Below are 144,179 nucleotides of genomic sequence, written 5' to 3'. Positions count from 1 at the left end.
TTAATTTGTGACTGCGGTACAAGAAAAGTATGGCTGCCCCACTTCTGACTTGTACGAAAGTAGAGTAGGGTGCAGTGATTTGTTTTTGTGTGGTCCGAGGATGTGCCCATGTTTATCTTTGTTCACAGTATGGAAAAAGTGTTTTGTCGCGAAGAAGTGTGTATGAATGGATAGAGAAGTTCAAGAAAGGCTACACAAGTGTCAGCCGTGAAGAAGAAGCCGGACACCTGTCTACGACTGATAACAATATTAAGTGTGCATGTGAACTGATTTTTTCGATCGCTTTGAGGTGTTAAAGCATCTTCCTTATAGTCATGATCTTGCCCCATCAGACTATCACCTGTTTGGTCCCCTGAAAGAAGCCCTAAGAGGATGAAGATTCCCATCCTATGAAGAAATGAAGACAGCTGTACAGTCGTGACTCGCAGCTTAGCCTAAAACATTTTTTAATGAGGAAATACGAAAGTTTGCTGACGGATGGACAAAGTGTATGAAATGTAGAGAGATGATGTTGAAAAATAACGTATTTGTCTTTTCTGACAGTTGATTAAAATACATTTTATAGCCAGATAACTTTTGACTCACTCTCGTAATATGTTTAAGTTTGGTGGCTGTACCTCTCCAGCCCCCTCCAACTTTTATGGAAAATCAAGTAAGTTAAATCATACCCCAAAATAGATAGAACAAAGCAAGGCCAAAGGAAATTCAAAGAGCTGATTTTGTCGTCCAAGTGCATTTTCAACACTTTGTCAACTCCGCCATTGTCAGGAAGATAAGATAAGAGGAGGGCGTTTGTCCATATTAGTGGAAGGGAAGTACTTAGTTTAATTACTTTGTATGGGTTGTTGCTGAGATCACAATGGAAACTGAAAATGTGACAGAAAGTCAAACATCATCCTAGTCAATTGTTTACAACCGGCTTACAAAAGTTTACCTAGTGTTAGGTAAACTATGCAGTAAACAATGCAACTAACTAGCTTAGAGCTTTTAAGAGGGCTCTCACAACAGACATTTATAGCAAATGCATTGAATACAGTGGGAGTTCCAGTATTAAAGAATCCTACTGATCTCAAGGAAATTCATCAATACCGCATTCACCCACAAACTGGCATACATTAGAAACTGTGCATTAATATTGTTCAATATGTAATTGAGTTATCTCATCAAGATGACCCCGTCCAGCCACCATCGAAATGAACCCTCTACTTGGGGATCCCTCTTGGAGGAAAAGCCCAGAGAACTATTTTGAAGCTTTCGTGTTAAACAAAATGTTAGCTACACTGATTAGAGCAGTTTTAGTAGAGGGGTAGGGTTGGAAACTGGATTGCAGTTAGTCGAACAGTAAGTTGGAGGAGCGGTAGGAAAACAGTTCAAGGTGGACATGCTGTTCCATGAGTTTTGATGCAAAGGGGAGCAGTGATGTGGGGCAATAAGTGGACAGAGAGAAAGCATCGAAGGATGTTTTTTTTCAGGATGGGTGTGACGGATGCATATTTGAAAGACAAAGGGAAGATGCTGGTAGTCAGCAAGAAGTTGAACCAGTGGGTTAGGGCCAGGATGAGGGTGAAGATCTTGATCTCAGTAATGGTGGGGAAGCAGGTTAAAAGGAAAGGGGATGGAGTACCTGTGCAGAGGGGTTGTGGGCCCTGTAGGTTGAAGCTTTTAGCAATGTTGTCAATCTTATCTTTGTAGTGTGTGGCAAAGTCATCAGCAGGGTTGAGAGATGTGTGTAGGTTAATGGGGGGGGGGGGGGAGAATGCAGCTGAACATGTTAAATAGTTGCCTGGGACTGTGGCAGAGGGAGGATATGAGAGTGGTAAAGTAATGCTGTATGTCAGAGGTGCGTGCAGGTTTTAAATTGAGCATGGCCTGATTGTACACTGTGAAATCTTTCTGGAAGTGGGTGTTCTTCAAATCCCTCTCTTCCTTACTGAAAGCTTGCCTCCATTTTTTGGCAGGTCAGTGTGCTAAGGTTGTATATTGATACTAGTAATTATTAGGACATTATAGCAGCAGTTTTTCTATTGGCACATCACACACACAGCAGCTTGATTACCACACAAGGCAAACACAGCTTGGCTCCTTCCACAACAGTGCCATCACCACCTGTTCTTCAGCCCACCGTATCTCTGTGGTGGTGGTAGGTTAGTGTGTTCTGTCAGGACTGCTAAGTTGTGTAGGAAATTATAGTACCAGTGTTTCTGGTGGCGCAATGCGCCACTCAGCTCTGCTACATGGTACAGCAGAATCTCACCCTGACAACAGCCAGTGTCCGTGTGTACCTGTCCCTTTTCCTCTTCATCTGTACTGCAGATGGTCGCGGCGAGCCTCTGTCAGACATGCGCAGTACAGATTTTTTTTTTCAAATGTTTATTTTTCCCACGCCGTTGCTAGGTGATGACGTGGAATCCACAACCTGTCCACAATATTAATTGTGGACAGGCCTCGAGTCGGACAGCTTCCATTGACTTCAATGGTAGCCGTTCACGCGGAATCCACGCAAAAATAGAGGATGCTGTGATTTTTTTCTCTGCTCGTGGAAACCACAACTGGTTTCTGCGAGTGTGCAGGAAGAATCAATTTCCAATAGCATGCTATGGACGATATTTGCTGTGGATCCGTGGTGCGGTCGCCTGCCACGAATTCTGCAGCAAAAATCCATTTGTGTACAAGCAGCCTAATTTCCTCTTGCAAAATTTGTCATCTTTACTCACTACTGTAGTTCTATTTAGTAAAATTTTCAGCCATAAGAATATTTCTTATATGCATTACAACTGTTGGAAAATTTGTTCCATTTAGGTAATACTAAAATGGTATCGTATCCTTATCAATCAGGTATGCCTAATTGTATGTGCGATGCATTGGAGAAGAACACAGAAAGAAACACTCAAGTGATGTTTCCAAGCTCTTACGAAGTGTTTTATTATTGCATAGTTTATATAGAGAAATGCAAAGAAGTGATAATAATTGTCCAACCATCATAAGTAGCATTTTGTTGCAAATCACAAGGTCTTTTATGACGTTTGTTCATTTCACATTCAAACTGATTCTATCCAGCCTGTCCTGCTTTTGGACACTTTTATGAATCTTTTAGGTGAACTATATTATCCCTGGAGGATAATGTACAGAAGTTAAGTGAATCCTATTAACCCTGGGGAATAATGTACAAAAACAATTGCTAGGTTACTCTTATACCACTGATTACATTGTTCCCTTCAAAACTCCTTGTAAACTGTACAGCTTCTCTTGGCATATACTGTGTTTCTGTAATAATACAATTACTCCACCGAAGACCTTTGTTCACATCCTGGGTGTCAGATCCTTGCCATGAAGAACTCTGTCTTCAGCTTACAATAAACACACGTCTACATAACTACTGTATCTCTTTGATGTTTTATGTCTACGTTGACAGTGATGTACTACACCCCACCCATGCTAAATCTAAATTAGCCTCCTTATACTCTCCTAAATAGGCACAAACCAGAAATGCAGTTGTCAACCATGGAAGCCAGATGCAGTAAATTAAATATACAACACCTTCCAAATTGAAATGCTTTAGGCCGGTTTCACATCTGGGTTGGAATCTTCCATCGCAGATCCGGGTCCAAATACCAGAAGAAAAAGCGTTGCATGCAGTGTTTTTCTTCCATTCCAAAGTTGGGCAGAAACCAAACGGACCCCATTATAGTCAATGGGGTCCGTTCAGCGCTTTTCGGTTCTGTTCTGAGACGGAGCCATTCAGCCGCGGGGATTACCTTTTTTTGCTCACCTAAAGGAGCAGGAAACCAGAAATTCCGATGCAGATGTGAAACCACTGTTACTCCTGTGAGCTCTGAACTCCCTAGAGACCTCGAAAATAATGAATAATGGCAATAAGGCCTCTGCAGTTACAAGTCGGTTGGCTATTTGGTTGTAAGAGATCACAACATGTCAGATTGTCTCCATCCGGCAGTGAAGCATGATCGGGCATATTGTTTGAAAATGAAGATATCTTTGATGCACCAAATTCAGTGATGAGAAGTGCATTCAGAAATTCTTCAGTCATGTTCACTCCAGCATTAAGTCAGTCTCAGCGTCATTCTGTAGCAGGGTAATGACAATCGATGCACCAATGTTAGTGCTTTGAAGTGATAGGAAGTGATAGGATACAATGGACCCAAACATTATGCACAATGACATTCAGTGATTATTACTACAATTGACATTAATGGTCAAAAATCTCGAATTAAAAATGCTGTTATTCACTGACAATACGGGCATAATCACACATGATAGAGAAAATCTGCGCCAAACTCCATGTGAGGATTTTTACTGCAGAATTCACTTATTGCAATATATGAATTCTGCTGTGAAAATCCACAGCATTTCTGCAACAAATAGGGAACGGGCGGCGGATTAAAAAATCAGCAACAAGACTCCCTTCTGCTGTGGATTCTTTTCCATTGTAAGGCCTTAATCACATGCATGATATTCTCATGCCAGTTTTGTGCGATGCGATGTACACAAGACTCGCAGCAATATGAAATCCATTCTTTTAAAAGGATTCATTCACACAAGTGATTTTTTTGTACTTGCATCACAGCTATGTTTGGGCATTCCCTCAGAACACCTTGTCCATTGTTTTCAGTGGGAATTAAAAGACATCGCATGGCACTCGCATACAATGTGATGTGATATTTCCCATTGAAGTCAATGGGAGACACTTGTGATCCCCAAACGATCATTAGGATCGCGATTTCTCAGAACCAAGTAAATAGGAGTTTTAACTGGTTCCTCCTGTGTATTTGGACTTATCTTGGGGTACACATTGCACATCACTATGTACACCAGGGAGCAGAGACCAGCCCCACTGCACCTCATGTTGATTGATCGCTGTATCTCTATATGTGTTGACTGATAAGGTATAGTATTTTATCAATAAAATGACAGCTTGGAGAATGTTTCCTCCTACAAGTAAATAGCACCCATAAAGCACATGTAAACACTAGTGCCGTTGTGATCGGCGAGCGATAAAACCTGGCTGATTTTTGAAAAATCAGATTGGGTCATTATTAGAGATGAGCGAGCATACTCGTCCGAGCTTGATACTCGTTCGAGTATTAGGGTGTTCAAGATGCTCGTTACTCGAGACGAGTACCACGCGATGTTCGAGTCACTTTCATTTTCTTCCCTGAGAAATTTGCGCGCTTTTCTGGCCAATAGAAAGACAGGGAAGGCATTACAACTTCCCCCTGCAACGTTCAAGCCCTATACCACCCCGCTGCAGTGAGTGGCTGGCGAGATTAGGTGTCACCCGAGTATTAAAATCTGCCCTCCCGCGGCTCGCCACAGATGCCTTCTGACATAAATCAGGGAAAGTGCTGCTGCTATAGGGAGACCGTTAGGAGTTATTTTAGGCTTCAAGAACCCCAACGGTCCTTCTTAGGCCATAGAAATTGCAGATCGCACCTATGTGCGATCTGCGATTCCTGTTCTCTTCTCTATATGCGCTCAATGGGGCCGGCGGCAGCAGCGCCGACCCCATTGAGAACATATAGAAGACAAATCATTCTTCTCTGCCACAGCTGTAACAGCTGTGGCAGAGAAGAATGATGTTTGCCCATTGAATTCAATGGAGCCGGCAATACAGCAGGTTCCACTGAAAGCAATGGGCTGCCGGCGATCGCGGGATGAATTGTCGGGAAGGGCTTAAATATATAAGCCGTTCCCTGCAATTCATCCAGAAATGTGTTACAATAAAAATATATACCGGCGTATAAGGCGACGGGGCGTATAAGACGACCCCCCAACTGTCACCTTATACGCCGGGAATACAGCGGAGCAAAGAATAAAAATCATTACTCACTTCTCCTGGCGTTCTGCGGCGCTGCTGCAGGCTGTCGCTCCCTCCTGGTCCCCGGCAGAGCATTGCTTTCTGGACACAGGGCTTGAAATCCCCGCCTCCAGAAAACACACGTGCCTTCAGCCAATCACAGCCAATGACAATGATGTCATTGAATGGCTGTGATTGGCTGAAGGCACGTGTGTTTTCTGGAGGCGGGGATTTCAAGCCCTGTGTCCAGAAAGCAATGCTCTGCCTGGGACCAGGAGGGAGCGACAGCCTGCAGCAGCGCCGCAGAACGCCAGGAGAAGTGAGTAATGATTTTTATTCTTTGCTCCGCTGTATTCCTGGCGTATAAGGTGACAGTTGGGGGGTCGTCTTATACGCCGGTATATACGGTATATATTTTTATTGTAACACATTTCTGGATGAATTGCAGGGAAGGGCTTATATATTTAAGCCCTTCCCGACAATTCATCCTGCGATCGCCGGCAGCCCATTGCTTTCAGTGGAACCTGCTGTATTGCCGGCTTCATTGAATTCAATGGGCTAACATCGTTCTTCTCTGCCACAGCTGTTACAGCTATGGCAGAGGAGAACGATCTTTATGCTGACAGTGGGGGGGGGGCACTCTTGCCGCTATTGTGGCTTAATAGTGGGACCTGTTAACTTGAGATGCAGCCCAACATGTAGCCCCTCGCCTGCCCTATCCGTTTCTGTGTCGTTCCCATCACTTTCTTGAATTGCCCCGATTTTCACAAATGAAAACCTTAGCGAGCATCGGCGATATACAAAAATGCTCGGGTCGCCCATTGACTTCAATGGGGTTCGTTACTCGAAACGAACCCTCGAGCATCGCGAAAAGTTCATCCCGAGTAACGAGCACCCGAGCATTTTGGTGCTCGCTCATCTCTAGTCATTATGACATGATGTTTAGCAAAAATTGCTAAAAATGGTTTCACAAGTAAAGGTAAGGGCTCATTCACTGGGCATGAAAGTAACGCAGGAGTTAGCTGCGCAAAAACATCACAGCTAACTCAGAAGACAATTGTGTGAATGGATGATTTCCCGCTATCAAGTCCTGAGCCTTCCTTTATTGCTGGGGACTTCCTTCATCTCAGCAGGGATGGAGGGATTTCCCTGCAGGGGAACTGAAGGGATATCCCTGCTGCAGGGAAATCCCTCCATCTCCTCTGCAGGGAAATCCCTCTCTTCCCACAGTGGGGAAATCCCTCCAGCCCCACGGAGATGAAGGGAGTCCCCAGCGATCAAGGGGGTTCCCAGGGGACTCCCTTAATCTTGCTGTCTCCCCCCCACCCCCCTCCGGAAAGTCCTCTCATCCTCATGGGGACTAACAGGAGCGTACAGCAGGACATTTAAAATGTGCTTGTGGTTTAGTGGCATGGCACCATTCTCTGCCCTTTCCTCTTTTGTCCAGCTCCCATAGTAGTCTATGGAAACTCCTGGACATTGTAAATCAAAGATAGGTCAGGTCCTAACTTATCATGCAGAAGGGAATATGAGTTGCCTGAATTTCAGTCACTGATGTCCTATCTCTTTAGGTGCGAATTTCTGTGTGGCTAAAATTCCTTTCATCTGAACGTTTCCATAGGAAACCACTGGTTCTAATAGTCACATTTTTTTGCGCATGTAAGTTAGCTGTGCAAATTCCCTCATGTGAAAAAGCCCTAAGGTCATAGGTCTTCAATGAATGTGGCACAGTGGTTAGCAGTGCTACCTTTCAGTGCTGGGGTCCAAGCGTCAAATCTCATCAAGGACAATATCTGCATCGACTTAGGAAAACTCCATCCAGATTTTGTGCTTGGTCAGCAGTGCCAAAAACTGAACCAGCACGCTTCTATGCTCTGCTGTAGAGGAGAACACCACCATGCATATTCATCATTCTTCCTCCATCAGGAGAAGGAGATGACAGAAAATAAGAAGATCTTCTCCTCCTCCAGAGAAAAAAAAATCAGAAGGAAGTAGCTTGATGACTCGGTGGCAAGCACTGTAGCCTAGTAGCGCCGAGGTTCTAATTTCATGGCTGATAATGAACAAAATATCCATGGAGTTTGCATGTTCTCTTTGTGTTTATTATTCTTGTTCTTCTCCATTTTCTACTCCTCTGGAGAACGCAGAGGAAAGAAGTGTGGTGGCTAAGTTGTTAGCAGTAATAGGGTTCTAGGTTCACACACACTTTTTATTTACTCTCATTAAGGGCTCCTGCACACTGGCAAGAGCAATATCAGGATGTGATTGACGCCCCGATATCGCTGTTGCAATCCTTCTAAAGCCCTGGATGTGAGGCATTTCTGCAGGGAAACAGCCTCCCATCCCAGCAAGGCTGAAGGAATCTCATTCAATGCTGAGTGCTGCCTCTGATTTGTCACAGCGCTCAGCCAATCAGAGGCAGCACTTTCAGGATGCGGGGATTTTCAATCCCCGGCAGGGCAGAAGAGAAGCAGAAGAAGAGTGCAGGGACCTGCAAGAAGACTCACTGGAGATGACAGCACTGCTAAGGTGATGTATTCTTATTTTCTTTTTTTTTTTTTTTTACAGTTATGGATTATTTCTGGGGTGGGGTTTATATTTCAATCCTCCCCCCCAAAAAGTCCTCATCACGGAGAGTCGCCTGTCACTGCCGTCACAGCAGTTGCAGAGGATCACGATCGTGTCCCATTGTTTTCAATGAGGCTGGTGCTGCTGCCCTCGACCCCATTGGAAATAATGGATGAGATCTCAAAAAGAATGGACCTGCCACGATTTGTAGAGATCGCAGGATCGCAAGCGTCACAAGATCGCAGATGTGACGTTAGCTATAGGGAACCATAGGATTCATAATCTTGGAATCTCTCGCAGAATCGCAACGCAGAGAAAACGTACGATTCCAACGCCAGTGTGAAGCCACCCTTACAATTATTTTGGGTCGAGCGCTCCTGACCTGAATATTTAAATAATCTAATCGTCCAACACCAGTAAGCACATCTGCATTCTATGTGCGTTGTTTTACTGGAGGTTTTTTGTACCTTTTCTAAGTAAAAGAAGAGAAAAAGCTTTTCTTCTAAATGCATTGTTAAAACGTGAAGCTGTCAATAGAAGAGCTGACAGCAAATCGCTTCATTTTATTACAAAGAGAAGAAAAAAGAAGCAACTGGTGACAATATCTGCCTACATCAATTTAATGGATATGCTCAGTTTAAAGTTTGATTCCGGCAAAAACTAACATTTCTAGACACAAGAATACGCACATAGCTCTCAGTCAAAAACACATTTCTTTTTTCTAAACACATTTCGCATGTCATTGCGCAAAACACTGTCACCGGTCTTTTGTGAGTGTGGGATATAATGTGACAATCACAGTGGTTTCACATACAGGCAGCTGTGGCAATTTTGTGTGCCCAATATGCAGAGTATAGAATCCATTGATTCCTAGCGGTTCATTCACGTTTCTTTATTTTGAGTGTTCTAAAAAATAGAACATGCTGTACTTTGTGTGCCCACCAAAAGGCCCCATTGAAGTCTATGAAGGGTGTGCAATTCTGCACTTGATACACAAGGGGATGCATGAAAAACAGCGCTTAACCGCAGGGAAAATATCTCATCCGGCTCTCATTAGGCTAAATAGCCTTTTAAATCAGGGCAGGGGTGTTTAGCACGCGCATATGAACAGGCTCTGCGAACACAATGTACAGTACAATGCTCAGATGTGCACAAATCAACCTAGATTATAGCGCAAATATGTTGTGCTGAAGCGTGTGCATTTGCAAATATTCGCATTGGTAGCCGGGTCAGCTGACCTAGTGCAATTCAATGTGCGATTTCGGGCAGATGGGGACCTTACATGCACAACTGTGCAGAAAAATAGAGCATGTCACATCCTAGTATTAACTATGTGCAGGGAAGATACAGCAAGTCCTATCTTTTGTCGCCCGTACAATTAAAGGGCGAAAATCCCACTAGTGAAAATGAAACTTTTGAGATCAGTGGTTTCGCTTTGTCCCGTTATGTGGCCGTGATTATCATGGCCGCATAATGGGACAAATTTACGCCCATAGGAAGAAGCCCTAGATTGTATATATGAACTCTGCACGTGTTGAACTTCTACTTTCAGGAGATATTGTGCCTAATCTTCTGGTTGGCTCGTACTTTAGCCCCTGATTTTCATTTTTAGGCAATTTTTTTAATTAAAAAAATCATTTTACACACGCAGACACTTTTCATGCAATTGTTTGGCAAAGTGCTGATTAGCATTTTAAAAGTATGCCAGTAAACTTTGAGATAATTCTGTACACGGGTACGGGGCTCAGTATAATTTTTTTAATTTGTAATTTAGGCCTATGTCTAAAGTGTGAAAATTGTCCTGGCCTCCAGAAGTGCATGTCTGAAAACCCATGGCAGCGAAAGGCTTGGGGCGGACTCACAAGAGCGTGTTGGCACAGAGACTAGAACCCATTAACTCCAATGGGATCATTCTCATTTTTGCGCACACATTTTACACGCGCAATAAAAACACAGCAAGAAATATTTTTGTGCACTAAAGGCTCCTGCAATTGTGCAATTTTGTGGGGGGGAAAAACCATCTTTGGAACTAATTAGGCTACATAGTCATTTGAATCGGGGCGCCTATGTAAAATCGTCCAGCAAGCGTAAAAAATACAGTAACATACTGAAAACACATACAGAAGCGTGTCGTTCACGGTACAAATGCGCTGCACTTATGCAAGTGTTTCTGAGCATTTCTCAAATAATCCACTTAAACTTAGGGCCCAGTCACATGTGCCAAAGATTCTCAGAACAACTCACATTGGACTGCACACAGACACATATCCGTGTTCTGTCTGATCCCCGCCGGCAGAAGACATTGAACAGAATAGGACATGCTGTGATTAGTCCAGTCAAATTAGACACAAAAAAGGGCTCAACTTTGCAAAAAGTCATGTAGTTCTAATTTTTTTATATGTTGTTAGGACCTAAGCCAATAGTAAGAAACCAAGTTTTCAGCTTTGAAACACCTGTGCGCGCTACGTAATCCCCGAAAAACGGTGAAATTTTCGCAATTTTTCCACTTTTTGCTCATTATCTCCTAAAGTATGCATCTGACAGAAAAAGTTGTACATACCTATTCTAAAGTAGATTAAATTTGCTATAATTGCTCTAATGATTCAGTGTGTTGTCCGTGAAATACATTAACAGCACACGGACGGGAAGTACGCCTGTGTGAATGGACCCTAAAGCAATAAATAAAGGACATGGAGGAGGGGGATGCAGCTGCAGTTTCTGTCTTTCTTAATGAGATTGTATGCAATGTTTTCTGTGTAATGATTGGTAGACTACAATGCAACAGAACATAAGATACATCTACGATTATTCAGTACCCCACATACTGTACAGGTATGCCCCTGCAAATGATGCGAGAGGAATAGAGTAAAACAACTATCCTGATCAAGCTAAAGTCTGCTAACAAGAAATCCTGCCAGATATGTGATGGCGGGAAACAAGAAGGGAATATAATCCAAAAAGAAACAGAAAACAGACAAATCATGAAGTCAATTAGGCAAACCTCCGACTCTGACTCCCCTAGTTTTCCACACTACATCTAAAGCTTCAACGTCTGCATACATGGTTCATGAATCAATAATTAGTAGAAACAAATTCACTGTATTAAAATGGTAACATCTGGACTCAGAGGCAGAACGTGAATCATCTGGGCCCCAATGCAAAACCTGTAACAGGGCCCCCAACTATAATGCTTTATTCATAGTATTGGGCTCCCTATGTGGAGAAGAGATGCCTCATGGGCCCCCTAAGACTCCTGGACCCGGGTGCAACTGCATCCTCTGCATCCCCTATGGTTATGCCCCTGTCTGGACTATTATATATTAATACTGTACATAATAGTTCACATTTTTATTTTAAAGCTGGAATTTCTACCAACTCAGACTCCACTCAACTTTGACTCTACAACTCTAACTCCAGGAGGTTAAGAAGTAAAAATTGGAAGTGCTCATTGTTTACAAAGCTACGGTGTACAATACCACAAAAAAAAAATGTCAATAAAGTTCTGCCCCTCGAACTCTCCAGTGGCACCCAGGCAGTCGCCTACCATCCCTTACCACTAATCTCAGCAATTACTACAGTAAAGCCATGTGATCCAAATTATGGAATGTTCTCAGGAAAAGTGTTCAGTATGAACATTGCTCTCATGAGGGACATCTACATCGATCACCAAGCCTGAAGCAAGAGAGGAAACACAGAAACACAGAATTGTTCCAAACGAAAGTGAATTATACTGTGTGCTATGACCGTATTAAGAAAATCTGAACATGCAGGTAGGGAAGAAGAGGACTCAGGATGCAAGATTAGTGGAAGAAACAACATTCGGAATCTCTATAACGTAACGTTCATAGCTCAAAATAAAGAAGACCTAAACATCACTATTAGGAAAGAAGTGATTGAAAGGTGGGCCTTCATGTAAATGTATGGTATTTGCCATTAGATGGGTTCGGGTGACCTGAAATAAGAATCAAAATAGAATCATTTGTAACTGACCTTTAGTGTCTTTGATGTCCAGCAGTATGCTGGTAATACGACCTTCAGTCGCTAAGGTTGTATAGATGCTGTACAAAATGCAAAAGTCTGAAAATAAGCCTTGGAGAATAACATGCAATAAAGAACCTTTATGCAATATTAGGCTAATAGGGGAAACAAGTAATTCCAATTCTATCTGTTCCATCGTGTCCGACACTTGGATTCTCTGTAGGCCAGTCCTCTTCATGCTTCTCTATTCTCTATGGCTGCTTTCAATTGCCTGATGTCCATTCTTGTGTTCTTTTTGATGTTGTCTAGCGAACATGTGTTTTATCTTCCATTTCCTTTTACCACTGACCATTCCAAGTAGCATCTTTTTCCAGCAAATTCGCCCTCAACACATATCCAAAGTTAGTCTCTGTCTAGTGATCTTGCCTTCCAGGGACACCTCTGGGTCCAGGACAGCTGTGTTGGTGACCCTAGCTGTCCAGGGGATTCATAGAAGTTTTCTCCAACACCACAGCTCGAAAAAGTCAATTTTTCTTCTGTCTGCTATTCTCAGTGCTCCCGTCTTATAGCCATATGTTGCAATTAGGAAGGCGATGGCTGTGATAAAACTTTGTTTGATGGTGACTGAGACATCCTTGCACTTCCATATTGGGTCGATGCTCACCATGGCCATGTGCCCCAGTGCTAATTGACGCTTTATGTCACCTGTTGAGCGGCGACTATGATTGATGAGGGATACAAAGAAGTATATGATCAACCCACGGAATACGACACTATTAACCACTTTCGATTCTCTCGTTGTTGACCTTTATGTGGACTTCCTTGTTGGCAGCGGCCATGATCTTTGTCTTCTTGATGTTCAGTTGAAGTCCCATCTTCTCACTTTCTACTTTTAGCTGCAGGATCAGCGTCTTCAGATGCTTCGCTGTGTTTGCTATCGTCTGCATATCTTAGATTACTGACGGTTCTTCCACCTATTTTCAACCAAATACGGTGATCATTTACGTCCAGCCGTCTCATGATCACTTCTGCACAGAGATTGAAAAGAAAAGGAGAGAGGCGGGTGGCAAAATATGACATACCAAGAGTGGCGGTCATGTGGCAAAGTGCTATGGGTTTGGGAAAGACCTGATGACCTACTTTGTAAAACCTTCACCATTAAACTCCAAGGATCAAAATCAACATGCTTCAAAGAGCAAATATGTTTCACTAAAAAGCTAGCGATAAACTGTCAGCCTTGCTTCATAATCTGATCCTCATATTGGTTCAAGAAGGATATCATCAATTATAAAAGATTTATAAAAATAGCAAAATAACGAGTTTCCATATAAAGTCGTGTTTTGAGACTGGCAGATTCAGCGCAATTAAATTCTAGTTCTGCCCGTCCTAGACACTGTTTACAATAGACTGGCGCTCCGATGAGTCACACGTCTCACTGGGGAGATCTGTCTGCTGTTGCTGCTGCAGAATAAATAAGAGGAAACCTCGCCATCAGCTCACGTTTTCATACTAGGAAAAGCAGCTATAAACCATAACAGGCAGAAATATAATGCAGAATTGCAGTGCTTACCTGTTCAAGGCAATCAAGCACAAGGCACATTCCCCATTGTATCTCTGAAGCCACTTTAAGCTGCATTGGGTGTATAATAAATGAAAGAAGAGAACGATAAGTGTTGCTGTTTATCTTAAATGAAGAAAACTGCACTTAAAAATACTATTGGTGAAATCTGTAAAAATTATTCCTCCATTAGGGCGGCTTCACACGGCCGCATTTGCTATCGGAAAATATGTGCGCCGAATGTACTGCGAATAGAACCCATTGAATTAAATAGGTTTCTTCACGTGTTTTTTTTCCACATGCATTTCAAGTGCACTATTTTGGTGCGCAATTGCACACAAAAGACCTCCGTCTCCCCGAAATCGCATAGTGAACTAGGCGGTTTTGCGGGCTTGAACAAGAACATCTGGGCCTAAAAAGTCAACTGACCCACCTACCAAGTCAGCTAACTCATCTACTGAGTCAGCTGACCTGCTTACTAAATAGGTTGCTGCACCTGCTCTAATGTGGCTAATTCGGGACTAGAGGTCCCTGCAGCGCAATAAAGTACAGTAAAATGTGCCAGCATGAGCGCAATGGCCCGCTATTGTGCATCCTGCATAGCACAAATATGTCTCACAATAGCAAGTGTATATGCAATTACGCCCGTGTGAGGTCGCCCTAAAGCCCCATTTACACGCAATTATCGCTCAAAATTCGTCTAAATGATTTTGAGCGATAGCCGTTGTGTGTAAATGTGTGCCCATCGTGCACTTACTGTGCACTCTTCGTTCATCCCTGACTTTAAGTCAGCATAAAATCCTTTTGTCCAGATAACAGGGACCGCATGCTGTGTTCTCCACAGGCAGCGCTGATAGCATTGTATGCAGCCAGCAGCCCGAGACAGAACAAAGCAGATATATTTAGAGAACAGACCACCCACTGTTCTTTAAATACATGCAAATGAAGCTAGTTAGCTACTAATGCAAAATGATCACTCAAAACTGTCTTTTTTTGAGGAATATTGAGCAATCATCTTTGTGTGTAAATGGGGCTTTATTCCTAAGTGTTTAAGTGCCTGAGATTTTGAACGATAACCTGTTGCTTTAATAAAGGCAGTGCAATTGTATCCACTAAGGCAGTCATTCCCAACCGGGGTGCCCTGACTCTCTAGCTGGAAATCCCATTGGTACTGTTGTAGCTTGATGCCACTGGAAGCTAGGGGTGTGACAGCCGTTACATGGAGGGTGGGGCCTACCACACCCCTAGCTCCTGATTGGATGAATGGTTCTCGGCCTGGCAAGCTGCTTTATCTGCCAGGGTGCCATGCCGTACTGTGTCCTCCTTCTTGGCCACGACCCTGCTGCCGCAGCCGCTGAGGGCTGCTCCGGGGTGAGTGTGTGAGGTGCAGGGGGGCAGGAGCTAAGAGTGCCAGTGCAGGGTGAGTGGGAGGCAGAGACAGCAGTGGGGACGCCACTCACAGCACTCCCACCTGCTTTGGCCGCAAGGGGAGCGGCATTGGGAGCCGAGAGTGCCAGTGTAGGATTAACGGGAGCTGGGGACAGCAGAGGGGATGCGACTCCCAGAGCTCTCGTCTGCTTCGGCAGCGGGCGCTGAGAGTGCCAATGCAGGGGGGGGGGGGAGGGAGGCTGTCAGCGGAGGAGCAGTCCGGCAGGGTAAAAGCACCGTGTGGCAATTTGTGGCAGGCAACAAGGGTTAGGGTGAGGGGTAAGTAAGGCTAACTGTTACACTTACCCTTAAACACAGCATATGTGTGAGAAAAAGATCGCAGCCTGCTCTCTTCCAACGCGTATCGCACATGAACAGCGCTATTCTTTTTCTATGGGCTGCATATGCAACACAGCCCGGCTATGAAACAGAGTGGAACATTAAAAAAACAGGATAAAGTCACACTGCGCATGACAGTGTGCATGCGTTATGCGGTCATGCGCAGTGTACTCACAGCGGTAGCTGACTCCACATGGACTAGTAAAACTCTGCGGGGACGCCTGCAGCTTTTAACACACAGGGGCGTGTGAATGAGGCCCCCCGAAGGAAGAGAAATTAATAAAAGCTCTACACATTATATGGACCCCAGAGTGCTGCCTTAAGGAATACAACTTGTCCCAAAAAAAACAAGCCCTCGTACCGTTATGGTGCTTGCAATGCGACAATGATAATTGCTTAGTAGGGTATGTTTACACGTAGTGAAAATGCTGTGGAATTTCTGTTTCGGAAAATTCCATGACAATATCCGCAGCTTTTCCCCAAAAGACACATAATCAAAGTACGCACCATCATTGTGGAGTTTGACTTGAAATCAGCTGCTGATTTCAGAAGGTACTGCTTTCCCTCACATTTCCAAAGTCTTTCGCTCTAGGCACCTCCTAAACCTGGTACTCGGTGGCCTGTAGTGAGCACAGCGCCACTCGTCAACTGATGCAGCAGCCAGCGAGGCTACGATCACTAGAGGCCACTGGGTGTCCAGAGGTTAAATAATATGTTGTAATAAGCCACACCCTAGCCATGCCCCTGACCACACCATAGCCACGCCCCCTTTTAGCAGGGGTGCCACACGGTAAAATTCTTTGCCCTGGGGTGCCCAAAGGCTGAAAAGGTTGGGAAACACTGCACTAAGGGCTCCTTCAGGGCGTTTTGACACATGAATTTTTTAACGCATAACTGATGCGTTCAAAAATTTGCGTAAACTAAGCGGGCGTCACGGTGGAAAAAACGCTGCTAGCAGCGGTTATCCACTCAAAAGGACTTGGTCACATGGGCGTTTCCCGTTTTTCCCTGCTGCAGCTGTGGCAGCTGTGGCAGAGGATTTCTTCATTGTCACTGTGACAGCATTGTTTCCAGTGACAATGGGACTCACTGTGTAGAAATCCTCTGCCACAGTTGTCACAGCTGTGGCAGAGGAGTGCGATGTTCTCCCATTGAATTCAATGGAGCTGGCAATGCAGCCGGCTCCATTGAAAACTATGGGCTGCCAGCAAGCGCTGCAGTGATTTTCAAGGAAGGGCTTCAAATAAAATCCCTTCCCTGAAAATCAATACAAAAATGTGTAAAAAAAAAATCTATACTCACCTCTCTGCAGCTGCCAGGCCTCAGCCACGTCCAGCCGGCTCTTCTCCTGCAGTGCTCTGAGTAGTATTCAGCTGGCGGGGATTTAAAATTGGCTGAGCACTGTGACCAATTGGAGGCAGCTCTCAGCTATTGAATGATAGCTGAGAGCTGCCTCTGACTGGTCCCTGCGCTCAGCCAATCAGAGACAGCACTGACCCATTCATGAAACCAAGCATTAGATGAACCCATACACAGTAATTTCTTGATGGATGCTGTTGAAATTGGTGGGATCCACTGACAAATATATATGCGCAAACACTCTCGCCTCAGTGTTATGTATTTACGCATGAACGAGTCATTTTTGTACCTGCATCAGCACATAGTAGTGTATTTTTGGCGCACACATGGCAGGTTCGCATGCGCACGCAAAACACCCCCACCCTGATTTAAACATTCACAGAAAATGGCCATATACTTACTGACTAAGAAGGGGAGATAGCTGCATCCTCTTAACATGCAGGTAGCAGACCACTTTGTATCTATCTGTGTGGGAGTATACACCAAGGAACCACCCCCTCTACATTAGGAGGCTGTGTGAGTGGCTGTCTCATCGGTGTCCCTCACAGGTGTAATTAGCTCCCTTATTTGGTAGTCTGCTACCTGCATGATGAGAGGATGCAGCTATCTGCCCTCCTTAGTCAGTAAGTATATGTCCATGTTCTGTGATTGTTTTTATATTTCTCCTTCTGTGACGTACCCTGATTTAAAAGGCTATTTAGCCTAAGAAGGTCCAGAGGTGTACTTTTCCCCGCAGTTTTGCGCTGCATATTGCGTATTTACGTGAGCATTGACTGCGTATTTGTGCACCTCCCACAGACTTCTATGGAGCCATTGGTGCACAAATACACAGGGAAATAGAGCAAGTCCTACTACATTGCGCATGCAAAAAACGTTTATTCAATGGGTTCTATTCTCTGCATTTTGTGAGCAAATATTTCACATGTGCAAAAACATGTACAAAGACGGTCGTCTAAAAAAGCCCTTATGTGTATGGCCAGCTTAATAAGGCCAGTTGATTGCGACTTATGAAACTAAGTTTAAAAATGTTACTTGACAACTTATATTGCATCAGTTCCTGTTGTCGGTTTGTCAAAACTGGCAACTACAATGAAACAGAATAATGCCATTATCTATGCAAGTAGAAAGGTAACCCCAGGGTCAGACTTTGGGTTCGGTTCTAACTTTGAATTTACTAATACATTGTTACTTTTGCAATTTGAGTGGAAATTCTTTGTAAATATTTCAAGAAAAAAAAAAAACCTAACTAAAAATTAAAAATGCTGTGAATGAAAACTATAACTGCAGATCAGTGTTCCATTCAGTTTATGAATGCTTTGGGATTTTGGCAGACTGTAGAGAACCACTCCCAAGTGTTCCGAAGCAGAATCTGCCCGTAGGGCCCAACGTGATGACATCACAAAGAGTCATTTCATCCCATTATAAATACCTCAAGCAGCAGGGAGGGGGCGACGCTCTAAAAACATGGCCGATAGAGGAGAATGTGCCTTATTAAACCATTTTCTGCCTACAATGATGTCCTAGGTCTTGGCCAGGGTGGCTGGAGCATGCTACATTGTAAGCTCTCGTATCAGTTTCTATCTCCCACTCGCCATAGTCCTTTGATATGAGAGATATTGCATACCTTTGTTTTATACGAGCCATATTGTGTCTTTATGGAATTTGTTTGCCACATTTGTAAACGTATTTTTCACAATAGCGAAGGTTAACGTAACGCAACACGGATCGGATCAGACAAAGTCAGAACTGTTGCTGCAGATGAATATTGGCAAAGTGCTTCCTTGAATATAAATGAGCACAAACAGCGAATGGTACGCTTTAATCTCTGATGGGAAGAATCAGCTGACATGAGGGGACGCATTAAGAACAAGAACAATGCAATTAGTGTATTACTTTGATGCTATTAGGAAAGTTAGGTCATTTAACAATTAGAAATGGTCAAATTGCTGTATTTATGGCCCCTCCGGTACAGAGATATTTGTATGTACACCATACATCAACCATTTCTGTTCTGCACTATTAGTGACCTTTCATACGGGATGGAATTACGCCGCAGGACGCAGCCAAATTCGCAGCTGCGGAATTCTGCACCAAAATCTGTGGGTCTAAGTTTATCTTCACATGGGCATACGCAAAAAAATGGTCATGATAGCACGACTTTTTGCACTGTGAAGGTTATGCTAATGTGCGCATTTAACTGTACTTCCTGCCCTCCCGTGGGCCGCTCACATCGGCGCAAGAAACACCCACGCTGTGATGAAAAGGCCATGCAGTCTAATTAGTCCCCAATGTTATTGATTTCCTCACGAAATTGCGCATTTCAAAAACTCCTATGGTGCCATAATTGCATAAATGCGCACAAAAATAGAGCATGTCGCTTTTTTGGTTGTACAAGCTACAGTGTGCATGAACCCATTGAAAACAATGTGCTCTGGTCTCTGGCAATGTGCTCGTAAAAACATGCGCAACGTGTGAAGCCGCCATAACTGCGGATTTTGAGACGGAATTGCAGGCATGTTTTTAGCCATCTTAAATTTCGGATTTCGGTGCAGAATTTACTGTGGCTGCCGATGCATTGTGCAGCCTATTGTATCCCCTGTGAAAGGCCACAACGGCTACAGGAAAAACCACACATATAGGGCTTAGGCTTTATTCCCACAAGCGCATATACAGCGTGTTTCCACGCCCGGGCGTATATACGCTACCCATGTGAAGCATTGGTTTGCAATGCATTCGTTCACACGGGCGAATATACGGTGTGTAAATACGCCGGCAGCGTGAAAAAAGAACATATATGTGGTTGGCACATATATGCTTAGCCGAAACATGGTTCTGGAACTATGTTTTGGCCAATGTACGCTGGCTGGTCCTATAGACTCCTATGGGAGCAGAGAAAGAAAAGGGAGGCGGAGGCATTTATGCAGCGTTCAACGCAGCGAAAAGCTTGCAGGTGCCTCTATATAGACACTGGAAGGCATCCCAAGGATTTTGGCAGAGCGAGGGTTTTCCGGGGGCGGCGTATTTTTACACTAAAAACAACGCTCGCGGTCGTGTAAATGGGCAAGAAAATGCTGGCCATGATCGCGGAAAACCCCCATTCAGGTGCTTATAAGGAGCAGACGTAAAAACGCCATCGCCATATATCCACTCGTGGGAAAGAGCCCTTAAACAGACGAATGTGCTTGCGGAGCTTTTTGCATGTATAAAAATCATGCCCGCAAAATGTGATGAAGAGCAGCCACTGATTTCAATGGATTTGTTCACACTAGCGTGTTTCTTGCGCACATGAGAAAACATTGGTTCTGCCCTTTCTTTCTGGCTTTTTTTTCCCGCACATCAATATTTCGCGGTTTGAACAGCCCCAATCGACATTGACTTTTAACTTGTTCATGCAGGAATACGCTTCATAGCGGCGAGCGTATTTGTGCATACGTTCGTCTGTTTAAGGTCTTATTCAACCTCCTTTTATTTAGGGCTTTGTCAGATGACCGTATGCGTAATTGAATGGCCAGAGAAAAAAAAGTCTATGCGCAACTACGCTGTGTTTTCACCTTAGGCAGTGTTTACATAGTGATATTCACGCAGATTTCGCATGGAATCTGACGCAATTCCATACAGATCCCATGTCCAATCCACATCCCACTCACTTGAATGGGAATAGCGTACACGGCACAGATTAACTGGCGTCCAGACTTGTAATCCGTGTCATAGAGAGAAAAGAAGTGAGACCAATTACCTTCACTGAATGAGGTTAACTAGTGCGCAGATCAGCTGCATCTGTGAAAGTAAATCCGTGGCAGAAATCCGAAGCTCAGCCTCAGATTACAGCCTTGGATTATATGGCAGATCCAATTATGCCGTGTGAATATGCTCTTACACTGGCAGTTTAGAGTCCGGTCATCAGATATCACTCTGGCCGCTCAGCTTCATTTGCACTAAACTTGAATGAATGCAAAAAATAAGTAAATGGAACATCCTAAAATCCTCCCTTTTCCTTGATTATGTCTGTTTTAGTATAAAGCACTAAAAATATTGTCTACAGATATCTATATGGTCATCAACCTACTCCGATCCTCAAGGCTGTTAATATGGGCAAATAATGACATATCAATCAACAATAAAACAAGTCGATAATCGCTCATTTAAAGGCCCTTCATATAACTCCATGCAAACTGTATGGGGGACAAATGATCGTTAATAGGATTGTTTGTCCTCAATTCATTTTCACTATCATTGGTAACAAATCATCTGTTTGCAAGGGGAGACGTGCTGACAATGAGGATGTTTGCAGCCACACAAAACATATGATCAGCCAACAAATCAGTGCTTAGGGCCCTTTTAGATGAGCCAATTTAGGGTGGCTTCAGGAGAGCGTGTATTTTGTGCGTGCCCGTCATTCATTCATTGTGCGTGCCTGTCATTCATTTGGTACGAGCTGCCTGTGATTGGCTGAGCACCTCAGCCAATCACATTCAGCTCTTTCAGCAGGTGGGGATTTTAAATCCCCACCTGCTGATAGATCAGCACCACAGAGCAGGGGACAGCAGGAAAAGATGCGGCTGAGCCCCGGCAGCTGAAGGAAGGTGAGAATCTATTTTTTTTGTTTTTTAAAGCACTTTTACTGGATTTTTAGGGAAGGGCTTATATTTAATGTGCATGCGGCAGATGTGTTCTTCATCCCCACAAGGGACACAGCAGCGGCAGACAGGTAAGATTATTTTTTATTTTTTTACAGTAAATTTTTTGTTTTTCAGGGAAGTGCTTATATGTAAAGCTCTTCCCTGAAAAATAATGCAGGGGTGCCAGCAGACCATTGTTTTCAATGGAGCCACCAGCAGCATTCATGCGTGTTTTGCATGTACATGGGTGCGCACTTATTTATGCACCTATGTACGCACAAAAACACGTTCGTGTGAAGCCACCCTTAATGTTTGAACGGGCAAATGGTATGAGAGTTCGCTCGAGTGGCCTGTTTATATGGGCAGATACATAGTTGTGGTGTTCAAACGAGAAATCCTTCAGAATCGTTCAGTCTTTCACGAGCCAAGGATCGGCTTATGGGGATGGATGGTTGTTACCATAGACCAGCTGTACATCACCCTATTAACACAGGGAAATATACCAATGATCAGTAAGCTTTTTATGCTCACTGAAACTAAGCAATCAGCCAAAACATATGCTCTTTTGTTGGCTGATCGTTGGTCCTTGACCCAGGTATGCTAGAGTCACCTCAACTGTGACCTGACTGCCTAGCTACTTTACCTCCCCCCCCCCCATGATACACTGAGACCATAGTATATTCGTTGGATATTTTGGCCACAGCAGCCATTTTAGTAACAAAATAACAATACATATTACCTCTTTTTAGAATACGGAGAAGAGGTCCTAGGAGCCACAACAAAAAGGTCTGGTATTTTACACATAAAACCGAATATTGCCCCCAACTGTATACCCGGCTCGGAGACACCACTAGCTTTCCCCCACTGAGGGGCTAGAATATCACAAAACGATCCAGGTCATCGGGATCCCTTCCCTGGCCTTACCACCAGACCCTTATCTTACCCTGGCCTTACCTTATGCACCAGACCCAACCACGATGAATAAACGGGTTGAAGTCTTAAAGGTGAGGGCGTAGCCACCAAAATCCCTCCATCCAATATAAAAAACCCGGCTCCAAGGACCCTCACAACCCACCACATGCTGCCACGACTTACCCCCTAAGTCTGCACAGCCCCCCAGAAAAGCAGCGCCCTCTCAATCCCCTCCTGTATTGCTAGGGTCCACATATTATTCCCCATCTTGTTTAAATGCACCCAGTCCCTTAATGAAAAACCGCCATGAAGTTAACATGCCAAACTCGCTCATTACATGCGACAAATGCCAATATATGCTTATTTATTTTTATCCTAGCCTTATTAATTTTCTCCACAGACCTGGCCATCCTCCACGACATTCTAGGAAGCATCTCCAACCACATAACCACTATACTTGAAAATAGCCTGCGCAACCTCAGAAAGTCGTATTGGATGTCCCTACGCAACTCCCTTTTTAGGCAACCACCCAAATTGTTGCCCCCAACATAGAGTACCAAAATGTCTTGAGCCCTGTCCAGCTCTGCAAAGTGGGTTACCTCTGAATTCCAACCACCGGATAATCGCATCCCTCCTTAAAATGCCAAGTTGGCACCCTTCCTGTCGAATCTTTGCTCATTCGGCAGCCCAGAAGGCAAACGAGTGTTCGAGAATCCACACTAATGCTGGACCATGACCTGTTAAAGACAAGACCATGAAACAAAAACGATCCCCCTCCCATCGCATAACCCAAGCATTCTTCTATACCACTACCCCCACTAAATTATCTCAATCAAGACCCCTGAACCAACTGTCCAGCCTCACATGTAACTGAAAACAACTAGATTGCCACCAACCGATTTTTTTTAACCACTGCTGGACTCAACTCCGTGTCCAATGTTGCCACCCCGATCCTAAAGGAATGGGACGAATACCCTGAATTTTCCAAACCCAAAACTCCCAGAACTTTTTTTAAGCACCGCCCCAAATTTAAATCTTCATAAAAAAGATCCATCCTCATGATGCAATAATGGACCTGAAAAAAATGCCAACCCTGAAAAAAAAATTCCAAAACACACCGGATACATCTCTGCCCCAGGCATCTTTCTTAAAATGATTCTCTTTCCCCTTCCAAACTGGTCCGTTTTGACAGTTTTAACCAAATCTCCAAACGATCCTCAGCCAATATCACGTCCGATACCAATAATCCCCCCTACTTTTGTACTAAGGGAAACCCACACACTAATCCAGAAAGCCCTGAAAAAAGGCCAACGAGAAACCCAAATGAAATAAAACCACTTCCAAACCATTATGACAAACCTTCTACAAAGCCCTACCTAGCTGCCCCAACATCACAAACAAAATTGGTCTCTGTTTTTCCTTCCACTTTTCTAAAACCCTTCAGGGCCTGCCTGACCATAAAGGTTTTTGTCACATCCCGCATCCCCTGCAATTTGAAACCAAAAGCCAATGCCGTCAATACACGGTCAACCTTTGCCACAGACCAACCTCCACTAGAAACCTCTCCCAATAACCACAATAACGCCCCAGTCCTATCCTCATCCGAACTTACATCCTCTATACTTGCTTCCACTCACGCCATACCGTTTCATAGGCCATCCACATGCCCGCCGCCAGTGACCCTTGGATCAGATGACCCGCCACACGTCGACCAGACTCCAAAGTTGCTGTAGGCATTGTCTCCCCTCCAATCCCGCCTTTGGTACCAGCAATCAAAAACAAACCCACTGAAACCGAGAAAGTAAGTCAGCTATGTATTGCCACCACCCATGCATTTAACAACAAATACAACACCACCAAGTGGCATAATAAATCTACCACTGGAGGAGAATGAGCAGTAACCAAATTAATGGCTTGCACCACGCCCAGGTTGACACAGTAAAACTTTACCTTCTTGTTCCTAAACCACTCTCCACAGATCGTGACCGCCACCACAATCGGAAACAGCTCCAACAACACCAAATTTTTCACCAACCCGGCCTCCACCCTCTCAGTGGGCCAGGCAGCCGCACATCACTGCCCTTTGAAAAAACCCTGAAACCTGTGCTACTAGCAGCATCCATAAAAAGCTTGCACTCAACACTGCCCACCCTCTCAGACATAAACGTGGACCTCCCATTGTATTTTCCAAGAAATGTGAGCCATAGTTCAAATCAGCCTTCAATTCTCTTGTGAACCTGATAAAATGATGAGTCGATTTTACCTCAGCTGTCGTCTGAGCCAATTTACAACAAAAAACTGTACCATGAGCATAATTCTGCACGCAAAGTTCAATTTTCCTAACAAAGATTGCAAACTCTGAAGGAAAATTTTTTTTGACAACTCGCGCCCTTTCAAGGTCCCATTTTAGCAATTTTAATTTAACCTGTGGCAACCAGCATTCATTTCTTTCCATATCAATCGTGATACCTAAAAAGCTCAGGCATGTAGCCGGCCCTTCTGTTTTTTTCTGGGGCCAATGGCACACCAAAATGTCTGGCAACCCATCGCACAGTCGCTAACAAAGAGCCGCAAGTGGACAAATCAGCCGGGCCAAGACATAAAAAATCATCTAAATAGATAACTGACCGAACTCCCACTATATCACAAATCACCCATTCCAGAAACAAACTAAAAGTCTCGAAATACGCACAACAAATTGAACAGCCCATCGGCAAACACCTATCGACAAAAAACGAATCATCCTAATAACATTCCAACAAAGGAATACTGTCTGGATGAACTGGCAGTAAACAAAAAGCCAATTCATTGGCGGTTTTTACCAACAATGACCCTGGCCTGTAAATCTGCACCCATTTGAATGCAGCATTGAATGACATATAAACCACTGAACAAAGATCAGGATGTATGCCATTGTTCACTGACGCACCTTTTGAGTACAACAAAAGGGGAATCATCTGAAATTTCTTTGGCTCTTTTTTGGGCACTACCCCCAAAGGGAAAACGACAAGATCGCTCCATGGAGGGGAAACAAACAGAGCTGCTATCCGTTCTAAACTCTCCTCCTTTTGCAATTTTTCCCTCACCACCCCTTCATGTTGTAATGTTGATTTTAAATTTTTTAATGAAATAGGACCTTGGTGCACCGGAAGAGGTATGCGAAAACTCTCCTTAAAACACTCAATCAATAACAGCGCTTTATTCTGATTTGGGTATCTATTTAGATAAGGGACCATCCTTTGAAGATTTATCGGCGTTACATCTTTTTCCACTATCCCCACTCCCTTTTCCTTTTCCTTGCCTAAAGCAATAGGATGAACCATGCAACGTGCAGTCAGACCGAACAGGTGTGCTTCAATGTACATGTAGATCTGAATTAGCATTTTTCCTCGTTGAACTGCCAGCATACTCCCGGCTTCTTAAACCCCCAACTGTGGCGCCCCTGCTTAAAACTTTTATCACTTTTCCCCTAACTCATTCGCCTAATTCAATCTTTCCAATTCCCATCTTTCCCTTCCTTAACCTCCACGCCCCCCTTTACCCCCTACTCTCTACTATTAACTCTATCACCCCTTCTGGGTCCCTAGCAACTCTGTCATGTAGAGCCTCCTCTTAGGGCCCCCCTGGGCCCCAATCCGGCTCTGTACTTTTATACGGTATGATTGCTGGGTGAACGAATGCTCGGAGGAACATTTGGGTCCAATGATCGCCCAGTTTAAAAGGACCTTATGTCCTTTTAGATTAGCCTGAGCTCTCCCAGTGTTCCAGATGAAGTAGTTTAAGGACTTATTTGTCAGATTTTATTATTTAGTTTTACCTTTCACATTAATGAACATGTACCATTATATGGTTTATATGCTTTTGGAATTAGTGGATTCGTTTGAGGGATATTCTTCCCGTACCATTTAATCTGATTGTTATGGTTTCTATTTAACCTTGTTTGTATTCTGTAAAGCAGTAGTCCTCAAACCAGGAGGCACCCAACACTTGCTGATTACACAAGGCTGGAGAGGCATTTATGAAGTGATCATTTGATGCCTCGGTAATTCCCTGGTCCCAACATTCTCTGATCTTAAAGCTCAGGGGTAGTTTCACATCTGTGCTGAAACCTCCACTTCTGTCTCAGATCCGGCATAATATACCGGTAGAAAAAGCACTGCATGCAGCGCTTATCCTTCGGGTAAAATGCTTGGCAACTGAACAGAAACCCATTAGAGTCAATGTGGTCCATTCAGCGCTGTTCTGCTACATCATAAGACGTATCCGTTCATCCACGATGATTCCCGCTTCCTGCTCCCTGGACGGAGCAGGAAAACGAAATCCCCACCGCAGATGTGAAGGTAGCCTAACTTAATTATTCTGTACTTATTTTAATATTATACTGGCATCAGGAGAACAAATGTCACATTAATTGCAGCAATTTTAACTACTTCGGCCTTGACTATGATCAATGATGAGGTACAAACATCATCAATCGAAAAAGACTAAAGAACCCTGCTATAGAGGTTACATTATTTCTCCTTTCTACGTCAATAATATAGTAGTGACTCAAAGGTTCTTCTCTCACTAATTATGGTACATTGCACTGAACAAATGACCTACCGGCCCACTGGGGCAATCTCCTGCCAGTCAAGTGATAATGTGGGCAGACTGCTATGTACTGTACTTTAATAAGAATCAAGATCTGTTTATTCTTCTTTAATATGGTCAATTCTGGATTTTATGAGATTCCTTGGAGATAGGAAAGGTAAATGACTACTTACAGTGTGTGAAGAGTCATTGCAGGTGAGAAGTAACATGATTCAGGGCATAATCACGATTGAAAATCACAAAGGACAGGTAAAAAGATCACATACTTACAGGCAACTAAAGATCCTTCTACGGGACGAATTTTGGGCGCTGAAGCTAAAGAAGCCAACAGCCATCAGATCATTGTTCAATGAATGGAAGTGAAGCACATCAGAGAAGGTTCCTGCCCGTCTGCCTCCATTTACAGTAAACGGCAGATGTGGCGGCAGACCAATGATGATCTTATGGCCTGCATGCAAGATCCATGTTGTAATTTATGGCTGATCATTCGTTCACTGTATGCATTTACACTGCACAATTTGGTTATTAAGATGAGTGGAACAGCAAGCCCTGTTGATGACGTGAAGGGAATAGTATGTGACCTGGTGTTTGATTTAGGTGGGAAGTGCATATTCCAAACCATGTGTCAGTAGGCACCCTAGACAAGCCTTTAACATTAAAGCAAACCTTTCAGGTCGTGTGAGCACCAAAAAATGAATTTATGGGCTCAAAGGAAAGGGTTCCCTGAGTCCAGAGGTGTGCTTTTTATACTTACCTGCGTTCATTTACTGTCCACCTGAGAAGCTGCCATTCACTGTATGCATCAAATCCTTTCTGTATTCAGTCCACATGCGTAGACACAGAGACAGCGACATTGTGTGCATGCACTGAATACACAGATGAGTGCAGTTTTCCAGGTGGACAGCGAAGGAAAGGAGAGGCAGGTAAGTATTAAAAAGCACACCCCTGGAATCAGCGGCCCCTGGTATGTAAGCTAGTAAACGTAATGTAAGTTGCTTATAGATGACTAGCTGATATACCCGGCTTCGCCCGAGTTAATTTGGTACTGGTGTTTATCTGGTGTTCACACGGAAAATCTTATGAAGTCGTGCTTACTTTAGAGATACCGGAAAAACATATGTTCACCATTTTGCATAATTCTCTGCGTTACCCGGGAAACACCACGGGGAGGTAACCATGTGACGTTTACTTTATATAAATTGACATCAGGAAGTGAGAAAATTAGATTACGTACATAAAATTTGGACGCTAATTCTTTTGCGCATAGAATTGAATAATCAAGTTGAGACCCATTAACTTTTCCTATGTATGACATAATCAATGCTCGTGCCAAATTTCCCGTTTCTATGACACCGGAAAGTGAAAAAATTACATTCCGCACGTAAAATTTGGACGCTAATTCTTTTGCGCTAGAATTGAATAATCGAGTTGGGACCTATGAACTTTTCCTATTTATGACATAATCAATGCTCGTGCCAAATTTCACGTTTCTATGACACCGGAAAGTGAGAAAATTAGATTCCGTACGTAAAATTTTGGACGCTAATTCTTTTGCGCATAGAATTGAATAATGGAGTTGGGACCCATTAGCGTTTCCTATTTATGACATAATCAATGCTCCTGCCAAATTTCCCGTTTCTATGACACCGGAAAGTGAAAAAATTACATTCCGCACGTAAAATTTTGACGCCAATTCTTTTGCGCTAGAATTAAATAATCGAGTTGGGACCCATTAGCTTTTCCTCTTTATGACATAATGAATGCTCCTGCCAAGTTTCACGTTTCTATGAGACCGGAAAGTGAGAAAATTAGATTCCGTACATAAACTTTCGACGCCAATTCTTTTGCGCTTAGAATTGAATAATCGAGTTGGGACCCATTAGCTTTTCCTATTTATGACATAATCAATGCTCGTGCCAAATCTCCCGTTTCTATGACACCGGAAAGTGAAAAAATTACATTCCGCACGTAAAATTTTGACGCCAATTCTTTTGCGCTAGAATTAAATAATCGAGTTGGGACCCATTAGCTTTTCCTCTTTATGACATAATCAATGCTCCTGCCAAGTTTCACGTTTCTATGAGACCGGAAAGTGAGAAAATTAGATTCCGTACATAAACTTTCGACGCCAATTCTTTTGCGCTTAGAATTGAATATTGGAGTTGGGACCCATTAGCTTTTCCTATTTATGACATAATCAATGCTCATGCCAAATCTCCCGTTTCTATGACACCGGAAAGTGAAAAAATTACATTCCGCACGTAAAATTTCGACGCCAATTCTTTTGCGCTAGAATTAAATAATCGAGTTGGGATCCATTAGCTTTTCCTATTTATGACATAATCAATGCTCGTGCCAAATTTCCTGTTTCTATGACATCAGGAAGTGAGAAAATTAGATTCTGTACGTAAAATTTGGACGCTAATTCTTTTGCGCATAGAATTAAATAATCCAGTTGGGACCCATTAACTTTTCCTATTTATGACATAATCAATGCTCCTGTCAAATTTCGAGTTTCTATAACACCGGGAAGTGGGAGAATTAGATTCCGTACGTAAAATTTGGACGCTAATTCTTTTGCGCATAGAATTGAATAATCGAGTTGGGACCCATTAGCTTTTCCCATTTATGACATAATTAATGCTCGGGCCAAATTTTAAGTTTCTATGACATTGGAAAGTGACAGATTTAGATTACGTACGTAAAATTTCGACGCCAATTCTTTTGCGCTAGAATTGAATAATCAAGTTGGGACCCAATTACTTTTCCTATTTTGGAGATAATCTATGCGTGTGCCAAATTCATGTTTCTACGACATCGGGAAGTTGGAGAACTTTTGGCGAGTCAGTCAGTCAGTCAGTGAGTGAGTCAGTCAGTCAGTCAGTGAGTCAGTCAGTCAGTGAGTCAGTCAGTCAGTCAGTGAGGGCTTTCAGCTTTATATATATAGATAACAAGAGTTGAGATTATACTTTATAAATAACAGTAAAGGCCCATTTAGGCGGGACGAATGTCGGGCAAACGACGTCCGTCACTCATCCCCGCACATACTCGCTGCCGTGCTGCTGCTTTGTCTAATTACCCTATTTATGTATAGTGCTAATCAATAAGGAAATCTACACTTATTTTTCTTCAAACTACTTATATGTTGTTTATGACGCACGCTATATTCTGACAATGAACTCTACAACTTGGATTGCATTCAAACAGACAAAATATGGTTACAAAATTACATCTAGTCATGTATCTACAGGAAAGTCAGCCTTGGGCTATTACTGTACCAAAGCATGCCTACATCATTGCACGTTCCATCACATGATGGATATTGGAGGTATTTTCCCATAGAAGCATGATTTCTAAGGCAGAATATGGTGCCTCACTGCAAAACAATAAGTCAACACAGAGTGCGGTATGTAGACCCATAGGGACGCTGTGTGGCTGTTGAGAGGACCTTACAATGTCTTGTACATGAGCCCCTAGGCACATCTGAATGCACCCTTCATCTGCTAACAGCTTTGCAGTGTAACAGCGAAGGCTGCTTTCACACCTGCTCAGTTCAGGGTTTCCGTTTCTCTGCTCCGTTTCTGGAGGAGGTAAACTGAAAAAATGGATCTGTTTTTTCCTCATTGATTTTAATGGGGTTTACAAAAAAAAAACGGAAATCAAACTGAAAGGCTTCCATTTGCTCCCATTCTGTTAGGTTTCTGTTTTTGTGGATGGAAAAATAATTCTGCAGACTGTGTAAAAAAACGGATCCATTGTTTCCAGTTTTATCTCAATTACTCTTCAGCAAAGATACGGAAACCCTGAACTAACCCTAACGCAGGTATGAAAGCGGATAAAGAAACATTTGACTAAAGGTTTTTTAAAACAACTAAGTTTTAGGTTACGAGCTTTGGCAGTCCTCCAGTCTATGTTATCCTTTTGAGTTCAAGCAACACGTGTTTTTCTTGACACAACCTGTCCCAGATAGTCTTTCCAAGGTACTCATGTAGGCTTAATCTGAGCAAGTTCATTTCGCTTTACATTAAGAATAAAACATATTCCCCATTGGAGCATATGCTTTATACATAATACATCAAGGCAGGATTGGGCAGAGCATGGAATGATCCGATCATCATACAAAGGTCAGCCTATGTAAAGGGACGAAATTTCCAGCCTACCGTTCCAGGTGCCGTAAGTAGAGTTCTACTCAACTTGTCTTCAAGCTGTGAATTTAATACCTACAGTATATTATAAGATCAAATCTTTGGGGAGTTTCAAAGTCATTTCTTTGAGATGGGGTAGTTGACTTAGACCAACTTCACACAGATGTATTTGTGCACGTTTTTGCAAAACTTGCTTGCGCAATACACATAGAATAGAACGCATTCATGTCAATGGGTTTGGTCACATTTCCGGCGCTTCCACACACATCTGCAGCAAAGAAGAGAGAAGACCCGCAGAAGACCTGGATGGGTAAGTAGAAGTCCTGCAGTGTCCTCTGCCACGGGCAGGATCGGATTCCGCTGCTGGCTCCCGCATGCAGAATCTGATCCGCCTGTGGACATGAGGCCTTAGAAGCATTAAGAAGCACTACTCTACACAAATACCATAAAATATATAAAATAACCAAATATGACCAAACATGCATATCTGTTTGTATCAACTAAAGAGTTGTTCTTCATTCATTGATGGATGATATCAGTTTATTATTACACTCTAATAAATGATCATGTCATTGTAATGTAACACCATCGTGCATCTTTGCTACAACTCTTAACCTTTTCACTTCATGTGCCTTTTCTTGTTGGCATTGCATAATTTGGGCGTTCCTTTAGTAACACTCGTCTTCTAATTCTATTAGAAGGTATGAATAGTTTGTGCCCAGTATAAGCAAATAAACCCACAGCCATATGGTAACTTCCTGGTTGATTTAATTGACAGGGAACACAAAAAAAAAACTTCACTTCAACAAGGCAGTTCGAGAAGAGCACCATGTTGATACATGACTCCCTAAGCAATGAGAAAATTTCACAATATTTCATTAGAAAGTTATACTAATCCTATAAAGAACTGGCAGAGAATGCCATTGGCACAGTGTGCCAATTATGCCTTGTTTGCATTTCCTTCTCCTAAGGGCTCAAACACACGGGCGTGTTTTTGTCCCGTTTTACAGGCCCGCCCGCAAAATGGGACGAAACCAAACCATTGATTTCAATGGTTTGGTTTTCACTATCAGGATTCTCATGCAATAATACTATGTGCGAGAAAAGATAGAACTTACCCTACCTTTCTCACACATAGTTTTTCTATGTGCGAGAAAGATAGGGCAGGACCTATCTTCCCGTTTTTGTTTTTTTTTAACTCGTGCGGCATAGTGCGGAGTTTGAATAGTCCAAAATAAATAAATAAATTGCTGGCTCATGCGCTTATACGCATTATCATCACAGTCAGTATTACAATGAAAGTTGACACAGATAACATGAGATCCAACATTCACAATAGGTGATGATTACAGCTCACCTCCTCCTCTTACCTGTACATGTACTGAGCATGCCTAGAACACTTTCTCATAGAGGTCAGTGAAGCATATGTCTGAATACCATTTGCATTGCAGGTAGAATCATCTGCCACTATTTTCATCTACAGGAAATCGTATGAGACAATCTACCTCCAGAAAATAAAAACAAATTAGAAAAAAAGAATATTTATTAGTATCTGCTTTTAATTAGTAAAAAGTAGAGGCAATAGATTACTTTTAAAGATTACCCATCCAATTACCATGGATTTCCAAGGTCAATATTTCTGGAGCTCAGAGTACTCAATAACATCACCGCACACCATCAGTGTAAAGCCATTAAAATTAAATGGATTATTCATAGCATGTAAAACAGTTTGCAGGAATCTATGATCTACAAATTGAATTTCCTCTAGGGAATAGATCAGCCACGTGGCAACAATTGAGGGATGCTGGTGGGGAGATTGCCTCAGAAGACCTATTTCTTAGAATGTCATAGTGCCCAATCAGGAGCATGGATTGAAGAAAATTCAGAACAGTTTCTTATACTTCAATTTAAACTGTGAGATCTCTCTGTATATTTTAGCAGGATTACCCAGTTTCCCAGGAGCCTGTTTCATGTAACTTTTTGTTGATTGTGTGTGTGGTTAAAAACTTTGTTTGCCACTGATATGAAGCCAACATATCCAATACAGTAAACCTTTCACTACCAAATGCAAAAATGTTTATTGTAAGAGATATTTCTTTATTTAATTATACAGAAAACATAAAATGATTAAACAGTTGAACAATTTCGATAATTGTGTAACATTAGTAATGAAAAGGAACAAAACATTCTAATTTCTTAGAAATCTAAAACAGCTAGTATAATCGACAGAGGCGTAACTTGAAGCTCCTGGGCCCCAATGCAAAAGCTGTAACGGGCCCCCAACTATAAAGCTTAATTCATACTACTAGGCTTACTATATGGAGAAGTTAGGCCTTTAGGCCCCCTAAGGCTTCTGGGCCCGGGTGCAACTGCATCCCCTGCATCCTCTATAGTTACGCCCATGATAATCGATATATAAATGGATTTCTGTTATTTGATTTTTTCAGAAATGCATGGCCAAACGACTGGACCAATTTGACTTAATTTTGCCACATAGATAAATCAGGCGCTTTAGAAGATTTTAGACCATGTTTCAGCTCTCAAGGAGCTACAGTTTACAACATTCTCAAAACATCAGAATTAGAGATGAGCGAGCATACTCGTCCGAGCTTGATACTCGTTCGAGTATTAGCGTGTTCGAGATGCTCGTTACTAGAGGCGAGCACCACGCGATGTTCGAGTTACTTTCACTTTCATCTCTGAGACGTTAGCGCGCTTTTCTGGCCAATAGAAAGACAGGGAAGGCATTACAACTTCCCCCTGCGACGTTCAAGCCCTATACCACCCCCCTGCAGTGAGTGGCTGGCGAGATCAGGTGTCACCCGAGTATTAAAATCTGCCCGCCCGCAGCTCGCCACAGATGCATTCTGACATAGTTCAGGGAAAGTGCTGTTGATGCCGGAGCTGCTATAGGGAGAGCGTTAGGAGTGATTTTAGGCTTCAAGAACCCCTACGGTCCTTCTTAGGCCATAGAAATCGCAGATCGCACCTATCTGCGATCTGCGATTCCTGTTCTCTTCTCTATATGCGCTCAATGGGGCCGGCGGCAGCAGCGCCGACCCCATTGAGAACATGTAGAAGAGAAATCATTCTTCTCTGCCACAGCTGTAACAGCTGTGGCAGAGAAGAACGATGTTTGCCCATTGAATTCAATAAAGCCGGCAATACAGCAGGTTCCACTGAAAGCAATGGGCTGCCGGCGTGCGCGGGATGAATTGTCGGGAAGGGCTTAAATGTATAAGCCCTTCCCTGCAATTCATCCAGAAATGTGTTAAAATAAAAATATATATATATATATACTTACCTTGTCCCGGCAGACGGAGTTCAGCCGCGTCGGCCGGCAGTGGGTGTGAAGGGGGTGTGAGTCAGACTCAGCGCTGAGCCAATCAGGGGGCAGGTCTGACTCACACCCCCTTCACACCCACTGTAGGCCGGCCGCGCTGAACTCCGTCTGCCGGGACAATGTAAGTATATACTGGCGTATAAGGCGACGGGGCGTATAAGACGACCCCCCCAACTGTCACCTTATACACCGGGAATACAGCGGAGCAAAAAATAAAAATCATTACTCACTTCCCCCGGCGTTCTGCGGCGCTGCGTCCAGAAAGCAATGCTCTGCCTGGGACCAGGAGGGAGCGACAGCCTGCAGCAGCGCCGCAGAACGCCGGGGGAAGTGAGTAATGATTTTTATTTTTTGCTCCACTGTATTCCCGTCGCCTTATACGCCAGTATATACGGTATATTTTTTTTATTTTTACACATTTCTGGATGAATTGCAGGGAAGGGCTTCTATATTTAAGCCCTTCCCGACAATTCATCCCGCGCACGCCGGCAGCCCATTGCTTTCAGTGGAACCTGCTGTATTGCCGGCTCCATTGAATTCAATGGGCTAACATCGTTCTTCTCTCCCACAGCTGTTACTGCTGTGGCAGAGGAGAACGATCTTTATGCTGACAGTGCGGGGGGGGGGCACTCTTGCCGCTATTGTGGCTTAATAGTGGGACCTGGGAACTTGAGATGCAGCCCAACATGTAGCCCTTCGCTTGCCCTATCCGTTGCTGTGTCGTTCCCATCACTTTCTTGAATTGCCCCGATTTTCACAAATGAAAACCTTAGCGAGCATCGGCGATATACAAAAATGCTCGGGTCGCCCATTGACTTCAATGGGGTTCGTTACTCGAAACGAACCCTCGAGCATCGCGATAATTTCGTCCCGAATAACGAGCACCCGAGCATTTTGGTGCTCGCTCATCTCTAATCAGAATACAAATGTAAAGACGGGCTTGGGTTTGCTGAGAGTTTCAGCAGCTCAGGCAGCAGCCATGAGCTTTGCCACAGGATTCTTTTTTTCAAGTGCAGGGTTCCTTTTTGAAAGAATCACTGGTCTAATAGGGTTTTAATTTATGATAATTCTCAAATTCAGTATAGTATCATAGAATCGTAGAGTTAGAAGGGACGTCCAGGGTCATCTGGTCTATCCAGCTTCTGTCTGAAGACTTTTATTTAAGGAGAGCTCACCACCTCCCTTGCAACCTGTTCCAGTCATTGATCACTCTCACTGTCAGTGTTTTCTAATATCTAATCTGTGTCTCCTTCCTTTCAGTTTCATCCTATTGCTTCTAGTCTTTCCTTGTGAAAATGAGAATAGGGATGATCCCTCTGCACTGTGACAGCCCTTCACATATTTGCAGGCAGCTATTAAGTTTCCTTTCAGCCTTCTTTTTTGCAAGCTAAACATTCCCAGATCCTTTAACCGTTCCTCATAGGACATGATTTGCTGACCGCTCGCCATCTTGGTAACTCTTCTCTGAACTTGCTCCAGTTTGTCTATGTCTTTTTTAAAGTGGGGTGCCCAGAACTGGACACAGTATTTCATATGAGGTCTGACTAAGGAAGAGTAGAGGGAAATAATGACCTCTTGTGATCTAGACTCTATCCTTCTCATGCCAGAATTGTGTTTGCCTTTTTGGCTGCTGCATCACGTTGTTGACTCATGTTCAGTCTATGATCTATTAGTATACCTAAGTCTTTTTCACTGCGGCTGCTTTCCTCAATTTCTCCTATTCTGTATGTGCTTTTTTTCATTTTTCTTGCCCAGATGTAGGACTTTGCATTTCTCCTTGTTAAATACCAATCTGTTAGTCACCACCCACTTTTCAAGCTTGTCTGGATCCACCTTCTTCCCTTTTGTTTTTTCTTTCCAGTTTTTTTTGTTCCTTTCTCACATTTTATTAGCAGATGTCTGCAGCTTTATCTATCAAAGGAGTAAAATTAAAAATAATAAAATCCTGACTGATCGTTGTGTATAAAGGGGAAGATACCAAGTCACATGGAGAAAATTGGATAGAAAAGAAGGAGAATAAATTACAAAAACAGGAACCTTCCGGGTGACGAATTTTGCGGTGTTGACTTCTATTCATCTGTTGAGGGAACAATAGATGGAGAAGAGGGAACACAAAGGGGGGAGTGAATTCTGTGGCATGAGAAAACCTCATAAGGCAACGTGTTAGGGATGGCGCACATCTGTCTCCGTCCTTCTGAGATTGCAGGCCTTAGGTCCGTTTGCAATAAGGCACTCTATACTAACACCCCAGCAGGGATAGACCATCACCAGCCTGATACAGGGGAACCAAGGAATGACTGTATTTCGGTTTTTAAATGTGTAAAAAATGTATAAAATCGAGGAAAAACAAAACATTTTTAAAAGGATTTTGGTTTCCTTGCATAACACTGCCCTGATATCTTACCTTTCCTCCCGATACCACATTGTTACCTCCCCCCTCCCGATTGAAAGTCTTGCAGGGCATTGAGATAACCCCTTTCCTGAGAGACACACAGTACATTGCTCCATTGGCCAAGCTGCAGAGCAGCACTACCTCCTCCTCCATAAACAGTCATCAAGTGCCCCCTCAGAAGTTATAATGCAATGCACCCACAAACTCTCCCCTTCCTCCCTCCCACAACACATCAGCACAGTAACCTAATAAGACTTAAACAAGGAGAAGAGAGACAGTCTGCAGGCTCTTCTGCATATTTGCAAAAAAGAGGGGGTAGTAGATTGGGAAGAAGCCCTTGGAAAAAGTTTGAGACACATCAGGAGGAAAGAGTGGAAAGGCCCTGGTGTGGAAGGGGCAGGTCACAAGAAGTAGTCAGCAATGGGTTTCTTGGAGGGAATGCCTCTGGTCTCTTGCGGAGCGGCTTCAAGAATGATGAATTTCTTCTGAAGATGATCATCGAGCTTGAGAATGGGAGCAACATTTCTACATCTGTAGCAGTAGTTTAGTGCAGACCATACAGTCAGAACGGTCTTGTTGAAGTGCCATTTATACCCTTCCATGACAAGCTGATGTGCGCGGTAGATCAGGTCGATGTTATTTGCTGTGTTAAACTGGGCTACGACATCGCTACCAAACAGGTACCCGGCTCTACAAGGGCTCACTCCCCACCCAGTAGTATCTTCTGAGTCGGACCACAGCAGGTCGCATATGGGACCTTCGTGAGGGACTTCCTGTTTACGATCAATGGTCCTGATCTGGTCCAGGGTCTGTATAAATGGGGAGAGTCCGCCATGTACACAGAAGATCTTTCCATCGATAATGGCAGACAGGCTGAGATAGTCAAAGATTTCCGTGCAGTACCACTATACTGTCACCAAGCCGTATTTATACAGACACTCGTCATAGAAACCGTAGACTTGTGTGATCTGTCGACTTTCATGCTTACCACGAATAAGAGTGATCCTATTGGGATAGCGGACCTTTAATGCGAGGAGGAATGTTTTAACACTGTAATAGCCGCGGTCCACAAAATCTCCAATGAACAGGTAGTTTGTTTTGGGACATCTCCCCCAACCCTGAACAACTCTTTCAGGTCATAGAACTGGCCGTGGATGTCACCGTAGACCATGATGGGAGAGTCAACCCTCTGGACATTGCTCTCCTCCACCAGCGCCTTGGCACAAAAAGCTTTGGCTTCACTCTCCTTGATGAGCTCCCAGAAATCTCCTACAGCCCCCCACCCCCCTCCCCAGCCACCTGCTGGCCACTTTGTAAGCGAGCCAGCTGAGATGAGCGAGCATGCTCGGTTAAGGAAATTACTCGAGTGAGCATCAGCATTTTCGAGTAACTGCCTGCTCATCTGAAAAGATTCGGGGGGTGGCGGGGGAGAGTGGGGTGGAACGGGGGGGGGGGGGAGATCTCTCTCCCCCCCTTGCTCTGCTCCCCGCCCCCGAATCTTTTCGGACGAGCAGGCAGTTACTCGAAAATGCCGATGCTCGCTCGCGTAATTTCCTTAACCGAGCATGCTCGCTCATCTCTGGAGCCAGTGATACTTGCTCCTGTGTAACAGCACGGGAGCGAATATATGCAGGACAAGTGTCAGGCATCGTTTGCCCAACATTCACCCCGTGTAAATGGGTCTTTACTCCTCTACTTTGCTCCTGAAGTTTTTGTCTTTGTTCTTTCTTTCCACTTCTAATTGAAAAGTTCTCAATTGTATTCATCAGCTGTACATTTTTGCCTGGCCTTTCAGTTCCCTTCCCATATTGTTCTTGTTTAAAGCTCTTCTGATGAGCCTGCCAAATGTATGCTTTTATGTCTTTGTAAGATGCAACCCATCTCTAGCAAGGAACCCATCATAAAAGGTAATTTATTCCATGGTCTAATGACATTGTATGTCTGGGGTCATTGTACTTAATAAATTTGGAGTTGCCTTCTATTCTTACTTTGCAGCATTTTTTCCACAGGTGCCGAAAACTTTTACACAGTACTGTACATGTCATGTCTCGAAGGTGCTCATAATGTTCTCTTGCCGTGCTTTTAATAGGCAGCACAATTTCTAGAGGCGCTTATATAATTTTTTGAGTAGGCGTTCATGACTTACTGATGTATAGTATAAAGAGATTGTCGTGTTGTTAATAAGCCAAGTAAGTCAGGCTGAACATGAACCTGTTCAATAAGAGTCCAATGTTGCATTTCCATGTATTTTATGGGACTGAATTACCTTCAGCTTTCTTCTCCTCTTCGACCGTTATGCATACTCTAACCACTATACAATGGCTGGGCCTTGGTAAAATGTTAAGGCCATGTGTAAACACAGCAGATATTTTCAGCTGGCAATAAAGTCAGAAATCTTTGCTAAAAGTACCTTTACAGAGGACGACTGTTGGGTGCATGAGCTCCCGACAGCCGTCGCATTGGCTACTGCCCAACTATCGTTTCTGTCATTCTATGAATGGAGGTGGGGGGTGGGGGGCAGGAATCGTTCACAATAATCCAGAGCAAACATTGAGTGGCTCCTATTTACACAGACCGATTCTTGCTTTTATATGGTCTGAGTACCAGACATAAACGTTTGCTCAAACATTCATTTGCCCAATCATTGGCTGGTGTAAATATGCCCACGATCAGTCAAAGGGCAAGCATGTCTCTCCATATAAACGTGGACATGTTCTGTGGGCTAATGCATTCTGTATGGAGACAAATGATCATATTAATGAACGTTCACCCGGTACAACTGTTGACATGCTTCTTGTTGGTTGACCTACCTGTGTAAAAGCACCCTTAGCTTTAGGGCGCCTACCCACTGGCGTTGCCGATTTTCGTGCGTGAAAAACGCAGCGTTTTCCGCGCATTTTTCGCAGCGTTTTTCGCGGATTTTTTGCGCGTTTTCCGTTAATTTCCATTGACATTCATGGGTGCATTAAGAGAAAAATAAGGATACATATGCAACTGACAGTTCCTATGTGAAAAATTGCAACGGACCGAAAAAAAAAACGCAAATGGACAAGAACACATTCTATACTAATTGCTCTTGAGAAAAAACGCAAAACGCAAAGGAAAAAAAATCGCCAGTGGGTAGGCGCCCTTATGTTGTAATGACGGCAGTCAAGGAACTGGTATGTCCTTAGACAGCTACCATTGTTTAGAATGTGTTGGTAAGAAGGGATCCCAAGTAAGACACATGTTGCAACGCACTAAATTTATTGAATAAATATGTCATGGTGAGACATAGCCTGCCACCAAGAGGAAAGGACGTGTGGAGTAGGAACTCCTCAATTACTAATGTTTGGTGGCCAACTGCATATTTTTCAAGCCACTATACCCTAAAAGTGACCCCAGCTTACTCCATGCACCCTCTAGACTATTTTGAAGGGATTCTCAGGTAGATCCATACTACTTGAGACAGCAACCTATCTGTACCTTCCAGCTGCGAACCCTACTGACTGCTAACTGCCGGCCTATGGGACAGAGAGGGAGCCAGCAGGCATGCTATCCTGACAACCACCTTGAAGATTCTGTAGCAGATCTGACCACTGCTCTGTGGTCTGGCACCCTCTCACCATCTGTTGTGGGGACCTCCTTGCCATGGCTCGCTGAGCATCTGAGGGCTCTTGCTGCACAGGAGGATGTCACTCCCGACAGCCTGCAGGCCTGACTGTCCTCACGTAAGGCAGCAGACCAACAAGACCACCAGGGAGACTCCAGAACATGATATGCCCACAGATCAACATTCTCCTTCTTGCCACGGATGTTGCTGACCACTTGGATCTAGTTCTCATTAGCCAATGAACACTCCAACATGTCAGGGGTTTCTTCTGATGCCACCATCTTGCTGGGACTGCAGAATACTGGCGGTGCCATTATTCCATGGAAAGAAGGGGATGCTACCTTCCAAATCATACCCTGGTTTGCTAAGCTGCACTGTTGTGAAACCTACATTACTCAGAGGTGCACCCTGAAGACATTATAGGCCATTTCCAGCGAACCTGACAAAGGGGAGATTGCTCCCCAATGTCAAGCTTAAAGTTTGGCATTGGTGCAGCTCCCTTCCATACTGCTAACTGAGCATCAGTCTATAATATACTTTGGAACACAGCCTCCTACTGCCACCTTGTGATCAGCTCATTCATCGGTTTTTGGATGTTTTCCATTATTCAGCTATTATATTTAATATAGACTATGTCCTGAAATATAACTTCCACTAAACTCATCTGGGTTCACAAAACGCTGCGTACAAAACTGCAGCATTTTACCATGATTTTGCACAGCGCTTCGAACACACGTCATCATTGTGATGGGTGATGAGCTGCATTAAAAAGCGCTAAAACGCATGAAAATAGAGCAAACAGTGCAGAAAAATCGTGACATTTGGAATGCTGCATTCAAGCACAGTTCTGCGTAGCCCCATTTAAATCAATGAGAGCGTTTTTCCGCAGTTAGCGTGGCGTTTCAAATCGTGTGTGTGTGCTAATCACGGTAAGGCCTAAAGGCCCATTTAGACTTGATTATCACTCAAAATTCACTCAAAAGCAATCTTTTGAGAGAATCGTTGTGTGCATTTACGTGGCAAGATGATCGCTCAAAATTCGCTCAAAGTTTGAGTGACAGTTTTAAATATTCACTTAGCATAAGCTCTTAAGTAGCTAATTAGCCACTTAAGCGCTTATTAGTGTGTAAATGAAGGCTCCCGCTGTATTCAGAAGACAGTGGGAACACTGTCTTCTGTATACAGCTGCTGTGTTCTTGGAGCGCTCAGCTGGTATCCAGCTGAGCACTCCGAGCAGGGGTATGCAGATGACAGCTGGAGTGCTGTTTTCTGTATACAGCTCCTTTCTTCTCTGAACTTTTAGCTGGTATCCAGCTGAGAGCTCCAAGCGGAGTACACAGAAGACAGCTGGACCGCTGTCATCTGTATACAGCTCCTTTCTCCTCCGCCCTTTCAGCTGGTGTCCTGCTGAGAACTGCCAGCAGGATACCAGCTGAGAGAATCTTATCAGCACTGTTGGCTAGGTTATCAGCCTGCACCACTGATAAGAGTCATCGCTCATTTCTAGAAAATTAGAAGTGAGCGATGAATGAAAAGTGCACAATGGCAGGCATTTAGACGCAACGGGTATCTTTTGAGCAATAATCGTCGTGTCTAAATGGGCCTTTAGGCTGCTCTCACACAGCCTGCTTTTGCTCCCGTTTGTATGATCATAGACCCCCAGATGTCCAGCCCATTTAGTAAAAATCATCTGTTACCATCATCTTTTTAAAGAATCTGACGATTAAAAAAATTTTCTCAGAGCAGAGTGGGAACATTATCTGGACAACAATATATCTCACCTCAATGAACCCAGACTCATTTTGAGGACATAAAAGCCGGTGATACGGGGACATATTATGTCATATGTGTCTCATTATAAAAAGAATCAAGCCAGGAAATATAACACCCTCTATCAAGCTCTCACAAATGTACATGACCATCATATTAGGGTTAACAGAAAGGAATCTAAACAAGCTTATCTAGAACTAAACAATTGCTGGAGACATTTGTGAGAGGCCAGGCACAATGGGCAGTTGATACTACCAGAAACAAATTATTTCACTTGAGAAACAAAGCTGGGAAGCTTTTGACACACCTAACCTCTTCCCTAAATCTACACATACCATTCTGAAGTTGCAATTACCTGATGGGTCAGGATATACATCCTCACCACCTGCTATTCAGCAATTTTATATGGATTACTACTCTACGCTATATTTTAACCTTCCTTACAACTCTCGATCCTCGTGGGACCTATTAAATATTACTGAACATCCCCCCAAACATTCATCAACACATCAGGAATACCTCTTTAGCTCGTTCACTGAAGATGAGCTCATACAAACCATAAAGTCCTTTCCAAATAACAAGACTCCAGGTCTCTCGTGGGAATACTATAAACTTCTAAGTATGCGAATCACCCCAATATTACAACAAATTTATATTACTTTATAATGGATGGCCTACAAGTCCCACACTTTCACGAGGCACGTCTGATACTACTAGCAAAGCCTGACAAGGACCCCACTTTAGTTCAATTGTACCAATCTCTCTGTTAAACCAAGACTAGAAAATCTTCACGAAGTTGCTAGCAAATAGGTTACAGATCATACTACCTGTGATCTTGACCCCCTCCCCGCTTGGGTCCTTAGAATTAGAATGACCATTGCAACATCTCATCACGCCCAGGACAAATCCCCCCCTCCAACGCTTCTCAGACTAGACCCCGAGAAATCATTTGGGATGGTCTTACGGCAATTTTTACAAACCACCCTTTGATATAGAAATTTTGGATCCACTTTTCTTTCCTTTTTAGGCAGTCTTTACTCCAATGTTCAGACATCTATTATTATGAAACGCTATAGCACTCCTCCAATCAGCTTACATCATGGCATACGACAAGGCTGCCCTCTTTCCTCTTATCTGGTATCTATCCCTAGATGCACTAATCCGCCTAATACAGACTGAACCCTCTTTGCATTGAATATCACTGGTTCCTTGGGAAATAAGATTAATGGTGTTCATGGATGATCTCGTTATTTCTAACCCATCCATCACAAACGCTGCAACCTGCCCTTGATTTTATACATACATTTCGGAAACTCTCTGGATTTGTAATCAATCCGGACAATATCAGAAGCCTTTGTCTTGCAGGGCCCCGCGAGTCCTTTATGGGGTGAAAACATACCAATTAAGCAGGCTAGATCCCATGTAAAATATTTAGAAGTTCCCATCCCTCAAAACATACACAAGCTGTATTCCATAAACATCGTCCCATACATTGCCCACCTCACCGTTACCTTGCAGAAATGGAAAAAATTAACCTAATCCTTTTTTGGTAGGGCTAGCCTCCTAAAGATGTTTCCAAAGCTACTATATATACTACAATCCTTACCTAACTATCTATAAACCTAACTTGAAAAAAAGCTTAATGCACTTTTATCTGGTGTGGGGGAAAAAAAACAAAAAACAGCTCTTCACATCCTTTCACAACCTAAGCCCAATGGGGGGTCTTATTATTCGTCATTACAATTTGGCTTTTCTTCTGTGTATTGTGGCAAATTGGATTAAACCCTCCTCTTCTTATACAGATACATCAATAGATGAGTATTTTGCTCAGCCTTTCTCCCCACTTTGTTTATTACATGCCCCAGTTAGCTCATCCGTGAGGAACTAAGCTCTAATCCCCTCATTCTATCTACAGTGAAAGCATGGCAATACTCTACATGCCTATTAAGACATAATACCTATTACTCTATAAATTTACCTTTTGTAGGTAACCCTTTTATCAGATTGGCAGCCCCCAAAATATTTTTCACTCTTGGAAATTATTGGGCATGTTTACCCAATGGCCTGCACACATGCTCACCTTTTCAGCAGCACAGAATAAATGTAATATATGAAGTGGGGACATATTCCACTACATAAAAGCGTATGCACTCCCTACCACTGTCGATTACATTGTACATACCTTCACAAGTATACCCTCCTTGCTCTGCAAGATAAGGCTACTGAAAAATCTTCTCCACTCTAACTTGGATTATGCCGAATATCACAAGGGAACTTCACACTAGCTAAAACATTTCCCAAGCCTTTCACCAGAAGACCTGAATGGCATCACCTATAAAGCAACCCGATGACTACCCTCTATGTACTATGATATGGCACTTAAATTGATACATCGTGCTTATATCTCACCTTCTCGCAGCCATCCAATGGACAGGAACAAATCTCCTCTGTGCCCAAAGGCTCTCACCCTGAGGCAAACCATTACCATTGCCTGGGGCTTTGCCAGGTCTTTTGGGTCCAGGTGAAAAAAATTACTAGAGATCAGCTGATTCCTCTAGGGTGGGCTTATGCAAATTACCCTAGTAGATAAGAAAATATTTTACTTTGTCTCTGCTGCTGACAGAAAATTGTTCCTACAAGATTGGATCTCTCCTAACTCACCCTCTATTCGTGACTTAGTTACCCTTATCTTTCACAAGGACTGGATAGAAGCTGCCCTCCGAAAGGAACAAAAAGTTAAGCAATTCTTCACATTGTGCAAATTTTTCATCAACATCTCACCACTTAGGATATGCTCCAAACTGTATTATTGTGTTTAACATACCACCTTGTTCCTGGAGAGCCAATTATGACAGAACACATCAATATGTCTCGACTAGAGATGAGCGAGCATACTCGTCCGAGCTTGATACTCGTTCGAGTATTAGGGTGTTCGAGATGCTCGTTACTCGTAACGAGCACCACGCGATGTTCGGGTTACTTTCACTTTCTTCCCTGAGAAATTTGCGCGCTTTTCTGGCCAATAGAAAGACAGGGAAGGTATTACAACTTCCCCCTGCAACGTTCAAGCCCTATACCACCCCCCTGCAGTGAGTGGCTGGCGAGATTAGGTGTCACCCGAGTATTGAAATCTGCCCCTCCCGCGGCTCGCTACGGATGCATTCTGACATTAGTTCAGGGAAAGTGCTATCGTGTTGGAGTTGCTATATGGAGAGTGTTAGGAGTATTTTAGGTTTCAAGAACCCCAAAGGTCCTTCTTAAGGCCATAAATCTTCTCTATATGCGCTCAATGGGGCCGGCGGCAGCAGCGCCGACCCCATTGAGAACATATAGAAGACAAATCCTTCTTCTCTGCCACAGCTGTAACAGCTGTGGCAGAGAAGAACGATGTTTGCCCATTGAATTCAATGGAGCCAGCAATACAGCAGGTTCCACTGAAAGCAATGGGCTGCCCGCGATCGCAGGATGAATTGTCGGGAAAGGGTTAAATATATAACCCCTTCCCTGCAATTCATCCAGAAATGTGTTACAATAAAAATATATACCGGCGTATAAGGCGACCGGGCGTATAAGACGACCCCCCCAACTGTCACCTTATACGCCGGCAATACAGTGGAGCAAAGAATAAAAATCATTACTTACTTCTTCTGACGTTCTGCGGCGCTCCTGCAGGCTGTTGCTCCCTCCTGGTTCCCGGCAGAGCATTGATTTCTCTACGAAGGGCTTTAAATCCCCGCCTCCAGAAACACACGTGCCTTCAGCCAATCACAGCCAATGACAATGATGTCATTGAATGGCTGTGATTGGCTGTGTTTCTGGAGGTGGGGATTTCAAGCCCTGCCTCCAGAAAGCAATACTCTGCCGTGGACCAGGAGGGAGCAACAGCCTGCAGGAGCGCCGCAGAACGTCAGAAGAAGTAAGTAATGATTTTTATTCTTTGCTCCACTGTATTGCCGGCGTATAAGGTGACAGTTGGGGGGTCGTCTTATACGCCCGGTCGCCTTATACGCCGGTATATATTTTTATTGTAACACATTTCTGGATGAATTGCAGGGAAGGGGTTATATATTTAACCCCTTCCCGACAATTCATCCTGCGATCGCCGGCAGCCCATTGCATTCAGTGGAACCTGCTGTATTGCTGGCTCCATTGAATTCAATGGGCAAACATCGTTCTTCTCTGCCACAGCTGTTACAGCTATGGCAGAGGAGAACGATCTTTACGCTGACAGTGCGGGGGGGGGGCCCACTCTTGCCGCTATTGTGGCTTAATAGTGGGACCTGGGAACTTAAGATGCAGCCCACCATGTAGCCCCTCACCTGCCCTATCCATTGCTGTGTCGTTTCCATCACTTTGTAGAATTGCCCAGATTTTCACAAACGAAAACCTTAGCGAGCATCGGCAATATACAAAAATGCTCGGGTCGCCCATTGACTTCAATGGGGTTCGTTACTCAAAACGAACCCTCGAGCATTGCGAAAATTTCGTCCCGAGTAACGAGCACCCGAGCATTTTGGTGCTCGCTCATCTCTAGTCTCGACTGATCAGAACCCAACTTTTACATGAACAATTACAGGATATGAGTATGAGTGGGTCTCCTATTATTATAAGACTATGCTCTTGACCGAGGCTTTTCTGCTTCCTGCTCTCTGTTTTTTTTTGGTCCCTCTCCCAACCTGTTTCCCTATAATGTAAAGACTTTCCCTTTCAAACCTCAACAAAATTACCCTGAGTTCTTCAATTGCACTTGCATTGAGTAGTATTGCCCCGGTATCTTAAGCCACAGTACTGCATTCTCTGAGATTGTGGATTATCTTCAATGCTCTTGAAAGAAACAAATGTCTCACCTCCATTTACTCTAACCAAGCCATCTGATTCTACATTCTGAACCTTACAGACTTCTGGAGTATTCTATAAAGACAGAACTGGTGAGAGTGAAAATTACACTTCTTCCCTATTACCCTCCCCTCTCCTTTCCCTCACCTTCCTCTCCTTTCATTGTTCCTGTTGGGGCATGATTGTAAATTATTTATTAAAAAATTGAATAAAAATAGTTTAAAAGAATACACATGGAATGACCGTATGTTGCTGCCTTAAACAGGAGCTCCTACCAGGTCGTTCTGTACCAAAGTGACTCTATGCTATGCAGCCTACCCTACTATATCCACTATATTCTACTATACCAACTGCGGGTCTCTGCCACAGCCTGCCAGCCCTATCTATAACTCATGGATATGTACCCATCCCTTTGCAAAGACCACTTTGCATTTCTATTGGTCCTTGTGGCCACTACTTAACTACCTTCCATGAGTCCCAACCTTCCATGATCTTGAACATTTAACATGCCCATGACATGATTTCCATGCTGTAACGAATAAAATTATAAACAATACCATTACTGATCACTGAGGGTCCGATCACTGGAACCCCTGTTGATCCCCAAAACAGCCCTCTGGAGCATCCCTAAATGAATAGAGCAGTGCTCACAAATGCTGCTCCATTTATTTCAACGGACTTTCGGAGATGGATGAACACTTGGTCTCATCCCCACTGATCAGTAAATTACCCTTTTATCCTGTGTCCAATGATCACAGTCCAGGAACCTCTCCTCAGATCTCAAGATAGATGTATTCTCTGTCCACTAACCTCAGCTTGGAAATCTCTGTCCCTCTGTACAGCTGGGGCTGGAGTGGGCGGATTTCTGTCACATCACTTACAGCAGATCCCTCAGTCTGCAGACATGGTTAGAACCACACTCGTCACATTTTCTGCGACCCCCCCACCCCCCCCCCCCCCGCTATTATAAGCTCCTTCTAACTCCTCTCCACAGCAGCGTCTTAGCATTACAATACAGTCTTGCCTAAACATTAGGCCCTTCCTAGGCCTATGTCAGTGTTGGCAAACCTATGGCATGCGTGCCAGAGGTGGCACGCAGGGCCCTCCCTGCTGGCACGCATCGCCATCGGCCGCTCACCACTTGTGAATGTCGGCAGAGGCCGCGGCTCCCCTGCCGCCATTCACTAAGCGCCGCTGATAGCAGCGCCGATCCCAGCGCACGCTGTGACGTCAGTGTGCAGCCGGGATCCTCCTCCCCCGACATTTCCTACTACTTAGTTCTGCGAGAGCAGGGGGAGAACGCGTCCGGCAGCACACTGACATCACAGTGTGCACCGGGATCAGTACCAGCAGCAACGCCCAGCAGAGGAGGAGCGGGTAAGTATATGGTTCCCAGGGAAGGGGGGTGGGTGGTTGCTGTCACACTAATGGGTTGCTGTGGGGGGGGGGGGGTTGCTCTCACACTAATGGGCCGCTGTGGGGAGGGGGGGTCACTGTCACACTAATGGGCCTCTGTGGGGGTCGTCGCTGTCACACTAATGGGCTGCCGTGGGGGTGGTTGCTGTCATACTGGGGGCCACCATGGGGAGTCGCTGTTTGGGGGGGTTCACTGTCATACTGTGGGCCGCTGTGGGGGGTGGTTGCTGTCATACTTTAGGCCGCTGTGGGAGGTGGGTCGCTGTCATACTATAGGCCGCTGTGGGGGGGTTCGCTGTCATACTGTGGGCCCCTGTGGGGGTGGGGGGTTCACTGTCATGCTGTGGGCCGCTGTGGGGGGGGGGTCGCTGTCATACTGTGGGCCGCTGTGTGGGGGTCAATGTCATACTGGGGGCAGCTGTGGGGGGGTCGACGTCATACTGAGGGCCGGTGTGGGGGGTTCGATGTCATACTAGGGGCCGCTGTGGGGGGGTCGCTGTCACATTAATGGGCCACCGTGGGGGTCGCTGTCACACTAATGGGCCACCATTGGGGGGTCGCTGTCATACTGGGGGCTGCCGTGGGGGGGTCGCTGACATACTGTGGGCTGCTGTGGGGGGGGTCGCTGTCATACTGTGGGCTGCCGTGGGGGGGTCACTGTCATACTGTGGTCCGCTGTGAGGGGGGTTCAATGTCATACTGTGGTAAGGTTCGCCATCACTGTAATTAGTAACTCTAATTTTTGGGGGCCGTGACACCATTCGCAGGGTTGCCATCCAGCCAGTGAATCCCCAGACTGGCCAGTATTTGCACGCAGAGAGCAGTGCTGAAAATTATTTTTACGCTGGAAATATTAATTGCTAGTAAGAAATAATTAGCTGCTGTGGGGTACCGGCTCCCAAATTTCTGGCTGGGTGGCAATATTAAAAGCCTCTTCAAACTCACGCAGACATTCCAGATTGACCGCCATGCTGCTTTATGGAGAGAAAATCCTGACTCCTCCCCTGATTCCTGCACTGTACTCTCACAGTATGTGTAGTAGCGCAGGAACCATGGGTGAAGAGTTGGGATGCTCTCTCCATACAGAAGCATCGCAGCGGGACTAGAACATCTGTGTGAGTTAGAAGAGTTAGACTTTTAGTGTTATGCCTGGCTGGAGGTTTTGGAAGGATAAGGAGAGTTTATGAAATGAAGGAGAGGGAGTGGGGGCAAAAGTTGGGTTGACTATAGTAATTCTTTTATTTTACAGCATTAAAAGGTCAAGATTACAGAATTCTGCCATTATTAAAGGGAGTGGCATAAAGGGGGCATTATTAAAGAGTAGGGGCATAAAGAGGGCTTTGTTGACGAATGGGGGTATAAAGGTGATATTAATACTGAGTGGGGATTTAAAGTGCTGAATATTATTGAGTGGAGGGTTAAAGGGGTCATTATTATAAGAGCAAAGGAGGACACAACATACGGTTCTAAGAAAAAATGCTCTAGAACTGTCCTCTCATAGTGGATAGGAATATTTGCTAAAACAAACAAGTCAGGAGAGCTCTCAGGACCTCTTAAGTATCTATTTATGAGTTGCTTTATCTCGTGGACCTTTAAATAGTCCTCTCCCTCATAGTAAAAACAATACACTTACTAGACTATTTATTCTCCAAGTATTAAAATAGCATTTTCCAATGTCCAGAAACCTTTGGATCTTTTATAATTGCATTAACCTCTAATGTCAGTGTTATTTAAGATCATTCTGTCATTAATACAAAGGGATATGTCCTGTACTGTTCCAAGAAAGGTCCCAACCCTTAGGATGTCATCTAGTTGTGAATCATTTCTATTGTATTTTTAACCTTTTTGACTCTTAGATTTTGCAGTGATGACAGACAATCAGTTATATCATATTACTGCATGTGACAATTATAGTATACTGCAGGCGTTCAGATCATCAGCATGAACACTCATCGTCATACATACTGGTAAAAGTGTTTCTGTGGCTACATCCAGCCTAAAAGTGGTTTACTAGGACTTAAAGGGGTTGTACCAGAATTTCAAGTTATCCCCTCTCCACAAACCCGCTACTGTTCTATTCACTTTCAACAAGACTGCCAATATACTTTGACGGCACCCACTCAATTATTTCTGTCAGCCCCATGGAAATCAATGACTGCAAATGCTCAGCCAGCGCTCAATTCATAATGACATCACTGAGGGGAAAGAAGTGACCCCCGCAGTGGCAGGAGATTAGCGAGGTCTCAGCAGTAGGGATAACTTGAAATTCTCGTACAACCCCTTTAAGGCCTCCTGTCCACAGGCGATATGTCACTGCGTTATCTGCAGCGATAATCCGGCCGTGGGTAACGCAGTGAATGCTTCCCATAGACTTAACTATGGAAAGCACAGCCTGACGTCCACGACTGGAGAATCCTAATGATTCTCCACTCGTGGGATTCAAATCGCGGCATGCTGTGATTTGCTGCGATTCTCCACAGTGAGCCTATCTATCTGATAGGCTCACCGCGGAGACCTGTCAGTTCTCCCCCCTCCTCCCTCTTCTCCCTCCACTTGCGATATTCCGTCACGGCTGAGGACGGGCAGCCTAACAATCTTCGGGATAGGTCATCAATAGTAACATAGTAACATAGTTCGTAAGGCCGAATGAAGACAATGTCCATCTAGTCCAGCCTGTCTATCCTCCTGTGTTGTTGATCCAGAGGAAGGCAAAAAAAAACCCAAGAGCAGAAGCCAATCAGCCCTTTTGGGGAAAGAATTCCTTCCCGACTCCCTAATGGCAATCAGACTGTTCCCTGGATCAACCCCTAATAGTTCCTACCTGCCTATATACCCGGATTGACAATTAACCTAAGATTTATATCCTGTAATATTCTTCCTCTCCAGAAAGACATCAAGTCCCCTTTTAAACTCCTCTATGGATTTTGCCATCACCACATCCTCAGGCAGAGAGTTCCACAGTCTAACTGCTCTTACAGTAAAGAACCCTTTTCTATGTTGGTGATGAAACCTGCTTTCCTCTAAACGTAGCAGATGCCCTCTCACTACCGTCGTAGTCCTGTGTATAAACAGATCCTGGGAGAGATCCTAGTATCGTCCCCTCATGTATTTATACATAGTTATTTAATCGCCCCTTAGCCGTCTTTTTTCCAGGGTAAATAATCCCAATTTGGATAGCCTCTCTGGGTATTCCAGTTCCTTCATTCCATGTATTAGTTTAGTTGCCCTTCTTTGAACCCCCTCCAGCACTGTAACATCTTTCCTGAGCACCGGTGACCAGAACTGTGCGCAGTATTCCATGTGAGGCCTGACAAGTGCCTTATATAATGGAAGGATAATGTTCTCATCCCTCGCCCCTATACCTCTTTTGATGCACCCCAAGACTTTATTTGCCTTTGCAGCAGCTGACTGGCATTGGTTACATTGGTTTAGTCTACAATCCACTAGTACCCCCAGGTAGTAGGATCGGCAGGTGTCGGCACTCGGGATCCCCAGCCACCAGCAGTTATTGGGCCAGCTGCCAGTGTAGGTGGAGCCAGAAGCTTAACCGTTCAGTCCGCATTGCAGTGACCGCAGTTGGTGATGCAGACTGAGCTATTTGTTACATTTAAAAAACGTAAACCAAATGTAAGGAAAGAAAACGAAAACCTTTCAGCTTTTTTGAAAACCCACTGAAATCATGTGCAAAATATCTAGAAACTCCTGCTAGTGAAAGGGTTAAATACTGGAATTAAAGAAAAAATAACCCTATACAGCTCTACACCTGTTCTATCCAATCCAATCATTCATACATTGGGAGATGTCCTCTGAGTCCCCCATCACATGGGCGTACTTGTTTTTGCGCATACCTCAGGGAAACATATTTGCGCTATGTATGAGGCTTTTTTGCGTGTTTATCTGTGAATTTTACTGTGCCTTTTGTAGGGTATGTTCGCTTGTGCGCAGGAATAAAACACCCCCGATAATAATGGTTATTTAGCCTAATGAGTTCCAGATGTGTTCTATTCTTCATGGAATTGCGCTGTGTATTGCACATTCCGTTGCTCATTGCGCGCACATTTGAGCACCCCCCATAGACTTCTATGGGGACCTTTGGTGTGCAAATGCACAGACAGATAGAGCAGGTCTGCCGGTCATCAATAACAAAAATGTAAAAGTACCAGAATACCCCTTTGGTTTGAGCTCTAATGAGGTCCCCTAATAAATACCACAATGCCTACAATGCTAATGTCCATGACTTGTAGTCCCGCACTGTTATTGGCATCTGCTCACTGATGTCTTTCACAATCTTTTTATAGTAAGTAACCTCTTGGAACGATTCCACAAGTATAATTTATTGGGCTAAAGTCCAACACAAACAAATAACCAAGCAGTGTAGAACTGCCTTTCCATCTTCCATAAGTCGAAATTAAAATATTATACTTTTTAAAAATTGCCCCAAAAGGGCGAATTTCACTCTCATAGACATATTTAACCCCTTAATGACGCGGCCCTTTTTTTTCCATTTTCATTCTTTCCTCCCCCCTTTTAAAAAGCCATAACTCCTTTATTTATCAATTGACGTCGCTGTATGAGGGCTTGTTTTTTGCGGGACGAGTTGTATTCTTCAGTGGTGCTATTTAATGTACCATATAATGTACTGAAAACAGATTCTAATTAGAGAGAGATGAGAAGAAAAAATGAAATTCCAGCATCTTTGGGGGTCTTTTTTCTACAGCGTACAAACTGCAACAAAAATGACCTGATAACTTTATTCTATGGGTCAGTACGATTACTACGATACCAAATTTATATAGTTTTTTTTTCCTTGCTGCACTATTTTTAATTTTTAAGATATTTATTTTTTTTATGGCAGCCACAACTTTTTATTTTTCTATTGACATAGTTGTGCGAGGGCTCTTTTTTTCGGGTTGACCTGTAGTTTCTATTAGTATAATTTTGGAGGCATAGGCAATCTGCAATGGCAGCCCTGTGGCCTTTGAAAAAGCCCCCAGCTGCCATGGTAACAACACAGCACCCTGCGATCTCATTGCAGGGGCTGTGCGAGAACCCCGAACATAGTTAACAGCTCCGATCAGCTGTTTTGGGCGGGTGTCGGTTATAAGAAACAGCTGGCATCCACACTGTATGGAGCAGGATCGACCCCGATCTCCCTCCATACAAACCCCTAACCTCCAGGACATAAATGTACGTCCTGCAGCAATAACTGCTAAATGAGCTTAAAGTCGGTGTCCAGGCACAAAATGGAAAATCTGAAAATTCTGAAATCTAGGAGGTACAGCTAAGTACCCATGCAGCTGCCGATCTGCCGCTGTGTTTACATGCATCACTTCTTTAGTAAATGTAACAAGCAGATGGTTACATACATCTCCCAGCATGCATAGAGCTTGTTTACCGGCCAGCACTGTAGCTCCACCCACAGCTCACAGGTCCTACAACTTACCAGCACCAACCCTCCTCTTACTCAGTGCCAGAGAGACCCTGCTGAAGCAGACTGGACCTTCCGGCACTCTGAACTGCACATAAGCAATACAGCGCAGTGCTTCCGCTCCTGTCCTCCCATCATGCACTGCTCACGGGATGTTGCAGGCTATGGACAGGGGAGGATGCAGCAAATGCAGACATGTCAGAGGAAGTGGAGATATTTTTCAGGCGGAGGTCTCAGATGAAGGAAAATTAATAAAGTAGATAGACTGGGTAGAGTAAAGCTATTACAGAATGACTTATTGTAATGATGTACATTAGATTTTGAAATGCTATTCTGCGCCCTGGAATACCCCTTTAAACGGACAATAATTAAATCTTAACCCTTTCCAATCCACTGTCTGACGTCTGAAGACATTATGATTTAAGGCTGTACAGCTCTGATGTTGGGAGACGTCCGTCGGGGTTCTCTTACTGTATATTGCCAGCCTCTCTGCTGTCGGAGCCTATCCAACGTGTCACCTCACGCAGTACTGGCTTTAGCCAGCATATAGCGCTGTTGTATAACAGCAGAAAAAGAGTAAGCCCCCTAGGAAAACCAGGATACAAATTGGATTGGAAAGCGTTAATCTACTTTTCTTTTCCATTACAAGCTGTAGTAAGTTGAGCAGCGTGCATGCTTGGCCTGTCATGAGTTCCTTGACAGATTTCTCACAATGCCAAGAATGTAGCAGTGGGTAGAACTTTGGTCCTCGCAATCCTTGACTGCTTAAATATAGGTGCTTCCTAAAATGATAGTGCTTTGTCCATTGATGTCAGTTGCCCGAGCAAGGACTTCCTGTTTTCTTCCAATAACAGGGTGGGCCACTCCGAGGGTTCACATACTTTGCAAACCAGAAAAATGTGTAAATTCTGTGTTATTTTGTAACTGATATACAGAGTTTCCTCTTTCACATTGTTTACATTTCCAGTTATTTAAGGTTCATTATTAAAATGGTATTTTTTGCAATTCTAACCCTATTTTTACAGCTGCTGCTGCCCGCGCTGTGCCCTCCGTTGCAGTAAATAGGACCGTGATGTTAGAATAGTTATCCAATTGTGGATAGACACTATTTTTCAGTAAAGTATAAAAGGGAACCTGTCACTGGCTGTGAGCACTATAAACTAAGTTATTGTGCTCATAGGACAGATTCCCAAAAGTGCGGGGGAGTATTTTTTATACTTACCTGTCTCCCAATGCCCACGCTGTCAGCCCTGAAAGTGGTCACATAAACCGTGCAATCACAGCAGTGAGCATCAGACTCAATCATCAGTGATATCATTGGAAGGAGATGGTTAAATCGCTTATTTTAATAATTACACCAGCCACCTTCTCCATTACGGTGAATGGGTAAGGAATTAAATACCTGCGTTAAAGCTGTTGTCCAGTTCTAAACTACTGATGGCATAATCTCAGGATAGGTCATCAGCAGTAGATCAGTTTTGTCCAGGACTCTTGCCGATCAACTGTTCACTGAGCTAGTTTGCTCAAGCACTGATCTGATTTCTGCAGGAAGCAAACAGCTCTGTTCTCACTGCAGTGGCCAGGCTTGGTACTGCAGGCCAAGTTCTCTTTAAAATTAATAAAAATTTGACCTGCAATACCAAGCCACCCCAATGCAGTGAGAACAGAGTTGTCCATTTTCTGCAGAAATCAGATCAGTACATGAACACATTGGCCAGGCGAACAGCTGATCAGTGGAGGTTCTGGGCAACCGACCCCATTGATCTGTTATTGATTACCTATCCTGAGAATACGCCATTAATAGTTTACAACTGGACAACCCCTTTAAATTTCTGCAGCTAATTAATATCTCCCGAACCCGAATTCCAGAAAAAATGTCTCTCCTGCACAGCCATAGATCTGTAAATGCATTTTACATTCTGAAGAGTTGATTGGGAACACTGACAATAATTTGAGATCATATATGACATGTATGGCTGAAATTAGCCATGCGTGGAGCTCATATTAGTGTGTAGGTAATGGTATATCTACAAACATAATGCCCTAATCTTCTTACATATATCTACTTCAAAATTTACCAGATTGAAAAAAGGCGTTATGTTATCTGGATGTGAAATGCAATGCCTTGGCAAACCAGTGTCAGTAGGATAATTCTCACATTCCCCATATCATTTGCCTGTTTGTGATTGACACTCCTCTGTGTGCTTGCCTTTAGGTTTTAATTTAACAATCCGCCCCTGCTGAGTGTGATTCTCATGCTCCTTCTCCTGGTTGGAATCCCCAGCAGGGTGTAACCTTAGAATCTGTGAGACCGATTCACAACTAAAAGCCAATCAGAGTTCTGAACTAATATGGTTGGATAATGACTGTTGCATGAGTTGGTTCATTAACATTTATCCTCACCTGTTGTAAAAGTAGTCTCACATTTTGAGACGATGCTATCAGCACTATGGGGGGGGGGGGGGGGGACTCTATGTTTTCCACTCTTTAAAGGGGTTTTAAATTCTCAGACAACTTCTGTTCATCTATTAGCTTGTGTTAGTCTCATTTCTGTAATATACTTGCATTAACAATTTTGCTGCTTTACCACTGTAAATCATGTTTGAAATGGCTGCCACTAGGGGTTTCTCTTCCAGTTTCTCTGCAATCCACTTTCTGTTGTTAGGTACAGAGGTTCCATAGTAACAATACACAGGGATGTTTTGAATAGCAACAGGGGGAGGGCTGTCTTCACAGGCAGCTCCTGTGCACTTACAGGCCAACAGATCTGCAGACACTGTGATACCGATCTCCACAGTTTCTGCCTTTCCTGTTGTTACAGCATGTAGGTGTGTGTGCACACCTTACATACACATTATAATGAGTTTACTGACCATTTGACCAGAATTTTTTTTAAATGCCTGATTGCCCTGGGAAAGCAGAGGGGCAGGCATTCAGATACTGCCTTCCTGCTGATTGGACCAGACAGTACAATATGATATGGGAAGTAAGGGCAAGGAAGTCAGGACAGCGTACTACTGGCAGAATACACACTTCCTCCCTGAAAAGGATTGCAAACAGCAGAGCAACAGAAAAATGGGCAAGACCACCTGCAAGTCAAAACTTACAGATGTGAAACAAGTTGCAAATGAGTGGTTAAGAAGACTCTGCTGTATTTTAGAAAACATATTACAACTCAGCTACAAGTTAAGGTAAAAAGTGAAATGGTGCCCCTCTTCATGTACATGTGTCACGCAGAACATGCTGTCAAGACATGCCCTTAAATACTCATACTTTTTCAACCGCCTGTTTATTGACAATACTCATAGCAGTGACCGTAATGGTAGTGTCACCACATACCTGTAGTTGTCCCCACATTATTAGTCTCTACAAGAACCAGACTCATGGTAGTGTCCATAGTGCTACTTGTCACAAGAATAGGATGTTTCTGCAGTAGGAATGCATCAGATCTATGGCAAAAACAGTCTAGGCTTAGGTATACTTCATGGCAGATTAGCAATAGATAGTGTTGTCAGAGAGAATTATGCCTTTAGTGAGCCTTGACAGTTTAATATAGTAGGTTATGTTACGAGAATAAAGAAAACGGCGATCGAATAGCGGTATAGTAATAAGTTAACTTGTAAAGAGTTCTCCCTGAATGTGGACCTACCAAACTATAGAAAACCACAGTCACATAAATGAAACATCAGTAATGACTCATCTTGCAGTAAATTAGTTAAGCCACCCAAGGCTAATTAAGAATCACCTGTAATCTAAGAAAATGATGATTATGAATAGCAATTCTTTAATAACTACTGAAACATATTGATTATGAATCTTGAAAAGAACGAACAACTAAATTGCTAGGTGCACTGCTCAGACACAATCCTCTGCTTCTATGTCTGGCAGGCGAGGGCGTTGACCTGCTCTCTGTTCACTGGACTTACATTTATTATCTTCCAGCACTCCTAGGGTTAATTGCTTCTGGGTCTTCTGCTTAGCTGATGTACCACTTCTAATCACCTTCCAATGTAGCTGCCCTGGGCCTTTCAGACAGTGCTGTAGTGTTGTTGTGTGATTCATGTCCATAACTCCACGTTTAGCCACCAGTTTCCTTGCTACCTTGCTTTCTGCTCATGTTCTGTGTCCTCCGTTCGTGTATCCAGCTGTCTGTTATCCTTGTGAGTCTGTTTCTCTGTTTATCCTTGTCAACCTGCACCTCCTTTGTTCCTGTACGCCCCTGTATTGTTTTGTCATTTGTTTTATAGGTGTTCTGTCCAGTCAGGATCAGTCAGTGCCTAGAGGAAGACCGTAGAATCGTCCCTATCAGGATGAGTGCTCTGCTTATAGGCAGGGGTTTCCCTCTCCTGGTTATTAGTTCAGGGCAAGATACTTTCCCTAGTTTCATCTGTATATGGAGTTCATACATCCGGTATCGTAACTCCCACGCTGGAGTCGGCTGTCAAGCATACTGGCTTGGATCATTACCTACCAGGTAGGTTGACACAGTGGTTCCACATCCACAGTCGTTACATAAATCAACATTTTATGTATATAATGAAATTCAGACATCAATCATATTTCCAAAACTATGGTGAATGGATAGAATCAAATGAACAGATTATATGCTGTGGATAAAGAATACAAGATGGTTGAGGATATGTAAGTAAATATTACTCAGGACATGTCATTTTCAAAGAAAGCTTTCTCAACCTACTTTTAATAGATTGTGTGCGCATCTTACTACTCTTACTACACAGTTCCAAGTCAGCTCTAGCGCCAAAACCTAATGCACATAGTCACAAACCCACCCGAAAATGCAACATCGTAATGTCACTGTGTCACTAGGATTCTTTTTAAATCACTATCACTAAATATTCTATTATGAATTTTGTCTTTTTATCTGCAATGTCAGCACTATTCTTTCTTGTTCATCAATCAACTACCAGATTTGCAAAATCAATGTTGTTATTACATCCTAATGCTCTTCAGTGAAGGCCCTGAACCTCTAGTCATCACATTTTAGAAGGAATTATTTGTGCTGGTAAAGCCTATGAAAATCTAAAATTAACTTCAGTGTCAGTGGGAGGAAAGTCTTAAGGTCTTTACAAGAAAGCAGGAACATAGTGATAAGGTCGTCAGTTGTAGGAAAAAGCGACTAATCTCTCATTTGGAAGTGTATCTGAGGGATGTCCACACGAACATGTTAAAACAAAGTTTTAAATTAGAAGCAGAATCTTAAATTAGAACCAGATCAATTAGAACTATACTAAAAGAAATCACAGACTTCATAAAAATAAAACATTTAGAATTGTAGATACAAGATTTCCTCTTCTAAGTAGAGTTCCCATTACAGTGCCCTATTTGCTGTCTTTGAAGATGCAAACGTTTATCTTGGCACCCCCTAACGTCTCTTAACCCCTTAATGTAGAGGCGTAACTTGAAGCTCCTGGGCCCCAACGCAAAACCTGTAACAGGACCCCCAACTATAATGCTTTATTCATAGTACTAGGCTCCCTATATGGAGAAGAAAGGCCTTATGGGCCTCCAAAAGCTCCTGGGCCCGGTTGCAGCCGCATCCCCTATAGTTATGCCAGTGATACAATGCCTTGGCAGTGCCACCTATTTAGAAGGTAGCATTCCTGCAAGTCAATGTCTGACCTTTTAAACAAGCCTTGTAAAATTACTGGGAGCCCAGAGCAGAGTCTTCACTAAAAGGAAAAGGTAACCAGACAGCTGTTTCAGGATTTTTGCCGCCCATAAGTGTACAGTACGTTGGTTTGGTTTAAAAACTAAGATGTGGGTCGGGAGAGGAATAGTTTCTGATTTTGGAGAGCACCTACTAGGTGTGAAAAGACCTATAAGGTCATACATGCTCCAGTCGGAAATTTAGTATGCAAATGGAGATGACTTACTTGGTATTTCAGATCCACCCAGATTAGGGATAGACAGTCACACCTGAAGTCCCAGATGGCTTATCGGATACTCAATTTGAGATGGCCAAGGATTTCCCTCATTACAAGGATATCCAAGGACGGAGAGTGTCAGTGGGATTCCAAAGTGGGTCACATGTGTATGGAAAGTCAAATAGATAAATAAAACCTGGTGCTCAGGGGGTTAGACCCACATAGAATAGGAAAGAGTTAAACTTACTTCACAGGGGGCTTTCTGATGAGAACAGCCCTTTATCCTGGTCTGCAAAATGTTAAAGTGGTGTTTTACAAAGTATGAAACATCAAACAGGAGTTAACAGTTGTGGGGGAGCAACCAGTATATGCCTCCTTTTACAAGCATATGACCTGGTTACCATTCCTTGTAACAGGACAAGTATAAGCCAAAGGCAGAGTCTTCTCCAGAAGGAAAAGATAACCATGTACAGACAGGAGTATTCATGGCTTTACAAGTTTCCTCACAAGTACATGGTGCTCACCAAAAGCAGAAACTAAACCCCTCTCAACCTTTGGAGGCTAAAATACTGAGAAACAAATCTAATTTCCAGCTAACATTGTCTTATAGGCGAGAAATAGAGCTCCAAAACAATAATTCAGTCATTGGCAAACGTCACAGTGAAAATGAAGTCTTCTGAATATGAATAAATTTGGAAACTAACGTATTTGGATGACATGTCAGAAGAAAATTAGGGACCCTTTAACATACATTAAAAATATGAAAATCATTTATTAATATCTTACTTCAATTTTGATATTTGTCCAATTGAAGTTAAAGGTCCAAATCCGAGCTGCAGTACAAATAGCTTCTGACAACCAAACTTCTCTCCTGATTCCTGTCATGTTGACATCGAGACCTTGGGCAAATGGAAAGGCAACCTGTCATGTATGACCTATAGAATAAGAGAAGCTGAGCAGATTTATCCATACTTCTATGAAAAAAGGAGATTGATCCATACTTCTATTATACCTGAAGCCAACTTTACTGACCTCAGAAGGCTGAGTCAACCTTGAGCCCACTACCTGAAACATGCAGGGATTGAACCTCCTACCTTCAGGTAGTGAGCGAGAGCTTAGTACTGCAAACTGCTGTCTGCGCTACGCAAGGCCCTTCTATTATATTCAGTATAACAATAAAATACAAGTGCTATTGAATCTAGGTGTTTAAGACCTCCTGCATTAAAACATCCATGCAGACTCCGATAGAGCAGGTTGGAGAGAGCCGCACACATGCAGAGCCACCTCTTAATTCTGTCTCTGTCAGAACATGAGGTTGGTGGGCACCGCATTAGATGGGGCATGGATCAGGGGATACTCCCTGTTCTCAACATAAGTGAGGTTCCAAGTCATTTAAAGGAAATCTCTTATTTAAACCACTATAGTGGTTAAAGGGGTAGTCTGGGCTCTTTTCAACTAATGACCTCAGCTATCAGTAGTTGATGGACAGGGATTTATCGCTAAGGACTTCCGTCCATCAGCTGATCGGCCAGCCTACTGTCCTACCTTGGAGAATGGCTACGGTGCCTGGGTAGGGCTGTCAGAGCTGTGCCACCACTTGTGAGTTGCTGAGCAGTATAGAGCTGTGCGCTGGAGCTCAGAATCCAAGATGGCACCTGTTCTATGTGCTGGCGCCGCTCCCTCTGCCAAGCGCTGGCTGTGTCCTCCGATGAAAGTCCTTCTGCATCAGGTCTCATTGTGGCCACATAAAATGGCATGGAGGGCTGTCACAGGCCTTGATTTTGACACTTGTGGTCTACAACATTCATAGAATGCTGAGCCAGGTTGCAGTTGATGTAAACACAGAAGCCATAATACGGCACGGACACGTATTTTGTACTAAGCAAATTAGTTGTGATTAGCAAATTCAGACATATGGTAGACTAAATCGGGCAAGTCTCTACAAACGGAAAGGATAGGTGGAGGAAGATCATCATCTCGCAGTGACTTGCTGGTGACCAGGTGACAACGACTACCTCCGTGTAACATAGAATGGCTGTCAGGAAATTGGTTTCTATTGTGTCAGAAGGTGAGAGATTTTACAAGAGAAGGACTTACGCACAATTATTAGGTATGAGGAAAAGGAAGCATAGCTAAATGCCAAAGTATATTCCAAGCACATATTACGTACTGTCCTCTTAGCAAAGGTTATTGTGTCTAACACTACCTTACTGTTCGTCTAAAACAAAGTACTCATTCATTTCCAGTTAGCTCTGCATTATCTGTTTACATTGGGATATAGATTTGCTTTTTCAGCACCTGGCACAAGTCTATCATAATGTGTAGATAATCGCTAAATATACCTGACTTCTCTCACTTACTGAACATTTGCTCTAAGTGGTCAAAGAAAATGGAGATCCCGTGTAACCGGCACGCTGTATGTATGACTTTCTACTGTTGAATTACAAAGTACATTTAATATTACAAATAGATCGGCTAAAAAGAGCTTCTGGGATTAGAAAAGCATGGGTGGTTTCTTCCAAAAACAGGACCGCAGCTGTCCATGGGTTGTATCCGGTATTGTAGCTAGGTTCCATTGAAGCTGCAATACCAACAACAACCTGGGAGCAGGTGTGGTGCTACTTTCGGAAGAAACCAGTCAGGTTTTTTTTATAATTCTAGACATCCTCTTAAAGGGAAACTGTCAGTAAATACGGGCAGCATGAAAAAACCATCCCGGTTTGAGTCCTGACACAATGCTTTGCATGGTCATGTTTTAGTTGCATTCTTTGAACATGCTGAAATACCTGCGTAAATACGGTCATGTGAATAAGACCTTAATGTAACTGGTTGGGAGCATTCTGCTGAAGCCTTCATCAACTGCATCTTGGGCTGGCAGTGCAGTATGACTGGACCTTTCTGCTTCCTCTGTAAAAGCTTGAAGAAACTCTCACTTGGAAATAAATGCTGTTTTCTGTCCTACGTACAAGAAATACACATTTGAGGCATTTTGAAGAACACACTAAAATTTAAGCGCATTGCACATTTTGGATACAGGAAACGGCTAGTCATACTAGGCTCTGTAATCCAATCACTTCTCCGTTCTGTTAGCGAGTATACGCAGATGCACACAGCTCTCTACAAAAGTGAAGGGTGTACTGTAGTTCTTTTCATCATTAACCATATAGGGGTTATCCAGTTTTGAAGTATTGATGAGCTATGCTCAGGATTAGTTATCGGCAGTGATTCACTGTTCAGGACCCCCATGAATCATTTGCTACCTGGATTGCTGTCACTGTATACAGGACCAGAAGCAGATAGCTCCGTACATTTTGCAGCGGCTCAGGTTGGTATTGTAGGCATTGTTCTCACTGATTTCAATAGAGGAATTTGATTTCTGAAATACACTGCCATATATATGTATTGCAGTGTATTCTGCTTTGGTGTTTCTGGCAGGGTCTAATAGGCAGACTGTGGGGCCATTGTTTGTCTCCCAGGCTGGCACCCCATTGGCACCGGAAAATGCATCGAGGGGGTAATGGAGTGACAGAAGGGGCCATCTCTCTTTCTGTAACACCACTTAGATGTTACAGTGAGTATTGACTGTGACATTTAAGGGGTTAAATGCTTGGGATTGTAGTAATCTTCAATCACTTCTATTACAGTGAGGTGTCAGCCAACACCTGCAAGTGGGCATAACTACAATATACCATTATGGCGGCTCACAGTATCTACCTTCCTGCCACGACACAGTAGTATGTCACAGGATGGGAAGGGGTTAAACCATTGTAATGACTGCTAGAGTAACATATTTTGCATTACATTTTAATTGCATAGTACTGCCAAAATAAAAACAGCCAAAAATGAAAAAAAGTTTTCCATGAATATCAGGGCAGATTTTTTACTGCTGCTCTGTCAGATTCCTGCCATAAGTTTTGCCATATTTTGGTGCAAATCAAACTAGACAAAGTTACTATTGATTTGTGCCAAAGAGAACAGATGTTAAACCTCTTACTCCTCTTTTATAAAGTGTCTAAAAAAGGGGGCGGCGTTTGATTGGAGCGAGGGTTCTAGACAGATTAATGACATGCAACTTTCTAAATGTCACTTTAGTAGTTGGGTGGCGTGCAAAGGGGCTCCACATGTCCAGGCCTATTTAAAGATGCATCAGATTTATCATCATCGTATGACATTTGATAAATTTGTTGCACTTCAAAGCGTGGAAAGGAAAAAAAGCTGCCTGAAAACTGGCATCAAAAATTCCCCCAATTGAGTTTTAAAAAATAGGCATTGCTGACTAAAGTTTCCCTGTAACTAATATGTTCAATAATGATCGGTCATTTATAGATGGGTACAAATACGATTGTGGAGATTTATCATTTCTGTCAGAAAGTTAGGCTGGATAAGACTAGGCAGAAAAAAAGTGTGCCACATTTATCAAAACCGCGCACTGTGGATGCTATGATGCGTGCAAACACTGAATCTCTGAATGACTGCAAACTGCATTACTGCTATATTTACTAGACTTCAAATTTCCAGTTCTTAGCACACATATTGATGGCATTTCGGGAATCCACTTTCCATGACAAACAGATCTCGTTCAGCTGGGCGCCTACATTAGAGATTATGGGGTAGATCTATGCATAGTGGGGCACAAAATGTACAGTTTACTAGTATCTTCCCCATGGAGAAGGGGAAAGTAGGCGAAAAACAACTTCTGGTTGGAAAATTTTGACAAATGAGTCTCCGAAGCCATGCCTATTTTTTCAAACAAACTCATTGTCAAAAACAATCCCTCCCCTAGAAGGAGTTATAGGAATCGAATGAAACTTTCTATGTGTGATTGTAAAGTTGATATAAGTGATTACAATATTAGAGCAAAAGGGTATTTTATTGCAAAAAACTGACCCCTTGTAGGGAGGCTCTAGTACCCTGTTGTACCACCTCTAGCTTGGATACTATTACCCCCTACATCCAATCTCTTGCCCGAATATGTTAGCTACACCTCAAGAATATCGCAAGAATCCGCTCTTTTCTCACCGCAGACACGATAAAAACGCTTATTGTTGCCCTCATCCACTCCCGCCTCGATTATTGTAACTCGTTGCTGATCGGCCTCCCCTGCTCCAGACTCTACCCTCTCCAATTCATCCTGAATGTGGCAGCCAAGCTCATCTTCCTGTCCAGCCACTACTCGGATGCCTCTGCCCTGTGCCAGTGGCACTGGCTGCCCGTCAAATACAGAGTCCAATTTAAACTCACTATCTTCATCCACAGCGCAGCGTCACCCTATATTGCCTCCCTCATCTCAATCCATCACCCAGCCCGGGCTCTCCGCTCTGCTAACTAAACTAAACTGCGTGCCCCTCTAATTTGAACGTCTCATTCCCGCCTCCAAGACTTCTCCAGAGCAGCACCAGTCCTCTGGAACGCACTACCAAAGGATACCCGGGCAATCCAGGACTCACAGAACTTCAGGCGTGCTCTAAAAATGCACCTCTTCAGGGAGGCATACCACATCCCCTAAACAAACCCCTCTGTACTCCGCCTGATAACATGCTCCCTGACCTACTGACTGCAATCCTTGCCAGTCACCATCAACTGCCCCTGCAGTCATACCGATTCTGCCGTCACACGGCTAAATGTCTGACCATTGTCTGTGTATAGCATCCCTCACTCTCCACCTCGCCATACCGTGCACATCTCCAGCCCCTTTACCTTCTGTATCACCCTTCTGTATTACTTGTAGTATGTAAGCTCGTTGGAGCAGGACCCTCACCCCTATTGTATCCTTCAACTGATTACCATGTATCCGTGGTTCTGTAATTTTTGTACTTTTGTCTTTCTGTATTCCCCCTGTCTATGTGGAATATGTTGGCGCTATACAAATAAAGATTATTATTATTACTAGATGTGATATGGGCGGGCATGGAGGCTCTAGTACCCTGTTGTACTACCTCTAGCTTGGATACAAGATGTGAGACAGGTGGGCATGGAGGCTCTAATTCCCTGTTGGGCCGCCTCTAGCCTGGATACAAGATGTGATACAGGTGGGCATGGAGACATATAGGTTCTGTATGATAGATGTTATTGGGTGGATATAGAGGCTCAAGTACCCTGATGTACCACCTCTAGCTTGGATACAAGATGTGATACAGGCGGGCATGGAGGTTCTAGTACCCTGTTATACCACCTCTAGCTTGAATACAAGATGTAATAGGGGTAGGCATGGAGGCTCTAGTACCCTGTTATATCACCTTTAGCTTGGATACAGGATGTGATACAGGTGGGCACGGAGGCTCTAGTACCCTGTTGTACCACCTTTAGCTTGGATACTAGATGTGATATGAGGAGGCATGGAGGCTCTAGTACATAGTTGTACCACCTCTAGCTTGGATGCAAGATGTGATACAGGCGGGCATGGAGGCTTTAGTACCCTGTTGTACCGCCTCTAGCCTGGATACAATATGTGATACATGTGGGCATGGAGGCTCTAGTATCCTGTTGTACCAGCTCTAGCCTGGATACAAGATGTAATACAGCCGAGCATGGAGGCTCTAATTCCCTGTTGGGCCGCCTCTAGCCTGGATACTAGATGTGATACAGGTGGGCATGGAGACATATAGGTTCTGTATGATATCCTGCGGCATATTGGTTGACATTTGCTGTAACTAAGCTTGTAGATCGTGTAAACATGTAGGTTGTCGAAGTTGGCGTTCCAGATGATATCATGTTCTATTGGTGATAAATCTGGTGATTGGGCAACCACAGAAGTGTGGAAATGTTGTGGGGACACTCCTGTGACCCCCTTGTGTGTGCGGCCGAGCGTTATCCTGATGCCTCTTGGAAGCTGCCATGAAAGGAACATGTGTGACTGCAGGATGTCCTGAACATATCTCTGAGCTGTCATCGTACCACTACTAGGGGTGACCAACTGTCATATGCGATGGCCCCCAGACCATCACACCAGCAGTGGGGGCAGTGTGCCGCTCCACAGCAAAGGCAGGATTGAGGTGCTCACTCCTAGGTCTCCAGACACGAACACAGCTGTCACTGAGCAAATGAAACCTGGATTAGTCGCTGAAGACAACATGATTCCACTCTGCAGTAGTCCAGTTTAATCATTCACGACACCACTACAAATGGAAGTGACAGAGGGTTGGTGTCAAGTACATGTAATGGGCACCATGTGACCTTCAGCTTAGGCCCCATGTCCTCGAGCGGATTTGTATTGCGGAATCTGCGCGGGGCACCTGTGCGGACAATCTGCAGTTCAAACCACCCAGAGAAACATGGGCGTCCGCAGCTAAATTAAAGCATGCAAACTTGTTTTGCGGACCTTTTGGTCCGGAAAGCAAAATGCAGCATGCTCCATTTCAGTGCGGTTCCTGCACGGACAGCTTCCATTGAAGTCAATTCGGTGGGAAAGCAGCAGTTTAAAAAAACAAACTGTACTGCGCATGTGTGCAGGCGCGCCGTCCGACATTTCCGCACACATCCACAGTAAAGAAAAAAGAAGACACGCACAAGTATGCACGGTCCTCGGCAGCGGGTATGGTTGTATTCCGTTGCGGGCTCTGATCCACCCGTGGAATTGGGCCTTAGTGCCTGGAAAGGGTTTTAATAGACACAGATGGTGCCACCTGTCTCTGAATGTTGGACAATGAATCCGTTGGAGCTACTTGTGTTTGTCGGACAATCACATGATCCTCTCCACTGGTGCTCTATTGAGGGTGTCCTTAGCCTAGTCACCTTGTGTGCCCTCATGCAACCACTGGTTCCAACACCTCCTAACAGTCTGCTCAGAGCAGCCCAAATCGTCAGTACGACCATCCAGCTTCTCACATCCCAATAATGCGCCCCTCTCAGACTCTGGTAATGGGCTGAAATCTTTTCTCTGCAATGTAGATGCGTTTAGTGGCCAACAAGCTCCATACAAGTGGAAGAAGAGGTCACTACATACAAGGAGCTTCCGAGAGCCTTTTATAGGGCAAGGGGGAACCACTTTTATGGCCTCAGGTAACAAGACTGTTCATCTAATCACACAACTCTAACTATTTACATATCTGCCTGAGATGGAACTGCATGCCGAGTTTTGCAGCAAATCAACAACTCTGTCTAGGTGCTGGATTTTTCCTTTTAACAAAGAGTGCATACATTCGTATTCAGCTTCCAGCCTGAACACGAAACTTTTCAATGTCATTATGCTATAAAACTAGAGTAAATGTCTTGGTAAATCTGTCCCGATTCCAGTTGAACAGACGAGGATCCAGCTGCATTCTCTGCAGAAAGATTGTATTCTAATGGGCAAGTGTAATGTAGATCAGTGAAAAACTGACCGATTTTCTGAATTTAACTGATATTTTCATGCATCTATGATGCGTTCTTGCGTTTTGCATCATATTTACATGCATTTTTCACATAGTAAAATGTTTTAAAAACAGATCGGACTCACATGCATCGTATGACATATGAGTGCGACACATTGTTAATCCTCCTATAGAAAATAATGGGCGATTCTGGAACAAGAATGGCCAAAAAATAGAACATCCAGCAATTTTTCAAACTCGGACTATTGGTTCAAGTGAAAAATCGTTTGTATGAATGAACTCAAATAGATGGGTTCTTTTCCCATGTGAGTTCTGTCCAACTTGGAATCAGACATAACTCACACCCGTCTGAACACACCCTAACAAAGCTAGATATTCATATTTTGCAGTTAAGCCCTTATCATAACATATGTGGGTAACATAACTTCCAAGAAGGATTAATCATCTTTCAGATAAGTGATAGACAACGCTCAGCAGAGCATTATGCAAATTCTACAGACTCCTTTATCAGCTGCTAAATTTAGTTACTGGAAATGTTTTCATACTGTCAAATGCAGTATGCCTCAAGATGCTACGGTATTTATGCCAACTTCTTTTCTGTACACTACTAGTCATTTACAAGTACACAGGAGCCTGCAGTCGATTACTGGAGTTTGTATAAATAGGTCAAGGTTACCCTTTCTGACCCTGACCATGGAACCACTAATGGTCAAGATGAAGATATGTTGCTTGTACTTTTATGCTTTTGTTTTACAACTTTTATTACTTTTTACTTTTTTTTAAATGAAAATTTTTATAGTTGTACATAGAGATCATGTTCATATAAAATATAGGATCATCATGTAACATTTTTTTAGAACACATACAGTAGGCACAAGGACGTTCATCTGTCCCTGACGATTTCTCCAGAGGTAGATGATTTATAAGCTCTCCTTTTCTTTCCAGCTCAATGATTGTCTAGTACATTGGGTGTTGGTAGTGGTTGACAAAAATTAATTTAGCAGGAAGTCTTTGGTGAATGCAGAAATTCATTAACGTCTGAAAGATCTCAAGACAGAGGGAAAAAAGGACAATTGTTATAAAATGTAAGGGCTCTGTACACTTTTGTACCCTTTTTTCTGAATGTATTTTTGGAAATGAAAACCTTTTGTAATTCATTTTTACTAAAAATTTCCGATTGTTTGGTTTCTATGCTGGTATTGTTTTTCAAGGCACTGCAGACTGGAGAACTGAAATCTTAGCAACTTCTCTCAGAGTAAACTGATTGGTTGTTTCTTAGCCCCTCCCTTAGCCTGCTTTCCTGTTGTGAACATGTATTCTCTGCCTTTCCATTTAGCTATTATAGAGGTCTGTATGACAGTATCAGGGGATGGTGGAAGAGATCAGAAAGACAGAGGCCAGAGAAATCTACTATTACGGTAGGCTATATGGCAGTGTCAGGGGATGTGGAGGAGATCAGAAGGACAGAAAGCAGAGAAAACTACTATTACAAAAACCTGTAATTCACTGTGGTTGAATTTCCTGCTTTTATAAGCAGTAAGGGAAACAGACCAGCAACTACTCAAATAGAGGATAAGCTAGATGGAGAGAAAGCTGTGTAGTACAGAGTGCATGTGGTTATGCTACACAGCCTCTTTAAGAGAGGTGAAGAGAAGCTAAGCTTGTATGCATGCATGAGAGAAACTAGCTGATCAGTGCTGATAACTTAAAGGTATGAGGCTTTCTAAATGCATGAGAAGAAAATGTCTATGCAAAAACAGATATGTACAATTTTTTAAGGATATGTGTGTATTGATTTTTTAATGCACAAAGGTTTGCATAGCCTTTAGGGCTCCTGCACACTGGTGAGGGCGATATCAGGCCATGATTCATGGCCCAATATCATCCTTGCAATCCTTCTGAAATCCCCTAAATGTGAGGTGTTGTCACATGGAAACAGCCTCGCAACCCTGCGGGCACTGGCATAACCATAGGGGATGTGGTTGCACCGGGCCCAGGAGCCTTAGGGGGGCCATAAGGCCTCTCTTCTCCATATAGGGAGCCCAGTACTATGAATAAAGCATTATAGTTGGGGGCCCTGTTACAGGTTTTGCATTGGTGCCCAGGAGCTTCAAGTTACTCCTCTGCATTAAGGGATTAAGAGAAGTTGGGGAGCCCCAAGATAGACTTTTGCACCCGGGCCCATGTGCTTTTAGCTATGCCCCTGCCCTACATTCCCTTCATCTCCGCCATGGCTGTCACAGCAGCGTCAGGAGATCACGATGTTCTCCCATTGTTTTCAATGGGGCCAGCACTGCTGCCACCGACCCCAGTGAAAACAATGGGCGATATCGCAAAAAGAAAGGAAATGATGCGATTTTTTTTCCCCCATGCAGCATTGCAGGAGTGAAATCATTGGAAATGAGAATGAAACCCTTAAAAATCATTCTTATGTTGTAATTAATTTACAGCTGGCCCTATATGGTAAGATTTGGTCCCAACCAACCAGCAGTCAGATGTTTTTTTTTACTCTTGGAATAATACTGTTTTTGGTAAACAGCAGACAGTGAAACATGTTTGCAATAATTTAAATACATGTTATGTGAAAATCATTCACATCATTGTATAGATTATTCATGGCTTATACATTTTCTTGTCTGACTGCTGATTTAATTTTATGATCACAGCATCAAATGAGTGGTGAGCAAGAAAAATTGTAAACTTATGACAAAGTAATTTTTGAGCTAAGGAAGATGAAGTCTCACACGCACTCTATGACCTCATTGTCGATTTTGATTTGAATTTGGCTATTTCTGGCAGTTGTCATAATTCTAGGAACAGATAAATCTATCTTCACAAGACATAAACATCATTTGCGTCCCTAAAGATCATGGATTAGATCTATTAATACTGGGGCACCAAACATACAATGTGAGTAGAGAAAAATTAACTCCAGGTTAACTAATAACAATCTGTTAACAACTGTGATAAATGATTCCCTTAAGTCCTGCCTACTTTTTTCAGACACATTCATATTCACAGCACTGATAAGTATCCATTCGTTGAAACTCATGATTTTTGTGCCAATTCCAAACCAAGAACGAAATGATTATCACCGTTTATAATTGGAATGTTAATTAGTATCATCATTTCAATGGCCAAATTTAGGCCAAAGTTCGACAGACACATTACATCATTTGAAAATGAAATTTCGGGACTTCTAAAAGTGCAAGACAAACTCAGTGTTTTTCTTGGGAAAAATAGTTGCATGCAATTTTGCCAGCATTGTGACCAATTTGGTTGCATGCTTGCCACTACCGTTCCCATGGAAAGACATAGTAGTTGTGGTTGCAATAAACCTACGATTTTACTGCAACCCACAAATGACATTGAGGAGTGCTAGTATAGTAAAGTAGCGCTTAGAAATGCCTGTATCTGTGTAGTTGCAAAACTTAATGTCACTGACTTTGACCTTTAACTCCTATTTAGTTATGTACCCAAGAAGAGACCTATCATACCGAGAAATCATTTGTGATGTTTTATTGCAGCAATATAATCATTTCCAGAAAAATCTGAGCAGTTCCAACAGTCAGTAGATGTTACATGGACACTGAGCTTTCAATAAACTACGTAAATCAATAGTTGAATGGAATATAAGGAACCTTTGCAATATTTCTTATCAGAGAGAAATACTTCTTTCTTCACTTATCAGACTCCTTTGCTCCTCCCCTTTCCTCCTAAACTGGTCACTCACTCTGAAAAACTGCCAATCTTAATCTTTGCAGATAAGACAGAAAAACAGCTCACTTAGGGCCCTTTAAGAAGAGACGATTTATCATTTGAACTAGCGAATGATGTCAGATTTGGCTTGTTTGCTCTTGTGCAGACCGCTTAGACAGGCAGATACATCGTCGGCTCGTTCAATTGCGAATCGGTCAGTCTTTCCTATTCACTGTATAAGTGAGGCCTCATCACACAAGTGCTGTTTTAGCGCATTATAGGTGCGTGAAAAGATAGCGTCTAATAGAACCAATGGTTTCTTATAGAATCGTTCAGATGCAGGAATTTTAGATGCACAAAATACTCGCACCTTCAAAAGACAGGACATGCGACTGCAAAGATCACATCTAAGGTCCGTGGTGCGAGAAAAAATAGGACCTGACCTCTCTTTGGAGCATGATGCGTGGGAGCTTCCATAGACTCCTATGGGAGTTGGATACCATGCACCTCCGATCGTGTGAACAGGCAATTTCACAGCTAATTAAACTTGAAACTTAATAGCTGGAAATCACCCATTCATGCGATTTTTGCATGAGCAAGATGCGATTTTTTTAGCGCAGCTATTTGAGTGCTAAAACAGCACTCGTGTAAACAAGGCCGGACTAAGAGGGACTGAATGAGCGCTGTTTAAAATGAACGGTAAGTGAATGAACCAACAACGATATCTATGCCTGCATACAATGAACGACGAGCAAAAAGTTAATGATTATCGTTTGGTCCTTAGCACGCATTTTAAATGAACGATTATCATTCACTTTTGCTCATTTTAATGATTTTTTGAACGATATTAGTTCCGTCTAAAAGCACCATAGCAGACCAGATTACATGCTGTCCATAGAAATCTATGGGGAGGAGGAAGAGGTGAGTGAAAGAGAAGCAGAGAGTCACACACAAAGATGGGGCTGCAACTAAAGGCTGGTTTACACGGGCCGATGATCGCTCAAAGATCACTCAAACGATAGTTTGAGTAACAGCTTTGAGCGATCATTTTGCATAAAAATTAATTGGTATTTAAGTAGCTACTTAAGTACCAATTAAGTGTGCAAATGAAGCCTTTCCTGAATAATAGCCAGAGGCTATTATCTGCGCTCAGATCCTTTGTTATCCATAGGGAAACAATGCTATCAGCACTCCCCGTGGAGAACTACTGATAAAAGTGAGGGACGATTTTTATGTTGGACTGAATTTAAGGATCAGCCAGCAGTGTCTGAAAAGCAGACGATGGGCGCACATTTACACGCAACGATTATCGCTAAAACGATCGCCGATTAGCGGTTTTTTAGCGATCATCGGCTGGTGTAAATGGGCCTTTAATGGTTTTTCATGTTTTCACAGTTCATGGAATCACATCCATACTGCTCTGTAATGTCTTTGTTATGATCAGCAGGAGCTCTACTGCTACATTGTTATCTTCTGCTTTCTTTTTTCAAAGGTTTTATTTATGCTTTTATAGAAAAATGCAAAACTACAGAAAAATAAAAAAAGAAAAAATAGAAGACTTGGATTGTCAAATTAAACAGGGGCCAGTAAATTCTCCAAATACCTATTCTAATGACCCTATGCAATTACAGGTGTAGAAATAGAGAAAAAAAACAGCTAAAAAGACTCTGCAGGTCCCATTGTAAAAAAGTAAAACAGAATAGAAAGGATGGTTTCTCACACACATCTACGCACACATACACAGAAACATACGGTTAGTTACACCCCCCCAGCATAACATATAAATCCCTTTCTAATACTAAACAAGCGGTGCCTCCACATAATCAAAGTTACTACTTACACTGCAGTTGAGTTAATCCATTTGGACCATATCTTCTCAACCTTTTTGAATCAATCACTGAATATCTCGATTCAGTCAGTGATTACATCAACTCACTAAGGTCTAGAATGTTTTGGCTAATTATATATGAATATTAGAAGATGGTTGGTCAAGTCTATCAACCAAACCAGCGAATGAAAACACTAAATTGGGACAATATCTCATACTGAGGGGTGATTCTAACCTATTACACTACTAAATCTCAGATATATGGGAGACACAACTAGGGAGAATGACAACACCCTATCCCCCCATGTATATATTGTCCCTCTAATGGGAAGTTCCTATGGCACAAAAACTGCGTAGCCATACCTGAGACGTACAAACTGAGTCTAAAATCACACTTCCTTTATGTGGTAAGACCGTGACCTATACCAGCACGTGTGTTCTGTTCATTGTTATTTTGTCTTTGTCTTATTTTCTCATCAGTGGATGAGTGTATTCAGCCCAAAGTGTGCTTTTTAAAGTAAAAGTAATAAAATATTATAGTTTTAAGGGATCTTCTATTCTGTGGTTTGTCTCCTGGTTGCTTGCTTGTTTGTCTGCTTTGGTTCATATTTCAGCATTACTTGTCAGCTTATCTGGATCCTAGTGCCCTCTTGTTCTCAGGGATAGTGTTTAGACAGGGTCATTCACAGGGACAATTTAGGACTACTGAGGGACAGTTGGGTCTGGTTTTGAATTACATTTTTAGGAAGAGTTTAGAGAGAGACCTTAGGAGAATCAGTACTAGGGTCAGCATTTCTCTAGTTCCAATTTTGGTTCCATACAATCTGTTCTAGTCTCATTATATTCATCATCATCCAGTTACCATCACCCTCAGCCCCATCCTCTAATGGCAAGTCCCTAGTGTAATTTGTGTTTTGCTATGTTGATAAATGCTTAATATCAATATTTTTTGTAATGTTCTCTTTCCATGCTGTCTGACTTTACTGTAAGTGCTGGGGCTATATGAGTAATGGAAAACCCGGTTAGTTCCCAGGAAAGGCAACTGCTAAAGATGAATTTGTGTTCTGACATTTATCGTCCAGATGGCATCATTACAGTCTTCCTTACTGCTGCTTCTCCTTATATGAGAGATAGTGATAACTGATAGCGGAGCAGAATCTCATCTGGTTTTTGTGTGCTGTGTATAGGAGACATAATAGCAACTAGCCTTCATTCACTAGTTAGAGGAGAACTGAGAATTAAACATTGAGCCTGTAGAAGGGAAAACTGCTAAAAGATACAAAATGCAAATCACATAATGGTCAAAAATATTGCTAGTCCTCAAGATCCAAGCTGAAATGAGTGGCACAACAAATCCGATGATTCGTAAGCTCTGCAGAGTGGCTTAAATTTATAATGGAGTAGTACTACATTTAATGGTTTGATGGATGCCACCTGTACCTTATGGACTTCATTGACTTACAGTAGGGTCCATTGTTTTATCAGGAAGATTAGCACTACATGCAGGTCTTTAACAGCACTATTCAGCCTTTAAAAATTGATGGCCTATCCTTAGGATGTTAACCCCTTAACAACCAGGGTGTTTCAGTCCTAAAGGAACAGAGACTTTTTAGGGATTTCAGCCATGTAGTGGTTTTACTGCCCTATTTTCTTTTTTTCTTCAGCTACCAAAATTATTTTTAGTCCATTTTTTTTCTACGACATATAGAGCTATTTTTTAATACCTTTTTTTCCCCTGACTTTTTTTTTCATTTTTTTAATTTTATTATGGGTAAAAAGCTAAGAAAACAATTTTTTAAAATTCCTAGTTGTTTTTTTTTTTTTATTAGTATATTTGCACTAAACTAAAGTACAGGAATGGGTTCCTCATTTTGTTTCAGACATTTTGATATATAATTTGTACAGTTTTGGATTACGGGGCGCATATGGCGATGGTTTTGTTTGGCGTCGGCGGTGGGGGATTTTCTTTTACATATACATATTTTTATTTTATTCTGTAATTTTCTTTACTTATTTTCATAACTATTTTTTTAACATCTATGTCCCTCCTGATGCCCTATAAGACCTCTGGGGGTCATTCACGTTGTCTTTTTTTTAAATTTCACACTTTTCCCCTGTAACTGAGGCATCCATAGGTGCACCAGTTACAGGGGAGAACATTGTCCTGTAGGTGGTCACTTGATCGTCGGGCTCTCTTCACTACATAGCATTCATTGAGCAAAGGAGAAGGCAGAAATGGTTAAATACCACTCCTGCCTTATCCTCTGGGTCCTCAGCTGTGACTAACAGCCAAGGACCCAATCTACCCCTGCTAGATTGCAGGAGCAGGTGCTGTAATGCCACGTTGAATTTTTCTGTTGGCGGGATTAAAGCCCAGGGACAAGCGCTGTAAATTTACTGTGCTTCGTCCTTAAGGGGTTAATGTGTATACCAGTCTTAGTCTGAAATATATGAAATATTTTTTAGATATACTACCTTATGTTGTATTTTCCATTATACTATAAAGTATTTCAAGGGCACGCTGACAATAGTATGGCTAAAAATAAGTGCACAGCTCAAGATGTTCGGAATACACTGTGCATGATGGGACCCTTTCTGCTGCAGAGAAATAAACAGCATCTGCCTTATATTTTTGAACAAATCATTTTAGAGTAATCTAATAAGTATATTTGGCACTAACTCAATTTTGCTTAGCAGCAGGCTCATGTCCCTGTTGCTGTGCATGTGAGGACATATATCTGAGAATGAAGGGGATGTTGTGTCATGGCAGCAAACCTGAGCTAATATTATAGTAAGGACCCGCTTAATTCATAAAATTCATCTATCCACAGGATAAGTAGTAAATGACGGATCACTGGGGGTCTGACCACTGGGACCTCCAGGGATCAGGAGAACAGAGCAGCCCAAGTATGCCAGGTGAATGGAGTGCTGGTGTGCATGCATAAGCACCGCTCCATTTACTACTATTGAGCTGCGTTTGACTATTTCCATAGAAGTTAATGGGGCAGTGGTCATGCATGCACACCCTCCCCCCACTCCATTCACAACTCGGGGTACTGATCTGCTGGAGCCCCAGCGGTAGGCTTCAGTGATCAAACATTTATCACATATCTTATGACTAGATCATAAATGATTTTTATCGGATATCCCTTTCAAAAGGGGCAACTAAGACTTATTTTTTGATAGTTTCATAAATCTGCCCTATCATGTTCATTTTTTGTTAAAGTTTGCTTTGCAGCAATAGATGACTCTAAAATACTGACTGATTAAATTAAAGATGGGAGAGAAAGAAGACACAACCCTACCCCTCATAGCTTAGAAAAAAAAAGAATAGGACATACTCTCCAAGCTCCACCCTCTCCATTATATTAAAGGGGCTTTCCATTACTTAAAATTGCCTCACAACCACTTTTCCTGGTAGCTGCTGACCAGACATGTGACTGCTGCAGCCAATCACTGGCTATAGGGACACTAGAACTGTAAGGGGGTCACTGACTATGACTAAGGGCACTGGCTTTGAGTAAAAGGGGCATGGCCTATCATAACAACTGACTGTCATGCACTACGTGTGCCACTAGGGTTATTCCTATTTTCATTCCTCTGTATGGACGGCAGGAATAACACCTCATGCCGTGCATGGTTTGGTTCAGGGCATTTTTTTTGCATTTTTGGCCCAAGTTGGTTTTTTTTTTATTTGCAAATGCAGCATGCTTTGAGTTTTGGTGTTTTCTCTGGTGTCTTTCCCATAAGCTTCTCTGTAGGACTTCAAATACACCAGAAAGAACCCATTTTAAATTTCACTAAATAAAAAACTCCAACAAATATACTTGTTTAAAAAACACTATTAAAATCTTCGAATTCACGACTTTTTTTTATTAACAAATATTAACACTTATCCAAAATCGTCTGGATAGAGAGAGGCTCAGGATCCAAAAGGACACCACTACAATACAGCCCAATATTGAATATTTGGACCTGCTACTGCTATGACATCTAACAGGTCAAATCTTTTTAGCATATTCAGTGACACACTTGGGGCGGTTGTAGACGACGGAATTTGCGAGTCTTTGTGCACACATAAAATATACATGCACAATGCACAGAGAATAAAACCCATTGATTGCCATGAGCGTGGTTTGCACGTGCATGTTAAAAAATAGTAGAACCTGCTCTATTTTTGTGCCCATTTGCGCACCAAGGCCCCATAGAGGTCTCATTTTGAACCTCATCAGGCTAAAGAAGCCTTTTAAATAATGGAAGGGCTGGCCTTGCGCAGGCAAAAGGTACAGTACTATGCGCCGATACACGCCTAAATCTACCTCATCAAACCTCGCTCACTGTGTAAATACGTTGCACTGAGGTGAGCGTATTTGGGCGTATGTTCAGCTGAAGTCGCGGCTTCACACAAGCATATGCGTATTTTCACATACATGAACGGCCTGTTTTTGCAGAACAAACGTTGCTGTTTTATGTGCGTCGGCATATTTTACCGTGCTTGTGCGTTCATGCAGGCTAAGAAAAAGGACTGATGTTCCCAGCCATTGAAATTAGACTAATCAGTCTCAGTTCATGATGTGCTCTCTTTCCTGTGCAATCACGCACATGTATTGCATGCACATTTGCGCATCCTTATTGATATCTATGGGGACCTTTGGTGCACATAGTTTATTGGCAAGAGTTGGAGCCATTTGTATTGTTATGTAGTTATAACCATCAGACTAAGTATCGAGCAGGTAAACTGTTACACAAGAATAGTAATAGTAAAAATATTCAATGTATTCAATGTTCCCTGTGCACATTCAGAAGTCCTCGTTGTTAGGAGTGGTAAGAAGAACCATTATACTTATTGTCCGTCAGTGCCGTTTTGGAATATTATATTGCTAGTAGAGTTGCTTTTTGCTGCAACTGCGCACACATTGTTTAACTTCAAGCAGTCGGTATTAGATTTTCTGTTACTGTAGTGTTTCCCAGTTCATTTGGCAGGAGACGTTCAAGGTCACAAGGAGCTAAAGATCAAGACTTGTCCAGTAAAGCCGCCAGTGATATTTTCAGGATATGACTAGTGTGTGTGTGCTTGTAGCTGGGAACTCCCTACTAAAATTCCATGATGACATTACAAAAGAAGGTGGCAAATGTAGTAGAAGGATTGTGTGACAACTATGTCAAACGTCATTATAGAATTCAAGGAAAAAGTCTTTACATGCAATGAATTGATGTATAATATATACACACACACACGCTAGTATTTATTAGGAAATTATAGTACCAGTTACTAATATAATATAGTGAAATGGATTGGAGTTGTAAGAACACGGCTGTGATGACGTCACCGTCATGTGATCAGGGATGAAGATCAGATCCTGGTGACTGATCACTTGACGGTGACATCATCACATGTAACTCACACAGTCACTCACACAGTCCCTCATGGACAGGTGGTCATTAGTATTTTGATATATATATATATATATATATATATATATATATATGTCATTTCCATTATGAGTGAATAATTTTATTTAAAGGAAATAAAATAAGGTATAAACAAATACCCAGTATTACAAGTCCCCAAAGTTGTCCTCAAGTGTAAATCATGATGTGCAGAAGTTATTTTCTACAGTTATTTACAGAGGTTGTTTAAAGGGGTTGTCTAGTTACCGAGCAACATTTCCCCTTATACCACCAACTGTGCTAAAATAATAAAATCAGCTGTACTTACCCCTCCTCTACCACTGCGATCCAGCACTGTAGCCCCGCCGTCCTCTCAGTGTTTGCGGTGAAAGATGATGTCACTGGATATCACCTGACCACTTCAGCCAATCAGAGAGAGCAGCATTACTGCCTGTTATCCTGGCATCAGCGCTTACATCCTGGGTGCCATGATGCCAGTAGTTCAGAACAGTAATTTTCCGGCCTTTGATTAGCTGAAGGAGTCAGGTGATATTCTGTCACATCATCTTCAACAACAAACACCAGAAGGATGGCGGGGCTACAGCACTGGATCATGATGGCAGAGGACGGGTAAATACACTTGTTATTTTAGACCTGTTGGAAGTATAGGGGCAGTGGGGGAGTATTGTCTGGTAACCTGACAACCACTTTCATCCTTTTTTATTAGTCTCTTGCATATATGCTACAACACAGAAATGTAATATACCGCACTTTCCCAACATGTGATGTGGCATGACTGCAAGGGGTTAATTTACTTCCTCTCCCTCAATCTCACACTCATTGCAAGATGGAGCATGAGTCACCATAGCGGAGTCCTACACATCGCAAAATGTATGTTGCCACTAGTGATCATATTATATTATGAGGCGGGTCATATGCCTTGCTCCTGATACAATATTAATGCACACAGGCACTGATTGAGCTGTAACCTGGATTCATTATAGTCACTGAGCTGAGATGTCCAGGTGCCTGGCTGCAATCAGTATAGTTCCTCCTGCATTTCCAGGGGAGTAACACTGTTGTGTCACAGCAGCCTTAGAGGCTATATGAACGGCTTCAATGGAAGCCGCCCAGGCGGAAACTGCACAGAAATGGAGCATGCTGCGTTTTTTCTGCCGCGTGGGGAAATCGCAGTTGATTTCCGCTGATGTTCAGGAAGCAGCGGTTCTCCATAGGAGGCTATGGACAGTATTTGCAAGGATCAACATGAATGGTGAGTGAGAACATCCTAGAGAGAGAGTGAGCAATCAGTGAGTAAGACTTTCTCAAGGCCAGTGTAGAGGTACTCTGTCTTCTTCAACTGTTCACACCCAAGCCTCCTTGGGTGTGAACAAGCTTTCACTTGGAATACTGCTAATTTTTGCCTTGTACCGTTTGAAGTCATTACTCAGTAAAGTTATTCCAGGCCCTGACCGTTACCGGGGACCTGTGGTACTACAACCTTGTCTGTGGCTCGTTTATTTCCCCGCCGATGTTTATACCGGTAGGTGTCGGAACGGTAGCGTCACCCATGACTATCCCTCTATCTGTCCTAATGTTTATTGGGCCTCCCTGTAGGGGGTGTCCAGAAGAGGCCCAACGTTGCCCTGGCCTTGGCTGCGTGCGTCCCTCCGGGAGGGAGCGTGTTAAGTGCCGCTGTGACAAGCCAGCATCTTGGCCTCCCAGCTCCTTAGCGAATGCCATGTGTCCAGGGTCACCCTACGGGATGCTGACCCTATAACTGTGGTCATCTATTAAGGGCCCATTTAGACAAGATGAATGTCAGGTAAAACGATGCCCGACACTCGTCCCCGCATACACTCGCACCTGTGCTTTTGCACGGGAGCTAGTATCGCTGGCTCGCTCACAGAGCAGCCAGCAGGGAGGCTGCAGGAGATTTCACTCTTCACTCTCCCCTGCCCCTCTCCATTGACTTAACATAGCGGCATTCAGTACTGAACGGCTGCTATTTTCACTGAACAATCAGCGATCAGCTCATCGTCCATCGTTTATGGTGCATTCTAATAGCGACATTTAAATCCCCCGATTGCTTTTGTGGGGTCGAGAATGCTCCACTGGCGATGAGATCACGAGGTGCCATTTGGATGCCATGGCTGATTGCCTATCATGCTGTCAGATTGTATTATAATGTAATACCATGCTATTACAGTATACTACAAGAGCAATCAAACGATCACAAGTTCAAGACCCCAATGGGGACTGAAAATAAAATGCAAATATGAGTTTAAAAAGCTTCATTATTAGAAAAAAATAAAAAGTAATACAAGTTTTAAAAAACACCCTTTTGCTATATTTATAATAAAAAAATGAAAAAAAACCTCAAAAACATTATTTGGTATTGCTGCGTCCATAACAGTCCGATCTATCAAAGTCACACGTTATTTATTGCCCACAGTGAACACTGTATGGGAAAAAAATACACAATGCTAGAATTGCGTTTTTTTGGGTCACCCCATTTCCCCCCAAAAATGCAATAAAAAGTGATCAAAAAGTTGTATGTACTCCAGAATGGCATCAATAGAAACTACAGGACATTCCACATAAAATGAGCCCTCGCACAACTATTTCGAAGGGAAAAACAAACAAATTAGGGTTGTCAAATAATTTTGTTTTTTTTTTTCTTTTTTTTCCCATTTCACCCCACTTGAAAATTTGTAAAGGTCTTTAGTACGTTATATGGTACATTACATTGTATCATTGAGAAATACAATTCGTCCTGCAAAAAACAAGCCCTCAGACAGCTATGTTGATGGATAAATAAAAGAGCTAGAATTTTTTGAAAGTGGGGAAGAAAAACAAAAGCTAAAAAAAGGGCCGATTCCTAAGGGGATAATCTATAAAACCGATATGTTCCTGAGCTTCAATACTGTGCTGAGCTACAACAGGCATAAATTATACAACTAGTATTTCATAATATTGGTTTAGCAAAAGAGAATGGACAACTTGAGCAAGACATAAACTGAATGGCTCCTGTCCAATCTGTCGTGCACCTGAATATATTTCTCTTTCACTTGACAGATAATCGAGTTTGCTGTAGCAGAAAGGCTTTCACAATCACAAGCATTTTTATATGCCATGATCTTTGTAATATGAACCCATAACTGTAGCTTTGAGCTATGATGTGAGTCACAATATCACCGTATCTGATATCTGTCCTAGATATGTTGCAACAAGGTATTAAGAATGAGAATAATTCCCAAACACAGCTGACCTTCACACAGTGTAAATTCCAGTTCATAAAATATATATATCTCAAAAAGTATCATTTCTTGACCATGATTGTTTTTAATAATGTACCTCTGGTCTGGATGTAACTAATACAGTATTAGATAACTGAAACATGTGCAAATCCATAATACACTATCATCATCCAAACCATTCCTGCTGATGGAAATCATCTGAATGCACAGAGCAGCCACATTTAGCCTACAATGCCATTCTGTGTGTCCCAATTATCTGGACACAGAAGCATTTATACATTGCTGCTCACACGTATTTTCCATGTCAGGCCTCCCTCACACACACCACTTTTTACAGAGTTGCTTTCAATGGAGCCTCTCCCACAGCCACAGACAGCCGCTTGAATGCAGTGCTTTTCAGCGCCGTAATTTTCGAGCGGAGTCTGTTCTATTTTTGAGCATTTAGCGATCCTCATCAATGATAAGGAATGCTAAATGCTGGCGTTAGCCGCAGGAACTGAAGATAAAATGTGGCAAAGCACTTTCCGCAACGCATGTGTGAGGGAGGCCTTAGGGTGAAGAGAACTGGCACACAGCAGGGCAACAGGAACAGACAAGTACAAAGGGTGCCCTGTGTAGCCATGTCTGGGTTACCTATATATTAGGACAAGTACTAAGGGTGCACTGTGTAGCCATGTCTGGGTTACCTATATATTAGGACAAGTACTAAGGGTGCACTGTGTAGCCATGTCTGGGTTACCTATATATTAGGACAAGTACTAAGGCTGCACTGTGTAGCCATGTCTGGGTCCTCTATATATTAGGACAAGTACTAAGGGTGCCCTGTGCAGCCATGTCTGGGTCCTCTATATATTAGTACAACTACCAAGGGTGCACTGTATAGCCATGTCTGCATCCCCTATATTGAAAAAAGTTTAGTACCGTGTTAGCCAGTAGGGCAAAATGTGATTGTTCCCAGCAAGAGAAACCAAGTAATCTTGTAGATATGGTACCTTTTAGAGGCTAACAAAAATACATGATGTTATAGCGAGCTTTCCAACCTACTCAGATCCGAAGAGCCATGCATATATATAAACACATACTTATGACAAGGCACAGACATGGATGTGATTAATTTGCTCTTAAAAGAATACCACAACAGGATGAGTAGAAAAATAAATAAATACTTTAATAGTCCGTTGATAAAGATGTGAGGGTTTTATGGTCTCTGAATTAGTGTTAGGGGGTCACCAGGCCAGCAGTGTTATCTGTGCTATAGATGTCTCATATTTCCCAGTGACTCATGAATCCTCTTGAAGAACTTATCCCTCTGTTGAAATTGTCAAAAGTTGTTAGAAATTTGTATTCCCAAAGTGCAGAGATCTCTGCAGAGATGCAAATGGACGACACCAAAAAGGTGAACAGCGGTATGATTGGTATATTGATATAGCATGTGTTATGGCATTAGTGTAGCAATAGACATTTAAAAATGGTCTAAAGCATTTTACATTACATTTTGATGCATTTTAGACACTTTTGGAAACTTTTCCCAACACGTCTGACAAAGGCGAGTGGCCTAAATGCTTAAATTGCGCTAAGAATTGTATCAAAATTTTGATGGAAATTTTGCCAACTAATGAGAGGTGTAAAGTTATACTAGACAGTGTAAAGATATGCCAGATTTATCATTCAGCAGAGTCTATGTGATAAATGCGATGCAATTAAAGACTGTCTGGTCTACGTTTGTACTATCTAATTAATTATTAATTAATAATTCATTTATTATAGCTACTTAGAATGTCAGGGGCACGTGCCTTGGCAAACTGGAAACTGTGAAATGGGAAATGATGAGAACTCACACTGATAACAAACTGCACTGGACTGGAAATGGTCAATTTCAATTGGATGATTTTGTGATGTACCTTTCTGGAAATTACAATATCAGAAAGAAGGGAGTCGTTTTAATTGTAAAAAAAAGTGGGTGGCTAGATGCATTGAAAATCACAGCGAGCGGGTAATATCCATCCAAATCCATGGCAAACCACTTGACATCACCTTAATACAAGTCTATGCACCAACTTCAGATGCAAGTGAAGATGAGATCCAACAATTTTACAGCGAAATCAAAGGTGCGCTGAACCAAATACCAAAGAAGGACTTTCTGTACATTATGGGTGTTTTCAATGCAAAAGTAGGTGAAGAAGAAGATGCGGAGATACTAGGCAAGTTTGGGTTGGGTAAAAGGAATGAAGCTGGGGATCTTTTGGTGCAATTTTATCAGAAGAATTGTTTCAGGATTGCCAACACTTGTACGCATGGACCTCACCAAATAGACAACATTGGAACCAGAATGACTTCATTTTTTGCCAACAACACTGGAAAAGCTCCATTGCCACCACAATGACACTCCCTGGTGCTGACTGCAGTACAGACCATTAACCGTTAGTGGCTAAGGTGAATCTCAAACTGTGCAAGATCAAGAAGAGTACCAACCAGAAGAAATTCAATGTTGACAACATATCACTAATATATGCTGTTGAAGTTAAGAACAAATTTGACCTACTAGGCCGCCTGCAGACAGTCGGGTTGGATCCGGCAGCGAGAATTCTCGCCGTGGGCCCGACCCGAGCGCCTGCAGAGAGCAGCACGCACTCACTCGCACCCCGCAGCTCCGGATTTTTCATATGCTGGCTGCATGTGCAGACCGAAGCCCCGCACAGAAATAAAACTTGCCACGGTTTGTTTGCCGCGACAAGATTTCGCGTGGCCAAACCGCGTCCGTCTGCATAGGATTGCATTTGTTAACGCAATCCTATGCAGGCTTCCAGCAGCGGAAATTCCATGGGAAATCCTGCCGCGGAATTTCCGCCCGTCTGCAGGCGGCCTTAGCCCAGAAGGAGAAAAAATCTGGATAAGCAATGGCAAGAAATCCGAGATACAATCATTGAAATTGCTAAGAGACATGTGTAATACCAAAAGCTAAAGAAGATGATCAAGTGGCTATCTGATAACACCATCAAAATAGCCAATCAATGAAGAGTTGCCAAAGTCAGGGGTAACATGGAGGAAGCCAAAAAGTTGAGCACAGTTTTCCAATGTGAAGCCAGTAAGGACAAGAAAAGACAGCTGCATGTACAATGTCAACACCTGGAAGAGGCAAATAGGATGAGACATACTAGAGCCATGTTTGATGAAGTAAAGGCGATGCGACCTACCTTCTCTGCCCAGAAAAGAACAGTCAGAGTTTGTAATGGAAATTAACTGAGTCATCAGCAGAAGATCAAGAATAGATGGGGAGAATACACAGAAGAGCTCTATGCTAGCCAGTCTGAACACCAAAAAGAGAATGATAATGGCCAGATGGACATGGAACCTAACATTCTGGAAGAAGAAATAGCATGGGCTGTGAGAAAACTGCTAAATAAGAAAGCCCCAGGAATTGATAGGATACCTGTGAAGCTTCTGAAACCAATACCAGTCAGTACCCTCATAGCCTTGTGCCAACAGATACGGTCCAGTTGTAAATGGCCAAAGCATTGAACCAGATCAGTATTCATCCCACTAACAAAGAAAGGTATGCCTGAGCTTGCTCCAAGTATCGCACAATAACACTGATCTCCCACGCCAGTAAGATCCTATTGAAGATTATTCAAAAGCGGTTTCAGCAGGTCATTGATTGAGAACTGCCTGATAGCCAAGCCGGTTTTAGAGATCATATCACCAAAATCAGATGGATCATGGAAAAGACCTGTGAATATAAGAAAAATCCATACATATGTTTCATTGACTACAGCTAGGCTTTCAACTGCATTGAATGTGACGAGCTCTGGGGGCGCTGCATGACCTTGATGTTTCAGTTCACTTGATCAGATCACTGTATATCAATCAAGAAGCAATGGTGAAGACACTTTATGGGGATACAGACTAGTTCAGGATTGGCAAGGGTGTGAGACAGGGCTACATATTGTCCCCATTTATCTTCAACCTTTATGCTGAGGTGATCATGAGGAAATTGGACCTGGACTCAACCAACATTGGAGTGAAAGTTGGAAGAAGGACTATCAACAACTTGAGATATGCAGATGATACGAGGAGGACCTTAACATCAAGAAAACAAAGATCATGACAACAGCAGATAAAGGAAATTTTAAGTTTAAAATTAACAACGAAGACAGTGAATCAGTTCAGGAATTCATCTTACTTGGATCAAAAGTCGAACGCAATGGCGAATCCACCCCAGAAATCAAACGTATGATTACATTCAGCCGCTCTGCAATGGTTGGCATGAATAAGATCTGGAAAACCAAAGACATCACTTTAACTACCAAAAGCTGACAAGTTGGAGCCATCGTATTTCCAATGATGATGTATGAGTTTGAGAATTGGACACTAAGAAAGGCTGACAGAAGGAGAATCAATGCATTCGAAATGTGATGCTGGTGGAAATTATAAAGAATACCATGGGTAACAAACAGAGAAGTGTTGGATGGCATAAAACCAGGGACATCACTAGAAGCTAAAGTCACTAGACTGCGACTGAATTACTCTGGCCACATTATGCATAAAAACTCGCTAGAGAGGTCGTAATGTTGGGAACAACCTGTGGAACTGGAAAAAGGGCAGACAAAGAACACGCCGGCTCGACACCATCAAAATTGATACCAATATGTGCATCAAGCAGTTAAAAGAAGCCATATTTAACAGGGAAGCATGTGCGCCTATAAAGTCACTGAGAGTCAGACACGACTAAGTGGAGAGATTGATTGATTATGTACCTATCCCCCAGTATACATAACGGAGCTAGTGTTACCTTTATTAGTTATTTCCCTCTATCTGAAACCTCTTTCTTCTCAGATGGTCATGTGATCTCAGTTTTGATCAGCTCAGATCTGCTTGGGGTTATGTATTAATTGTCTAGTCAGATTCTCAGTTTGTGTGATGCTGTTACATGATTTCTACCGCAGAAACTGCCTAGCGAGGGACACAGACACTCCTAACAGTTACTAATGATGATCAAACAGCTCCTGCCACACAGTTATAATAGAGGTGATCACAATTCATCCTCCTGACTCTATACTTATAGTCTGCAGCTTCTTTAAGTTAATATATAAGGTAATGGTAATTGAAATTCCTCCCAGCAGACAAAATGGTATAGCCACAGCTAATGCTGTCTTGATACATCATGGGATAGATGGGAAACTGAAAGTAAAAAATCTCACTCAAGATAGTGCCTGATAAGCATCAGACAGGGAGATGTATGACATGGAAGTGGCTGCAATACACAGAAGAGACCTCCAGAGTGTGACAGGCAACCAGGTGAGAGGGTCAGGAATGGAAAAATGTGTTTTGGCTGGAGTAGCCCTTTAAGTAAAGGTCATCATCCAGAGAACAATCCTCTGCTTCGCTAGAGAAACAGGTTTGACATTACCTATTTACTAATCTATCGGATTGTCAGCTAATATACTTATGGTGGTCACACCAGTCCATCAAGGCCGTACTCCTGTGACACCAGCACTGTTTTCCCCTTCAACCTGCTGCAATGCTTCCTGCTCATGTGATCATTGCCGGCAGTAGTTGTTTAAAACCTGAATGCAGATGTATAAAATACCTATTTTGGATCTTATGAGACTAAAGCCCCTTTCACATGGACTATTTTCTGCGGCTAAGCTACAGGCGTCAACAAATTGCGACTAATAGAACCAATGGTTTCCTATAGAAACCTTCAGATGAACTGTTTGTAGCCACGCCAAAATATTGCAACAAAAAAGATAGGGTATCAGCGGCAGAATTCAGCTACTGAAATTCCCTGCTGTGTCAAAAAATAGGTCTTGACCTATATTTTGGCATAAAATCGCAGAAGCCTCCATAGACTCCTATGGGAAACTATGCGAGCCGCCCGGCATAGGGAACTGAAGGGATTTCCCTGTAGCAGGAAGAGAGGAGTTCCTTTGCAGGGGAGAAGGAAGAATTCCCCTGTAGTGAGGATGGAGGGATTTCCCAGCAGGGGAGGTGGAGGGATTTCTCTCCCCACTACAGGAGAATTCCTCCTTCTGCCCTCTCTCCTCGCTATGGCGTAATTCCTCCTTCTCCTCTACAAGGGAAGCCCTCTCTACTCACTGCGGGGAATCCTTCCAGCTCCCCTGCAGGGGAATCCCTCTCAGAGCTGCAGAATTTTTTTTCTGCAACACGCAGCTCACAATTGTGTGAATGGGCAATTTCACTGCTAATTACGCTCGTCCATTCACACAAATTTCTCGCGAGTTAGCCACGAATTGTTTGCGTGACTAATTTTTGCGTGATTTTGTAGCCTATGTTAACGAGCCCTAATGATGCTTTTACATGGAATGATTATCACTCCAAAAAAAAAATCACTGGATCGCATGAATCTGAACACTAAGGCTGGGTTCACACAGGACGTATTTCCGTCGGAAATCTCGCGGTTTGGCCGCAGAAAAAAACGCAAGATTTCCCCCGGGAGAACCGCCGTGGAAAAAGCCGCGGCGGCTTTGAAGCGGCCCGGCCGCTCACTTTTCCGTTGCGGCCGGTGCTCCCATAGAGGAGTGCGCGTGCGCAACGAAAATAAACAAAAAAGTAAAAGTAAACAGACATGCTGCATCTTTTGATACTGCGGCTGCGGCCGTTTCAGCCGGACTTACCGCAGCGGATTGGCTGTCCCGTGTGGACGAGATTTCTAAGAAATCTCGTCCACATGGCTGGCTAATCCCGAGATTAGCAGCCGCGGACGGATTTGCCGCGGCAAAACCGCGGCAAATCCGCCCTGTGTGAACCCAGGCTAATCGTTCAATGTAAACATGGCCAACGATTGCATGATGAATGATAATTCGTTTGCTTATTGTTCATGTCATGCAAGCATGAAAATCATCATTGGCTCGTTTGCTATTCATTTAATTTAAATACCTATCATCCAATCATTCTTATTCACTTATACGGCGAACTGAAAGATCCTGTTTCACAAAAATCAAAAAATGATTTATCTTTGTGTTTTAACTGATTGCCCGAACCAAGGAGCAAACTCTAACATCATTTGCTTGGTCTCTCGGGCAAAGGATTATCGCCACATGTAAATATACCCCTAGGCCAGTAGCAACCGGATTTGCGTAGGGAATTAACCATTTCAAGCGGTGCGTTTTGTTTGCCATGCGAAAATGAACATGTCTTGTGAGTGGAAAAAGTACAGTAAGGCCTCCCTCACACAGGGCGTTTTGTACAGCGTTTAGCGCTGCCTTTTCAGCCCAGCGCTAAACACTGTACAACACTCCCATTCATTTCAATGGGGCTGTTCACACAGGGCTGAAAACGCAGCGCCTTCCAACGCTGCGCTTTGACAGCGATGCATGTTCTATTTTGGGGCGTTTTCAGCCCTGCGTCGCCCATTAAAATGAATGGGCACGGTTTTAGCCCTGCTGAAAACGCGGCAACACTGGGTGCCGGGTTTTTGGCAGCGTTAACCGCTCGCCGATTTTCGGGGTGAGGGCTTGCAATAGAAGCCCTACCCCGAAAAACAGTCCCAGCTGGCTAGAGAAACAAGAAAAAATAATACTCACCTAGCCGCTGCAGTCCGGATCGCAGCCGCTGGTCTCTGCCGCTGATTCGGGCTTCCCCTGCATTCACAAGTCTATTGCCGTAGGCCAGGTTTGAGAACCCCGCCTCCGGCAATAGAGTGTTGTGATTGGTTATCGGCACGCTTGATACCCAGTCACAACCCTTCATTGACTGTCTCAGCCAATCAGCGCCAGCAAGCTCTGATTGGCTGAGACAGTCAATGAAGGGCTGTGATTGGGCATCGAGCAAGTACCGACAACCAATCACAGCACTCTATTGCCGGAGGCCGGGTTCTCAAACCTGGCCTCCGGCAATAGACTTGGGAGTGCCGAGGAAGCCCGGACCAGCGGCAGAGACCAGCGGCCGCGACCCGGACTGCAGCGGCTAGGTGAGTATTACTTTTTTTTTCCCTTTCAGCATTCTCGGCTGCGTTTTCAGCCGAGCTGAAAACGCAGCCAAAACGCTGGCATAAAGTATGCCAGCGCTGCTGAAACAGGGCAGTATCGGCAGTAATGCAGCGCTGAAAAACGCTGCGTTTCTGAAAACGCCCTGTGTGATGGAGGTCTAAGTACGCCAATACGCACGCAAAAAATTATTGTTCATTCTGCAAAAACACAGCGCTGAGGTGCGTGCAAATGCACATACATTCGTGTGAAGAAGCCTTTAAAAATGCAGTTGTATGTGCAGATATGCAATGCCTGATGCTCAAAAATGCAATGCAAATATGCATACGCTCGTGTTAATCTGGCCAAATATGTCATTCTGAGCACATGTAGAAAAGAAAGTAAGATAAAGCCAGGTGCAACCAGTCAAGCGCACTTTATTATTTGGCCATTAGGAAGTTCTAGTGCTTCTGTATAAAGGCAGTCTGGGCTGGTTCATTCAAGTCTCAGCTAAACCCAAGCCAAGAAGAGACAACTGCAATTATCCCATCGCTGCTCATCTGTAAGGGAAGGGCTAGAAATGCTTGTAAAGCTCATACAATTAAGATTTTAGCAAGAGCAACAATATTTCTCAGTAGATGCTCGTTTAACTTCAACATGTATAGATGACATCTGTAGGAGACGAGATTTTAGCCGAAAAATAAAGTCGGGCAATAAACAATGTTTTATCATGTATGGTAGATTGCAAGATTCCTGTAGAAATAAGTCTGTAGGACCTTTCACATGGGACGGAATATTCTGCAACGATTGCATGATGAATGATTAATTACAAAATATGTTCTCCTGTGGATTATTCAGCCCCAAAATCTGCACTGCGAAGGTGCAATCAAGCAGGAACAGATCGGGTCTTTGGCTGTCAGCTGCTGCCTTCTCTCTTGCAGGCTACATAGCACTTAATCAGCACTATGTAGTGAGTAGCAAAATCAGAAGTGGCACTTCAGCTATTCGACCCAGTGATCACGTGATCTCTGTGAGCCCCCTGCCACAGCAGAGCTGCAGGGTCGTAGAAGACCCAGATCAGCTCTGTTACTAACTATTGTCACACTAACTATTATGGATGCCCCAGCTACAATAGAAAAGTGTGAAATGAAAAAAAAAAAAAAAGACAATGTGAATGACTTCAAGAGGTATTTTATTACATTGTGGGGGGCATAGATAGTAAAAAATAGTTATAAATATAATTAACTGTTAAAAACCCATTTACATGCAACGATTATAGCTCAAAAGTTTCTCAAATTATGTCTTTTGAGCAATAATTGTTGTGTGTAAATTAGAGATGAGCGAGCACCAAAATGCTCGGGTGCTCGTTATTCGGGACGAACTTTTCGCGATGCTCGAGGGTTCGTTTCGAGTAACGAACCCCATTGAAGTCAATGGGCGACCCGAGCATTTTTGTATTTCGCCGATGCTCGCTAAGGTTTCCTTGTGTGAAAATCTGGGCAATTCAAGAAAGTGATGGGAATGACACAGCAACGGATAGGGCAGGCGAGGGGCTACATGTTGGGCTGCATCTCAAGTTCACAGGTCCCACTATTAAGCCACAATAGCGGCAAGAGTGGGCCCCCCCCCCCTCCCAAAAACTTTTACTTCTGAAAAGCCCTCATTAGCATGGCATACCTTTGCTAAGCACCACACTACCTCCAACAAAGCACAATCACTGCCTGCATGACACTCCACTGCCACTTCTCCTGGGTTACATGCTGCCCCCCCCCCCCCGCACGACCCAGTGTCCACAGCGCACACCAAACTGTCCCTGCCCAGCCTTCAGCTGCCCTCATGCCACACCACCCTCATGTCTATGTATAAGTGCGTCTGCCACAGGAAAAGCAGGCACACACTGCAGAGGGTTGGCATGGCTAGGCAGCGACCCCCCCATAAAAGGGGCGGGCTGATAGTCCACAATGCTGTACAGAAGCAATGAGAAATCCAATCCTGTGCCACCTCCATCTGGAGCTGCACACGTGGGCATAGCAATGGGGAACCTATGTGCCACACACTATTCATTCTGTCAAGGTGTCTGCACGCCCCAGTCAGACCGCGTTTTTTTATAAATAGTCACAGGCAGGTACAACTCCGCAATAGGAATTCCGTGAGCACCCACAGCATGGGTGGAAGGAAGCCACCGGCGGTACATAGAAATATCCCATTGCATTGCCCAACACAGCTGAGGTAGTAATGTCGTGCTTAATGCAGGTGGGCTTCGGCCCACACTGCATGCCCCAGTCAGACTGGGGTTCTTTTCAAGTGTACAGATGTAGTAAAAACTCCGTGTGCACCTACAGCATGGGTGGGTGCCAGGAAGCCACCGGCGGTACATAGAAATATCCCATTGCATTGCCCAACACAGCTGAGGTAGTAATGTCGTGCTTAATGCAGGTGGGCTAAAAATTTATTTGATTACACTGTAGGCGAGGGCCCACAAAAATTGCTGTATCAACAGTACTAATGTACCTGTAAAAAATTGGCCATGGCCAACTAAGAGGGCAGGTGAAACCCATTAATCGCTTTGGTTAATGTGGCTTAAGTGGTAACTAGGCCTGGAAGCAGCCCAGTTTAACGAAAAATTGGTTCAAGTTAAAGTTCCAACGCTTTTCAGAGCATTGAAACATCTAAAAATTGTTTAGAAAAATTATGAGTGAGCCTTGTGGCCCTAAGAAAAATTGCCCGTTCAGCGTGATTACGTGAGGTTTCAGGAGGAGGAGCAGGAGGAGGAGGAGGAATATTAGACACAGATTGATAAAGCAGAAATGTCCCCGTTTTGGATGGTGAGAGAGAACGTAGCTTCCATCCGCGGGTGCAGCCTACGTATTGCTTACGTATCGCTGCTGTCCGCTGGTGGAGAAGAGAAGTCTGGGGAAATCCAGGCTTTGTTCATCTTGATGAGTGTTAGCCTGTCGGCACTGTCGGTTGACAGGCGGGTACGCTTATCTGTGATGATTCCCCCAGCCGCACTAAACACCCTCTCCGACAAGATGCTAGCCGCAGGACAAGCAAGCACCTCCAGGGCATACAGCGCTAGTTCAGGCCACGTGTCCAGCTTCGACACCCAGTAGTTGTAGGGGGCAGAGGCGTCACCGAGGATGGTCGTGCGATCGGCTACGTACTCCCTCACCATCCTTTTACAGTGCTCCCACCGACTCAGCCTTGACTGGGGAGCGGTGACACAGTCTTGCTGGGGAGCCATAAAGCTGGCCAGGCCCTTAAAGACTGTTGCACTGTCTGGGCTGTACATGCTGCTCGATCTACACACCTCCCCTGCTACATGGCCCTCGGAACTGCGCCTTCTGCCACTAGCGCTGTCGGATGGGAATTTTACCATCAGCTTGTCCGCCAGGGTCCTGTGGTATAGCAACACTCTCGAACCACTTTCCTCTTCGGGAATGAGACTGGGAAGGTTCTCCTTATAGCGTGGGTCGAGCAGTGTGTACACCCAGTAATCTGTAGTGGCCAGAATGCGTTGAATGCGAGGGTCACAAGAAAGGCATCCTAACATGAAGTCAGCCATGTGTGCCAGGGTACCTGTACGCAACACATGGCTGTCCGCACTAGGAAGATCACTTTCAGGATCCTCCTCCTCCTCCTCCTCCTCAGGCCATACACGCTGAAATGATGACAGGCAAGCAGCATGGGTACCGTCAGCAGTGGGCCAAGCTGTCTCTTCCCCCTCCTCCTCATCCTCCTCATCCTCCTCCTCCTCCTCCTGAACGCGCTGAGATATAGACAGGAGGGTGCTCTGACTATCCAGCGACATACTGTCTTCCCCCGGCTCTGTTTCCGAGCGCAAAGCGGCTGCCTTTATGGTTTGCAGGGAACTTCTCAAGATGCATAGCAGAGGAATGGTGACGCTAATGATTGCAGCATCGCCGCTCACCACCTGGGTAGACTGATCAAAGTTTCGAAGGACCAGGCAGATGTCTGCCAACCAGGCCCACTCTTCTGAAAAGAATTGAGGAGGCTGACTCCCACTGCGCCGCCCATGTTGGAGTTGGTATTCCACTATAGCTCTACGCTGCTCATAGAGCCTAGCCAACATGTGGAGCGTAGAGTTCCACCGTGTGGGCACGTCGCACAGCAGTCGGTGCACTGGCAGATTAAAGCGATGTTGCAGGGTGCGCAGCGTGGCAGCGTCCGTGTGGCACTTGCGGAAATGTGCGCAGAGCCGGCGCACCTTTACGAGCAGGTCTGACAAGCGTGGGTAGCTTTTCAGAAAGCGCTGAACCACCAAATTAAAGACGTGGGCCAGGCATGGCACGTGCGTGAGGCTGCCGAGCTGCAGAGCCGCCACCAGGTTACGGCCGTTGTCACACACGACCATGCCCGGTTGGAGGCTCAGCGGCGCAAGCCAACGGTCGGTCTGCTGTGTCAGACCCTGCAGCAGTTCGTGGGCCATGTGCCTCCTATCTCCTAAGCTGAGTAGTTTCAGCACGGCCTGCTGACGCTTGCCTACCGCTGTGCTGCCACGCCGCGCGACACCGACTGCTGGCGACGTCCTGCTGCTGCTGACACATCTAGATTGCGAGACAGAGGTTGAGGAGGAGGAGGAGGAGGAGGAGGAGGGTGCTTTAGTGGAAGAAGCATACACCGCCGCAGATACCACCACCGAGCTGGGGCCCGCAATTCTGGGGGTGGGTAGGACGTGAGCGGTCCCAGGCTCTGACTCTGTCCTAGCCTCCACTAAATTCACCCAATGTGCCGTCAGGGAGATGTAGTGGCCCTGCCCGCCTGTGCTTGTCCACGTGTCCGTAGTTAAGTGGACCTTGCCACTAACCGCATTGGTGAGGGCGCGTACAATGTTGCGGGAGACGTGGTCGTGCAGGGCTGGGACGGCACATCGGGAAAAGTAGTGGCGACTGGGAACAGAGTAGCGCGGGGCCGCCGCCGCCATCATAGCTTTGAAGGACTCAGTTTCCACAACCCTATACGGCAGCATCTCAAGGCTGATAAATTTGGCTATGTGGACGGTTAACGATTGAGCGTGCGGGTGCGTGGTGGCGTACTTGCGCTTGCGCTCCAACACTTGCACTAGCGACGGCTGGACTGTGCGGTGCGAGACATTGGTGGATGGGGCCGAGGACAGCGGAGGTGAGCCTGTGGGTGCAGGCCATGAGACGGTTGTGCCTGTGTCCTGAGAGGGAGGTTGGATCTCAGTGGCAGGTTGGGGCACAGGGGGAGAGGCAGCGGTGCAAACCGGAGGCGGTGAACGGCCTTCGTCCCACCTTGTGGGGTGCTTGGCCATCATATGTCTGCGCATGCTGGTGGTGGTGAGGCTGTTGGTGGTGGCTCCCCGGCTGATCTTGGCGCGACAAAGGTTGCACACCACTGTTCGTCGGTCGTCAGGCGTCTCTGTGAAAAACTGCCAGACTTTAGAGCACCTCGGCCTCTGCAGGGTGGCATGGCGCGAGGGTGTGCTTTGGGAAACACTTGGTGGATTATTCGGTCTGGCCCTGCCTCTACCCCTGGCCACCGCACTGCCTCTTGCAACCTGCCCTGCTGATGCCCTTGCCTCCCCCTCTGAAGACCTGTCCTGAGTAGGCGTTGCACACCAGGTGGGGTCAGTCACCTCATCGTCCTGCTGCTCTTCCTCCGAATCCTCTGTGCGCTGCTCCCTTGGACTTACTGCCCTTACTACTACCTCACTGCAAGACAACTGTGTCTCATCGTCATCGTCCTCCTCACCCACAGAAAGTTCTTGAGACAGTTGGCGGAAGTCCCCAGCCTCTTCCCCCGGACCCCGGGAACTTTCGAATGGTTGGGCATCAGTGACGATAAACTCCTCTGGTGGGAGAGGAACCACTGCTGCCCAATCTGAGCAGGGGCCCGAGAACAGTTCCTGGGAGTGTTCCCGCTCCTGAGCAGGTGTCATTGTAGTGGAGTGAGGAGGCTGGGAGGAAGGAGGAGCAGCAGACAGAGGATTCGGATTTGCAGCACTGGACGGCGCAGAACTGTGGGTGGATGATAGCTTGCTCGAAGCACTTTCTGCCATCCAGGACAGGACCTGCTCACACTGCTCATTTTCTAATAAAGGTCTCCCGCGTGGACCCATTAATTGGGCGATGAATGTGGGGACGCCAGAAACGTGCCTCTCTCCTAATCGCGCAGCAGTCGGCTGCGACACACCTGGATCAGGAGCTCGGCCTGTGCCCACACCCTCACTTGGCCCTCCGCGTCCTCGGCCACGTCCACGTCCTCTAGGCTTACCCCTACCCCTCAGCATGCTGTATTACCAGTGATTTGATTTCCCAGGCAGGAAATAAATTGGCGCAAGCCTGCAGGCCAAATATAATGTTTTCGCTTTTTTGCAAAGGGAAGACCCCACTGCGTATATTCAATGAACAAGAAGTTTAATATCTGTGGTGTGGCCCTCAAAAAGTGTCACACAACTATAGTGTAGCAGAGTTATTAACTCTAGCAGAGCAGGTATTTGCCAGTCAGAAAAGACAATGGCGCTAGGCTGCAGTAAAGCGTAGCTGGTTGCGTCTGATTTTTGTACGTTGTACACGCAGCACACACGTACATGGAGATCTTAGGACTGACACAGGCAGGCAAAATATAATTTTTTTCCTTTTTAGCTTAGGGAAGACCCCACTGCGTATATTCAATGAACAAGAAGTTTAATATCTGTGGTGTGGCCCTCAAAAAGTGTCACACAACTATAGTGTAGCAGAGTTATTAACTCTAGCAGAGCAGGTATTTGCCAGTCAGGAAAGACAATGGCGCTAGGCTGCAGTAAAGCGTAGCTGGTTGCGTCTGATTTTTGTACGTTGTACACGCAGCACACACGTACACGGAGACCTTAGGACGGACACAGGCAGGCAAAATATAATTTTTTTCCTTTTTAGCTTAGGGAAGACCCCACTGCGTATATTCAATGAACAAGAAGTTTAATATCTGTGGTGTGGCCCTCAAAAAGTGTCACACAACTATAGTGTAGCAGAGTTATTAACTCTAGCAGAGCAGGTATTTGCCAGTCAGGAAAGACAATGGCGCTAGGCTGCAGTAAAGCGTAGCTGGTTGCATCTGATTTTTGTACGTTGTACACGCAGCACACACGTACACGGAAACCTTAGGACTGACACAGGCAGGCAAAATATAATTTTTTTCCTTTTTAGCAAAGGGAAGACCCCACTGCGTGTATTCAATGAATAATAAATGTCTTCTGGCCCTGCCTACACAATTCTATCCCTGTAGTATTAATGCCGGGTGCAATGGTCTGCACAGCCGGTTTTGAGAAAAAAAAAAAAAAATGCAACACTGCTAACAGCAGCCTGGACAGTACTGCACACGGATAGAAGTGGCCCTAGAAAGGACCGTTGGGGTTCTTGAAGCCTACACTAACTCCTAACACTCTCCCTGCCTAACCCCCACTTCTGTCCCTATTGCAGGGCGCAATGCTCTGCAGATCCAATTTTGGACAAAAAAAAAAAAATACTGTGCTAACACAGTACTGCACACTAGTAGATGTGGCCCTGAGAAGGGCCGTTGGGGTTCTTGAAGCCTACACTGACTCCTAACGCTCTCCCTACAGCAGCACCAGCAGCAGCACTTTCCCTCAGCTAAGTCACAAGGCATGTGTGGCGAGCCACGGGAGGGGCCGATTTTTATACTCGGGTGACATCTGATCGCCCCAGCCACTCACAGCAGGGGAGTGGTATAGGGCTTGAACGTCCCATGGGGAAGTTGTAATGCCTTCCCTGTCTTTCAATTGGCCAGAAAAGCGCGCTAACGTCTCAGAGAGGAAACTGAAAGTAACCGGAACACCGCGTGGTGCTCGTTATGAGTAACGAGCATCCCGAACACCCTAATATTCGCACGAATATCAAGCTCGGACGAGTACGTTCGCTCATCTCTAGTGTAAATGCTACCATCGTTTCCTTTCGGCCGAAGGGACAAAGGGTTTCAACAAGGACTTGTGGAAAACCCTATGCACTTTCCACGTGGTTGGCTACTCAAGTTCGTAAGCGAGTGGGTTAATTACACGTGTAATAGTAAAAGGCCCTACAAAGTGCGGCGCAAGCTTTAAGGATGGGACCTTCAGTCTTAGGTTCCTGGAGGACAGATACACCTTCTGACCCACCTTGTAAGGTTCAGAAACTGAGAGGCTTCTCCCACTGTGCAGCTGTATGTGAGACCCCACTACTTCTAGATTCTTTTGCACTTCCTTCCATCCCCCCTGCAGCACCTCGGTGGCGACATCAGCTGCAGGACAGGCAGACGGGGTAGGAAGAGGAGTCAGAACACGGGGATGCCCTTGTGATTCTGGCAAGTCGGTAACAAAATCTACCGAAAGGTGCGACCGGGGGCGCGACGGCACGGGCAACGGTCGCAGGGGACCCTCCGGACGCCGCCGGCGACTCTTGCCACGAGCGCAAGCAGAGCACCCCCTTACGAAGTCATGTATCTGACGAGACATGCCAGGCCACCAGTAGAGCCTGGAGCAGAGATCCAGAGTCCCTTGCACTCCCGGATGACCCGCGAAAACTGACGAGTGGGACTCTTCAATAACCGTGAGACGTAACAATTCGGGCACAAACCCTCTGCCCTCGGGAACCCCTGGTGGAGCGTCCTGCTGAGCACTCTGAAGGCGGGGACTGAACGTGGTATCTACTGAGCAGAGAGGAAGGGGAGCAAGATGGCTATGGCAGGATGGTCCCCAATGAGTCAGTTCCCGGGTGGTCCAATTGAATTGGGGGTTGTGCAACGCCAACCACGGCATCCCTAGTACCATGTCTACCGACATTTTCTCCATCACCGGGACGGGAAGGATAGATCTTCCGAGTGGAGACCCCCCACCGTGAACTGTAACACTGGGGTCCTCCATCGTACCAAGCCCGTAGCAAGAGGGGTAGCATCAATGCTAGTAAAACGAATTGGCATCTTCAGCACCACAAATTCAGCCATCAGGGGTCTAACGAAACGCATGCTTATCAGGTTAGCGGAGTCAATAAACGCCTGCCCTGGGTGGGAAAAGTTCCGGAATCTAACCTGACAAGGTACCAGAAGTTTAGGAAGTACCTGTAGTCCTAGGCGATCCTCCCTGCAATCGCCTAGGACTTGGAGTTCTTCCGCCGGTTCAGACTGTGAACACTGAGGCCTCAGGGGGCAGGTTATCACCCGATGTCCAGCTTTCCCGCAGTAGAGGCAGAGATGATGCAATAAATGAATCCGGCGTCGCTCCTTGGGGTCCAGCGAGTCCACCTCCATAGGCTCGGGAACAGAGACTGGTAATGAAGAAGGGGGAACAGGACAACCAACCTCCCGCTCTCTACGGGCCTGTCTATCTTGCTTCCCAGCCCTGAGCCTCCTATCCGCCTTCACCACTAGCTCCATAGCCTCCTTTAAGGACCCGGGAACAGGATGGGAAATTAACAGGTCTTTAACCGCGTCCGAGAGGCTCTGCAGAAAAACGTCTTTCAGAGTGCTATCGTTCCATGCTGTATCACCTGCAGAGCGTCTGAAGTTAGAGCAATAATCCTCTACACAAAGCGACCCCTGATGCAACGCCAACAGCCGAGACACCGCCAACCCCACTCGGTCCGGTTCATCAAAGATACCCCCAAGTTCCTGAAAAAAGGAGTCCACCGACTGTAGGCAGGGGGAACCCTCGGGAATGGAAAAAGCCCCGCAACAGGGACATTATAAGCCCGACCCTCTGGGCCTCCGACCCAGAAGAGCGGGGACGCATCCGAAAAAACAAGCGACAAGCTTGTTGGAAAACAAAAAACTTGTTCCTCTCCCCAGAGAACACCTCGGGAAGAGGGCACTTGGGTTCTGAACTGGTTGAGGCATCCGGACCCTGCGACACCCCCCGCTGCTCCTGGGCTGTCATACGAGCGGATAAATCCTGGACCACCAGCACCAGGGCTTGCAGCTGGTTTACGAGGGCGCTGATTGCCTCCATGGAAAAAACTGTTTAAAGGGCCAGTTATTATGTTACGGCATTCTGACCCCCGAGCGCCAGCTGGGGTGCCCTGAACTCACCGCACCCCACTGTCCCTGCCTACTTGCCTCGACCTGGCTAACCCCAGGCGGACAACTGGGCGGTGGTCCCTACTCTGGCTAGGGACCTGGCGACTACCTAGATGGAACTAACTTACCCGGGGACAGAGTGCCGACAAGGAAGGCAGATGGAATAACCAAACAGAAAATACAAGCACAAGGCAAAACTGGAAGAGGCTGACAGGCAAACTAGAAGCTGACTAAGACAGGCTGCAGAGAGGACTTACTAGTAGCTGACAGAACCAATAACTGGCAGTGAGCTCAGGTCACTGCCAGCCTTATAACTACAAGACTCCGCCCAGGGGCGGAGAGTGGGAGGAGGCAACTCCCCCCACTGCTGCATAAGAATGATGGAGGAGTGCGGGCGGCACCCTACGGGCGGACACGCCCACGCCGCCACACCCGGCCGCCCCACGCCGCCAGGAGAGCACCGATCCCAGAGCTCCAGGACGCCGGAGCCAACGCCGGGGCGGCGCGCGCCGACCGCGGGACCCTGTGCCGCGCTGCATGGTAACACCCTCATCAGCTTCTGTGCTTGTGTCCGCCATTTTGATGATGAGCGTATGTGCCAAAGCTGTAGGAAGGTCCACGGATAAGGATCCCATCGGGGGACATCGCCGGAGGCCTTAGGTAAGTAAATTCACCTCCCCTCACGAATTGGATCCGTGAAGATGAAACTTTAACTTTCTTTTACTTTTACATGATCGCGTACCGCGGTCCCCCCTGATTTTTGGCTACGTTTAGTAGTGAGGAGCATGGAGATTTTAAATTAACCTGGCAATCTGCGGCTTTTGCGCATGGTTCCTCTATTTTGGCGATGGGTAAGGTCCGCGGATAAATCTGGGGGCTTTAGGTACATAATTTTATCTCCCCTCAAGGATATGATCCATGAGGGAGATGAAACTTAAACTTTTTTCTTTTTTTACACATTTTTTTAACTTTTACATGATCGCTGTTATCCATTGGATAACAGCAATCATGTGACCGGGAACCGCATACTTCAGCTCCTGGTGAGAGCTCCGTACACTTGGCTACTCATATTAGGTGGGAGCAGGGAGTTTTTAAATTTCCTGGGCCTCCCCGCCCTCTGCACATGCGCGTGTCGTAATGACAACTCGTGCGCATGTGCAGACGCCGACATCAGGTCCTGGAGGACTGGAACACCTTAACATCGTGGAGGACAGGGGTGAGTATCCTGAGCTACCCTTTAATTTTTTTAAACTTTTCATTGACTTTAATGCGATCACCGGTATGCGATGGGGGGGGCTTTCCGCAGCTACTCATGACAGCTGCAGGCTGTTGACTACCTCTGGTAGCAGGGTTTTAATCCCCAGAGGAAGCATGTTTTTACGTCCCTGGGGATTAAAGCCCAGCCTGACGGAACATAAAAGGTCTATGGGGTGGTCACTAAGGGGTTAAAGTAGTAAACATTTTAAAAACTATGTATATTATTAATTGATTTAATCATACTGACAGAAAAAAGTGCCCGTCAATTTTACTGTAATGCAAACGCCATAAGAACTAACCGCCACCCCTAAAATGCCTCAACTGCCTTTTTTTACATTCATTTCACCCCATGTAAAGGTTTTTTAGTACATTATATGGTGCATTAAATAGTACCATTAAAATACAACTCGTTTGGAAAAAAGCAAGCCCCCATCTGGCTATGTATGTGCTGTACAGCAGTTTAACTTTTTAGGTAGACATTAAAATTATAACCACAAGACTGATTTTGTTCCTCTTATTGAGAACAAAAAGACATTTTTTGTGAAATTAAGCCAACTCTTTCCACTACTATGAACTCTTCTTTACGTCACATTTAATTTTCTACATAAAGAGTGATGAGGTTTGGTTATTCAGTAGTACAGTGACATTCAAGACGCCAGTTAATCTTCAACTACATGAATCAAGGTTTCAGATTAGTGAACGTGAAGTCCACACATCAACCCTATTGACATGCTGAACTTTGTGTGAGTAGTTAAAGGCCCATTTACATGCAAAGAAAATCTTTCAAATGATTGAAAGACTGACAGTTTTAGTGATTGCAAATGAACACTTTATCAGTGTCATTTGCATGTAAAAGGGTCTCCAAAAGCTGTTTGCGGAGCACAGCAAGTGGTCTGAGATCTGCAGTCAGCTCCATTGTTCTCGCACAGGCTGTCGGCAGAATACAATGTAATCTCAGACTCCCGTGCAGAACACAGAGTGCGGTCCCTGTTATCTCTCTCCAGTTGAATGATGGATTTTAAACTCACCTTAAAGTCATCGTTCAGCCAAAGAGTGAACGATGGCAGCAGTTACACGCAAAAATTATCACTCATATGCCATTGTTTGACTGTATTTTGAGTGATAATCGTTGCATGTAAATGGGGCTTAAGGGAGTAGACTTAGGAGAGGTAATTTTAGGGGGCTTTACAAATTGTGAACAATATTTGAAAACATTTTGCATTCATTTCCTTGTTGCCTTAGACAACCAAAGTATAGAATTTCTGATTTGCTATAGGGTGCAGTACAAAATCCCCCAAAATCTGTCAAACAGTGGCAGGTTAATTGCTCGTGGTATTGGGACACTGGTCATAGAAACAGCATAAAAACAGACATCCATTTCACTGCTTCCTTCTCCCCACCTGTGCAAAGATCTGCGATTTTTCTTCCACTTGCAGAATACGCAATTTGTGCCCGCAGGTGTGAAGGGAATTTCCAAACTGCAGGCCTTTCAATGCCAGTGTATTACCATGGATCTTCCACGTAGATGGTGATTGTGGAATCCACAATTCAAATCCGTCATGTGAGACCGACCTTAGTTACAACCTGCTGGAAGTGAGTCCCACCCTTCCTTTAAAAATAAAAAACAACATTAAAACTATGAAGCGTCAAGAGTATATGCAACATATTGTATACCCTTTCATGATATGCTGTATAACTCATCCATCTAATATTGGTAAATGAAATCCTGTTGGTGATTTAACCCTTTTGGCTATCTACTATTTAGGATGAAGATCCAACAGGATTTCCTCTTATAAAAGTTTTCTCCTATAATTGCTGCCCCTAGTGGGCTTAGAACTTCCAATCCCCATCGCACATAAATTGCTTGCACTCCCTCCTCTTTTGAGTGATTACTCGGGCGACTGCGTAAAAGTACCCTTAGGTCAATTTCTTAGTAAATCTATTGTGTGGCTACAATGCATTTCGCTTCACTGTAGGTCATGGGCTGGCACTAGTTCTTCTAAGAACAATGGGAGAGATATATCAATATCAATGCAGCATACAACACTCCTCTCTCGGTGCGGCTTGCAACAGATTCAACTGATACTGTTTTCAATCACTTTCTAGTTAAAGTGTCAGAAAGTCTTGATAAATGACTGATACTCGGTGCAGCTTTCTTTTTTCTGACGTGCTGGAAAAACGGGTGCAAAGGTTTCAGAGGTATGGAGTTTGGCCCTTATGCCATATTTTCCATGAAGCTGCACCAGAAAACTGAGATAAATACATTACAGCCACCACAATATCTCTGAAGTACTATAACACCAAACTCAGGGGGGGGGGGGATTTATATGCGGCTGGGCAGCAGTTTCCAGTCATTGAAAAGGTGAAAATGTTTGTGCAAGTGGGGTTTTGCTTAAAAATTTGCAATTTTTTGCTGCTTTAGGCCTCATGTCCACAGGCAGATCGGATTCCGCATGCGGGAGCCTATAGCTGAATCCGGCGCTGCCCGAGGACGAGGACACTGCTTACCTGTCCGAGTCTTCTCTGTGCCTGTCCAGGTCTTCTATTTTTTCACTGCGGATGTGTGCGGAAGCGACGGCCAACTCCTGCTTTCCCATGTAATTCACGGCCCGTCCGCAGCTGCGGATCAGACGTCTTCCATTGACTTCAGTGGAAGCCGTCCGTGTGGGAACCGCACTGAAATGGAGCATGCTGCGATTTGTTTTCTGGACCAAACGGTCCACAAAACAAATCCGCATGCTTTAATTCAGCTTTGAATGCCCATGTTTCCCTATGGGCAGCTTGAACTGTGGATCGTCAACGTACGTGACCCACGCGGATTCAAGTCCGCCCGTGGACATTGGGCCTTATGCTACTCACTCTACTTTTTCAAAGTTTAAAAAAGGTGCATGGTTTGTGTGAAGTGGGGTTTTCAGACAGATTTAAAAATTGCAACTTTTTTAAAAAATCCACAAAATCTAATGCAATTTCACTCCAGTTGCAGAATGACATAAAAATGACTACATATCTCTAGACATATTTAAAGGCTAGGTATATGTACACCTTTGCACTCTTTTTTTAATCAATGTGTTTTAGGGAATGAAGACTTTTTTGTAATTGGTTTTCATTAAACATTTCTGATTATTTGATTTCTATATTTGCATTGTTTTCCAAGACACTGCAGACTGGAGAGCTTAAAGGGGTTGTCCCGCGGCAGCAAGTGGGTCTATACACTTCTGTATGGCCATATTAATGCACTTTGTAATGTACATTGTGCATTAATTATGAGCCATACAGAAGTTATAAAAAGTTTTTTACTTACCTGCTCCGTTGCTAGCGTCCTCGTTCCCATGGAGCCGACTAATTTTCGCCCTCCGATGGCCAAATTAGCCGCGCTTGCGCAGTCCGGGTCTTCTGCTCTCTTCAATGGAGCCGCTCGTGCAGAATGCCGGCTCCGTGTAGCTCCGCCCCGTCACGTGCCGATTCCAGCCAATCAGGAGGCTGGAATCGGCAATGGACCGCACAGAAGAGCTGCGGTCCACGGAGGGAGCAGACCCCGGCGGCCATCTTCAGCAGGTAAGTATGAAGACGCCGGACCGCCGGGATTCAGGTAAGCGCTGAGAGGTTTGTTTTTTTAACCCCTGCATCGGGGTTGTATCGCGCCGAACGGGGGGGGGGGGGGGGGGGGGGTTAAAAAAAAAAAAAAAACGTTTCGGCGCGGGACAACCCCTTTAAATCTTAGTAAATTCTGTCAGAGGTAACTGTCAGCTCCTCCCCCAGCCTGATCCCCTGTTGTGAATGTTCATTCACTGCTTTTGCACTGAGCTATTACAGAGGGATGTATGATAGTGCTGAGGGATGTAAGAGGGGATCAGAACAAAGATCTGGTACCGTGTTAGCCAGTAGAGCAAAATGTGATTGTTCTCAGCAAGAGAAACGACGTAATCTTGTAGATATGTTCCCTTTTAATGGCTAACAAAAATACATGATGTAATAATAGCGAGCTTTCGTACCAACGCAGGGTACTTCTTCTGGCTTAAATGGAGAGGGGATCAGGGGACAGAGAACAGAGAAAGTAACTTTTAAGTATTTTCTGCTCTTATCAGTAGTGAAGTGAAATGGAACTGGAGCTACTCAAATACATGAGAGATAGATGGAGAGATAGCTGTGTAGTACTGAATGGGTGTAGTTATGCTACACAGGCTTTCTAAATGCATAAGAAGGAAAACTCAAAGCAAAAATCAATGAAGGATTATTTTTTCTGCAGGCACTTAGTAATATATGTGTGTATTGATTTTTCCTGCACATAGGATTTCATAGCCTTTAAAGACACAACAAATCTGTTGCACGTAATGGCAATGTCACCTTCGAAACTCACTTAAAACTTCTCATAATAAATTCCCTCCTGTAGTGTTGTACTATGTTAATGTGACCATACATCTTAGATTGCTGCTGGCTGAATGATTGTTCGGCCAACCACTATTCCTCCAGACTTCCCATACACATGCATGCTTGATTTCACTGAGCAGCATTTGTTCTCTGTAGGGAGAGGGGAACAATATTCTACCAGACACCAGTAGTGGTGCCTTATCTTCCATAAGAGCAAAGAGACATACATGTTGGGTCCTTCTCTTTCCCAGCATCCGCTGTTAAGGGAAAGTCAGGATATTCGCATACACACTAGATGGTTGGCCGTACCTGCTGTGTAACTTAGTTATCTCTAGAATCAAAACTATAGTTGCATGATATTGTACCTTTTTCTTGACTAAAGGTGCCCATACACCTTTATTACCTGTTGGCCAAAGGTTCGTTCAGCCAACAGATATTTCTCCCAGCTCCACCATACACAAATACATGCATGCTCAGTTTAGTCGAGCATTCATATGTTTTCAATATGAACAGTAGAGGAAGCCGCCCCAGACAGCTTCTGTGTTGGGTTATCTACAGAGGGACACCCGGATCAGGCAAAAACAATTTAACGAGTCTGGTCCTTTTCTTCTTTTCGCTGACATTTTTGTAAGGTGCCCACATAAAGACACAGGACATGACTGGATGATTTATGGGGGCCTTATCTGAATAGATTAAAGAGGCAAGCTTTCAGTCAGATTAAAGTCAAAATATGATTGTTCCCAGTAAGAGAAACCAAGTAATCTTGTAGATAAGATACCTGTTAATGGCTAACAAAAATACATGATGTTACAGTGAGCTTTCCAAACCTACACAGGGTTCTTCCTCAGGCTTAAATGGAATAGATCCAAAGAGGCATATATATGTATACACACATGCATATTATGGCCAAAGGCACAGTCGTATTTTTAGGCCGTGTGTTGTCTGTATATTCTTGGATAGTACATGGCCCCCTGACAGCCTATGAGGCCATTCACCTGCATGATTTGTCACATGGACTTCTGGTCCTTGTGAAGATAAATTATGGTATGTCCTATTGAATAGGATATGCAATGTTAGTGAAAGTGTCCATCAATATCAGACAGCACACAGACGGATGACTGTGGCTTTTCGATGTCAGTTGCACCCGAGTTTCACAGGCCAACTCGCAATACGGCCATGTGCCTTTAGCCTAAACTCTTCCTCATGAGTAATATGGACCAATGTTCCCAGTGTAGATGCCAAATGTGTCTACAGACTTCAGTGGAACCAACGCATACATCCAGGTGGCATGTAGTATGAATTGAGCCAAATACCTTTCAGCTTTGATACACATTTGTTATTGAAGAGATTAGCAACTGTAACTTGAGACTTGGCTTTTATTATTTACTCCTATTATTTTTTTTAAACTATTTAGAATGAGCCGTTCTAAAGTCATGTGGTAGGTGGCATGCTAACTCTGTGGTTTACATATTTCCCATTCACTTTAACGGAGAATCATTGTACATACGCAGCAAATACTTGGGCTATAATCATGCAAAATTAGAACAGAATTGAGGTTGGTTCCATTGACTTTTGACTACACATATTGTACCTGCTTTCAACCACATGTTTTCAGTTATATAGATCAGACTGATAGGCTGCTGAAGATGGGGGTTACAGTTTCAGTTTTTGCTAACTTTGAATTGCTAAAAGTTAGCAAAAGATAAAGTTGATAAAACAATGTTGAATTGCAATAATAAAATTAGTAGAAATTAAAATCTGAAATTCTAAATTGTCCAGCTTTTCTGTACTGTAGTTATTGTTGTTAGTCTAGTTTTTAAGCCCAAAAACATTCCATATCAAATAGTACTTGATTTGTTCTTATAGGCCATGAGCGGAGCGGCACACTGGATAATGTAAATAATATACTCTTCTCTAAACCATAAATCCCTACTGTCCTTACAGAGTACCTATGGTCATACATGACAGATGTTCCCATTTGCCCTGTACACTGCAAGATAAATTGGAAGGAGAATTTGACGAGCAGTGAAATATCGATCACATCGTTCGCTTGACACGCATTTACACTGAACAATAGTTGGGTATTTTCGATTGTTCATTGAATCATAACTGCCTCTAGTCAACCTTTTTTGCCACTCTTTTCTAGTCAGCAAATTGTTACGATGCCTGTTTATACAAAAGGATTTGCGGCAGACAAACAATGATTTTTAGGCTCGTGTGAAAGATCCGATCAGTGAGAATCTAGAGGCCCTGTTAGACAGGCTGACTGTCGGGCAAACTATGCCCGACACTCGTCCCCGCATATACTAGCTCTCATGCAGCTGCACAGAAGCTAGTATCGTTAGCTCTCAGCGGGGCGGCTGCAGGAGATTTCTCTCCTCACTCTCCCCACCCTTGTCCATTGACATAACATAGCGGCCGTTCAGTACTGAATGGCTGCTGTGTTATGTCAATGGAGAGGGGCATAGGAGCGAAAGGAGAGAAATCTCCTGCTGCCGCCCTGCCCCCCTGCTGGCCGCTCTGTGGGCATCACTACTAGCTCCTGTGTGGGAGAACAGGAGCGAGGACATACAGGGACGAGTGTCGGGCAGCATTTACTCGACATTTGTCCCGTATAAACCCACCTTAAAGGGGTTGTCCCGCGCCGAAACGGGTTTTTTTTTTTTTTTTTTAACCCCCCCCCCCCCCGTTCGGCGCGAGACAACCCCGATGCAGGGGTTAAAAAAAACAAACGGAGAGTGCTTACCTGAATCCCGGCGGTCCGGCGTCTTCATACTTACCTGCTGAAGATGGCCGCCGGGGTCTGCTCCCTCCGTGGACCGCAGCTCTTCTGTGCGGTCCATTGCCGATTCCAGCCTCCTGATTGGCTGGAATCGGCACGTGACGGGGCGGAGCTACACGGAGCCGGCATTCTGCACGAGCGGCCCCATTGAAGACATTAGAAGACCCGGACAGCGCAAGCGCGGCTAATTTGGCCATCGGAGGCCGAAAATTAGTCGGCACCATGGAGACGAGGACGCCAGCAACGGAGCAGGTAAGTATAAAACTTTTGATAACTTCTGTATGGCTCATAATTAATGCACAATGTACATTACAAAGTGCATTAATATGGCCATACAGAAGTGTATAGACCCACTTGCTGCCGCGGGACAACCCCTTTAACGAATAATCACTGATCGTTTGGCTATTGCATGTGTTCTAACAATAATTGAGCAAAACACTCAACTTAAAGAGAAACTATCACCTACTTTTAGCATTATAAGCTAAGCTTATGGACTGAAAATAGGTGACCCGCTGAGTTCAGGGATATAAGTGTTATACTTACCACCCCATCATTACCCTAGTGTTAGCACTGAAATCTGTTGCTTAATGCATTGAGCATCGTGCTAAGTAGTCAACCCATTTTAATTTTCCTATGGGCGGACTAGTTAGCAGCGCTGCTCAATGCACCGCAGCGGCGGCTTTCGGCACTCACAGCAGCAAAATGAAGGGGAAAGTAAGTATAACACTTCTCGAACTCAGTAAGTCACCTACTTTCAGCCCATAATCTTAGGTTATAGGGCTAAAAGTAGGTGACAGAGTCTCTTAACCCTTTCCAATCCAATTTGTATTCTAGTTTTCCTAGAGGGCTTACTCTTTTTCTGCCATTATACAACGGCGCTATCTGCTGGCTAAAGCCAGTACTGCATGAGGTGATACGTTGGATAGGCTTCGACAGCAGAGAGGCTGGCAATATACAGTAAGAGAACCCCGACGGACGTCTTCCAACATTGGAGCTGTACAGCCTTAAATCATAATGTCTTCAGACGTCAGACAGTGGATTGGAAAGGGTTAAATGGTTATTCGCACCATAATTGTGCCGTGTAAAAAGCAACTCCCACCAATAGCTAGAACAAAAGGCCTATGGCTCTGCTTCATTTGGTAAAGTTAAAAACAGGCAAAACTTGCATAATAAACTATGGCAATTCTTCAGTTCTCCAAGTCTCAGTACATGGACCCTCAAAGATGGGAATTTCTCATGTGTTTATGATGAGATTTGTGATTGTTCTTAGCAAGAGAAGACAAGTGATCTTGTAGATCTGATACCTTTTAATGGCTAGCAAAATACATGATGTTCTTGCGAGCTTTAGAACCTCTCGGGGTTCTTCCTCAGGCATAATGAAGTAGTTTTGAAGAGGCATTAATATATATACACACATACTTATAACAAGGCACAGACATGATGTGATTAATTTGCACTTCAAAGAATATGACAACAGGTTGTATTTGAAATTGGATACATTTCTAACGATGGTCCCTGGTTTAAAGAATTCATACAAGAATTTTTACAATACATTTCTCTGTTTGTTTTACATTAGTTACAGTCTATTCATGTATTTTCGGGATTCATAACAAATAATACAAAAATAATAATAAGGCTGCTTTCACTTCTGCGTCTGGGATTCCGTTGTTCCTGCTCCGTTCAGGAAACAGGAACGGATATTCCCTCGGTCGAACAGACCTATCGTATGACGGAACCGAACAGCGCCGAACGAGACCCATTGACTATAACAGGGTCCGTTCATCGTCCTCTCAGCTGTCCGGCATTTTACTGGAAGAAAAGGCGCTGCATGCAGCAGTATTTAGTCCAGTATTTTGGGCCACATCTGCATTGGAGGTTCAATTGCAGGTGTGAAGGCAGTAATATGTTATATATTTAATTGAATCATTACTATGTGTCATTTATTAAATGCTAAATATCACATAGTGAAGTTTAAATTACACCACACTTCCCAGAAGCGGGCTCAGTGCTGACAAGTTGCTGGAAATAAAGTATAAAACATTGGCAAGCATGTTAAGTATCCAGAGTGTACCATGTACTTGGAGTGTGTGCAGGGCGGGAGGCAGTGCTGTCCTGGAACAGCAGCCAGGTATTGCCAGAAAATATACAGTACAAGTGCTTAGGTGGTAGAGAAAACTGTCACAGACGTTGAGAACATTTGAAAACAGGGTTGGAGATGAGGGACCTTAAGGGGATAGAAAAAAATACAGTGAATGGAGATGAAGGCCAAAAGGCGGTGACATAAAGCAAAACAAAAAGACTGTTGAAATACAAGGATTGATGCTGAATAAGTAAATAAAGTAGACGCACCCCTTGTTATTTCAGTAGAGCTCTCAGGTTCCAAATTATCCTAATTGTACATTATGCATAAATGTGCAATCCGCTACCTCTGGAGGCAAATGCTAATTGACTTCTGTAATAGCGAAAAAAAAAGTAACAAAAATTGTTCTAAACTGTGACTTTTTCAATGTAGGAAGAACAGGAAATGTATGAATTAATCTCTAGAGTTATTTTCCATAAGGCCTCCTTCACATGGGCAACACGGCATCGCCACAAGAAAACCGCAGCGATATCGCATCGATACACAGTGAGATATCGCACCACTCTGTAGCACCACATGTAAGGATTTTCGGGAGGAGAGGGGGTCTTGAAATATAAGCCCTACCCTGAAAATATACACTCTAACTGCAGAAAAAAAATCCAAACTTACCTACCTAGACGCGCTGTCATTGGCTCCGCTGCAGCTTCTCTCCAGTTTCCGGCACTTGTCTTCTTCATATCTTCTGGCCGGGGATTGAAAATCCCCACCTCCTGGAAGCGCTAGCTGTGATTTGCTGATGCTTATCCAATTAGAGCCAGCACTCGATGAATGGCTGTGATTGGTTCATGAAGCACTGGCTGTGATTCACTAATCTTCAGCCAATCACTGCCAGCACTTCCAGGAGGTGGGGATTTTTCAATCCCCGGCCAGAAGAGAAGAATAGTGCTGAGGACCCAGGGAGAAGATGCAGTCGGGCTGACAGCGATGGAGAGGTGATGTATGTGTTTTTTTTACTTGCAGCTAGGACTTAGATTAGGGCTTTGATAGTAGGATTTCCTACTGTCAATGTTGCATTCCACCGCACAAAAATCGCATTTTCGTACGATGTGATGGAACAGAGAGGAAGGCTCCATAGGGAAACATGGGCTACAAATCCTCGCGTGTCGCGGGCATCTCACTGGACCTGTGAGGTTTTTGTCATCGCATGTGTAAAGTAACCTATAGGAAAACATGTGCTTCACATACATGCGATTTGTAACACTGTAGCAAGGCAACAAAATCTCGCTGCTTTGTCGCCCGTGTGAAGGAGGCCTAAATGTTTGATGTCTCATAGCTTCCATTAACACTTACGGTACAGCTTCTATGTAGAAGCTAATATGAAATGCCTAAGGCCTTGTTCACACAGGCTACAAAATCTCACTGCAAAATCATCGCTATATTTTGTAGCCTGAAAGAACCCATTGGAAACCATGGGCTTCACATACATGTCTTTTGTACTGATGATTTTGAAGCCCCTGTGAACGAGGCCTGACAATGTGCTGTGAGATATGCAGGTTCGTGTACTTTCGGCCTCTTTCACATGAGCGTAGTTTTGATGCTGAGTAGGAGCGTCAAAAAAGTGCATCTAAAAAAAAACATGGTTTCCTATGGGTTCTTTCAGATGAATGATTTTTTGATGCGCCGAAAAAATCATGCGCCGAAATTTCTCTTCATCAAAAGAAAGGAAATGTCCTATCTTTTGACAGTCAAACATGGCTGAAATAGGAACACCACTCTGACGAGGTGGCCAAGTGGCAAGAATTATGTAAACAGCCTAGTGCAGCTGGGATACGCTGTTTCCCTTCTCAATGAAAGCTCCACAAATAGCATAGCACAGAGATCTACACTGTTTCTGAAACTCGGATGTTGACTTATCGAAACAGTATAGCGAAGCCTACTTAGCTGTTTCTGTAACCCTGACCATTCAAAGCCAGCTGGGCCAGGAGCGGTGAGAGCCAGAACAGGAAATAGGTGAAGGTCCCACAGATGGGACCTGCACCTGACTTTTATGGCACATCCTGTAGATATACCATACAATTCTGAATGGGAATACCCCTTTAATGTAATCAATGCTATTGTTTTCATATAACACACGCCTTTTTTTTTAATTTTAAAGAAATGTTTATTAAGAAACAAGGAGCATAAAAATACACCACCACTAGAAAAATAAAAAGGCACTTCAGAATGTATGCAGCACCAAAGAACTGTGTATCAATTGCACAAATAAATGGTGGATTCCTATCAATTATAACCGCTTCCGTTACTTTTTGCTGCAAACTTATGAAACCAGGGGGGGGAAGGACTCCTAACCAGAGAATCCGGGAGAAACGGGGAAAACATAGGGAAGAATTTACTCAATGCAACTAAGAAGGTTAGAAAGGAGAAGAATCTACCAAGTGGAATTTCCTTCACACTAAAGCGGACTAATCAACAAGGTATATCCTCCACTGTTGCTGAACAATCTGTCCAACTTCCCCATAACTTATAGAGGGACACCATACTGTTGACCACCTGGATGCAGGCAGCTCTAGTGGGCCGCTTGGGGTGTTTCCAATTTAGCAAGATTACATTCACCTGGATATCACTCACTAGCCCAAATAGGCAGACTTTAGGAATTCGTGGAGCCACCAAATGAGACTCCATAAATTCAGGAATGTCTCTCCAATAATCCTGCAAGACACCACACTCCCAAAAGATGTGTATGACACTCATGTATCCCAATGTTGAGAACCAACTATAGTGGCAAATTATCTAAGATATGCCAGGGCAGATAAGATACATTGCACAACATCATGAAGCCATCTGGAGAGCCGAAACATAAACCAATATGAGAGACGGTGCCCTATGATAATGAATGACAGGAATAAGAGGTGACATGCGGGTGCTTTAAATGCCATAGCTCTTGCAACAGATATGAGACGGCCCAGTCGGTCAGATGGGATACAGTAGGGATTGTAGTGAGACGATCACATACTGGGTAAAGGGCAAGATTAAAATCCCCCATAAGTATTACTGGATCCAGTTCAAGCCTGACCAGATTGACTATCACATCATTAGGGACCCAAAGGTATACAGGGGGTGGCAAATAAGTATTGACTAATGTAAGGCGACTGTCATGAAAGGTACCTTGGAGAATGAGAAATCTGCCTCCAGAAGCAACATGGATTTGCTAAAAGGTAAACTGGGCCAACTTGGCTACATTGGTAGAGCACGAGGCCCACTACCAAAAGAGCAATAGAGAAAGAATTACAAAAGGAAAAACAGCACAACTGTTGCGGTGGTTCTGGGATAATGTCATTTCTGATAGTCTGGTACAGGTTTTATATGTGTTTCTCCATTTTCTGGCTCTGATGGTAGTGGTATTAGATGAGACGTGCTTGGTCTCACCTGTGGGTATTTTGTCAGACTATTTATCCTGGCCTTGTGCCTAGCTCAAGTGCTGTTTAATTTCAGTCTCCCTCTGACTGTTATAGGAGTCAGAGCTTGGTGTCATTTCAAAGCTAACTACTGAGCTTGTTCTCATTTTCATCTTGTTTCCTGTGTTATTCCCCTATCCCATGTAGGGTCTACTAGAAGCTAAGGTATGTGGTCAGGTTCGTTCTTGTCAGGGCGGGTTACCTGCATATAGGCAGGTCTCTTCCCTGGGTAAGGTTTATTAGGGACATTGTTTTTCCTTCTTGCGGTTCGGCTTTATTGTTTAGCACTGTTTGGTGTGCAGAAGCGTGAGTTTTTCAGGTTTATGGATCCAGCGTGCCTTGCTTGGATGTAACAACAAGATAGAACTTCCCTATGATGAGACATTGAATGGTACCATGGAAATACTAATAGTCATAACATGTAAATATATATTAAACAGTGCTACTACTGGTCATCATTACAAAAAGGCAGTATCTCCTGAAGAACCTTACTATAGGTAAAACGATAGCTGCTCCAGCAAACCCTAGCCAAAGTGAAAGAAATGAAACACCCAACTACCACAGTCGCTTATCCTCAGAGAACCCAGCGGCAACAGGGGGAGGAAAGAGAGAAAGACAACATCAGGTTAGCTCAAGCAAAAACACTAAATGTACCAAAAATATAGTTTAATGCTGTTTCAGCCATGCAATCGCATACTCCGGCTTCTCAAGAAAGTAAGGCCTCCTTCCCACGAACGGATTTACGCCGCGTAAATTCGCGGCAAAAATCCGCTGCGTTGCCCCCTGCTATTAGGTTCTATTGAACCTAATAGCACAATGCTCACGATGCGTAATTCCACCGCGGAATTACGCACCGTGAAATCTCCCGTCCTCACCCGCAGCATGTTCTATTTGCCGCGGGTGTACGTGCTGACGGCTTCCATTGCAGTCAATGGAAGCCGTCCGTTCACGCTATCTCCCGCTGCAACCAGCGGAAGATAGCGTGAAAAAACGCTTCCCCGCCTACCGCCGCACGTCATATGACACGGCCGGCGCGTCATATGACGCGGCCGGCGCGTCACGTGACACGGCCGGCCGCGTCATGTGACGCGGTGGGCGTGTCACATGACGCGACGGCGGTGGGCGGGGAAGCGTCTTCACGCTATCTTCCGCTGGTAAGTATGGGGTCTCTGGTGGGCGCCGTGACGGGCTTCACTGCGGAATATTACGCGGCGGAGCCCGTCACGCTCGTGTGAAGCCGGCCTAAGAGTGGCCATCTTTGAGGACTTTCAGTTTGGTAGGATAAAGCATAGCATGGGTGAGCTGATTGGGGCGCAGCAAAATCTTTTTCTTCTGTAAATGTCTGTGTCCTCTTCCGTACGTCCAGTGAGGAATCTGGAAAAATCTTCAATTCCTTTCCCCGAACCTTCAAAGGATCCCATTGATGATTCATTTCCAGAACCTTATCCCTGTGTCAATAATTCAACAATGTAGCAATAAATGTGTGCAGAGGAGCTGCACATGAGGGGTAAAAAAAAGAGTTGGAGCTGTATATCTCTTTGAGGAGCATTTCCAAGTTTTCACCTGGGTTCTTTCCCTGAACCTCCTCTGGCAGAAGAACCGACTTTACATTAAGTTTACTTTCCCCGATAAATAGAATGTCATTATCCCTTTTAGAAAGTGTCAAGCGCTCTAGACTTGTCCCATATGAGTCACTCTGTCACCAGCTCAACAATTCCCTAGCTGCACCTTAATACCATGCGCATTTACATGAATAGAAGAATACTGTCTCCCAATACATTGGGGAAATTAAGAAGAAACATGATTAAGATATTTCCCTCTGCGTGCTAAAAATATGCTAATGAAAGTTTTACTTTATATATGACAGATATTAGTGTAACGGGTGAAATTTACTGTTAACGCAATTTGAAAGTGTAGACAACACAAGGACGTCTTTATACAAATGTCCAGCAATGTCGGTAACACTGTGATGTAATGTAGCAATGCAGCAATACATATTGTGCACAGGGGCAAGTGTAGTGTGTTTATGACCCTTAACCTGAGTACGCTTGGCACCTTACAGGTGTAAAATGAGGGCAATGACACATATATAGCTACAATTACCAACCGAAAGGAGAAGTACTGCAGGTGGTATGTTTTCCAAGAACCTGGGGAGAAGAGAGGAATCCATGAATTGACGTATTACTAGATTACATGTAATGACTGTGGCTCATAATTACTGATTACTCATCACAAATACATTGGCACACCAATAAGGGATTTATCGAAAAGCCATAAGAAATGATATACTATATGATGAGCCCCTCTAAAAATTAGGAAGGAGCTCAGATATTGTCTTTGCACAGATACTCTGTCCTGTCTGCATAATATCACCGTAGCTTATAGATGCCGTAGTTTTAGGTATATTTCAATGATAATCTATTACTTTATCTGAAACCCTTATCTAATTCTAACCCTTCTCAAATGGAAACCTTGATACAAGATTTATAACAGGAATCAAGGGTTGCTCGTCTGTCATATTTTATATCAATCCTGCATCCACTAGAACATCACATTTATGAGTCGGCCAACTACTGAGGATTAGTCATGTTTTTACTTGTCACTGTTCCCTACTTACTCAAGTGTCCTTCTGCCCTGGGCCACTAGGTCCCGCATGATTTAGGTTCTGTTTTTGCTGCTAAAGATTAACAACATGTCTGGGTTTTGGCATTGCTCTTAATGAAAAGTAATATAAACTGCCCACCTCTTTTAGTCTTGAACCCCAGCGGGAGGATTTTGAGTTATTACAGGAAGCTGGTCACAAGAGGTCATGGCTTACAGCGCGGACCACCTGCAGAGAGAAGTCAAGAAGTGGAGAGTGTAAAAGAGTCAGTGGATGAAAAGTAATGCCAATGAACAAGCAAGAACATTTCGGGCAGAATAAATCCCACAAAACCGGCACAGACATCACAGACAAAATTGGGCCACCAGGGAAATTATAGCAGTGCCTTAATCCCATTAGGCACCAGACATCATGGAGACAGCATTAACTCTATTGGGCCACCTGAGACATTGGTGACAGTACATCACAAGGCGTATTAATAGTAGCATTAAAGCCGCTGTTCAGGATATCTCTTAGTCAAACTCATTACAGATGGAACAATTACCATTCAAGAAAATTGCGTTTGAGCGAAAGCGAGCGATGATTGTTCGTCATTCAGTCGTTGCCTTGTGTTTAGATCGAACAAGAATCGTTTGCTATTCGCTTTTCCTTAATTTTATGCAGGCATAAAAATCATCGTTGAGTCGTTCGGTTTAAACAGCGCTCTTATTCAGTCTTCCATATTCACTTAATCCCTTCCCGATCCAGGCCGTAAGTTTATGGCGTCCGGTATTGCCATAGCCTGTGATCGCTGTATAAGCGAAAAGGCATGGCAGGGCAGTAGCTCTGCCATGCCTTATCACAGCGATCATCAGTGCTATACTGTAAGTGCCCCAGAGGGACACAAATTTTATTAAAAAAAAGAAAAGAAAAATGAATAAAAAAGAAAAATGTAAATGAAAAAAGTAAAAAAACCTTTTTTATGCTTTTTCTCCTATTAGCATAAAAAAGGGTAAAAAAAATTAAAACCCCACATATTTGGTATTGTCACGTCCGTAACGACGCGTACAATAAGCTGCACATGCTTTTGACTGTGCACGGAAAAAAACGTAAAAAAACCCGCTAAAAACTAAAGCAAAATGCTAATTTTTAGCTAATGCTAATTTTTAGCATTTTGCCTCCCTAAAAGCGCAATAAAAGTGATTAAAAAAGCCGTATGTACCCCAAAATGGTACCAATAAAAACCACAGCTCGTCTCACAAAAAATAAGCCCTCATAGAGCTCCGTCCATGAAAAAATAAAAAAGTTACAGGACTTTGAATGCAGCGGAAAAAAAAGATTTCCAAAAAAGGGGTTTTTATTGCAGAAAAGTGGAAAAGCCTAAAAAAAATGTAAGAATTTTGGTATCGTTGTAACCGTACCGGCCCGCAGAAAAAACTGTATTGTCATTTATGCTGCATGATTAACGCTGTGGAAAAAAAATCAAATGTACCCAAAAGTGGCACCGATAAAAACTACAGTTCGCCACGCAAATGGAGAAGAAAATCCGTCAAAAATCGTTGCGTCCTTAAGCCCAAAATAGGCCATTTCCTTAAAGGGTTAAACACGAATGTCAAAAACTGAACGGAACTGAATGATGCTTGTTTGAATGAGCCAGCGATGTATCTGCCTGTTTGAATAGGCTGCACAACAGCGAACGAGCTAGCGGTGACGTCTAGAGATGAGCGAGCATACTCGCTAAGGCAAACTACTCGGTCGAGTAGTGCCTTATTTGAGTACCTGCCCGCTTGTCTCTAAAGATTCGGGTGCCGGCAGGGGGCGGGGAGCGGCGGGGAGAGGGGGAGGAACGGAGGGCAGATCTCTTTCACCCTCCCCCCTGCTCAACGCCGCAACTCACCTGTCAACCTCGCCGGCAGCCGAATCTTTACAGACGAGTAGTTTGCCTTATCGAGTATGCTCGGTCATCCTTAGTGACGTCCCTTGGTCGTTCACATGAGAATCGGCTCATCTAAAAGCAGGCTAAATGTGTGGCAGCTCTCCAGTAATCTTCATTTCCTGACGAGTGGCTATATTGCTGGTACTGTAGTACATAATAATCATTCTACCCTTGTTGTAATGGAAACAATATCCCATGCGCTGATTGTGGTGAGTTTGTGAATGTACACTATCATCAAACCGAACAAGAAGTGAAGTGTAAAACATGGCTTAGGTCCAGAGTCAATGAAGAGTAAAGAGGACAATGCAGCTAAGATGCAAATAATGCTGAAGAAAATAGGTTGCGTGTACGAATTATCCAAAGGTAGTCACTTAAGTATCATTTTTAAGCCAATAAATGTAGTTTAAAGGGGTTGTCCCGCGGCAGCAAGTGGGGTTATACACTTCTGTATGGCCATATTAATGCACTTTGTAATGTACATTGTGCATTAATTATGAGCCATACAGAAGTTATAAAAAGTTTTTCACTTACCTGCTCCGTTCCTAGCGTCCTCGTCTCCATGGTTGCCGTCTAATTTTCGCCGTCTAATGGCCAAATTAGACGCGCTTGCGCAGTCCGGGTCTTCTTATCTTCTCAATGGGGCTCCGTGTAGCTCCGTGTAGCTCCGCCCCGTCACGTGCCGATTCCAGCCAATCAGGAGGCTGGAATCGGCAATGGACCGCACAGAAGCCCTGCGGTCCACCGAGGGAGAAGATCCCGGCGGCCATCTTCAGCAGGTAAGTAAGAAGTCACCGGAGCGCGGGGATTCAGGTAAGCGCTGTGCGGTGTTCTTTTTTAACCCCTGCATCGGGGTTGTCTCGTGCCGAACGGGGGGGGGGGGGGGGGTTGAAAAAAAAAACAAACCCGTTTCGGCGCGGGACAACCCCTTTAATAGCTGTCCACAAATATCTGAAGGGCTGTCACAGTGCAGAGGGATCAGCCCTATTCTCATTTGTCTGGGATGATTTAGCGATCCTGCGTTGTGCAGGGGGTTGGACCCGATGACCCTGGACGTCCTTCCAATTCTACCATTCTATGACTTAGGTTAAGAAAGTAAGGTCCCCAAATTCTCTTCCCACCTGGTAAGTTTAGTGACAGCCGCTACACCCAGGTAGAAAAAGAATGGAGTGGAGGTTGTGTATGCAAGCAGTTCTCTCTATATTGTTCTTAGGTAGAGATGAGCGAGCGTACTCGTCCGAGCTTGATACTCGTTCGAGTATTAGGGTGTTCGAGATGCTCGTTGCTCGAGACGAACACCACGCAGTGCTCGACTCCATTACATTTCCTTCCCTGAGAAATTTGCGCACTTTTCTGGCCAATAGAAACACAGGGAAGGCATTACAACTTCCTCCTGTGACATTCCAGCCCTATCCCACCCCCCTGCAGTGAGTGGCTGGGAAGATCAGATGACACCCGAGTATTTAAATCTGCCCCGCCCGCGGCTCGCCACAGATGCATGCTGACAGAGATCAGGGAAAGTGCTGTCTTGCTGTAGCTGCTATAGGGAGAGTGTTAGGTGTTATATTCGTCTTCAAGAACCCCAACGGTCCTTCTTAGGGCCACATCTGACCGTGTGCAGTACTGTTGAGGCTGCTTTTAGCAGTGTTGCACAATTATTTTTTTTTTGTATATCGGGCGTCCTCAGTCTGCAGTCATTTTACAGAGTATAGGGGCAGTACTGGTGAGGCAGGGAAAGAGGTATACTGGCTATATAGGCAGTGGGCTTTTTCCCAAAAAGTGTAAAAATATAGTATATTTGGCCTGCCTGTCACTGTCTTCAGTTTACTGCGTCTCTGCTGGGGGTAGTAGTCGCTGATTAATACCCAGCCTTGCGCATAATTGTTTCCTGGCTCTGCTGTGCGTTCCGTACGCGAAGTCAGCCTCCAACAGGGAAACCAAAATACAGTGTCTATCAGAGGCAGTGGGCTTTTTACCAAAAAGTTTAAGAATATACTATATTTGGCCTGCCTGTCACTGTCTTCAGTTTACTGCGTCTCTGCTGGGGGGAGTAGTCGGTGATTAATACCCAGCCTTGCGCATAATTGTTTCCTGGCTCTGCTGTGCGTTCCATACGCGAAGTCAGCCTCCAACAGGGAAATCGAAATACAGTGTATATCAGAGGCAGTGGTCTTTTTCCCAAAAAGTGTAAAAATATACTATATTTGGCCTGCTTGTCACTGTCTTCAGTTTACTGCGTCTCTGCTGGGGGGAGTAGTCGGTGATTAATACCCAGCCTGCCGCATAATTTTTTCCTGGCTCTGCTGTGCGTTCTGTACGCGAAGTCAGCCTCCAACAGGGAAATCGAAATACAGTGTATATAAGAGGCAGTGGGCTTTTTCCCAAAAAGTGTAAAAATATACTATAATTTTTATGGGCTTCGCCTGCACTCATGGTACAGCAAGGTGTGTGGGGTTGGCCTACACTTTTGCTACATAAATGTAACTGGGGCCTTGTCTATACTGCAACTACTGAAATGTGAAAGAGACTGTTATCTCCCTAAACTGCTGCAACAAGAATGTTACTGTGGCCTGTCTTGACTGCTACTACTACTGAAATGGAACTAATACTGTGCTCCCCCTATACTGCTGCTTCGGAATTGTTACTGGGGCCTGTCTTGAGTGCTACTATTACTGAAATGGAACTAAGACTACGCTCCCCCTATACTGCTGCTTGGAATTGTTACTGGGGCCTGTCTTGAGTGCTACTATTACTGAAATGGAACTATGACTGCGCTCCCCCTATACTGCCGCTTCGGAATTGTTACTGGGGCCTGTCTGGACTGCTACTACTACTGAAATGGAACTAATACTGTGCTCCCCCTATAATGCTGCTTCGGAATTGTTACTGGGGCCTGTCTTGAGTGCTACTATTACTGAAATGGAACTAAGACTGCGCTCCCCCTAAACTGCTGCTTCAGAATTGTTACTGGGGCCTGTCTGGACTGCTACTACTACTGAAATGGAACTAATACTGTGCTCCCCCTATAATGCTGCTAGTGATATGTTACTGGGGCCTGTCCCTAATGCTACCGCTGAAATGTTACTAATTCTGGGCTCTGCCTATACCGCTGCTAATGCTATGTCACTGGGGTGTGGAAACGGAGGCTTCCCAAAGACATGATGGCGGCGAGGCCATTTCCCACCAACGCGGTTACTGTTAAGGTGCATATAACCACGGACACGTGGAGAGGACACGTAGTGCCTCAAAAACATCCCCCTCCTCCTCCAACAATGAAAGCATTCTTGGCAAATACCTTTGCATTGGTCCGTCTGGTGGTAGTCCATGGATTCCCCATTGCTATGCCCACGCTTGCAGCTCCTGACGGAGGTGGCACAGGATTGGAGTTCTCATTGCTTCTGTACAACATTGTCGGCTATCGCCCCGCCCCTTTTAAAGAGGGTCGCTGCCTGGCCCTGCCAACCCTCTGCAGTGTGTGCCTCCGGTTCCTCCTCATGGCAGACGCACTTATAAATAGACATGAGGGTGGTGTGGCTATGAGGCCAGCGTGTGGCATGAGGGCAGCTGAAGGCTGCGCAGGGACACTTTGGTGTGCGCTTTTGGCACTGGGTCGTGCGGGGGGGTTGGGCAGCATGTAACCCAGGAGAAGTGGCAGCGGAGTGTCATGCAGGCAGTGATTGTGCTTGGTTGGAGGTAGTGTGGTGCTTAGCTAAGGTATGCCTTGCTAATGAGGGTTTTTCAGAAGTAAAAATTGTTGGGAGGGGGGGCCCACTCTTGCCGCTATTGTTGCTTAATAGTGGGACCTGGGAACTTGAGATGCATCCCAACATGTAGCCCCTCGCCTGCCCTATCCGTTTCTGTGTCGTTCCCATCACTTTCTTGAATTTCCCAGATTTTCACAAATGAAAACCTTAGCGAGCATCGGCGATATACAAAAATGCTCGAATCGCCCATTGACTTAAATGGGGTTCGTTACTCGAAACGAAACCTCGAGCATCGCGGAAAGTTCGGCTCGAGTAACGAGCACCCGAGCATTTTGGTGCTCGCTCATCTCTAGTCTTAGGTAGTTCTAGAAATAGACATGCAAGTGTGCTTCCTTGTTTATCTTACTCCCATAGAAGTGAATAGAGAACCATACATATGCACCACCGCCTCTACATTACTTAATGATATGTCAAGAAACTTAATTCAGCTTCTACATTTCATTAACCCACTTTTGATTTCCAAAACACCTGATCACCGCTGTTCACTGATAGATGACATTTTTTACTTTTGCTTATTTTCCCTTTAGAACCAGGCACCTAATTATTAAGCCGGTGACAGATGCCATTGCTAAATTATTAACACTGTGAAAAAGTATTCTTTCAGGGAACGCTTGAATACATTTGCAATTAAATAACGCTCAGTCTCTGTGGATTCCAATCTATTTTGCATTACTTACCTGCACACATTCATGCACACTTTCTACACTAAAGTACAAGATTCTGTGTTTTATGGTTTCTGATTGAATAGGATGAGCTCATCCTGGATTTGTTTGGTGCCTGTAAATTTCCCCTGTGATGGAGCAGCTTACAAAGCCAACACCTGCCGCTACTAGCTGTGCTACATGCAATGCATTCAGCTAGACTGCTAGCAGGTAAAGGCCCTTCTACACGTACCGAGTGTCGGGTAACTCCAGCTCCCTCCAGCTTGTCTATGCAAACATAATGTACAGCACATGAAAGCAACAAATAGAGCAGGATGTTTGTCTATATATAAAAGCCCAATAAATATAAGAGGGTGCATTCACCTAAGAAAAAGCAACGCAACAGGACACAATGACCACAACATTGCACGATGTTGCATCTCGTTTTACACAGAATCGCCAAATGAACGCGTCCGAAATCAATTGTTCCTGCACCCTGCTGGCCACACTCGACAATGGCCGTGGCTTAGTAGAGTCACAATTTGCACCAAATTTATTACTGCAATGTTGGCACAAAATATTGGTCTAAGGGCTTTTTTACACGACCGTGTTTGCACAGGTATTTGCCCACACAAAATCTGTGCAAACTAAACTCAGAGATTAGAACTCATTCATTTCAAATGGGATAGTTTTCATGAGCGCGAAACACTGCGCAAAACGTTGGGGTAAAGAACACATCTGGATCTCATTAGGCTAATTAGCATTTTAATCCACAGAAGGGTGTGTTGTACACATTTGTGTAATGACCCTGCGTGCACAAAATGTATAATACTATGCAGAAACACGTGCGCAAATCGACCTCTTCAAGCCTAGTGTTTTTGCACACCCTAAGGGTGGGTTCACACAAGTGTGTTTTTGTGCGTACTTAGGTGCGTACATACGTGCGCACCTAGGTGCGAGCAAAAACACGCGTGAACACAGCTGCGTGCTTGTTGTCAATGGAGCCGCGGCTAAGCTCCGCTCTGTCCCGCCGACTCCTATTGGTGGCTATGGACAAGGGGCAGGGAGGTGGCGGGAACTTAGCTCCACCCCCGTCCCACCCACTCCCATTGCAAACCGCTTGGAGGGGAGGAGAGAGCCGGTGAGGGGAAGGAAAGGGGGGGACTGCTCAGGTGGAAGCGTATATCATCCGGCCGTGAAAACGTCGGCCAATATATGCTCGTGTAAATAAGCCCTTATATTGTTATTTTATTCTTTTTTACTTATTTATGTAATTATGTTTTTTACTATATCTTTTATCTATGTCCCCAATGATGTAATATATGACCTATGGGGGACATTCACATGTTTTTTTAATTTTTTTTATTTGATACTTTCCCACTGTAGCTGGGGCATCCCTTGGAGCCCCAGTTACAGTGAAAAACATCCCCCTGTAGTGACAATAGTCACTGGCAAAGCTGATCAGGGTCTGATACGGCCCTGCAGCTCTGCTATAGCAGGGAATCCCGGCAGTGACATGACCCCCGGGCTCCCATAGTGGAAGAAACACTTCCACTTTCACTTCTTAATACATATCGCTCATTGAGCGCTGTGTACTGAAGAAAGGAGGAGGCAGAAAGGGTTAAAACCCACTTCTTCCTCCTCCTCCTCCTGGTTATCAGCTGTGACTAACAGCTGACAAGCCATCCTGCTTCTGACTTATTACAGAAGCAGGAGACTTTAATCCCCAGCCTAATTTTACATACGGCTGGGCTTAAAGCCTGGGACCAAGTGCCATATATTTACATTGCTTGGTCCTAAATGGGTTAAAAAGAGAAAAGTGTCTAACTTCATGCTTGATGCGCCCATTCTGTCGCACAGCGTGCCCCACTGTGATAAATTTGGCAAATCTTGTGACCGCCTAGTTTACGTTAACGTTGTCTATTAGCGACCGTTCACACGAGATGGAATATTCCACAACAGCATTATATGAATATTCCGCAGAAGGCCTTTTTCACAATGCTGTTGCAGAATATTTCAACCTGTGGGGAAGGTCCGTTTGGTTACGCTATGGTTGTTCTGCAGCATATTTGCCTGTGGAAAATCCGTAATGTTTTACTGTACATGCAATGTACATGAGATTGGAAGAAATATTACATGCTGTAAATACATCTGCAGCATACCTTGACCTGTGGTGCAGTTCAGCTGTGTAAACATCCCCTTAATGTGGTATCTTGTCATAAAATGCCATAATCCCAATTTTAGGACTAATAAAAATGCACTCAAGGACACGTTTACAGATTGTGTAATCCGGACCAGCACAGAAATATGTAGCCTTTCTACAATAAAGCTTGGCTTCTTGGACGATCTTGGTCCTCCTGTTCAACGCACCTGTACATTCTTATTGCTGTTCTTAGTTATTCTATACGGAATTCTTGACTCGCCCGTGGATATTGGCTGCTGCTGTAGTGTTCTGCTTACATACGTGTTGTGCCGGAGCACAACCATTGGAGGTACCAATAGTCCATATTTTATTTCCTCCTGGCTATTGTTCGGAGTCCCTCTGCACTATGGAGCGCTATCTTTTTATTCCCTCTATATGGTCCTGTGATGTCCCTGTCTATCTACTTCATTATCTCTTGCTCTTCCCATCCTGTCGGACGTCTCTCTGTACTTCTGTGTTGGGTATCCGGCTGTTGTCTATGCCGCCCAAATGAGAAAGCATTGGTCGTAGTCTATTACTGTAGGAGGATGACAGAGGTCATGCAGGATGAAGAGAATGAGAGAAGATAATATGAGGATGTGGAGGCTGAGAAAGTTGAGAGCAGGACAGAAAGGATGAACAGGATAAGAAAGAAGGACATGAGGGCTGAGGAGGAGAGTGAGGGGTGAGAACGGGTAAGCTGAGGAGGAGAGTGAGAGCAGCTATGGTGATATATGAAGATACCACCCTACAGGCTGAAGACATGATCTGATTACAGGGTGACTGTCTCTGTTATCACTCTTGATCTATACAATTAGATCAGCAATAATGACAGAGACAGTTACCCTGCAATCAGATGTGGGTAATCTGTGTACAGTCTCCGTCACACAATGCATATCTGCTATAGACAAGCCTGTGTATTCTGCACAAGACTTTCAGGCAGTAGCTGTTTCCATGGCTGATCATGGGCTGCAGAAAAGCAATACATCCCATCATCTCCCTGACCTTACCCCCAGCTCAGGGGCTAAGCTGGCATCCCGGGGCATCATCACTTGTGTCAGCTTGCTGGGCAATTTTGTTTTTGCTTTTATCAACTTCCTGTGAAACAGGAGCCTGCATAGGACTCCCTATTACCTGATACCGGATCTGGGCACAGAAGATGCTGTCTGCTCCTTGCCTGGATGAGCTAAGCGTGATGCAATGTTATACAAGCTCAATTCTTGATTGCGCTAAAAAGGAAGCAAAGGGGGGTGTTTAAATTAGAAGAGACGCTGCTGCATGATGACGACAAAGGCGCTAGCACCGCCTGCATGCTGACTTCTGTAATAAAGTTCTCCCAACGTAACTGGCCTGCAGCTGCTCCTTGGACCCCCTATCCATCAAGATCTGTATCGGGTGCTCCATCTTCCATATTAACTCTAATTTAGCCAAAGTGAGCCCATTGTACTCCCTGAGACCAGCATTTGATTGTTACCTATAAAGCCTGTAGCCAATTCATAGTACCATAGTATGTAAGGTTGAAAAAATGTCCATCTAGTTCACCTTATTAACCCCCAATGTTGATCCAGAAGAAGGAAGAAAAAAAAAAAACTAATGAGGTTGAAACCAATCCTCCCTATTTAAGGGAAAAGAAATTCCTTCCCGAATCCAATCTGGCAATCCCCAGATCACCCACCCTTCTGACGTTATAAATGGTAATATTGTATCACTCAAGAAAGGCGTCCAGGCCCCTCTTGTACTCTTTTTATCGAAGTCGCCAACACCACGTTCTCAGGCAGAGAGTTCCACAGTCTTACTGCTCTTACAGTAAAGAACCCCCTTCTACGTCGGTGTAGAAAACTTCTTTCCTCTATATGTAGAGGGCAACCCCTTGTTACAGTAGCAGTCCAGGGTATAAATAGATGATGGAAGAGATCTCTGTATTGTCCCCTGATATAGTTATGCATAGTTATTTGGTTGCCCCTGAGCCATCTTTTTTCTAAACTACATAATTCCTATTTTGATAACCTCTCTGGGTATTGTAGTCCGCCCATTCCGTTTATTACTTTAGTTGCCTGTCTTTGTACCCGATTAAGCTCTGATATGTCCTTCTTGAATATCGATGCCCAAAACTGTATATGACTATATTTCATGTGTGGTCTGACCAGTGATTTGTAGAAGTAGAACAATGTACTCATCATGCACCCCTAGACCTGTTTTGATGCCCCCCATGATCCTATTTGCCTTGGCAGCAGCTGCCTGACAATGGTTGCTCCAGTTAAGCTTACAATTACCTAAAATCCCCAAGTCCTTCTCCATGTCAGTGTTTCCCAGTGGTTTCCCATTTAGTGTGTAATGATGACATGTATTTCCTCTGCCTAAGTACATAATCTTATATTAATCAGTGATAAACCTCATTGGCCACTTTTCTTCCCAATCCCCTAATTTACCCAGATCAGTTTGCAACCACATTCTATCCTCTGTTGTGTTAATTTCGTTACATAGTTTTGCATCATCTGCAAATATTGATATTTACTGCACAATCCTTCTACCAGGTCATCAATAAATATATTAAGAAGAACAGGACCCAGTACTGCCCCCTGTGGTACCCCACTAGTAACAGTGACCCAATCAGAGTATGCGCCATTTATAACCCCCCTCTGCTTTCCATCACTGACCAGTTACTTACCCACTTACACACATTCTCATTAAGCATTCCCTCATTCTCAGTTACAATGTCCAATTGACAGGTCATGAAAGTTGAAAAAGGGACCAACTCCTTAATGTCATGATTCAAAGTTAATCAGGGTATTCGGAATATAATAAGTACAAACTGAGGTGAGAAGTGGTTCTGGGTAATTTTGAAAGCTCCAATGTCTAGGAATAAATAATAGAGAAATACAATAATCTCTGCATGGTGAACATAAGTCCTGATTAGTTTCCATTTCCAAGCTCAAGTACAAATACATTTACTTCACTTGGATCATACATTAATATAATTGGGTGCTTTCACAATATTCATGGTACTTTGTGTTGCAGCCTGAAAATAATGAAAGGATAACTTACCATGTTCTGAGTATATTACATTAGATTTGTATATAATGCATTATGCTTTGGCTACAGACTAAACAAAATTGGGTTCCAGCAGAGCTTAAACTGCCACGGATGAAGTATCCCTGAAATAGGTGGTCCAAGACACAGGACTTTAGGTCTTGCAGAAGCGCCTAGTAAACACTTTCTTGGAAACCGGTTGCTACAGATTTAGGCCTCTTTCAATGAATGGCATTTTCGCGCTTCAATAGCCGCGGTAAAAAAAATTGCAGTTATCGGACCACTAAATCGCGTGAACAAAGAAGAGCCACGACCAAGTCACAGCTATTCTCTGGGAGTTTACCCGAAACCCCCTTGGTCGCACATGTCAAAAGTTTTCAGAAAGCACAGATACATTTTAAAAATGTTTTAGGCCTCATGTCCATGTGCTTTAAATCCGCAGCGGTTCTCCCGCACGCGGATCCGCGCCCCATAGGGATGCATTGGACACCTGCAGGTAGTTAAATACCTGCAGATGTCATTTTTCCCATCAGGCACGGATCCGCGTGCGGGAAAAAAAAAATCGACATGCGCCATTTAGGTGCGGGTCTCCTGCGGTGACGGCTCTCGCAGGCTTCTATTGAAGCCTATGGAAGCCGTCCGGATCCGCAGGGGACCCGTACCAGAATTAAACTCACCTGCTCCGGGCTATGCAGTTCTTCCCTTCTTCGCGACCGGATCTTCTTTCTTCGGCCCGGCGGATGTGCCTAGCACATGTGCGCGGCATGCTGACGGTGTGCCGAGCACATCCACCGGGCCGAAGAAAGAAGATCCAGCTGCAAAGAAGGGGAGACACGCATCGCTCGGAGAGGTGAGTTTATTCTTATTTTTAGGCATCATGTCCGCGGGGCAGGAGGGACCGGCTACGGATTCTACATATAGAATCCGCGGCGGGCCTGATTTTCCGGGTGGACATGATGCCTTAAACTCAGGCGCATGATTTTGTGCCGTTTTGTGGCCGTGAAAATTACAGCTGCAAAATGGGACGGAACGAAACCATTGATTTCAATTGTTTCATCTTCACTATCGGGATTCTCGCCCGTTAACACTACGAATGTGAAAAGATTGGACTTGCCCTATTTTTCCCGCACATAGTTTTCCTACATGCGAAAAAGATAGGGCAGGACCTATTTTCTCGCCTCTTTTCTTTTCAAACTCACGCACATTAGTGCGCAGTTTGAATAATTTAAAAAAAAAACGGTTCATGCACTTAAACGGTCCGTAGTGGTGAGTATATCTGTTTAAGCTCTAAAGATGAAGCTTTTTTAAAAAAATGTAGACAATGTTACATCACTTTTATTCAAATTAGCTTTACTCCAGGAAGATAAAACACTATGGCTCTATAGAGCATGCTGCGGGGTTTTTTGTGCAACCTAAATGCGCATGTAAATGAGTCCATTGAAATTGATGCATTATATTCACTGTATTGCATGCGCAAATCTGGTGTGCGCAAATACACGCACAAAAACGCCCTTGTGAATCTGGCCTTTGGCCTTATATATGCAGCACCTATCTACGCTCGGTTACTTTCAAACTCCTGTGTTCTGGAGCAAAGTTTGAAAAGCTGGTGAAGGAGAAAAGATCTGAAGGGGGTCATCTGAATAAGCTGTTATACATTGTTGGCTCGTTCAAGCGAGAAACCATTCAAATTCACTTATACAGCGAATGAGAAGGGCAGAACGACCGGTATTAAAACTAAGCGATCAGTGAACGAGCCAATGATGATTCTTATGCTGCATAAAATGAACAAAAGAGAAGTGAACGATTTATTGTTCGATCATTGGCTGCGTTTACACAGACCAATTAAAGTTTGCTTTTCCCCGTTTAAATGATTTTGTGAAGGATAATCGTTTCATGTAAAAGGGCCTTTAAACATTTAAACACTTTACACCTTCCCTACTAGTAAGAGCCTCATAAATACAAAAGCCCAAAACGTGTTGTGTTCTCACAATGTACAGTTCTTTTCTACAGGGCACAAATCAGAAGAGTTCAATGAAGGTAATGCAACTTCAGCTACATCACTTTCTACATGCTATTACTAATAGCTATTAGGCGTGGCTATGGGTGTATTGCATAATGCGCTCTGCCTTTGTAATGAACACGGAACATGTTTGACTTTCATTTCCCCTCTGGAACAAAACCCATAGGAGTTGTGAGTGTACACTGTGACTAGATGCAGACTACAATGTAACACCACGAGCATCACTCCTGTATCTCAATTATATCCCTAGAAAATGTGCAAGTAAACAAAGTAACTGATAAGAGTCCATACAATGGACTTGGCAATAAATGTGGAGTGAAACTCCATATAATAAATGTAAAAGTGCTTTTACACAGAGCGAGAAATCCTTTGTTCGAGCAAGCTAGGAAACAATAAGGCTGACTTCATACGGACTTTAAAATCACGCAAGATTTGTGCACTGTGAGACGCACAAATATGAATCCCATTCTTTTGAATGGGGTCAATACACATGGGCGATATTTTCCCGCATGGCACAGCGATGCGATGCGGGAAACAAATTGTAGCATTTCCTATCTTTTGGCGTGCCTTTGCATTGCACCACCCATTTCATTGGGGCCTGTGGCAGCATCGCCCCACGTGCTAGGTGCAGGCAAAGCGAGATCCCCAATTCAAAACAATGGGAGGAACAATGACAGCTGTGGCGGAGGTTCTCTGCATCCTTGAAGTGATGGGAGGCTGTTTTCCCATGAAAACGCCTTGTATCCTCAGGGACTCTTCCTGGTCCAGTCTACAACTTACCTCCTCATAAAAGCTGATCAGGTTGGTTTGATAGGAGCGACTCCTCATAAACCCATGCTGATACGGAGTCATACGGAGGTCCTCGAGGATAGCATCTCTTAGAAACCCTTCCAACATTTTACCCACAATAGAAGTTAGACTTACCGGCCTGTAGTTTCCAGGTTTACTTTTTAACTCCTTTTTGAATATTGGTACCTCATTGGCTGTGCATCAATCCAGTGGAACAGACCCGGTCCCTATAGAGTCCTTAAATATAAAAAGCAAGGATCTTTGTAACACATTACCTAGTTCCTTTAGTCATGAATAATGCCAGATGACGCTGCCTAAAACTAATGTTTGTGTAAGGCCTCGTTCACATGAATGCTGTTTTCATGCATTATAAGTGCATAAAAAATTGCGTCTAAATAGAACCAATGGTTTCCTATAGAAGCGTCCACATAAAGAAATATTAGACGTGCAAAAGCTGGCACCAATCAAAGATAGGACCTGCGGCTGCAAACTCGCATCTAAGGTTCGTGGTGTGAGAAAAGATAGGACTTATCTTTGGTGCGTGCTTTCCATAGACTCCTATAGGAGCTGGATACCACGCACCTCCGATCATGTGAACAGGCTAATTAATATAGCTGGAATTCACCCATTTAAGCGATTTTAAGTACAGTATAGCCACGATCTTTTCCCGCGCCTATAATGCGTGAAAACAGCGCCTGTGTGAATGATGCCTAAAGTGGATTGAGACTACATTACGATTATTGCTCAGAATCATTCAGATTCCCGCACTCCCGCGAGTAACTGAATGATAATCTTCCTGTGTGAATGCATGCGGCGACTAAAAGAAACATTCAGCTTCTACATGCAGGAAAATGAACTATGAGTCTGCTTACTGTGAATGCAGGCAGCCGGGACCGCTCCACCTCCATTCCAGTAGCATTGTGAGCGATGCCCATGACACTCGCTCCTGTGTAACAGCACTGGAGAAAGCCCCGCTGGGACCAGTGTCGAGCATCAGTTACCCGACAGCTCGTCCTGTGTAAATGCAACATTATATAAAAAGTAATTGACACCTTTGAACTTACCTGGATTTCTGTCATAAACTACTAAATATGGTTTGATTGTTATCCAAGTTACAATTATAGACAAAATGTCAAACTAAACTAATAAACGTAACAGGAAGTGAAGGTTTCACAGGTGCTTTGCCCATTACATAAAGGCACACAAAGCATGATTACTGACAAACCGTTGATTAGTGAGGGCTCTTTCACACGGGCAATGCGATTTTTGGCCGTCTGCATCACGGCCGAAAGTCACAGCCCAAAATCACATGAATGATATGTCGTGGCTGAATCTTTCATTTTCTTGCTCGTTCACACTGTTCGGTGCGGTGTATATATACGCCACAGCCTGGAATTCCATGGAAGAAAGACCTTAGCATGCTAAAGTCTCTCTTGCTCACTCACCCTCCCCTTGGCAGCTGATCGCGGCAATAGAAGCTCCCATAGAAGCCTTGGGGAGCTGCTGGCAAAGGGAGGGGGAGGGACTTTAGCAGTGCTTGCCATGCTAAATTCCCTCCCCCTCCCTCCCCAGCCAATGGGAGCTGCCAGCAAGGTGAGGGGGAGGGGCTTTAACAATGTGAGCCGCTGCTAAAGTCCTTCCCCCTTCCCTTTTCTGATGGCTCTCATAGGCTCCCATAGGAGTCTATGGGAACTTCCTGCGTATTCCAACAAAAAGATGGAACAAGACATACTTTTCCGGCCACATGTAGAAATGCGGCCAGACGGAATCGGCAGCGTATGTGCTATCATTTCCTTCCAGACAATTTTGCGTGCCGGAAGATCGACCATCTAAATGAATGCATTGGAATCCAATGCTACAGATGGTCATGATTTTCCGTTGGCGTTTTATCGATAGCCCCAATAAAACGCTTTTGTGAATAAGGCCTTAGTAAGAACTATGCCTGGATACAAACACCTGTCAGAAGACCTCAGAAATATATTATTTCGCAGCATGTCCTAATCCGTTACAATTCTCGGACGAGAATCACCCATTGAAGTCAATGAGTGTGTGAAAAAAAAATGGCATGCAAGTGCATTCCGTTTCTTTCACATGCCCAATGACTTCAATGGGAGTTTTAAATTTCATCAATTGGGCAACCTTCCATTTTTTTCATGCACATGAAAAACAGATTACTTCTGGATGACATTTACATGTTAAAAATAAATAAATAAATAAATAAATGCAAAATGCACATACACCCCATTTGCAATGGGAGGGGGCGGGGCTAGGTTCAGAAACTTAGCTCCACCCCTCCCATTGCAAATAGTAGTGAGGGGCGGTGAGGGGCGGAGAGGGGGGCGGGAGCTCAGTGCACTGCTCCTGGCTCTTCCAGTCTCATCACCCTGCAGAGAGGGATGCTCCTGGCCGATATACAGTCGTCTGAAGGCGCCCTAAGACTGAGGTTCACTTACTTTTTCTCCTTGCACTGTGCATGTTTACTCAATATGCTTAAAGATACTATGTCAACTTATAGAAGCCCCATAAACTCAAGTTATGGGCTCATAAGCGCTGGGGTGCCAAGTCCAAAAATGTCACTCATAGCCCACCTTCACACGGGCGGTTTTGCATTGCGGAATCCGCTTTGGGGTTCCGCAGCAAATACCTTCCATAGCATGCTATAGAAAAGTGATTCTTCCTGCACATGAGCGGAAACCAATGGAAGTCGTCCAACCCGTGGCTGTTCCGCATTTGACATTGCGGAAAGGGCGCTGATTCAGCGTCATCACTAGGGGTTTAAAAAATTAAAAAAAAATCTGTGTGCATGTACAACGGCGAGCCTTGCGGACCATCCGCAGTACAGATGAAGTGAAAGAAAGACAGGTATGCATGGACATTGCTGTTGCCAGGGTCGAATTGTACTGCGGGCTCCTGCATGTGGAATCCAGCTCTGCCGTGTGCAGGCGGCCATACTCCCCTTCCTCCCCATGCCCCCACTATCCGCCCATAAAGCCACCACTCCTTGTATACAGCAGACCACGTATGCCTAGTTCTGTCATTATGAGCACTTGCATTAGTAGTCCGCTGTATACAATGAGCAGCGGCTTTGAGGGTGGACAGCAGGAAAACAGGGAGGAAGCAGAGTATGTGAGTCACATCCCTCAGTGCCTCAGCTCTTATGAGCCCATAACTGTAGTTAATGGGACTCATAGATGCCGACCGGGTCCCTTTAATAAGACATGAAAGACACAACTGTGTTATTAGCTTAGTTAGATTGTTATCTAATTCCCAATTACAGACAAGCACAATCATTAGTACTTGATGCAAAGACACAATGTTCACTAATTTTGTCTTGCAACTATAACCTAAACTATAGCTGTTCAACGTTGTGTATCATCATGTTATCAGGGAGTTCTGTTTCTGTAATAGGCAAGAGAGTTATAGTAATGCAGTTATGATCATTTTCTGAAGTTTTTGCATGAAAAGATTGATATTTCCTGATATATCTTAATGAATCTCTATCCATAACACCAGCAAGAATGATTATGGTATATATCACTGATGCCAACCCACCTGCTTCTCTACATACCTAGCTTCAGTTCATGGAGTGCGTCGGACCTATCAGTATGACTGAAATGTAAATCAATAATCATATGACGTATGATATAAGATAGTCTGCTACAATGGTCTTAATGGTCCAAGGTCCAAGATGTGAGTGTGTTTTTACAGAATAGCAGAAAATGTCATTTATTTTGGTGACCATTTCCAGTATATCTGATGCTGATATTACTGGACTGAGGGCTAATGCACACGGCTGCCATATATTTAATGTCTCCTAAAGACAGTCACTGTCTGTACGAGTGCTCCCTGTTCTGGAGCCATCCTTCTATTACACAGCCATCTGAAAGGCCGCCGTGTAATACTGCTGCAGTGGCCACAGCCAAAGGCAATAAATATGAATAGTGTTCATGGAGCCAAAGTAAGGCACAAAACTACCTGATAGATATGAGGAATCCAAATACCTAGCATGCACAAGTTGATGGTCGCTTTCACATCTGCGGTGGAACTTCTGGTCGGAGGTTCCGTCGCAGATCCAGCACAAAATACCAAAAAAAAGTGCTACATGCAATGCTTTCTCTTCTGGCTAAAATTCGGGAAGCTGAGTGGAAAGTGAACAGACCCCATTACAGTCAATAGGGTCTATTCGGTTTTGTCCTAAGACGCAGCTGTTCAGCTGCAGGGATTCCCCTTTCTTGCTCTTAGAAGAGAGCAGGAAAGCAGAACCCCAAGTGCAGATGGGAGACCACCCTAGAACTGCTGCTGCTGATGAGTCACAAGGGACCACTGGAAACACCGCAGGACAGCCAAATCCGCAGTTGTGGAATTCCACACCAAAATCTGCAGGTCTAACTGTGGCTAATTCCACACGGCGATCACGATTTTGCCGCGAGGAAATCGCTGCAAAATCGCATCTTTATTCACTGCAATTTGTGAGCGTCAGCGCTGCTTTTTTGGGAGAATAACCTCGTGCAATTTTTTATTGCAAAAGTAAATGGGACTTTGTAATCTTAAAATCGCGTTGCATCGCAACACGTTTGTAGCGCTGTGATGCGATAAAAAGAAGCCTCCATAGGGAAACATGGGAGATAAAAAATCGCACATCGCAGAAAGATAGAGCTCTGTTTTGTGCAGCAAAAATGCCATAGTAGCCTACAGCAGGTGCAAAACTACGCAAGGGGAAAGGGTCTGACTGTGCAAAATGCAGGAAAAAGGAGGCAGCTGGGCCTAATTAATCTTAATGTGTGTCACGTGCGTGTAAACTGTCCTTATGTGCAGAAACATGTGCAATGCGCTGATGATTCTCTTCAAACCTCAATCATGCGCTAATGCACTGCAGCGAGCGTATTTGCGCAAACGTTCATGTGACGCCGCCCTATTGGTCATAATAGCTATTCTAGGGGTAACACCTGACATTGCTCCTCTGAGAGGGTCTGTAGGAGATACGGGAAGCATGCAGTGCTGTAGCGAGAGCATGAAGGATTCCTCATTATGCAGCGTATTGACCAGTGCTGATACATCCCAGCAGGATGGGCCTCGTTCTCAGGCTTCACCATTCAGGTCTCCTTATTGTCTTGCAGAACAGAAGCGAGTTTTCCTTCATCTCCCTATCTACAGCTAAATGGCATCTGACGACCTTGCATAGAATACCTTGAGTAGCTCATCTACCTTGAGTACCTTGAGTAGCTCATCTACCTTGAGTAGATGTATAAGCACATCCTGTGCTCTGGGATCTCGCTCGCATACAAGGAGGCTAACATGTATTCAGATGCTTTGGAATGTAAGCTGGTGCGTTCTCCTCTGTTCGCCGTCACATAGGTTTCACTGCTGGGTCATGTGAACTCATTTACTGTCCTGCTGGTCAACCGAGCAGAATAATCGGTAGTTCATCAACAATGCAAGGAAGGCGAGCCCCTTACTTACCTGGCCATAAAGGAGCCACCTAGGGCCATAGAAGGAAAGCTTTGCAAGCAGCCTGATTGTGGTTTTGACCTTGTGGAACTAGTTAATAATAAATCTCTCATTTTCCTCCTCAAACTGCTTCTCTCCAGGCACCGAGGCCAACCAACCGACCTGGGAAGACAAGGAGAAACTGTCCAGCCTCGTATTCCTGGAACGCTGCAAAACCCAGCAATGTGACCTTTACAGAATCTTCTGTCAATCACCGTTTTGTGAGACGTAAAGAACAGATTATGGCATTGGTTACCTGACCTTGAAATTATTGCTTGTCACCGACATTGCTGGTCTGAGCTCCAGGGCTAGTTTTTAACCTTGGAGCGTCACTCGATGCTCCCTTTATCCAATACCAGTTATGTCTGTGAGGACTGCGCGACGTAAAAACAACCATATGCGAAGGTGAGCCAGGCAACTCGTTTGTGCATGTTGCAGCAAACTTATCAAGACCGGGCATACTGTGCCTGATTCACTGCATATTACATGTGCCTTTTGCTGACGCCACCCCACAATTTGTTGCAAAAAATGGTGATGGTGAATTTCAAAACTGGTGCAAAAATTGTGTTATGCCACTCCTTTTAGATATATTCCCGAGCTGCACCGATTCTCTAGGATGCGCTACCTTGGTTTTACGTTCATGCAGGCCATGAGAAAAGCGAGCTCCAGAAATGCAATCTTAATTAGGGCAGAGACACACAAGCGTATTGCGAAATTCACTCACTCCTGCGCAACTGCTAGTTCACATGTGCGGGGGAGTTACCAGGTCCTGATTTAAATTGCTATTAAGCCACACAAGTTGCATATGTGTGCATTTTCGCACCTTCTATAGACCTCTATTGGCTTCTTTTCTGCGCAAATGCGCACAACATAGAGCCGGCCCAAATTTTTTTGCGCCTGCAAAAACACTGCGCGTAAAAAAAAAGAAATGAGAAAGAACCCATTGAAATCAATGTGTTCTATTCTATGCATCTGGCCAGTGGGATTTTTCATCGCGGAAAAATACAGTTGTGTGACAGTGCCCTAGGGGCTTATGCAGACGGGCGTATTTTACATCAGTATATTGTGAGCCAAACCCAGGAGTGGAGAGAGAGTATAATGGAAAGATTTGCGTATTTTAGACCCGATTCTGGTTTTGGCTCACAAAATACTGATGTTAAATACGCTTGTCTGAATAAGCCCTTAGGCCTCCTTCACACGACCGTATGCGTTATTAAATTTACCCATATGCAGCATATATATGCATGAATGACTTTTTGACACAATTGAGTCCCGATATTAATTAGCGCATTTAAAGCCATTCACATGGGGCGCTGCTGCGTGACTCTTAATAAATTCTCAGAATGGCATTAAAATGCCTAATTAAAGCCAGCTGTCTTCTTTTTCCAGCATTGTATGCAGAGTAACTCGCTCCCCACATTTTTCCAGCTGCCATCGAAGTCTATTGGAGCTTAATGCGTATCACGGTGAAAGAAAGGGCAAGACCTATCTTTTTACTCACCGTATAAAATATATGGCCGCAAATTGTGGCGTATGTCCTATTTTTTCACACGCGAAAAGAAACACTTGTCTGAATAAAGCCATTGAAATCCAATGCTTAGCATGGTCGCATTTTAGATGAGGTTTTTTTTTATGTGCGTAAATACCTGCGTAAATACATTCGTCTCATTAAGCCCTCGCAATGAAGTATACCCCCCCCCCCCCCCCACACACACACATTTAGATACCATTCCTACCAAACATAAACCAAACGCAACACAAAGGAAAGCGGGGACATCAGATCCTACACCCCACAGGACGGCCAAATACTTACCAATGTACTAATACAACAAGGTAGATGGAAATATCAATAGGTATAAGGCATTAGTTAGTATTTTGGTAAAGATACATAAGCTCACAAACCCATGTCAAGGGTCTTTGTTGTCTTGTGGGTCATTACTCTAAGGCAGTTTTCACACGGGCAACAAAGTCGCACGATTTTCTCGCATTGCGACAGTGTTACAAATTGCATGTATGTGAAGCCCATGCTTTCCAATGGGTTCCTTTACATTAACGATGTTTTATAGGAAGCTACATTACGATGTTTTGTAGCCCATGTTTCCCTATGGAGCCTTCGTTTGTGTTGCATCTAGAGATGAGCGAACCTACTCAGACACGCCCCTTTTTCGCCCGAGCGCCGTGATTTTCGAGTACTTCCGTACTTGGGTGAAAAGATTCGGGGGGCGCCGTGGGTGAGTGGGGGGTTGCAGCGGGGAGTGGGGGGGGGGGGGGAGAGAGAGAGCTCTCCCGTGTTCCCCGCTGCTACCCCCTGCTCCGCCACACCTACCCCCGGCGCCCCTGAATCTTTTCACCCAAGTACGGAAGTACTCGAAAATCGCGGTGCTCGATCGAGTAATTACTCGAAACAAGTATATTCGCTCATCTCTAGTTGCATCGCATTGCACGAAATCGTGGTTTTCGTGCAGAGCCATTCAACTTTAACAGAAGGAAGTTCTACTGTTTCTCCTAAAAAAGGCCCTAGCTTATTGAATGGCTGTGATCACTTCAACGAGTGCAGCAAACAAGTGTGCCAGAGCTTCGGAGGAGAAGTGCGGCGGAGCTGACAGAACCTGTTAGGTTTTGTTGAATTTTTAAATGCAGCTTGGGCTTATTTTTGGGTCTCGGCCTATATTTCAAGCCCCCCCCCCCCTGAAAATCCCAGCAAACAACTGCTGCAAAGTTGCACGACTCTGTAACACGACAAAATCATGATATCGCCACGAGAAAATGCAGCGATATTGTACAGAAATCACGGGAACACAGCTGCGATATCACTGCGATTTTCTCACGGTGATATCGCTGTCGCCCGTGTGAAAGAGGCCTAACAAGACAACTAAAATATCAAAAAGGGAGTTCTACCTACAAGCGACGCGATCGTCCCAATAAGGACGGCTCCACGCTGGAACCTAGAGAAACCTGTCTCGTCCTAGATGGAAAGAGCGTGATTTCAGTATCATGATTCTCGGCCAAAAAAAGATGTGACCTGCCGTATCTTCTGGCGCATGTAGTGCAGAGTTTGAAAAGTCGGCGAAGGGGAAGAGATTTTCCTCGGTCATGTGCAACTACACGTAGCTGCGCCCACGGCAGTGTATTAAGGCCTTAAAAGGCAGAAGACTGAAGACGGGGACAGAGCAAGTACTAACACAGCAACTACACACAGGACATCGTCCAGAACAAGGCTCAGTCATTAAGCATACCCTGGAAACATGCGGACATGCAATGTACGCGCAGATGTGAGGCGTTTTGAGGCAAAAACACTGCGCATCGGTGAAGTTCCGATCCTTTTGCGTGTTTTTTTCACGATAGCGGATCAGAAGTGTTTCCAATTGATTTCAATGGGAAACTTCACATCGCATTTGCATGCACATTGCATAGCATGCGAGAGCCATGCAAGGCAGTAAAGCTCCCATTCAAGTCAATGGGCGATGCATTACTAGGAATGCAAAAAGTTAGACCTTCCAGTGATTTCTTTCCTGCACTGCCTCCCAGAACACAGATCTTGCTCGATTTTCTCGGCCGTGTGAAACCAGCCTAACTCTTCTACATTTACCCTATTTCCACACTCTTCCTCAGAAGCTGCTCACAAGAACCCCCACACTCCATACACCTTAATGCACTTCATAACTGTACTGATATCGGCTGCTGACCAACTCATACACCTATATGTATAGCACTCTATATACAGAGTATCTAAAAAGTGTGGAAACACCCATATAGAATGAAAACAGTTTGGATGATCAAATTGCAGACAGTAGAAACAGTTTGCCTGCGCTCCGGGACAGAGAGGAATTTGCAATCGACCCGTTGGTATGTATATTTAATTTAATATGCAACGCGTTTCGGCATTTTAAAATACGCCTTTCTCAAGCATACAATACATTTACAAAAGAGACACATATATATATATATATATCCACTTACAATTCAGCTGCTCGTGATGGACGCCGGTGAAGGGGCAGTTATGACATCATATGGTGGGAGGGACTTTCTGTTCAGATAACCAGACACGTCACTCACTTTCACAGTGGAATACGACGTGCATTCCATCAATCCGTTTCATTCATAAAACCCCAATGCAGCGTAACGTACGTTGTCATTGTATGTTCTGGTGACATCATCCTGTCACTGCACCGGGGTCCGTATAACTCTCCGTGAAAGGAATTACAAGGGGCTGCTGATAAGTCTTTGGCTTTGTGTTCTTTTTTTGTTTCTATGGTAACGAATGTTACATCACATGAAAGCCTTAAGTGTCTAATATATGTTTTCAAAATTTTGTAGCTTATGGCAACAGTGATCTAGGCACGCGGGAAAACAAAATGGCGGAGTCTAAGGAAATATTCACAGCAAATGAGAGCAGAGGAGTGATAAAATTCTTGTTTCTCCAAGGAAAGTTCATGGTTATACGTGGTGATACGTCACAGACATTGGGGGATCAATGCCCCTTATATTCTACAGTTAAGAACTGGGTTGCCAAATTTAAAACGGGCCACTTTAGCACCAATGATGAGGAACGTCCTGGACGACCGAGAGAGGTTGTTGTTCCGGAGATCGTCGATGCTGTGCACAACCCTTATATTGGAGAATCGGCCGATTTCAGCTAAAGGAATAGCAGACATCATGGGGATTTCTCGTGAACGTGTTTGTGTCATTATCCATGAACATTTGAACATGAAGAAGCTATCTGCAAAGTGAGTCCCAAATGTTTGACAACAGATCAGAAAAGCATGCAAATGAAAACTTCCCTGTCCATTTGTCAACGTTTCTGGACTGATAAGAACTTCTTGGATCGACTGGTCACCATGGGTGAGACCTGGATTTATTTGTATGACCCTGAAACCAAGGGGCAGTCAAAAGAGTGGAGGCACAGTGGTTCTCCTCGCCCAAAGAAGTTCAGGGTGCAAAAATCAGCCACTAAGGTGATGGCGTCTGTGTTCTGGGATAAGGAGGGCGTGCTGATAGTGGACTACCTTCAAAATGGTTCCACCATCAATGCAAGGTATTACATTGAACTTTTGGACCAATTGAAGGCAGCTCTGAAGGCCAAAAGGCGTGGCAAGCTGTCCAAAGGAATCTTGATCCTGCAAGACAATGCCTCAGCTCACACTGCACAAGCGACCACGGCAAAACTGGTGGAGCTAGGCTTCCAGCTGGTTGACCTCCCACCTTATTCACCAGATCTAGCTCCCTTCCACTATAATCTGTTTCCAAACCTGAAGAAACACCTCAAGGGTACCAAATTTCACACCATTTCTGATGCCATGTCTGCTATGGATGACTGGTTTGAGCCACAACCGAAATCCTTCTTTTAGCAAGGCTTACAGAACTTGGAATACCGATGTAAGAAGTGTGCTGACATCAGTGGAGGGTATGTGGAATAAATGTAAAGTTTCATCTTCCAATCTCGTTTCTTTCTGGGTAAAGCCAAAGACTTATCAGCAGCCCCTCGTATTACAAAATAAACACCTAGAGCATACTTCCTCTGGGTATATATGTAAATCACAAACATGTAAACAATTCTTTATATCCATATAATCCATAAAATCTCATGGTACTAAAAATATACATTCTACATTTCTAATTTCATAATTCATAAAATAATTCATAAAAGTTAAATATTTCTAAAATTGGTGGTTTCAGTAGAAAAGGACCTAATTCATAAAAAAATCAATAACATCATCACAATCATGTGTTATACGGTGGATAGACAACATAATTAATTGTCACTTTCTTTTAAATACAATTTGTAGCCATAAAATGAAAACATATAAAAAATATATTCGATTAATATCCGTATTAAGCCGATCCAGCTGATAATTGTATATTGATAAATGATGCACAACCTTAAATATCAGTCATGTTTCGGTTTTCTCAATATATTTTTTCTAACACTTCATTCAAACCAAGCGGAGTTAGAGCTCATGTCCACGGGCGGGTTTGAATTCCGGGATTCGCGCGGGTGCCCCATGATCCTGAGTTCAAACCACACATAAACAATTATGGGCACCCACAGCTTCATTAAAGTATGCAGTTTGTTTTGCGGACCTTCTGATCCAGAAGACAAATCGCAGCATGCTCTGTTTTGCTGCGGATCCCGCATTGACAGCTCGCATTGGAGTCAATGGAAGCCGTCCGATCTGCGGAACTGTCACTCCAGGTGTGTTGTGGGTCCCGCAGGAAAGCAGGAGATTTAAAAAAAAACAAACTCCATTGTGCATGTGTGGGGAGCGTGCCGGCCGGCGGGCCTGCCCACATACATGGAGAAGACAATAGAAGACCCGCACGCATCCGTTGGCAGGGTGGGATTCCGCCATATCTAATGTGTTGACATTTACACTTTCTTTTATTACACCAGGCTTTAGTGTGGTAAAAACACCCTCTTTATCCCTATTTTCTCTTTCTTTCTTCTGCACGTGAGGGAGCTAAAATATTCTGTATGGTCCTATTTTTTCTGAAAATCATTCTCGGATTTTTATCGATGGAATAGTATTTTCCTAATTTCCTGGGATTGATTCTTGTATTTGGTGATGAAGGCTAATCCTGGTTTCTCATTCTTCTTTTTCAGTTGTTCTTTTCTTGTTCCTATGCAGACTTCATCAACATCTCATCTTTTTCTTTCTCTTTTTCTTCTTCTTTCTTTCCCTCACTTCTCCTCCCATCCCAGATTATTATGATGTCATTGATGACTCTTTTGTGAGTGTCTCAAAAGTGTGGAAAAAATCATATAGAACGAAAACAGTTTGAATGATAGGGATCCAATTTTACATACAACTTGCGGGGCAATGCGGAAACCTGTTAGGCCATGTGCCCAACGTGGCAGACATTTTGAATGCCACCATCTTGCTTTCAACTCTAAATTTTTCCAATAGGAATGTAGATAAGAATAATATAATAATCTTCATTTGTTAAGTGCCAACTTATTCCTCAGCGATTTCAAGTGCACGGGGGGTCAATAGGGACAGGGTGGAGAGGTATGCAGGCAGGAAATAAACATAATGGGCGTCATTTGAGGGCGAGGACTAAATCAGGAGAGTTAGTATGCTTCTTTGAAGAGGTCTGAAGTTCTGTGCATGAGGAATTGTCTGGATGTCTTGGGGTAGGGTTAGTGTTGCTCTGGTGAAATCCTGGAGGCGAGCACGTGAGGTTCGTATTAGGGGGATGTCTAGTCTGTGTTGGCAGAGCCGTGCATGCGGGCTGAGTGGTGTATGGACAGGAGGGAAGTGATGTACGGTGGTGCGGTGCCATGGAGAGCTTGCAATGTTCCTGAGGTACAGGTGGCATGTTCGGGCCAGCAATTGGATGTGGGGGGTGAAGGAGAGGTCCAGGTCCAGTATGACCCCGAGGCAGCGGGCGTGCTATCTGGGGG

The 144,179-nt window shown here is 44.1% G+C and overlaps 1 pseudogene; it reads right to left on the bottom strand.

Annotated features, from left to right (window-relative positions):
* Positions 1 to 37,399: 37,399 nt before the first annotated feature.
* On the bottom strand, positions 37,400 to 131,398 carry LOC136626519 (serine/threonine-protein phosphatase 4 catalytic subunit-like; annotated as a pseudogene).
* Positions 131,399 to 144,179: the final 12,781 nt, after the last annotated feature.

Source organism: Eleutherodactylus coqui, chromosome 4, assembly GCF_035609145.1.
Source record: "Eleutherodactylus coqui strain aEleCoq1 chromosome 4, aEleCoq1.hap1, whole genome shotgun sequence".
In the NCBI taxonomy this organism is placed as follows: Eukaryota; Metazoa; Chordata; class Amphibia; order Anura; family Eleutherodactylidae; genus Eleutherodactylus; species Eleutherodactylus coqui.
This window is presented reverse-complemented; position numbering and strand designations above follow the sequence as displayed.